Consider the following 144,179-nt stretch of genomic DNA (forward strand, 5'->3'; position numbering starts at 1 on the left):
TACTTTGATATCTATCAGGTTTTTTTATATTATCCCTATTTCTAAGGTTATATCTTTTCTCAGAGGGCTCCCGTTGGGGAGACTGGCGTTCTCGAGTCGGAGTTCTTTCCCTCCGTCGAGGAGACCTTCCTCTGGACTGGAAAACTTTTTCCTTGGGAGTGGATTGTTTATTTCCATCCCAGCTCTTTTTAGGAGTATTTGAATTATTTTTAATAAATAATTTTTCAGGATTTTCGAGCAGTTGGGGTTTTACCGGTTTCCCACCCAAGCTGTCTCTACCTAATTCTTCATAGCACTTTTCTATGATTTTTGCAAGCTCAACAGGATCTTTTATATCTGTTTCCCTCAACTTCTGGCGAATCGCCACAGATGCTGCTTCTCCCTTTATGTTGGCTAATAATATAGCCGGGACCTGCTTGAAGTCTTTCAGTAATTTCATACCTAGATTTAAAGCGGGCTCTGGACCGAATTCATTTTGAATCTGTTTTAGCACTTCTGGTATTACCGCCATAGACGGAACACCGTGTGTTTTTGTGTAAATGGAAGCAAAGACTGTACCCCAAGTGTCACAGTCCTCCACGTGTGGTGCGATTCCCATAGGAAGGCAGATGGTCAAGATTCTGTGTTTCTCAATAGGGGTAGTATCAGGAAATACTGCCTGTTAGACCTGTCTGGCTTTTTGGCGAAGTCCCTCCTAATTTCTATTTATTTTGTCCCCTTTTTGCCCCTCATACCCTTGTTAATTTTTGTGTCTACTGACTTTTTGTAGGTGTTGGTCAGGGGGATAGGTGTTTTCTTCCCCCCTCATAATCTTTTACCTCAGGCCCAGAGGCCTGTTCTGACAGGAAAGTTGGCACCACCTAAAATGGTGGCCACCAACTGCCCCAACTGTCACCAACAGAACTTGGCCATAGCCTAACATAGGGCATTCCAGAACCTTCTGGTCCATTCTGGACCACTGAAGGGCAGCCTATATAAGGCGGAATGCGAGGCAGCCATTTTGTCTACCTGTGGAAGTCAGCTGGAGGACAGGTGGTGGCTAAGGGTGGGAGAAGGTTGGACTCTGGATTGACCTCCTGGACTTGGAAGCTGTCTATTTGGCCCAGCCCACAACTCCCCTTTTGGTTACTTGTCCTGGCCCCGCTGTGGGAAGTTACTGGAGACCCTGGGCGCCTGGCTTGCCCCTTTGCTCAATCAGAAAGGGGAAGACTTTAGGAGAAGGAGACTGCAATGCTGCGGTGTGCAGTCCTCTGCCCAGCCCTAGGATTCTAAAGAGACTGTTGCTGTAAGAATCCCCAGCAGAGTGGGGCTAACCCTTGAGCCCCTGTCCCCGAATTGTACAAAACGTCCTGCTTAACTGCTGTCATAACGACCCCACCGAGACCCCCTTCCTACCTGAAGTGTTGAGGGCTGAGAGAACGCAGGCGGCAAGAGAGCGTGCTGTCTTGGCTCTGGGCCGGCGCGATAGCGCTGGGGAAGCTGAGGCTGGTGGGCAACGTGACGTATTTTCGCCCCGGATTGACGTGGGGTGAGGCGGCGCTGATTCTGACCTGCATCTGCAAGCCTGAGGTGAGGAGCGGTGAAGAAACGCGGCGCAGCACGATCAGCGCGGTCTCTGTGGGAGAGACACTAGTTCTCCGCGCATGCCCCGTTGAGCCGCCGGGCTCCGTGAGGCGGAGCCGGATCCGAGGAGGCGGGAGGTGAGAGCGAGGAAAAGCTTCGCGCATGACCCAGAGATCAGCGCGTCCCCTGGGAAGCAAGTAGGAGCGCCTCGCGCATGTGCAAGAGATCAGCGCGTCCCCCGCCGAGTGTTGAGGAGAAGCGCCGGCTGCCGCGGGAGACTCGGAGAGAGAGTCCCGCCTTCTGCCAGGTTACAGCGGTAATCGTGAAGAAATCTTCCCCTCGCTCGAGCGCCACACAGGGAGACCGGCGCGAGCGAGAGGGGAGAGATAAAAGGGCCGACTGCTGACAGGGGAAGCGGGCAAAGTCCTTCCTCCGCTCGGGCACCGCCAGAGGAGCTGGCTTGAGCGAGAGGGAGGAGAGGAGGTGCCCTGAGGGCCGGTGAGCCTTGCCAGGATTGGGCCTAGTCAATCTGTTGTGTAGCCTTCACCACTCGTCTTCCTAGAAGGGCCAGATCATCGGAATACAAGTAAGGAGGTAGTTCAGTGGGGAAGCGACTTTCACCCAATTGAGTGGTGCTCAAGCCTACCGGGAGATACAGTGGTCAGTTCTTGTGTCCTCCTGCAAAGGGAGTTGGTGAAGGGAGTAGCTTGAGAGTTTAAGCCCAATACAAAGCCTACTGTTTGATAACTAAGCTAAGGGATAATCTGGAGTTCATTACTGAAATCAGATGTGGTCAACCTTGAACTGACTAGATGTATTCTTGTTACTAAACCCTGAGATAAGTTAATTCCTGAAAAATAGAACCACTGGTTACAGGACTTTTGAATGTACTGAAAGATACTGTTAATGTAGATTCCTAATGCCAGTGACCCTGCTTGAAAGAATGCTAAAACTGTGATGATATTTGCTTTTGCTTATAGGGAGTCGTAGTTCTCTCCCAAGATTCTAGCGGGGTAATATCTAGCCTGATTGACTCTACAGTACAGTGTATCCTAATGCAAAAGTGTGATAGGAGTTCAGGAATATAGTAACTGCTTTAAAGCCAAAGTGATAATCTGCTAGTAATTTAAAAAGTGTAACTGCTGAACCTAAAAGTGATTTGAAATGTTTTGAGCTAATTACATGTGAGCTACTTATATTTGACAACACAGAGAATATTATTTTTATATAAAGCAGTACGTATTTTCATATAATTTTGGTGTAGTGTTTTTCTTTTTGAGTGCTATTGCGTGAAGTTACTTTTGGGTGGTCTGCAACCTTTACACTGTGCCTCTAAATGTTAGTCTTACCCTAGGCCAGGCTACCTAATTCCAACATATTGGTGCCTAGCGGTGGGATTGCGGACTTGGTTGCAGCTACTTACTAGTAATTTGGCGTAATACACCCAACCTACACCAGGAGTTTTCTCCTTGCGGCCCTCCCAATTAGTCTTTTTGTTTTTTCTAAATTTATTCCTGGTGGTGGGTGGAGTTGGTTTTAGGTTACCCTCACCCCACTGAAATCTCTGGTGTGTATCCAGGTTTGCCAGACTCACAATGGAGTTTGCGGTGGAAAACCTGGAAGTCTATTCCGTGCCCCAATTGAGAATGTTCTGCCAGCAGATGGGGGTCTTCTTCAAACATGGTGCAAGGAAGGGGGAGCTCCAGACTAGCCTTAGGGCCTGGGTGGAGGCACACCAAGAGACAAAGGAGGAGGATGAAGAGGTTGACCGGGGCACAGAAGGGGGGGTGGAGGAGTTATTCCACCATGAGGGGGAAAACTTGCTCACCGGACCAGTGTCCTATTCCAGAAAGGGCAGTAGCATTTCTGGGAGAAGCCTAACAGAAGCTGAGCTCACCGATAGGAGGGAGAAAAGACAGCTAAAGTGGGAGTTGGCTAAGATGGAATTGGAGAAAGAGGAGAAGAGGATGGTCCATGAGTTTAGGCTGAAGGAATTGGAGCTCCAAAGTCTACAGCGGGGGTCCTCTCCTGTTAGGAATGGTGGCAGCGAACTGAAAGAGTCAGCCAGGGAGACCAAACCCTATATCCCAAAGGACCTGATAGCGAGCTTCAGTCAGGGGGATGATGTTGCTAAGTGGCTGGCCGCTTATGAGGTTTCTTTGAAGGTTCATGGAGTGCAGGAGAAGCACTGGGGGGGTAGTTTGTACAAGTACATGCCTCCTGCTGGTCGGGACACCTTGTTGGCCCTGGATCCAGAGGAACAGACAAACTACCCCACCATGAAGCTGGCGTTATTGAGGAAGTTCGGGCTCACCCCAGAAAGGTACCGACAGAAGTTTAGGGGGAGCCACAAGATGGGAACTCAGAACTGGGTGGACTTCCTTGATTACGCCAGAAAGGCTTTAGAGGGTTGGGTCAAGGGCAGTGAGGTAAAAGATTATGAGGGGCTGTATGATCTGTTTTTGAGAGAACACCTCCTCGAGAAATGTTTTCCCGAGCTGCGCCAACACCTGGTAGACAGCAAGCTGACCAATCCCCGGAAGCTTGCAGAGGAGGCGGACATCTGGACAAGTACCCGGGTGTCCACCAAGGGGACTGGAGGGGAATCTCAAAAAGCCGGACAGGGCGCCCCCCAGAAGAAAGAGGGGGGGGAGAAAAAGAAAGAGTTCTCTAAAGGTCCCCAAAATAACTTCCAAGGGAAGGGAGCAGGTTTGACGTAAATAATTAATTTACTCTCTTAATTTCTATGCAGGTAAGTACTTAATCAATGATAACTCAATTAGAAGGAAAGAAAACAGAGTCCGTGGTGTTAGAGTTTCTAAGGGTTTTATTCCTCATAAAGGAATCAGGATATCATGTTCTGACCACCACAGGGGTGTCAGAAGGGATAGATGAGCGCGCCCCCGTTTATTGACATTACATAGCTTATATACTTGATTTACATCATAAGTTTCAATGTGAGAGGCGTAACAGCTGAGAGAAGACAAGATAACAGTATACACGTGGTACCAATACATCATCAAGAGGCGTAAACTAGGCGTGAACTAGAGGTGTGTGCTAGAAACGTCACTGATAGGTGACGCAAGTGGGTGGCACCAAGGGGTGGTGCTAACAGAATGTTGCAATGTCAGCAGAAATCGGAAGCTTGGATGCGCGCGCAGCTGCATGACGTGTGATTGACGGGGTGCAGGAGTCTTGACATTTACACTGACGGAAAGAGACAGAAGTCTGACATGTCAGATCAACTTGTACTTCTATCATATCTGATATCTGATGTTTAGGAACTATACTATCTGGGCGGAAAGGTCTCTAGGGCAGAAGCTGTTCTATGCTAACTGTGAATGCGTGTATGAGCGCCTGAGTGTCTACATGTGAAGCGTGGGGGCACGAGGCCTTCCATGGAAGCATGGCAACGGAGGCTATGAATTACTTGCATTAAGACAGATCGGCCTTTTGGCTCTGCAGCTGGAGAGGATGTTTACAGGATCTAGTAGGCAGGAATGTATTCTCGGGGAGCGGAACAGATAACTCGAAGGTTATAGTCAGTCTTGGCAGAAAGCAGGCTTGAGCTGAGCGCGAGGGGCCGCGCTGAATATAGGACATAGTTCATGAGTACAGAGGTAGCCTGGGCAGAGCCAGGAGCCACAAAAGAGGTTCAGATGGCAGGAATTCAGGGCCTACTCTGGCTAGAGCAGGAAAAAGTGAAAAGTGTACTACAAAAAGACGTTGGCATAGCATACTTAGGAACGGACTATATAATCCATTCATGGTGCGTCTGAAAGAGGACAAGTTGACGGTGGACGCAAATGTATTTGCGTCTTCATAACTGGCACAGGAGGGAAGTTACATGCACTTTAAGCGGGTACATGGAGTCGGTGGGGTACGCGCTAGGGAACACAACATGGCCAAAATTTAATTTTCCTCATTCCCTCCTTGTTCCCTACGGACCCTTCATGAAATATCGATCCTCATGAATCGATCAGTCTGTTCTTGTAACATCATTTGCTCTTCTTTCTTTCGGTTACGTTTTGAGTGAAAACTGGAATGTTCAATGCAGGAAGTGGCACACAGTCCACAGATCGCTGGCCCACACTGTAGGCACAGGCAGCAACTGAATACTAGGACTAGGCCAATGCCTAGGAAGGATAGGATCTTCCATCCCCAAGCTGTTAACGTTGTCCAGAACCAACCGGACCAAGTCCAGGTGCCTGGATTCTGATGTATCTGATTTGCAATTTTATGAAGACGGGTGATAGCTTGATATACAGATGGTGCATTCTGTGGAATGAAAACACAGCAGCTTGACCCGATGACCTTACAGGCTCCACCTCTATCTGCCAAGATGACGTCAATTACAAGACGATTCTGAAGGACAACAACCCGCATAGCGGACTGCTCCTCTGTTAAGTTTCCTAAGGCGGAGGTAGTCTCATTTACTACAGCTTCAAGTGTTCTAGTTAATCTGCGTATTAATTTACTATTTTGGACAGGGCCTAAGAAGAAAAAGAATCCTTTATTAAAGTCAGTGTACTGTTCCCATGCCGTTTCTGTGTAGTCGACAAGGGGGGCATCTCTTCTGGGTCTATTCTTTACTAGGTTGCTATTTCTATGGTAATCAGAAGGAGCTAGAAAAACGGGGGGCAGAAGGAATGCAATGTAACAGGTACCATCCCAATCTGGAGGTAGACGAATGTATGTGGCATGACCACACACAAAGTAAGAATGACTGATAGCTTTGAAGGATGACTTTCCATCATCACTGAATTCGACCACAGTAGTGCATTTACTATGACCTAAGTGTACTGAACCTTTCTTCTTGATACATAATTCACCAGTGACTGGCAGTACTGACATAATAGGTAGAACTGGTGCGGCTTCGGATTCGACAGTAAGAATCATAAGGCTAATTGTGTAATTACCTAATCCATATACTTCATTTTCTAGATCAGTTCCTATTCTAATGGGGAGTCCCTCCTTATCCGGGTAACAGACGTCTAGTAGGACCAAGTTCAAGTTTCCCCAAACCCAACCCCCATCGAAAACAGCAATGTCGGGATCTAAACAATTAATTATCTTAAACCATGCTCCGCAGGAGCCATTGTGAGTGAACGGATACGGAAAGAGAGGCAGTGCTCCCTTGTAATTCTGGTAGGGAGGGAGTCGGCCACATATCCAGCAATTTGTAGCATTGTTAGTTTGATGAGAATGATGTAACATACTAATGAATGTATTGTTGCGCAGCGCAAGTCTGTAGGAAAGCTCATGAGGAGGTAACTCACTAAAAGTGTGTTCAGCAGAGACATTGTAAGCAGATTGTTCACGCTTGAAGATAGGATAGTATATAGGTAACAAGATACTAGCAATGATTATTAATATACTGACAATAAACATAATTATTAGTGTCACTATGCAGTGACTACGAAGTGATTTGCAATATGTTCTTTTCTTTTCCTCTCTCTCTCTAACTCGATCTAGGGGATACATGTCAGAAACTATTTAACCGATTCACCTAGGGGAGGACTTAAACAATTAAACTGTCTGACTTGCTAGATCGTAACTTCATACGATATTGTTCTTGAGGAGTTTTTTCTCGTTTGGATTCGGAAAAGTCTTTGTTATCAGAGTCTTTGGTGGGGGTGGGTGTGTCTTGTTCCGGTTTCAGTCCTGGGAATGTTTTGATATGGCTTAGGTGGACCCACCCCTTTCTTCCTTCCAATTTGACTGCGGTCTTTGTTGTTAGAAGAACGGTCTTCGGAGACTTCCAGCGGGGCTCCAACGGACTTTTCCTGTCGAAGTTTCGGACTAAAACAACGTCACCGGGGCGGACATCATGCTCCTTCACATCGGTGTTGTCAGGGAAGGCAGCGGCAACCTGTGAACGACATGATTGGAGTGCAGACATCAAGGAGGCAAGGTAATCTGTCAACATATTAGAATCAACATCGGTTATCTTTTTAGGAATGGGCGTCCCCCACATATTTGGTGGTCTTCCAAAAACCACTTCGTACGGAGATAGCCCTGATCTCGAATGGGCGACCATTCTCATATAGAATAGTGCCACCGGCAGGGCGACTATCCAGTCGACCCCTTTGTCCTGACATATTTTGGCAAGGCGAATCTTTAATGTCTGATTATGCCTTTCTACAAGGCCTGCTGCTTCTGGATGTCGGACACAATGGAACTTCCACTGGTATCCCAATAACAAGGAAACTTCTTTCATTAGGGCAGACGAGAATGGCTGACCGTTATCTGAGTACACGACACGAGGCAAGCCGTACCGTGGGAAAAATTCACGAACCAACTGTTTGGCAGTGGTCGGAGCAGTGTAATCTGGGACTGGGTATGCTTCGGTCCAGCGGGACAGAGCACAGACAACTACGAGAACATATTTAAATCCTCGACAACGGTCCATCTGGATATAATCCATCTGGAGGACTTCAAAAGGGTGATCGGGAGGATGAAATCCACCTTGCTCTACAGGGACGCTTTTACCTGGATTGAACTGACAACAGATCATGCAAGTACGCACTTTCTGTTTTGCGGCTGCTCGTAAGTGTTTATTGTTCCAGATATTTTGCAAACTGTCTAGCATTGCTTTCTCTCCTAAATGGGCAGGACTATGTGCTGTATTTATCATGACTTGAACCATAGAGTCAGGGAGAAACCATGTAGATTTTCCCTTCGTCATCCAACCCTGATCTGTCTGGATCCCTCCTAGTTCGATCCATTTCTTTATTTCGTCTGTAGTAGCGTGTGTCTGAATGTCAATAACATCTAGTGTGGGATCTCTGACTGTCATGCAGTTTGTCGGATCTGTTATCTTTGTCGTGTCAGTTGTCTGAGTGTGAGTCAGTGCTGTATGTTTTGCTGTCTTATCTGCCAGGTCGTTACCCTGGGAAACAGAATCTGTGGCTTTAGTATGTGCTTTACACTTCATAACTGATATGGCTGAAGGCAGATGTATTGCTTCTAACAGTGCTTGAATGAGAGGACCGTGCTGGATCTTGGTACCATGAGAGGTCAGGAAACCTCGTTCCTGCCAGAGCATACCAAAGTCGTGTACGACTCCGAACGCATAACGGGAATCTGTGTATATGTTAACATTTCTGTTCTTCGCTAGAATACAGGCTTGGGTCAGAGCGATGAGCTCTGCTGCTTGAGCAGACAGTGTATCAATACGATGTGTTTCTTTCACTTCAGTTTCAGTGGTCACGGCATATGCGGCCACTAACTCTCCTGTACTTGTTCTCATGCATGAACCATCCACATAAAGTGTCAAGTCTGGATTTGTCAATGGAACATCTGTTAAATCTCGTCTGGGCTTTGTTACTGCATTAATAATCTCTATACAATCATGTGGAGCTGTATCTGTCATAACTGTAGGTAACAATGTTGCTGGATTCAAGATACTGCAGCGTCTGATTTCTATGTGTGGCTGGAATAATGTCAATTCGTAACCTGTCAGTCGTGCTATGGTCAAGTGTTGAGTCTGGGTTCTGTTTAACAGGACCTCTACAGAATGTGGAACTTGTACTGTTAACTGATGACCTAAAACAATTGAATCGCTTTGTCTGATTGCTAATGCTGTTGCTGCTACTGACTTTAAGCATGCAGGGAGTGCCTGTGCTACTGAATCCAATGTACTTGAAAAATAAGCGCAAGGCTTATGTGAACCTGCTTGATCTTGAGTGAGGACAGACAATGCTGTACCATCACGTTCTGTAACAAAAAGTGTAAACGGTTTACTGTAGCATGGTGTCGCTAAAACTGGTGCTTGGCATAAAGCTTTCTTTAATTCCTCAAAGGCTTGTGTATGTTCCTGAGTCCAAGGAAGGACAGTCGAAGTCGCTGCCTCCTGTGTCGTTAACTGGATGAGTGGTTTAGCTAGAAATGCATATTGAGGAATCCATTGTCTGCAGTACGAGGTGAGGCCTATGAAGGCCCGCACTTCTTTTAGTGACTGGGGTCGGGGCATGTTTACTATTAACTGAATGCGATCGGGAGTGAGCTGTCTCCCCACTTTGGACAGCAAGTGACCCAAGTACACAACTTGCTGAACACAGAATTGTAGCTTCGAAGGAGACACCTTGTGTCCCTTGTCGGCCAGAAAATGCAAAACTATCAGAGATGCTTGTTCACATTCGGGCTCACTTCGTGCGGTGATCAGCAGATCATCGACCTACTGTAGTAAAGCTGTATTAACTGGCATTTGGATACAATCTAGTTGTCTTTTCAGTGCTTGACTATAGATGCTGGGGCTTTCTGTAAATCCTTGAGGTGCGCGGGAAAATTTGAAACTTCGTCCATTTAAACTGAATCCGAAGAGATATTGGCTCTCCGGGTCAATGGGTACACTGAAGAAGGCGTTCTTGAGATCGATTACAGTAAAGAACGTTGCTTCTGAATCAATAGCAGTTAACAGGGTGGAGATATCGGGGACCACAGGATACTGTGGTACAATGCATTTGTTCAGTTCTCGAAGATCAATCACCAGCCGGTATACTGGCGGTGCATTGCGGTCTGTACGTTTAAGAATTGGAATGATGGGGGAATTACAGATATTGGAGTCGGTCTCTACGACCACTCCTTGGGCAATAAGCTCTTCAATGATTTTCAGTAAGGCCACTACAGCATCGGGTGGTAACTTGTATTGTCTGATTCTGGGTAGAACAACATCTGTCTTGAGTGTAACACGGTATGGTGTGATATGCATACAACCTACATCAGCTGGGCCTTTTGCCCATAAGTGATCTGGTACATTTTTCAATCTGACATCAAAGTCACGTAGAACATAATGGCCCTTGAAATCCCGTAGAAAGAGTCTGACTCCCTCCGGGGAACAGCAAATTATAGCTCCTAAAGCCTTCAATGTTTTAATTCCTAACAGATTTTCGGGACATGATTTCGTAAGTAACAAATCTGTAACTCGAGATAATGGACCCACAGCTAGTGGTACTGGTTCTGATACTTCATTTACAATAGGCTGTCCTGAAAAACCAAGGGAAACATTCTGTGAGCCTGAGAGGGGTGCCCCTGGAACCTCATTATGACTTATAGTAGTGCGACTTGCCCCTGTGTCAATTAAAAACTTTCTGTCTTTTCCTAATACGTGACTATGTACATAAGGACCTTCTTGATCTACAGGAATTTCAATAAGAGGCAAATCACTTTCCCTCCCTAGGCTGTTTCATGTATAACGCTGATAATCTGGATATGCCGACTGGGCATACTGGTACATTTGTTGTGAGACTTCTCTAGTTGCAGCAGCGGGCTGTGTCTGAACATGCTGTGGCTGTGGTACTGCTACGGTCTGTACTGTATGGGACTGATCACGCATAGGCTGTGTATTCTGCATTGGCTGTTCGTTCTGTGAGGTCTGTTGATGACCCTGTTCATGTCTAGGCGGACGCGGTCTTTCTTTAGTTTTACCCGTCTCGATGTTATGTTTCAGGACTGGACATTCATGTACGTAGTGACCTGGCTGCTTGCAATAATTACATGTCCCTTTAACGGGAGCGGCAGAATGATTTGTCTGGGCCCCGCCTTTTCTATGACCCTCGGCTGGAATTGTCTGAGCTACTAACATTTTCATTTTCGTGTCTTTCATACGTTTCTGTTCCTGCTCTTGTTCTTCCCTAATTCTATTCTGGTGATATTGTAACATTTGTAACATCTGTGATGGCGTATTTGCCTGCCAAGTACTTTCAACCTTGTACACTCTATTTTTAACCAGTGGTAGGGCGTTCTCTACTAATTTCGTTACAAAAAGGTGTGGATATGACTCGCTACTTGTTTTTAGGCCACTATTGATAATGAAACATTTCTCGAATCTCGAATAAAAGTCACTAGTATCTTCATCTTGTTTCTGTTTGCAGGACGAGATTGCGTCCCAATCTTCCTTTCTAGTTGTCAATAATCTTGGCAGAACCTGTACTATTAAACCTGGTAATGCTTTAGTCAGATCCCCAAGGCCTAACCCTGGGACTCGTTTCTTTTCTTCGTCTTCTATCTCTGCCCATGCTATCTTTGACTCTCCCACTTCCCAATCCTTCTCCTTTAATTTCTCGTAAATGCCCGTGGGCAACAGTACTTTTAACATTTTCATAATATCATCATACGTGTAATTTCCCATCAGTAACATGTCTTTAAGCTCTCTGTGAAAACCTGCCGGGTCTTTATCATGGCACGGAACTAACTTCTTCATTTCTAATAGTTCTAACTTAGTCAGTGGTGTGTGAACATACACACGTTTCAGGTTATTATCGGCACCCATAACTGGATGTACTTCTCGTAAGGGATTCCGACTTTCAATGCCGCCACCGCATTGCATGTGGTACATTTTTCTTTCTGGAGGCGGGGCGGGAACATATTCAGAGCTCAGGAAAGTGTTATACTTACGTCGTTGTTCTAGAATTATTTGTATTAATTTGGTACTAAAACCTCTCCATCTATCCATGAGTAGTGCTTCTAATGTTTCGTGTAAGGGACCGGGATCAGAATGATGGTTTCTGAACTTGATAAGGAGGTGCTGAATCATGTATACACCTGCTATTTTCTGCTCTTCCGGGGAAAGGTTCAAGAATGTCTGCACTAAAGTGTCATCATTATATATGTCTGCGTTTTCGGCCCATAACACGGCCGACCGGGCTAGTTCCTGTTCATCCATAGAATTTAGTATATGATACCCTACTCGATCTCGAAGCCTTTTATCAGTTTCCTGGAACTGATGTTCAGAAGAATTCGGATTTGTTAAAGCGGAGAAAAGAACTCTCTTGCTCTCCGGACGGACACCTTTCCTAAGGTAGTTTCCCCTACCTACATACGCTATGATATCTGTAGACTTTTCTGATGTTTCATCTTCATCTTCCTCCCCGGAGGAAGTTTTATCAGTTTCTTCCTGATGTGCAGTTAATACTGCCTTTCTAATTTTCTGGGACATAGTGGCTATACAAGTTCCCTTGTCATGTTTCGCGTCTGCTATATTTTGGCCCCACTTGTTTAATGCGTCTAACTCACTTTGATCTGTCCCGGGCCTGTCTCGTTCTCTTATCACACAATTAATGAAGAATCGTAATATCTGTTTCTGAACGTCAACTTTCTGTTTATACATGGCAGCTTTGACACTGTCGGGGTCTTTCCCCGTCTGTATGAATTTGTATAGTCTGTCGAGAGCTTCCTGCATTCCTACATAGCATAGCAAGTTATCGGTGGCAGATCTTAAGCGCAGTGATGCTAATACCATCAGATCGTCTGTTCCGGGTACTGGATCATATCTGCAGAATGACATCCTATCTTTGAATGCGTCAAGCCGGGCTGAATAGGGAGACTGGAAAGGATTCTGTGTGTCCTTTAAATGCAATCTGTGTGTCGGTGGCGGGGTCCGTAGACCCGCTGTCACACCCCCTGAGGCGGATGCTTGGGCATTATCTCTCCGCGGAGTCTGTATCTGGACTTGAATCTGTCTTTTAGTAAGATCGGGTAGTACTGGTTTCGGTAGATCCGTTTTAAGAACGGGGGGTGGCGGAGCTGGCGGAGCAGGAGGGGTCTGTTGTGGTACCGGTGGAGCTGGATCTGGGGGCGCAATGCCACCCCCATCCCTGTCAGTAGGCAGGGCACGAACAGGCATGTTGGTATAAGCTGGTGCTACATCCTCTAGATATGAATTCAGGAATATGTCTTTAGTAGTTTTATGCATTACTTTAGTTGGAACTAATGGTAAGTTTTTCGGTATCTCTGATTCAGTTTCGGATGGGCCATCTGCTACGAGATACATACCGTTTACAAGATTATTTCGGGCACGGTCTATTTGTTCGGTTTTTACTCGGATCCCTTCAGTAACTAATTCGTTTTCTCGCTCTTTATCTGATTCTTTAAGTCTGTCTTCTCTACGGAGTGCTTTGTCCGCACGCTTACGTGATTCCTTACGCCAAAATTCTATGGCGTCCTTCTGCGATTGTCTAGCTTTCTTTTTCCATAATGCTTCTTCTACCCTCATGATGCACTCGGCATCCCACGTTCCGGTAACAGGCCATCTGTGTCTCTCGTCTAGGTGTTTGGTGTATTCGGCCCATAAATCTAGATATAATATGGCATCTATGCCGTGTTTTTGATACATAAAATTGCCTGGAGTGTCCCTAGGGGGGATAGGAATTTCTTCCTCTAGTAACCCTTTCCTAGTTCCGATCTGTTTTAACTTACTGAGAAACGGCATCCTGTTTACTTATTTACTGAACGCTAGATCTTTATTCCTTAATACTTTTTGACAGCTATATTATAGGGAAAAAAACCCACAATAATACACGTTTAAACAGTCACATTCATACCACGACATTAATCACATGAAAACATTGAAGACATAGCTAACTACCCCCTACACTGAATGTACCGCTCAACGGTACGGATACACTGCTGTAACAGTGCAGAAATTCGGAATCCTAGATATACTGCTAAACAGTACAGATACACTGCCTAAAAACAGTGCAGACCGGACTTGCGTACCCAAACCCGTCTAGATACGACCCAGCAATGGTACTCACCGGGAAGCACGGAAACAGAAGGCCTCGGAAAACTCGACTGGACTCGACTCGGAACTTCGGAAAACTTCGGAAAACTTCGGAAAACTTCGGAAAACTGGTGGGCCTCTTCACACCTCGGACCTTGCTTCTTTCGGCTGGGCTCTGGTCGGGATCCTCCGCACTCCTCACCGCCTCGTCTGGGTACTGATCGCAGTCTTCGTCACCTCCGTGTGTCAGAGGGGGATGCAGGAAATCCTGCCAGTACACGTGTGATCCGTCTAACTGATGGCAGGGGACACGGATTGCAACGCACCTTCCGGCGCGTGAGGTGGGGGAGGGGTCCCTGTTCGGGCGCCAAAATGACGTAAATAATTAATTTACTCTCTTAATTTCTATGCAGGTAAGTACTTAATCAATGATAACTCAATTAGAAGGAAAGAAAACAGAGTCCGTGGTGTTAGAGTTTCTAAGGGTTTTATTCCTCATAAAGGAATCAGGATATCATGTTCTGACCACCACAGGGGTGTCAGAAGGGATAGATGAGCGCGCCCCCGTTTATTGACATTACATAGCTTATATACTTGATTTACATCATAAGTTTCAATGTGAGAGGCGTAACAGCTGAGAGAAGACAAGATAACAGTATACACGTGGTACCAATACATCATCAAGAGGCGTAAACTAGGCGTGAACTAGAGGTGTGTGCTAGAAACGTCACTGATAGGTGACGCAAGTGGGTGGCACCAAGGGGTGGTGCTAACAGAATGTTGCAATGTCAGCAGAAATCGGAAGCTTGGATGCGCGCGCAGCTGCATGACGTGTGATTGACGGGGTGCAGGAGTCTTGACATTTACACTGACGGAAAGAGACAGAAGTCTGGCATGTCAGATCAACTTGTACTTCTATCATATCTGATATCTGATGTTTAGGAACTATACTATCTGGGCGGAAAGGTCTCTAGGGCAGAAGCTGTTCTATGCTAACTGTGAATGCGTGTATGAGCGCCTGAGTGTCTACATGTGAAGCGTGGGGGCACGAGGCCTTCCATGGAAGCATGGCAACGGAGGCTATGAATTACTTGCATTAAGACAGATCGGCCTTTTGGCTCTGCAGCTGGAGAGGATGTTTACAGGATCTAGTAGGCAGGAATGTATTCTCGGGGAGCGGAACAGATAACTCGAAGGTTATAGTCAGTCTTGGCAGAAAGCAGGCTTGAGCTGAGCGCGAGGGGCCGCGCTGAATATAGGACATAGTTCATGAGTACAGAGGTAGCCTGGGCAGAGCCAGGAGCCACAAAAGAGGTTCAGATGGCAGGAATTCAGGGCCTACTCTGGCTAGAGCAGGAAAAAGTGAAAAGTGTACTACAAAAAGACGTTGGCATAGCATACTTAGGAACGGACTATATAATCCATTCATGGTGCGTCTGAAAGAGGACAAGTTGACGGTGGACGCAAATGTATTTGCGTCTTCATAACTGGCACAGGAGGGAAGTTACATGCACTTTAAGCGGGTACATGGAGTCGGTGGGGTACGCGCTAGGGAACACAACATGGCCAAAATTTAATTTTCCTCAGAAAGGTACCGACAGAAGTTTAGGGGGAGCCACAAGATGGGAACTCAGAACTGGGTGGACTTCCTTGATTACGCCAGAAAGGCTTTAGAGGGTTGGGTCAAGGGCAGTGAGGTAAAAGATTATGAGGGGCTGTATGATCTGTTTTTGAGAGAACACCTCCTCGAGAAATGTTTTCCCGAGCTGCGCCAACACCTGGTAGACAGCAAGCTGACCAATCCCCGGAAGCTTGCAGAGGAGGCGGACATCTGGACAAGTACCCGGGTGTCCACCAAGGGGACTGGAGGGGAATCTCAAAAAGCCGGACAGGGCGCCCCCCAGAAGAAAGAGGGGGGGGAGAAAAAGAAAGAGTTCTCTAAAGGTCCCCAAAATAACTTCCAAGGGAAGGGAGCAGGTTTCACCCCTAGGGCAAACCCGCCCCGGAACCCTCATCCTGGCCAGAGCCAGCAGCCCAGGGTTCTCCACTGTTTTGAATGCGGTGGCGTTGGACATTATAAGGGAGATGTCAGATGCCCAAAGAGACCACCCCCTCCCACCGGAGGAAAGTCACCGGGAGTAGCTAGTGTAGCGCTCGGGGAGGAGTTGCCCTTAGATAAGGGGGGTGAGTGGGCGGGTGTCACCTTAGTGTCCCTGGGAGAGCGGGAGATGGTGCCAAAGATCCAGGTGCCCCCAAATACTACAAAGTATGGGCAATGGGTTACCATCAATGGCCAGAGAGGGGAGGCTCTGAGGGATACAGGAGCCAGCATGACTATGGTGAGAAGTCAGCTGGTGTCCCCAGAGCAGGTTGTTCCAAATGTACTCCACCCCGCCGCAATGGCTGACGGCAGAATGGGCCACTATCCAGTGGCTGAGGTTCCCTTTGAGTGGGAGGGGGTTGCAGGTTCACTTCGAGTTGCCGTAAGCCCTGCCGTGCCAGTCGATTGTCTGTTGGGGAATGACATGGAACACAATACTTGGAGAGAGGTGGAATACCGGACGCATTCTGCGATGCTGGGTACACCTGACTGGGCCTGTGTCAGCACACGGTCTGCGACTGCCCGGAGAGGGAGTTCGCCTGGGTTGGAGCCTGGAACAATGGCCCAACCCGCTGCTAAAAAGGGACAGACCCGGAGACAGAGAAAGCCTGCTCCGGCTTCCACACCCCATGAGACAGATCGGCCACCTGCGGTGGTGGACCAGGAGTCCGTGGAGGGGGAAGTAGACTCTCTGGAGGATTTGCCCATCCCTGCGGAGTGGCATGTGGAGGGAGGTCCTACCAGAGAGGAATTCTGTAGGGGGCAGAGGGAGTGCCCCACCCTTGAGGGACTGAGGCGACAGGCTGAAGCCCAAGCAGCAGGTGATGTTACGGGACATTACCATATTTACTGGGAGGATGGACTCCTCTACAGTGAACCCAAGGTACCCTCGCCTGGTTCATCGAGGGCCTTGGTAGTCCCGCAACAGTACCGAGCCTTTCTTTTGGAACTGGCTCATGCCATACCCCTGGCAGGACACTTAGGCCAGGACAAGACCTTTGCACGGCTTGTTCTCCACTTTTACTGGCCTCAGATGAAAGCGGTGTCCAACACATACTGTAGGACTTGTGTAACCTGCCAGGCCAGTGGGAAAACAGGGGTGAAGCTAAAAGCTCCCCTGGAACCACTTCCAGTCGTTAGCACCCCCTTTGAGAGGGTGGGCATCGACATTGTAGGGCCTTTGGATCCACCCACAGCAGCTGGTCACAGGTTTATCCTGGTGCTGGTGGATCATGCCACACGGTACCCAGAGGCAATACCTCTGAGGACAGTCACTGCACCTGTAGTGGCAAGAGCCCTAATGGGAATCTTTACCCGAGTGGGATTTCCCAAGGAAGTTGTGTCCGACAGGGGGACCAACTTCCTGTCAGCTTACATGCGGGCAATGTGGAAGGAGTGTGGAGTGACCTACCGGTTCACCACTCCTTATCACCCCCAGTCAAATGGACTGGTTGAGAGGTTCAATAAGACCTTGAAGGGCATGATCAGAAGTCTGCCCGAGAGCCTGCGGAGGAAATGGGATGTCCTCCTACCCTGTTTACTTTTTTCCTACAGGGAAGTGCCCCAGAAGGGAGTGGGCTTCAGCCCCTTTGAGCTTCTGTATGGGCACCCTGTACGCGGTCCTCTCAGCCTGGTGAAGGATGGTTGGGAGAGATCTCCCAGGAAACCCCCCCAGGATGTGGTGAGCTACATGCTGGCCTTCAGGAGCCAAATGGCGAAGTTGTGGAAGCAAGCTTCTGACAACTTGGAGGCCAGCCAGGCAGTCATGAAGGAGTGGTACGACCACAACGCTCACCCGGTGGAACTGGAGCCTGGACAGAAAGTGTGGGTGATGGAACCTGGAGAGCTTAGCGCCCTCCAGGATCGCTGGACAGGCCCCTTTGAGGTGTTGGAAAAGAAGGGTAAGGCCACATACCTGGTGGACCTTAAGACCCCTCGACAGCCCCTACGGGTGCTACACGCCAACAGACTCAAGCCCCACCATGAGAGGCCCGAAGTCATGCTGATGATGGTGACTGACGGGGGAGAGGAAGCGGAAAGTGAACCTCTCCCAGATCTCTTTTCGTCCCAAGAGAAGGATGGGTCAGTGGAGGGAGTGAATCTCTCTCCTACTCTCACTCCTGAGCAACGGGAGGACTGCCGCCAGATACTGGAGCAGTACTCTTCGTTGTTCTCCCTTGTCCCGGGAAGGACCCACCTGTGTACCCATGATGTGGACACAGGAGACAGCCCACCAGTGAAGTCCAAGACCTACCGGCTGTCTGACAAGGTGAAGGCTAGCATACATGGAGAAGTTGCCAAGATGCTAGAGCTGGGAGTAATTGAACCTTCCAACAGCCCTTGGTCCAGTCCGGTGGTGCTCGTGCCAAAAGCCGCACCACCAGGCACCACACCTGAACTGAGGTTCTGTGTGGATTACCGAGGACTGAATTCAGTGACAAGGACTGATGCTCATCCGATCCCTAGGGCGGATGAATTGATTGACCGGCTAGGAGCTGCCCAATATCTAAGTACCTTTGACCTCACTTCAGGGTACTGGCAGATCTCCTTGACAGATGGAGCAAGGGAAAGGTCAGCCTTCTCCACGCCTGAGGGACACTACCAGTTCTGTGTGATGCCCTTTGGGCTCAAGAACGCCCCTGCCACATTTCAGCGGCTGGTGAACCAGGTCCTCTCTGGATTGGAGAGTTTCTCTGCTGCCTACTTGGATGACATTGCTGTCTTCAGTAGCAGCTGGGAGGACCATCTGCAGCATTTGCAGGCCGTTCTCCAGGCCCTGAGACAAGCTGGATTGACCATCAAAGCCAGCAAATGCCAGATTGGGCAGGGGTCGGTTGTGTACCTTGGACACTTGGTGGGTAGGGGGACTGTGCAGCCCCTGCAGGCGAAGATTGAGGCAATCATGGCCTGGGAACCCCCCAAGACACAGACTGAGGTCCGAGCTTTCCTGGGCCTCACAGGTTACTACCGTCGCTTTGTGAAGGGGTATGGCACTATTGTAGCGCCCCTCACAGAGCTCACCTCCAAGAAACAACCTCGACGGGTAGTTTGGACCAAGGCTTGTCAGCAAGCCTTTGAAAAGTTGAAACAGGCAATGTGTGCGGCACCGGTCCTGAGGGCCCCAGACTTCTCCAAGGAGTTCATTGTCCAAACGGATGCATCAGAGCATGGCATTGGGGCAGTGCTATCGCAACTCAACGAAGAGGGCCTGGATCAACCTGTAGTCTTCTTATCCAGGAGGCTGCTTCCCCGGGAACAGAAGTGGAGTGCCATTGAGAGGGAAGCTTTTGCGGTGGTGTGGGCTCTGAAGAAGCTGCGGCCATACCTCTTTGGCTCGCACTTCCTGGTTCAGACCGACCACCGACCCCTTCGTTGGCTGATGCAAATGAAGGGGGAAAATCCCAAGTTGTTGAGGTGGTCCATCTCCCTACAGGGAATGGACTTCCGGGTGGAACATCGGCCTGGAGTGGACCACGCCAACGCAGACGGTCTCTCCAGGTATTTCCGCCTTAGTGATGAGGACTCCCAAGGGGTTGGGTAGTTCTCCCCACTTTCAGCTGGGGGGGACGCGTGTTAGACCTGTCTGGCTTTTTGGCGAAGTCCCTCCTAATTTCTATTTATTTTGTCCCCTTTTTGCCCCTCATACCCTTGTTAATTTTTGTGTCTACTGACTTTTTGTAGGTGTTGGTCAGGGGGATAGGTGTTTTCTTCCCCCCTCATAATCTTTTACCTCAGGCCCAGAGGCCTGTTCTGACAGGAAAGTTGGCACCACCTAAAATGGTGGCCACCAACTGCCCCAACTGTCACCAACAGAACTTGGCCATAGCCTAACATAGGGCATTCCAGAACCTTCTGGTCCATTCTGGACCACTGAAGGGCAGCCTATATAAGGCGGAATGCGAGGCAGCCATTTTGTCTACCTGTGGAAGTCAGCTGGAGGACAGGTGGTGGCTAAGGGTGGGAGAAGGTTGGACTCTGGATTGACCTCCTGGACTTGGAAGCTGTCTATTTGGCCCAGCCCACAACTCCCCTTTTGGTTACTTGTCCTGGCCCCGCTGTGGGAAGTTACTGGAGACCCTGGGCGCCTGGCTTGCCCCTTTGCTCAATCAGAAAGGGGAAGACTTTAGGAGAAGGAGACTGCAATGCTGCGGTGTGCAGTCCTCTGCCCAGCCCTAGGATTCTAAAGAGACTGTTGCTGTAAGAATCCCCAGCAGAGTGGGGCTAACCCTTGAGCCCCTGTCCCCGAATTGTACAAAACGTCCTGCTTAACTGCTGTCATAACGACCCCACCGAGACCCCCTTCCTACCTGAAGTGTTGAGGGCTGAGAGAACGCAGGCGGCAAGAGAGCGTGCTGTCTTGGCTCTGGGCCGGCGCGATAGCGCTGGGGAAGCTGAGGCTGGTGGGCAACGTGACGTATTTTCGCCCCGGATTGACGTGGGGTGAGGCGGCGCTGATTCTGACCTGCATCTGCAAGCCTGAGGTGAGGAGCGGTGAAGAAACGCGGCGCAGCACGATCAGCGCGGTCTCTGTGGGAGAGACACTAGTTCTCCGCGCATGCCCCGTTGAGCCGCCGGGCTCCGTGAGGCGGAGCCGGATCCGAGGAGGCGGGAGGTGAGAGCGAGGAAAAGCTTCGCGCATGACCCGGAGATCAGCGCGTCCCCTGGGAAGCAAGTAGGAGCGCCTCGCGCATGTGCAAGAGATCAGCGCGTCCCCCGCCGAGTGTTGAGGAGAAGCGCCGGCTGCCGCGGGAGACTCGGAGAGAGAGTCCCGCCTTCTGCCAGGTTACAGCGGTAATCGTGAAGAAATCTTCCCCTCGCTCGAGCGCCACACAGGGAGACCGGCGCGAGCGAGAGGGGAGAGATAAAAGGGCCGACTGCTGACAGGGGAAGCGGGCAAAGTCCTTCCTCCGCTCGGGCACCGCCAGAGGAGCTGGCTTGAGCGAGAGGGAGGAGAGGAGGTGCCCTGAGGGCCGGTGAGCCTTGCCAGGATTGGGCCTAGTCAATCTGTTGTGTAGCCTTCACCACTCGTCTTCCTAGAAGGGCCAGATCATCGGAATACAAGTAAGGAGGTAGTTCAGTGGGGAAGCGACTTTCACCCAATTGAGTGGTGCTCAAGCCTACCGGGAGATACAGTGGTCAGTTCTTGTGTCCTCCTGCAAAGGGAGTTGGTGAAGGGAGTAGCTTGAGAGTTTAAGCCCAATACAAAGCCTACTGTTTGATAACTAAGCTAAGGGATAATCTGGAGTTCATTACTGAAATCAGATGTGGTCAACCTTGAACTGACTAGATGTATTCTTGTTACTAAACCCTGAGATAAGTTAATTCCTGAAAAATAGAACCACTGGTTACAGGACTTTTGAATGTACTGAAAGATACTGTTAATGTAGATTCCTAATGCCAGTGACCCTGCTTGAAAGAATGCTAAAACTGTGATGATATTTGCTTTTGCTTATAGGGAGTCGTAGTTCTCTCCCAAGATTCTAGCGGGGTAATATCTAGCCTGATTGACTCTACAGTACAGTGTATCCTAATGCAAAAGTGTGATAGGAGTTCAGGAATATAGTAACTGCTTTAAAGCCAAAGTGATAATCTGCTAGTAATTTAAAAAGTGTAACTGCTGAACCTAAAAGTGATTTGAAATGTTTTGAGCTAATTACATGTGAGCTACTTATATTTGACAACACAGAGAATATTATTTTTATATAAAGCAGTACGTATTTTCATATAATTTTGGTGTAGTGTTTTTCTTTTTGAGTGCTATTGCGTGAAGTTACTTTTGGGTGGTCTGCAACCTTTACACTGTGCCTCTAAATGTTAGTCTTACCCTAGGCCAGGCTACCTAATTCCAACACTGCCTCTATTTGAGTGATTTTCTGGGCTAACCAGAAAGGAATTTGTTCCCGTTTTACGGGTGTTTTACCAAGACATGACTGTATGTTCTGTGGTGTAATTTTATTTGTGTTCCCCTGTTGAGGGGTCAGCTGTGGTGTATTAACAGCTGGCTGGACTGTTGCAGTCCGTATTACATATTGGACTAATTGCCTATGTATTTTTATTAATGTGTTTAGCTGTGCTAACAGCTCTTCTCTAGACATTCTTGCAATGTCAGGATGTGGTGTGTAGCTGGCTAGAACCGGCCACGTGGCTCCTGGTCTACCTAGTGGACCGAGCCTAGTTATGTGATCATTATGTTTTAGGGCGCCATTAAACCAGAGCAGGTGCTCTTGAAATTTAAGTGGGATTTCAATCTCCTCGAAAGGAGCGTACTCTCCCGGAGGTTCCTCTATTTTGTAATAGTGAAACTCTTGTGTTATAGCGTTTACCGCTGGAAAGTTTATCCATGAATAGAATACCTCTGTCTGCCGATACTCGTGAGCCTCTATCACGAAAATTACTGTACCACCTTGAGGTGTCAGTCCGTGTTCTATAAGTTTTAAAGTTATAGATCTTCTTAACTGGACCGGGATGATAATAGCATCCGGGTCTGTTTCTAGGAGACTCGTGTCTTCCTCTATTAGTATGGAAGCCAGCCTAGCTGCTTCTTCATTGTCTGACATTTTAAAAATGCAGTTTTTGCAGAGTAGGTCTCCAAGGAGACAAAGATTAGGTGCACAATATTTTGGAACACTGTATCCTTCAACGTTGAATAAACCAGAGCTTTACATAGGAATCTCTTCCTACTAAGGTCGGGCGGATTTTAACCTTTCACCCACTCCAGACGTCTATTGGAGTATTTACGGGAGAAAGGGGTGTGAAATATGCACGACTGAGTTACTCTAAAAGTCTTGCGTTAGTTTATCGCCTTACCAAACGTTAGGGCGCCATGTAGTGTAGTTCCTAGTTTCCCACTGGGCCCTGCGCATTGGAATAACATAAACAGTAGTATCGACGTGGAACTGCTTATATTCCAGGCCTCCACTGACTATGCTAAACTTAATTGGGTTGTGTTACCAACTAGCTCAGAGGTCACTGGAAACGTTCTTCTCTGCATAGGAAGTGATCAGCTTCCTTGGCACAGACAAGAAGGGATTCAGTTTTCCAACAACCGTGCAACATGACAACTTTGCTCCTCAGATCAAGAGTCGATCTCTAGGGTCGTGTGAAACAATAGACATAGATTTCACTCAGTCAGTCTAGTGCAGTTTACTTTCACAGTATGTAGAGAATAGAGAGACGGGCGTTTATCAATAAAGGGTTAACATTTATTGAACAGTCTTTCTTCTCGTACAAGAGAAATGTATTGCCACAATTGCAATAACTGTTATTATAAAAAGTACGTACAGTAAGATAAGTATTGCGAAATAGAACTGTAAAAGCATTGATATGGTTTCTTAGCCATACAATGGTTTAAAAGTAATAAAACATATATACAGTCATATATACATTAGGCTAACATACTCAACTGGTGCTTCTAACTAAGCCTACCCCAGTGTGCCTGACCTAAGCCTAACACGTGAGAAGGGGGAGTAAGTAAGTAGCTTAAGTTAAGTTGGTTTTGCCAAGGTTTGTTTCAAGAATTCTCGTCTAAGGGTTTAGTCAACACCATACCTCTGAATAGAATGATGGAGGATTGGTATCTCCTTCAGGGGTCTCTCTCGATATCCCAGTCACCCGCGAGGGTAAACCGGAAGCGCCGGGACTGGATTTCTCTGCACGAGAAATGCAGCGGCTTCTCTCAGCGCGTCGAGGAAGGAGGGGTGACAGCGTCCGCGGGCAGCTGGGCTGGATGTCTTCGCAGAGGACGGCTGCACGGCTCCTCAAGCGTACTGCACCATAGGTCGCGCTGTAGCGGCGTTAATGGTAATCAGCAGCTTCACCACCACAGGATAGCAGGCTGCAGCGACAGAGTGCTAGTTTTTACCAACACAGGGTCATGCAGGCAGCTGGCATCAGCAACAGGGAACGAACTCGCAGCTCGTATCTTTCTCATTGCTTAAGGCAACGTTGGTAATATTTATACCTGACAGGTGCCGGGTTTGACGCAAGTTTGCTGGACATAAGACGTCAATTAAAGATGTCACTAGGAAGTGACAGTTATCAGTTGCTCATTAGAGTTCCATTACTAATCAAAACATAGCAAGCGGGGATTTCCAGGTTTGCTGAGTTTTTATCTTGTTGAAGAACTCAGAGTGTTATCTAGGAATATCAGATAGTGACTACTGCTCTGTCATTGCACTAATTGGTCGCAAAGGAAGTAGCAGAGAGTCATGCTGGAATGTGGCTCTGTTCGTGTGAGGCAAGAGATGACTTTGCAGAAAATCGCACTTGAACGGTTATGCCAATATAGGGAATAAATGGATTTATAGCCGAATAGGGGCATAAGGTCACAGTATCGATCAGGAACCTAGATAAGCACGCAACAGAAGCTTGCAGCAGATCAAAGGGGCCACAGACGGGGAAGCTTGATCCCAGTCCTTGAAGGTGAGATCGCTTCCCTGCACTCCTCCCCAGCGCTGTGGGAGCCTGTGTGGAACGGTGTGGAAAGGAAGCTTGCAGCACATCAAAGGGGCCACAGACGGGGAAGCTTGATCCCAGTCCTTGAAGGTGAGATCGCTCCCCTAAACTCCTCCCCAGCGCTGTGGGAGCCTGTGTGGAACGGTGTGGAATGAAGCTTGCAGCACATCAAAGGGGCCACAGACGGGAAAGCTTGATCCCAGTCCTTGAAGGTGAGATTGCTCCCCTAATCTCCTCCCAGAGCTGTGGGAGCCTGTGTGGAACGGTGTGGAATGAAGCTTGCAGCACATCAAAGGGGCCACAGACGGGGAAGCTTGATCCCAGTCCTTGAAGGTGAGGTCGCTTCCCTACACTCCCCAGCGCTGTGGGAGCCTGTGTGGAACGGTGTGGAAAGGAAGCTTGCAGCAGATCAAAGGGGCCACAGACGGGGAAGCTTGATCCCAGTCCTTGAAGGTGAGATCGCTCCCCTAAACTCCTCCCCAGCGCTGTGGGAGCCTGTGTGGAACGGTGTGGAATGAAGCTTGCAGCACATCAAAGGGGCCACAGACGGGAAAGCTTGATCCCAGTCCTTGAAGGTGAGATTGCTCCCCTAATCTCCTCCCAGAGCTGTGGGAGCCTGTGTGGAACGGTGTGGAATGAAGCTTGCAGCACATCAAAGGGGCCACAGACGGGGAAGCTTGATCCCAGTCCTTGAAGGTGAGGTCGCTTCCCTACACTCCCCAGCGCTGTGGGAGCCTGTGTGGAACGGTGTGGAAAGGAAGCTTGCAGCAGATCAAAGGGGCCACAGACGGGGAAGCTTGATCCCAGTCCTTGAAGGTGAGATCGCTCCCCTAAACTCCTCCCAGAGCTGTGGGAGCCTGTGTGGAACGGTGTGGAATGAAGCTTGCAGCACATCAAAGGGGCCACAGACGGGGAAGCTTGGTCCCAGTCCTTGAAGGTGAGATCGCTTCCCTACACTCCCCAGCGCTGTGGGAGCCTGTGTGGAACGGCGTGGAAAGGAAGCTTGCAGCAGATCAAAGGGGCCACAGACGGGGAAGCTTGATCCCAGTCCTTGAAGGTGAGATCGCTTCCCTGCACTCCTCCCCAGTGCTGTGGGAGCCTGTGTGGAACGGTGTGGAAAGGAAGCTTGCAGCACATCAAAGGGGCCACAGACGGGGAAGCTTGATTCCAGTCCTTGAAGGTGAGATCGCTTCCCTACACTCCCCAGCGCTGTGGGAGCCGGTGTGGAACGGTGTGGAAAGGAAGCTTGCAGCACATCAAAGGGGCCACAGACGGGGAAGCTTGATCCCCGTCCTTGAAGGTGAGATCGCTCCCCTAAACTCCTCCCCAGCGCTGTGGGAGCCTGTGTGGAACGGTGTGGAATGAAGCTTGCAGCACATCAAAGGGGCCACAGACGGGAAAGCTTGATCCCAGTCCTTGAAGGTGAGATTGCTCCCCTAATCTCCTCCCAGCGCTGTGGGAGCCGGTGTGGAACGGTGTGGAAAGGAAGCTTGCAGCACATCAAAGGGGCCACAGACGGGGAAGCTTGATCCCAGTCCTTGAAGGTGAGATCGCTTCCCTACACTCCCCAGCGCTGTGGGAGCCTGTGTGGAACGGTGTGGAATGAAGCTTGCAGCACATCAAAGGGGCCACAGACGGGGAAGCTTGATTCCAGTCCTTGAAGGGGAGATCGCTTCCCTGCACTCCTCCCCTGTACTATGGGAGCCAGTGCGATGCTTCAAGTTACAAGCGGTAGCTGGGAATAGAGTCCAGTGGAACATCCCCCCACCTTTCTTGTTGTGATCTCTGGGGTTATCAGGGTGAAGTGGCTCTCTGGCCTGGCCAGCCACTACCCATCCACAGCTAGCCAGTGACTACTAGACTAGTGAGACTCTAGTAAACTATACCAAGACATCAGGCAGCTGTAACCGAACCCTGACACCACTAGACACGTGTCCTCACTCAGGATGAGAGGCACTTTTGTTGCTTTGAGGATAATCAAGAACCTTTGTATCACATCATATGATGAAACTATATCCTTTCAATCTAAAGATTGGAATCAAGGCTCTCTGCGTTTGCCCCCGGGGTCCCTTGGCTCCTTCCCTGGTTTTCTCTGCCTGATTCCGGTCTCTACTTGCCCGTGCCCACCTCACTGGACTGCTCTCTCCTCCCAGGGCGACCTAATGGAGGCTGCAGCGCGGCCGCACCAGCGGTGCGCTGAAGGCACACCAAAGGCAAGCCTGTCTATGCCGGTCTGCGCCTGGACCACGCCCATCGCCAGGAACCCTGATTCCACAACTCAACCCCGGCATTCCTCCCACAAGATCCAAACCCTCATCGGCGAGAGCCCTTCCCTATCCTCCAGTGCTGTTTCACCTGCAATGTAAGAACCACTGCATGGGTCACCCCAACATCATAACCACCCTCACCCTGATGTGATGATCATCACAGAGACGTGGCACGCCCTCTCATCGGCACCTGACACCACCACTGTGACACATACAAGAAGATCAACCATGACTGCCCCAGAAGGCAGCGCGGCGGCATCACCGTCATCCACAAGGAATCCATCAAATGCACTGCTCGGGCGAAAACACAACTTAAACCATGGAACCTCACCTTTCAGATCTGACCAGATGTAAAGCCATCATTAGAAGAACCCTCGCTTCTAGAACCCAGGCCCCCACCCCAGCTTCTGCAACAACATCCCTGACCTCATTTCCCCCTTGGCTATTCACTTTAACCACTATATTTTCCTGGGACACCTGAACTTCCACCTAGAAGACCCCATCAACTCCAGCTCCACCACCCTCCGACAGAACATGAGGATCACTGGGCTCTCACAGCTGGGCGCTGCCCCCCACACAGCACAGGACACACTCTCGACCCCATCCTCTTCACCAGCAACAGAGTCCAGTTCTTTCACACAACAAAGTTCATGTGGACAGACCACAACATGGTCCACTTTACCCACAATGGCCTGCTAGAAGCCCACACAAGGCACTCAGTCACTGAGGCCTTTCACCCCAAGGCCACACAAGGCGCTCAGTCATTGAGACCTTTCACCTCTAGGCGCTCAGTCACTGAGGCCTTTCACCTCGAGGCGCTCAGTCACTGAGGCCTTTCACCTCAAGGACACAGAGGCGCTCAGTCACTGAGGCCTTTCACCCTGAGGCCACACGAGGAGCTCAGTCACTGAGGCCTTTCACCTCGAGGCAACAGAGGCGCTCAGTCACTGAGGCCTTTCACCCCGAGAGCACAGAGGCGCTCAGTCACTGAGGCCCTTCACCCCGAGGACACAGAGGCGCTCAGTCACTGAGGCCCTTCACCCCGACGACACAGAGGCACTCAGTCACTGAGGCCACAGAGTGGCTCAGTCCCTGAGGCCTTTCACCCCGAGGACACAGAGGCGCTCAGTCACTGAGGCCTTTCACCCCGAGGCCACACGAGGAGCTCAGTCACTGAGGCCTTTCACCTCGAGGCTACAGAGGCGCTCAGTCACTGAGGCCTTTCACCCCGAGAGCACAGAGGCGCTCAGTCACTGAGGCCCTTCACCCCGAGGACACAGAGGCGCTCAGTCACTGAGGCCCTTCACCCTGACGACACAGAGGCACTCAGTCACTGAGGCCACAGAGTGGCTCAGTCCCTGAGGCCTTTCACCCCGAGGCCACAGAGGCGCTCAGTCACGAGGCCCTTCACCCCCGAGGACACAGAGGTGCTCAGTCACTCAGGACACAGAGGTGCTCAGGCACTGAGGCCACAGAGGTGCTCAGTCACTGAGGCCTTTCACCCCGAGGCCACAGAGGCGCTCAGTCACTGAGGCCACCTAGGTGCTCAGTCACTGAGGCCAAAGAGGCGCTCAGTCACTGAGGCCACAGAGGTGCTCAGTCACTAAGGCCTTTCACCCCGAGGCCACAGAGGCGCTCAGTCACTGAGGCCCTTCACCTCAAGGACACAGAGGCGCTCAGTCACTGAGTCCTTTCACCCCGAGGCCACAGAGGCGCTCAGTCACTGAGGCCCTTCACAGTGAGGACACAGAGGTGCTCAGTCACTGAGGTCCTTCACCCCGAGGACACAGAGGCGCTCAGTCACTGAGGCCACAGAGGTGCTCAGTCACTGAGGCCAGTGAGGCGCTCAGTCACTGAGGCCACAGAGGTGCTCAGTCACTGAGGCCACAGAGGCGCTCAGTCACTGAGGCCACATAGGTGCTCAGTCACTGAGGCCTTTCACCCCGAGGCCACAGAGGCGCTCAGTCACTGAGGCCCTTCACCTCGAGGACACAGAGGCGCTCAGTCACTGAGGCCCTTCACCCCGAGAGCAAAGAGGCGCTCAGTCACTGAGGCCACATAGGTGCTCAGTCACTGAGGCCTTTCACCCCGAGGACACAGAGGCGCTCAGTCACTGAGGCCTTTCACCCCGAGAGCACAGAGGCGCTCAGTCACTGAGGCCCTTCACCCGAGGCCACAGAGGCGCTTAGTCACTGAGGCCACAGAGGCGCTCAGTCACTGAGGCCTTTCACCCCGAGGACACAGAGGCGCTCGGTCACTGAGGCCTTTCACCCCGAGGCCACAGAGGCGCTCAGTCACGAGGCCCTTCACCCCGAGGACACAAAGGTGCTCAGTCACTCAGGCCACAGAGGTGCTCAGTCACTGAGGCCACAGAGGTGCTCAGTCACTGAGGCCTTTCACCCCGAGGCCACAGAGGCGCTCAGTCACTGAGGCCACAGAGGTGCTCAGTCACTGCGGCCACAGAGGCGCTCAGTCACTGAGGCCACAGAGGTGCTCAGTGGCTGAGGCCTTTTACCCCGAGGCCACAGAGGCGCTCCTTCACTGAGGCCCTTCACCCCCGAGGACACAGAGGCGCTCAGTCACTGAGGCCCTTCACCTCGAGGACACAGAGGTGCTCAGTCACTGAGGTCCTTCACCCGAGGCCACAGAGGCGCTTAGTCACTGAGGCCACAGAGGTGCTCAGTCACTGCGGTCACAGAGGCGTTCAGTCACTGAGGCCACGGAGGTGCTCAGTGGCTGAGGCCTTTTACCCCGAGGCCACAGAGGCGCTCCTTCACTGAGGCCCTTCACCTCGAGGACACAGAGGCGCTCAGTCACTGAGGCCTTTCGCCCCGAGGCCACAGAGGCGCTCAGTCACTGAGGCCCTTCACCTCGAGGACACAGAGGTGCTCAGTCACTGAGGTCCTTCACCCCAAGGACACAGAGGTGCTCAGTCACTGAGGCCAGAGAGGTGCTCAGTCACTGAGGCCTTTCACCCCGAGGCCACAGAGGCGCTCAGTCACTGAGGCCACAGAGGTGTTCAGTCACTGAGGCCACAGAGGTGCTCAGTCACTGAGGCCACATAGGTGCTTAGTCACTGAGGCCTTTCACCCTGAGGCCACAGAGGCGATCAGTCACTGAGGCCCTTCACCTCGCGGACACAGAGGCGTCAGTCACTGAGGCCCTTCACCTCGCGGACATAGAGGCGCTCAGTCACTGAGGCCCTTCACCCCGAGGACACAGAGGTGCTCAGTCACTGCTGCTGTTTGGCCCCTAGTCCACGTGGTACTCAGTCACTGAAGTCCCTGGCTCGCTCGGTCACTGAGGCCCTTCACCTCGAGGACACAGAGGTGCTCAGTCACTGAGGTCCTTCACCCCAAGGACACAGAGGTGCTCAGTCACTGAGGCCACATAGGCGCTCAGTCACTGAGGCCTTTCACCCCGAGGCCACAGAGGCGCTCCTTCACTGAGGCCACAGAGGTGTTCAGTCACTGAGGCCACAGAGGCGCTCAGTCACTGAGGCCACATAGGTGCTCAGTCACTGAGGCCTTTCACCCTGAGGCCACAGAGGCGCTCAGTCACTGAGGCCCTTCACCTCGAGGCCACAGAGGCGCTCAGTCACTGAGGCCACATAGGTGCTTAGTCACAGAGGCGATCAGTCACTGAGGCCCTTCACCTCGCGGACACAGAGGCGTCAGTCACTGAGGCCCTTCACCTCGCGTACATAGAGGCGCTCAGTCACTGAGGCCCTTCACCCCGAGGACACAGAGGTTCTCAGTCACTGCTGCTGTTTGGCCCCTAGTCCACGTGGTACTCAGTCACTGAAGTCCCTGGCTCGCTCGGTCACTGAGGCCCTTCACCTCGAGGACACAGAGGTGCTCAGTCACTGAGGTCCTTCACCCCAAGGACACAGAGGTGCTCAGTCACTGAGGCCACATAGGCGCTCAGTCACTGAGGCCTTTCACCCCAAGGCCACAGAGGCGCTCCTTCACTGAGGCCACAGAGGTGTTCAGTCACTGAGGCCACAGAGGTGCTCAGTCACTGAGGCCACAGAGTCGCTCAGTCACTGAGGCCTTTCACCCCGAGGCCACAGAGGTGCTCCTTCACTGAGGCCACAGAGGTGTTCAGTCACTGAGGCCACAGAGGTGCTCAGTCACTGAGGCCACAGAGGCGCTCAGTCACTGAGGCCTTTCACCCCGAGGCCACAGAGGCGCTCAGTCACTGAGGCCCTTCACCTCGAGGCCACAGAGGCGCTCAGTCACTGAGGTCACAGAGGCGCTCAGTCACTGAGGCCCTTCACCTCGAGGCCACAGAGGCGCTCAGTCACTGAGGTCACAGAGGCGCTCAGTCACTGAGGCCACAGAGGCGCTCAGTCACTGAGGCCACAGAGGCGCTCAGTCACTGAGGCCTTTCACCCTGAGGCCACAGAGGCGCTCAGTCACTGAGGCCACAGAGGCGCTCAGTCACTGAGGCCACAGAGGCGCTCAGTCACTGAGGCCTTTCACCCTGAGGCCACAGAGGCGCTCAGTCACTGAGGCCCTTCACCTCGAGGCCACAGAGGCGCTCAGTCACTGAGGTCACAGAGGCGCTCAGTCACTGAGGCCACAGAGGCGCTCAGTCACTGAGGCCACAGAGGCGCTCAGTCACTGAGGCCCTTCACCTCGAGGACACAGAGGCGCTCAGTCACTGAGGCCCTTCACCTCGAGGACACAGAGGCGCTCAGTCACTGCTGCTGTTGGCTCCTAGACCACGTAGTACTCAGTCACTGAAGTTCCTGGCTCGCTCGGTCACTGAGGCCGCTGCCCTCTGTTCCGCATGGCATTAGCTGGGGGTGCAGAGACCCCTCCCCCGCTCTGTATCTGGGAGCAGCAGCTGGGCTGTGGGAGGCCACATTAAGCCATTTTAAGCCCTGGGTTTATCTCGGACACGTGCGGTTTCGGTCACTGATATCTCACACACACGCTCTGCAGACACACTGACAGCTCACTCAGGAGGCCCTGGAGAGGGTGATTACTCCAGCCCCATCCATCACCCCCACCCACACTTGTCGCTGTTTTTAGAAAACATTCCCCAGGTCACAACATAACAAGGCAGTTCATCTGTCGCTGCTCATCTGTGAAGGGAACCCTGAGTCACTTCCGGTGCGTGATAAACACGGATGTGCTGCCATGGCAACGCACTGACCTCCTGCAAGACACCCCTGGCTCCAGGGGCTCCCTCGGCCCTGCGGAGGCCTCTCTCGATGAGACCAAAGTGGCAGTGTCTCCCTTCAGCAGTATAGTCTCTCTCCATGCGACCCCTGTGGAATTGTCTCAATTCTGAAGTATTCTCTCGCCCATTGGACAATAACACATGGGCCCCATGGAGAGAGAATACTGCAGAAAGGGAGACAACACCACATGGATCTTATGGTGGGAAAATGCTGCAGAAGAGAGACAATTACACGTGGGTCTTATAGAGCGGGAATACTGCAGAAGGGAGACAATGCCACAGGGGTCCCATCGGGAGAGAACACTGCAAAGATGGGGCAGTACCGCAGGGCCCCATGGACCACCACCACACTGGGGCATGCCCAAACTGAAAGGGGCAAGGGACTAAGCTGCCCCCCTCCTCGGCCATTTACGGGACCGGGGACCACTACCTCTCCGGGGCTGGCCTGTGGAAACAAAAGCAGAAGGCCACATGATCCCCCCCCCCTATATTTTGCAGCTCTCTGTGTGCGGGAGCAACGCCAGAGACTATGGGGGTATTGAGGCTCCCCAATGGTCCCTAACACTGCACACTTGGTGCCCTGGGTCCGCTCCAGTGTACCATTGAACAGGAGACCAGGCCCCAGGAGATGGGGTCTCCGGAGCCAAAACAAGACGTGCCCCCCTCCCAAAGAGAATCACTTATATAAACATAGCAGGTGACCCAGCTGAAGCTCCACTTCTGAAAAGGACAAATGAGTCTGACCGCCTGGGCTTGACAAAGGCAAAACAAGTGTGTTTTTTCATCAATTCCACATTGCATCGGTGATCTATCAGAGCGCAACCTGTAGTGACTGTGACAAGTGGGTTCTTTTGTTACCTGGTGAGAACAGAGTCCATGGTTCTCCCTTTAAATTACTGTGAGTATTCAAATGTGCAAAATCACTTGGAAGCTTTGCCCGTTTCGCCCGCCTACCTTTGGCACGTTCTTGATGCCAAGGAATATGAGGACACCTCCACCAAACAAATCATATAGTTTGGTATATATATACACATATATATATATATATACTGCTCAAGGGTCTGCCACACGGTGAAAGAGCACTCGAACAGTTGAAAGGTTTGACCCATGACCTTGGGGGCGTGTCATGGCCCATCCGGGCAATGTGTGGGAGTGTCGCACGCAAACTTCGTCATAAAGCCTCTGAGGAAGAAAGTATCGAAACGCGTCAGGCGAGACGGAGTTTCTGCAAATCCAGCCTACGAACGTGAGCAGTTCATACTGAAAATAAAGGTCACGGGTCAAACCTTTCAACTGTTCGAGTGCTCTTTCACCGTGTGGCAGACCCTTGAGCAGTATATATATATATATATATATATATATATATATATATATATATATATATATATATATATATATATATATATATATATATATATATATATATATATATATATATATATATATATATTCACTGAAAAAAACACAGGTTTCACACCAGTTATAGTTAGGAATTAGCGTTTAAAAAACCTTAGAAATTCACTGAAAAAACCATAGGTTTCACACCAGTTATAGTTAGGAATTAGCATTTAAAAAACCTATTAAATTCACTGACAAAACCAGTTATAGTTAGCTGGAAATTTTACTGATATAAAACCAATGAAATTCCACGTTATAGTTAGTTGGACTCACTATAACTTGCGCGTGCAATGCACTGCTGATGACGTCACATATTACATCACTCATGACATGGTCAGTGACATCACTCATGACATCACTGATGACACCATCCAGTGAATATGTGTCTTTCTGAAAAATAAATATTAGTGAGTAATGTTTAAATATTTAAATATATATATTATTGTTTCACTTTGTGTATAAGTGGCTACATGTGTTGGTAAGTAGCTACATGCGTATGTATATGGGTTATTAGATGTTTCTCTTAGTATCAGTATGAGTGTCTATATGGTTTGGTGGGGGTATTACTTAGCACATAAATGCATGAGTGACTGACTCGCTGTTTGTATGTGTTTTGAAGACAGCATATGTGCAGGACTGTATGGATGGATGAGTGTGTATATGTGTTTGTTAGTGAGTGAATGACTGTCTCACTAGTGTCTTTATCAGTAACTACATATGTTTTAATCTAGTATATGTGAATATTGATGTATATAAGTGAGTATATGTGAGAGTAAGAGATTATAAGAGTTCCTGTTTAAATAAGTATGTGTTTCTATAAGTGATTGTTTAAGAGAATAAATATGTGTAATTTTCAATACAAGTAAGGTGGAAGTGTGTGTATAACTCTATATTCAAATAAATGGATGTTCAATAGTTTATTTGCACGTGTGAGTATGTGTGTGAGTAACTTTTGGATGACTGTCGGTGTGTAACAGGATGTATAGGTGTATCACTTCATATGATGAGTGAGTATATGTATGAGTGACTATATAGAACTGTTGGTGAATGACTGGATGTGCATATAGATGGTGGAATTACTGAATTGCTTGTTGTAACTGATATGGGTATCTCCATTTTTTTTTAAATTTCAGTTTCTATTTTTGAATATGTGTTTCAAGGGTTACATTACAGTGAAAGGAGGTCTGTCACTATGTCACAAGGATGGTGTCATCAGTGATGTCATGAGTGATGTCACTTACCATGTCATGAGTGATGTAATATGTGACGTCATCAGCAGTGCATTGCACGCGCAAGTTATAGTGAGTCCAACTAACTATAACGTGGAATTTCATTGGTTTTATATCAGTAAAATTTCCAGCTAACTATAACTGGTTTTGTCAGTGAATTTAATAGGTTTTTTAAATGCTAATTCCTAACTATAACTGGTGTGAAACCTATGGTTTTTTCAGTGAATTTCTAAGGTTTTTTAAACGCTAATTCCTAACTATAACTGGTGTGAAACCTGTGGTTTTTTCAGTGAATTTCAAAGGTTTTTTTAATGCTAATTCCTAACTATATAAGACCTGAAAGCCCACCAGGAATCTCCAGTATGCGCCAGGGGACTGCATTGCAGAGAGGTGTAATGAAGCCACAACCCTTTTTACACCTCTCTGCAACGCAGCCCCCGTGCATGTTTGAAGAGGGGAAACTAATTCGCCTTGCATACTGGGGGCTCCTGGGGGCCAATTAGCCCACCTGGAACCTCCAGTATGCGCCTGGGGCTGCATTGCAGAGGTGTAATGAGACTATGCCCCTTGTTACACCTCTCTGCAACGCAGCCCACTGCCGCGTTTGCAGAGGGAGAACTAATTCCCCTTGCATACTGGGGGTCCCTGGGGTCAACTAGTCCACCAGGAGCCTCCAGTATGCGCGAGGGAGCTGCATTGCAGAGAAGTGTAATGAGGCCACACCCTTGTTACACCTCTCTGCAATGCAGGCCACTGGCGCCTTTGCAGAGGGGGGACTAATTCCCCTTGCATCCTGGGGGTCGCTGGATCATATCTGCCCAAACACCGATATTCCGAACGATTGTAAATGACTTTTCTTGAGAAACATTTGGATTTGGATTATCATGTCCTATACTTTGGAATTTTTGAAAGACTGACTTTGAGGATGCTATAAATTACTCAAGTCTGCCCGAATTGTGTGGGTAAAATTGATACCTAGTCACTTTTAATAAGAATATACTTATGTCTCGTCTAACATTTGGAAGAAATATCTAGTTATATGACAACGGGATACCGACATAACTTGAAGGAAATAAGAACGCCCTGAAGAAGTTCTGTTGTACAGAACGAAACGTTTCGGCTGGCTGTGGTACATAAACTTAAGGAAAATAAAAGCATTTGAATATACACCAAGATTCAGCACTTCAATAAGTACTCTAAGTGATATGATTTGATTGGACTCATTGTGAAAGTGGTGCTGTGCCAAACTTTGGAATATTCTCCACTACTCTCTACTACTTACTCTCTCCCACTCTCTACTACTCACTCTCTACTGCTCTCTACTACTCACTCTACTACTTACTCTCTACTACTCTCTACTACTCAGTCTCTACTACTCACTCTCTACTACTCTCTAGTACTCACTCTACTATTCACTCTACTACTCTCTACTACTCACTCTGCTACTCTCTCTACTGCTCTCTACTACTCTCTACTACTCACTCTCTACTCTCTATTACTCACTCTCTACTCTCTACCTCTCTACCTCTCTACCTCTACACCTCTACCTCTCTACCTCTCTCTACACGCACACAAATAGACATATATGCATATATATATGTGCATATGCATTTATATATATGTATGTGTATATATAAAAACATTTTTTTTCTAATCAGCTACTTTTAAAACTGTCATTCTTTTTCCCCATGGTACACTCCCCGGTACGCTTACCGGTGCGCGTACCGGGCGCTCCCCCCGCGAAAATCAAAAATTTTTTTTTTTTTTTTTACCCCGTGGGGCCCTTTTATGGCCCCCACATCAAACCTAGGGGGTCAAGGGGGGTCTACTCTGCCCCCTTATGGTCATTTCCCCCTTTGTTTTGGCCACCTCTTGTGTCTCGATCCTACCGAGACACAAGATGGCGGCCGCTCCGGACTGTTTAGAATGTTTACAGACACCCCAGAGCCAATCAGCTTTCTGCGCGCAAGTCGCGTGACGCGCCCGGTGCGCGTACCGGTGCGCTTACCGGAGCGCTGCTATAGATATATATATTTTTTTGAACCTTAATTACTCAAAATCCACTGGAGCACATATCTTGAGACATAGCAAAGGCACATCGGGCTACCAGTCCCTACAATTTTGCCAAGTTTGGTGGAAATCCATTCAGCCGTTCGGGCTAAAAGTGAAATCGACCGCCCTATGGAAATTAACATGGGGAAAACGCGTTTTGGGACCCCCCTTTTATCTCGGCCCCCGCTTGACGAATCCCCCCCAAACTTTCAGGGAAGGACCGGAACGCCGCGAGGCCATTTTGAGGAAATTTTCAGGCAGATTCGTAAACCGGCGCCAAAGTTATTCCAAATAGAATTTTCAGATTTAACATTGAAAAAAATCCTAACTATAACTACCTACTGGCGACCGCCAGTAGGTAATATATATATATATATATATATATATATATATATATATATATATATATATATATATATATATATATATAGTTCATATAGTTCATATAGTATATAAATAGTTCATATAGATAGGAAGATGGATCCTTGTTTGGTGGAGATTTACCTCTTTGTAGCCTCGTTGTCTTCTCTATAGAAAGATTCATGTTATCAGAGATTGCTGGATAAAGACACATGAGGAACAATCACATTGCCAAACCAGGCACTAGATAACTGGTAACATTTCCTCATGCTCACATACGGCAGCTGCAGTGTAGAATACGCAATTGACATTTAACCAAGGAGGTAGCACTTAGTAATTAAACACTAATAAGTACTCCTCTTGGGTAGATATTTCGTGCAAAACAGTGGACTCTTTTTGGATAAAGGAGCATGTATGGTTCCATTGTGGACCAGTCACTGACACAGCTACTGACACACTTACACAGACACTTAGACACCTACTCACGTACTCAGGCACATAGGCACCCACTGACAGACCAGCTCAGATACTGATAAACCCAGTCACATTCCCATTCAGACACACACACCCTCTTACAGACCCACGTAGACACCCACTCTCCGACCTTCTGAGACACTTATACTCCCATTCAGACACTCATGCACCCACTCAAAGATGTACTCAGACACTCTTATACCCACTTACAAACTTACTCAGGCACTCTTATCCACTCACAGAACCACTCAGACATTCTCACAGACACTCACAGACCCACTCAGACACTCATGGACCCACTTACAGAACCACTCCCACTGTCTCACACCCACTCAAACACCTACTAAGAGACTCACACACTGACTCACAGATCCAATCAGAGACCCATGCACCCACTCACAGACCCACTCAGACACTCATGCACCCACTTATAAAACAACTTATAATCTTTCACATCCACTTGTAGACCCACTCAGAGATTCACACACCCACTTACAGACCCCCTAAAGAAACTCACGCACCCACTCAGACACTCATGCACTCCCTCACAGACTAACTCACACACTCATGGAGGTACTTACAAACCCACTCAGACACGCTCACACCCACTAACAGACCCACTCAGTCGCACATGTAGCCACTCAGACACCCACCCACCCAGACACTCATGAACTTACTCACAGACCCACTCAGACACTCGCACACCCATTGAGACACATATGCAGCCACTCCTAGAACCACTTAGACACTCACACATCCACTCATACACCCATTGAGACACTCATGCACTTACTCACACACCCACTGAGACACTCTTGCATTCATTCACATACTCACTCTCAAAGGTTACAGGTTACAGTTAGGAAATACAATTGAAAAACACCTTATAAATCCACACAAACACAAAGGTTGAAGGAATGTTATAATTAGGAAATATAAATAAAAAAAACATAGAAGTTCACTAAAATAAGCAAAGCTTACAGAAATGTTATTGTTAGCACATAACTTTAAAAAACTAGAAATTCACTGAATAAAACAATAGTTACAGGGACATTATAGTTAAGAAATAAAATGAAAAACATTTAGAAATTCACACCAAAAAAAACAAGGTTTTAGGGACGTTATAGTTTGGCACAGATTTTACTAGTACAAAACCCTTGAAAATTTAGCAGATATAATTACCTGAGCTAACTATAACTCACCCCCCCAATGTACTGCTTATGTCCTCACATTTTATCACTCATGACATGGTCAGTGACATCACTGATGACATCTCAAATTACATCAACGATGACATCATCCACAGAATCACTTACACACTCACTCATACCCCCAAATAACGTATCATACACCCATTCACATACCTACTCAATCACTCACATACGCATTTACAAACCCATACAAGCAGTTATTCACTCATACATCATTCACTCGTGCATACAGCCACTCACACATTCATTCACTTTTTTACAGAACCACTAACAAACCCATTGACACATCAACACGAACACTAACACGCCCAGTCACTCACCTATACAGCCACTCATACAGAAACTGACTGTACAATACATCCAATCACATACCTATTCACTTACTCACATCTAATCAAAAAGCCACTCACTCACCCATACACCCACTTACACACAAACTCTCTCTCAATAATAGAGCTACGCACACAGCCATTCACTCGCCCATACAGTTACTAATACAACCACTCACCCAACCATACATTTACTCACACATCTGCTCCCCCACCCACATAGCCACTCACACACCCATTAACTCACAAATAAACCCTCTCACACAGCTTCTCATTTACCCATACAGCTAGTTGCACACAGCCTCATCTACTCATACAGCCACTCACTCACCCCTACAGGTACTCACACAGCCACATACCACTTACATACTCAGTCACACATCCATACAAGAACTCACATGCCTACTCGCTCATGATGCAGCCACTTATAGAGACACTATGTATTACAGCCACTCACATAGCCACTCACTTAACCATACACCCACTCACCCACTCACTCACTCTTACACCAACTGACACAACCAGCCAGTAACTCAAACACCCACTTACACACTCAGTCACTCACCCATAGTGCTACTCACACATTCACTCCCCACACATAGAGCCCCTCACACAGCCACTCCCCACCCATAAAGCAACTAACACAGCCACTCAGTCACCAATACAGCCAATCACACAGTCACTCACCCATACATCAACTCACACAACCACTTACCTGTGTCTTCTGCTTACTTTAAAAATTCAAATTGGCATTTTATGAAAAATATTGAAGTTTACTTTGCTGGATGATGTCATCAGTGATCTCATTTGAGATATCATCTGCGATGTCACTGACCATGTCATAAGTGATGTAATATGTGAGATCATAAGCAGTGAATTGTGGGTGTGCTAGTTATAGTTCGCTCAGGTAACTATAACTGCTGGATTTTAATGGTTTTTGTTGGACTTGGCCCTTCTGGCAGGTTCACCCCTGAACTTTTTGCCTAGTGATTTCTGGTCTTTGCGCACTTTGACACTGTGGCGCAGTGTAAAGTGCATGCTCTCCCTGAGTGTGTGTGTGAGATTGGCCTGCTCTCCCATAGGAATGCATGGGGAATGTCTGTGTCCCTGGTAGTTCCTGATGCGTGAGGCGTGCATGGTCAAGTTTGGTATGTGCGAACTCGGGAGAGTGAATGCTGCGCAATGGTATGTGCGGCGTGTATGTGTCTTGTGCGGAAGCGCCACTTCTAGACATGACTGTGTATGTGCTGTGAAGGTGCTGGCGTGTGATTGGCTGGAGCTGGCTGGGATGCCAGGCTCCAGGAGTCTGTGTGGGTCTGCCCCGGTGGTGAATGGAGAGATTAGCATGCTGATGTGAGGGAGGGCTGTGCCTGTGTCCTGAATGAGGCTGGGTTTCCCCCACACAATGCTGGCTCCGCCCCCTGTGGTGCGACTGACGACCCTAGCCTGCCTGATGAATGAAAGGGGTGGTTGAGCCATCAACAGTGCTCTCAGACCAGCTGCGACTGGTTCTGCCCCCACCCTGCACCTACAGACAAAAGAGAAAGGTGTATAAAAGAGGGGCTGTGACCCCAGGAAAATGTTCTTGTTTGCTGCTTGAATCTGCCAGGGGCGTGCTGCTGCTTGGGCCCAGGGGAAGGCTTGCCTCCCCTGGGCCCTGCCCAGCCCCTGGACCCCTGGAAGAACTTTTGCTGGACTTTAATAGGGCTTATGGTGCCTGGAGGCGCTGTGTTTGCTGTCTAGCGCTTATCTTTCCCGCTAAGCGCTGAGAGCGCTTTGTTTGGACCCTTGGCGCCGGAGAGCGCTGTGCTTTTGGCCCGTAGCGCTCCATGGCGCTTTATGTTACTGATAGCGCTCCGAGCGCTTTATTCTTGGAAGCCGCTGCCCATCGGCGTTGCCCCGCTGGAGTGCCACCTCGTGCCAGTGGTTTAAAGGGAAAGCCGGTGCCCGCCCGGCATTTGCTACGGTCTACCGCCGGGCCGCCGCTCTGCCTTTGACGACCCGGAAGCGGTTGGGCAGCCGGCCAATCCCGGCGCGGCCCCAACCGGAAGTCCCGCCTGCCGCCACCGGCAGGAGAAAGAAGTCGAATGATGGCCGCCCGGGACTCCCGTGAGCTGGGGAGAGCCCCGGGCCCGCCAGGAAGCAGCCGCCGGATGTCGAGGGGCTCCCAGGACCAGGAGGGAGCCCCGGTGGACGAGGGAGAGCCCCGCAACGAGCCCCGCAGAAGAGGCAGCCCCGCCTCCGCCTTGCAGAGGAGCCGGGAGAGCAGAGCGAAGTCCCCGAAGTACACGCCCGGTGAGTAACGCGGGCTGGGGGAAGCTCTGGTGATGCTGAGAGGCCCGGGGGGCCTCACCTGCTTCTGAGTCCCTCGAGCGGGACTCCCACGTTTAGGGCAATTGTTGTTTCTAGCCTCCCGAGAGAGGCTCCGGGCATTTCTTGGTTCCAGAGTCCCCCGAGGAGGGACTCCAACGCACCGGACAGTTGCTTCTCTTGAGTCCCCAGGAGGGGGACTCCAACATGCCCGCATTTGTGCCCCAGCCTAAGAGAGGCTTGAGGCACTCCCAGTGTTCCGGGTCCCCCGTGAGGGACCCCTACAGCCCAGTGAGGCTGCATCTGTGTTTCACGAGCCCAGAGAGGCTCAAGGACGCATTTTGATTTCGTGAGTGCCCACATTGTGTTTGAGAGCCCAGAGAGGCTCTGGGGCCATTTATTTACTCAGAGCCCAGTGAGGCTACCACATCGTGTTTGCCCCATTCTCACCAGTTGTCCAGCACTTTGTGGGCAACTGCCACGTTTAGGCTGGTGTACATTTTGGCTTATTACAGCCTGCCCGGACTCTGAGACACAGGGCGTCCTAGCCCCAACAAGGCCAGTTGGCCTAGGGAAAGTCACAGTTGGTGACTAATGTGGATTTTGCTATTGCTACGTTTAGGTTCTGGCGCAAGTGGCGCAACCTGGACTTTGTGAGTTCTGCGCTAAAGGTGATTTATGCGCTCACTGAGGTTTAGATGCTGTTATGATCTATGTCCTATTGCTTTTGGGTGCTAGGAAATGTACAATGTGTAGTATGTTTTGCGCACCCTGTGTTCTGCACCTCTGAATGTGTTGTTGATGCATCATGTGCCTTGTTCATTACACCGCTGAACGTATGTTGATGCGTCATGTGTTCCTTACACCGCTGAATGTGTTGTTGATACATCATGTGTTTTCCTTTCCTGCACCTCTGAATGTATGTTTATGCATCATGTGTTTTGTCCCCAGGTCTATACCCCTAAATGTATGGTGATATTTAGTTGGTTGTTCTTGCTAGTACAGGTGGTGCTAGTGAGGTCCTGGTTCCCTGCGTGGGGAACTGAGAAAAAGGGGGGCCCAAAAACGTGTTTTCCCCAAGCAATTTCCCATCAGGACTTTTAAAAGCCCAAACCGCAGAACTGAATTACACCAAATTTGGCAGAAAGCTAGATTTTAGGCCAGAAAGTGTACTTTTTGTTATTTGGTGTAAATCCGTTCAGTAGTTTTTGAGGTATTAGAAGAAAACCGAACTTGAATATCTAGGGATGCGGATGCAGTGAGCAGCGGGGTGTGTCCATGGACTCATTCACCAAAGCAAGGTCGTGATTGGCTGACCACACCTTCACAGAAAAGTTGCAGCTGCCATTTTATATACTGAGAAAGGGTGCCCAGGGCTGAAAACTTGCTTGTATACTAAACTAAGAGGTCAGGTGAGAGCTTTCCTGACTCCTTGTGTATGTTATGAGTGAGGGGAAAGCATGTATAATGCATAGTAAAATGCCAGCAAACATTTATTGGGCGACATGCGATATCCATGGACCCATCACTGGGGCTAGTGCAGCACAGCCTAGTAAGTCAACAACAGATCTGCAGATTTTTCCACAAATAAAATATACGTATATATTCTCTTTTACCCACTATGATGCCCCTACAGACACTCTGACACCCAGTCTGACACCCATACAAACACTCTGATTTCCTTTTATACATCCAGACAGACATTGTTACAACTACTGTTATAACCATACAAACACCAACACAACCACTCACACACACAGACACTCACACCCAGTGTGATGCTCAAAGACTCAAACCCACTCACACAACTTTTCAACCACACACCAACTCTGACATCCATCCCGACACTCTCATACCCTTTCATATGTCCAGACAGATACTCTCACACCCTTTTTGATGCTTAAACAAACACTGTCATACCCCCTCTGACTCACAGTAGATGCTTTCACATCTAGTCATACACACAGACAGATACTGTCACACCCACCTTGTTGCAAATACAAACACTTTCATAGCCACTCACATCCACGGTCAGACACTATTACACCCAGTCATGGACACAGACACTGTCACACCCACTGTAAAACCCAGATAGACACTCTCATACCACACACAGATACTCTCACACCTAGTCTGATACTCATATAAACACGTTCATACCCACTCACATACATAGACACTCACACCTACTCACACACTGATACAGACACTCCCATGCCTACTCTGACTTCCATACAGGCACTGTCACACCCACTCTGACACCAATGTAGACACTGCCACACCCAATCACACATACAGACAGTCTCTCACCCACTCACACATGCAGACAGACACTCCCACACCCACTGTGATATCCATACAGACACTCTCATACTCTCCCGCACACCCAGACAGACAATATCACTCCCACTCTGATGCTCAGACAAACACTCTCACTCACACACACAGTCTGATACCCAGTCACAAGCATAGACAGACACTGCCATACCCACTCTGACACCCTACAGACACTTTCACAATCAAGCAGACGCTTCCACACCCACTCTGACATCCTTGCAAACACTCTCAGACCCACTCACGTGCCCATACAGACACTTCCACACCCACTAAAATGCTCATACAAACATTCCCACATCCACTCACACACACACACACAGACACTGTCACACCCACTCTGACACCCACATAGACACTCTGATACCCTCTCACGCACCCAGGCAGACACTCTCACACCCACTCTGAAGCCTTCACAGACACTGGCACACCCAGTCACACAGATTGCCACTCTCACACATAGCTACATAACCAGACAGATGCTTTTACACCCACTGTGACGTCCAGACAGACTCTCCCAAATTCACTCTTACACTCATACAAACACTCCCACACCCACTCACACAGCCAGACACTCTCACACCTACTCTGATGCATATACAAACACTCTTATACCCACTCATACACCCAGACAGAAACTATCAAACCCACTCTGATGTCCATGCAAGCACTCTCACAGCCAGTGGCACACCCAGAGAGACACCCATTGCGACACCCAGGGAGATACTCTTACACTCACTCACATATAGTCACTCTCACATCCACTCACAGACCTAGTGGCAGAGCTACTCAAATATCCACTCAGACACTGAAACAGCCACTTACAGACCCACACAGGCATTCACACTTCCAGTGACAGATCCTCACATGCAGTCATACATCCACTCACAAACCTCTACAAGCAAATCCTAAATGTGCTGTTTTTTAAGAAATGTGAGATTTTGGTTTGCGTATCTTCAATGGATCTGCAGAGTTGAGTAAAAATTATTTTAAAAGCATTTAAAAAGAAAATGAACAAGTGTTTGGGAAATAGGGTGGCTCTGATAAGAGCCTTTGGGTTTATTGTGTGTAAATTATAATTGCACATAAAACAGGATGAAGTCTTTCAAGGTGTTGATGAACACCCTATTGATGTTCTCTGTAAAAAGAACCCCATCATTTCTATAGATACTGTCCATGTCAAAGCGTAGATTGTTGTTGTAGGTAGAGCCAATGTTATATGATCTCTGAGGCATGCAGAAAATGTTTCATTGACATGTTTCCTGCCTTTGTCTATCTGTGGACATTATTCATTTGACCCATTCCATTTCTGCCTATTGCATATGTTGGGGAACATCAAAGCAGTGTGAGGAAAAAGTGTCATTAACCTAGCTTCATTAGGATTTCCAGTCCTACCCCAGAAAGTATGCCCAGGTCACTGCCTCATGGTGAAGGGTGGGCTTAATTGGCAGAGTGTCGTAATTGGCCCGGCCGCATTAGCGATTAGCTGAACCTACACGTTGTCCTCCTTAACTTGGCTATATACGAAAACGCCATTTTGAATGTTGCGGCGGCCATCTTAGACCATGAGCGGCCTCGTGGTCGGCGTGCCCTTTAGTCCGTTGTCCGTTCCACTGACCACCCCAACCTGCCCAGCAACAGGCTATTTTTAGTATTGGTCAAGCCGCACATGCGCAGTTCCCACTGACCCGTAAGCCTTCAGGAATGTGCACCAAACTGACCAGCGGAGTTGTGCCCCCTCCAATGAGCTGGCAGTATTCCAAAACATGACCATATATGTCCTTAAATGTGTCTTAACTTGTGCCGCCTATCTTTTATTGCCCCAAAATTGTATATAAACGGGGTCACACCGGTGTTCGGTGTGATACCTCTTGCATTACCGAAGGGTGCTGTTTGAGTGTACCACCACCCCATGGGGTCTTAATAAACTTGTTCTTTGCCTTTTACAGTTTCCGTGCCAACAGTTCTTGAGTATAAGTGGGTTATCTCCGGAGCGTGTAGGCCTTGGGAACCCCGATTTACATCAATTGACGACCACAAAGGGACTCATCGGCGACTCGGATGCCCGAAGGAGAGGTCGTGACGAAGGCTTGGAAACCCGCCATGGGCGCGCGCTACCACGAGTGACCCGAGTCTTGGCTGCCACGGTGTATTTTCCTTTCCTTCCGATCTGACCTTCCAGGTGGCGCCGGTCTCCGACTGAGTTTTCGAAGTGTCTGCATCGCTGAGAAAGTGCCGTTTGGCTGATTTGGCTTACAAAACCTTGGCAGTTGGAATCTGGACATTTGGGAATTTGGGTAAGATTTGTGATCGGTAAGGTAGTCTTCGGACGCTTACTGAGGTCCTATGATTTGTGTTCGGTAAGGTAGTCTTCGGACGCTTACTGAAATTCTGTGATTTGTGATCGGTAAGGTAGTCCTCGGACGCTTGCCGAAGTCCTATGATCTACGTCTTTGATTCGAGTTAGCTAACATTGTGAATTTGTGATCTTTGAACTTATATGTGTAGTGCACTTCACATAGGCAGGCATGTAGAGATGTTTCTCTAACTTTGTTTTTTTCCTTTGAGCGGCACAATCGTGTGAAGAACTGTAAGTGCCATTTTGTCCGTGTCACGCTTTTGTGATACTTTTCGAACATGCCTGTTTTTAGTACACTCCGAGGAATGTGTTGTCTTGGTGAAGGTACCTCAATTAGGTTAGCAGAAGCACAGCCGGCTCCCCCAGAGGGAACACCAAATAGGGAAATGTATATCAAACTTGGCCTTCCCCCTATTATGTACAGTAAATTATGGCATAAGTATACCAAAGCCGATCCTGAATTGCAATGGCCTCTACACGGGTCGTTTGATTTAAGTAAAATACAATTTGTAGAGCAATGTCTGTTTCAACGTAGGTCTAGACAAAATATGTTTGATTGCGTGCGAATGTGGGAGAAAGCGGCGCGTGAACGAATGAAGCGTGAGGTTGCCTTGGCGGACAAAGAGCAGCGCAAGGCTGCTCGGGATAAGGCTTTACAGCTTGAGGAAAAGGAGGCTCAGGAGAAGAAAGAAAGGGAGGAACGGGAACGTAAATTGCAAACGACTGGTCAATTTCCTATTCGCCGACCACTTTATCCTGTCCTTAATAATGAAATTGATGATTTTTCTTTGTTAGATCGGTCACCGCCTCCGTACGTTTCGCCGACGGCTCCGGCTGCGGATTCAGAGGATGATGGACAGGATCAGTTGGGCCAGAAGGGGGTATCGGCTCTCAGGTTTACTGCGGAGAGGTCCGCTCATTTACGCAGTTGGGCTCGTAAAGTGAATAAGCATTGTGTTACTCAGGAGCAGTTGTTAACAGAAAAGAAAGGGTGGTCGGATCTTGAATTAATGTATTTTCTGTCCAGTCTGGCGGATGAAGTTGTAAACGCATATCGTGTACTTTCTGATACGTTAGAGCCTAAAGTGTTGTCAGTGTATCGTGAGAATTTGGCTAAAGGTGATTTTGATCTTTCAGATGTTGACGACCTGTTCAAGCAATTGATCAAGCTGCGGGATGAGACAACCCAATTGCGGGAGGAACGGAAACGGAGGCAAAAGGAGTCCGAATTGGAGAATAACGGGCGGGCTAAAGAGTGTTCTCTCCGTGGTTCAGATAAGAGTTCTGCGTTGCATGTTATGCCTATGCGTGAAGCCGCGCCTTTGTATGTTCCACCTAAAGGGGAAGGTACGGATGATGATAAATTGTCGAAGGATGCAAAAGGGTATTTTGTGTATAATTGGGTATACACGCCATGGAATAGAGCAGATGTCATGGCATTGAAAAATTCTTTACCCGATCTTCGGAAGAATCCGGCGGCATTTTATGAGGGGGTGGAGGGGGCTATATCGTCTTGTGTGATGACTCTCGTGGATATAGATTTGTTTTTTGGGCTAATTTTACCACCTGATATGTGGAGGCAAATTCGTAAAAATAATGATGAAACGATATTGGGGGGAACATGGAAAGAAATAAATGCTGCAGATCTGGATAGAGAACCAGCATGTAAGCCTTGTCAGCTAATTCTAGACCTTCCGGCAGCTATCTTGAATAAATTAAAAACGCTTGTTCCCTCCAAAAAGATTGATTGGACCATGTTAACGTCGTGCAAGCAGAAACCCGATGAAACGGTCTCAGATTTCTTTACACGCTTCGAGGAGGCGTTTCATGATTACAGTGGTCAATCTTTAACTGACGATACGGGTCGGCATTTGTTTGTAGATAAGTATGTGGCTAATCTCCTACCAGAGATTGCAAAGCGATTGAAGTCGAGTGAAAGTTCCTGGGCCACGGCGACCCCTGCGTCCTTGTTAACTATGGCTCAATATTATGAGCGGCAGGAAGTGGAGGCTAAAGAAAGTATAGAGAAAAAGGCGAAGGAATTGAAAACGAAGGTGATGTTGGCGCAGGTTCGGGGAACACAGGGTAGAGGGAATGATAGAGGTAGACGAGGTGGAGGAAACGCATCGTATGGTCGTACGGACATAGCGGAGGATCAGTGTGCGTATTGTAAGGAGTTTGGGCATTGGGCTGAAGATTGTCCGGTACTTCGCGAACAGCGTAGTCAGCGTGGTCGAGGAAGTGGAAGGTCAAGAGGAGGTTATACTGGAGCGAGAGGTGGTGGAGGTGATCGTAGGCAGATTGAGGAGAGGGGCCGTGGCCAGGACGAACGAAATACGTTTGATAGACGGAATCAATATCAAATTTCTGAGGGAGAGAATGTGGAACACCAGGATTATGTGCATGCATAGGATTGCGTAGGATGGGGTAAGGAATCAGTTGAAGTGCCGGTAGATCAGCAAGGTCCATATGTAACAGCGGGCATTCTGGGTTCTACTGATCAATTTCTAGTCGACACAGGAGCTACTCGTAGCGCTTTGTCGAAAAACTTGGTTCCGAGGGCTCCCCTGTCTGGCGAAATGATTACGTGTGTAGGGTTTGATGGCACACCCTCCCCCAGCCCATTGTCCAAGCCCCTTGCACTATGCATTGATAAATATTTCAGTTTTGGCCAATTTTTGTTATCACCCCATACCCCAGACAATATCCTGGGCATTGATTTGCTTAAATATTTTCGAGCGACAATACGTTGCGCTCCAGAGGGAGTGCGGGTTATCCTGAATGACAATTACCCTGACCCTGACAGATTTTATGCTATTTTAGACATTCCAGCTTTGGCCTCTCTACCGCATACGTTGTGGGCGACCTCAGATACGGATGTGGGAGAGATGCGTATTCCACCAATACACATTACTGTTAAGGAGGGGGCCCCTCTGCCACGAGTGCCACAGTATAAGATTTCGAGAGAAGGTGAAATTGCATTGACACATATTGTTCAGGATTTGATTTCTGCAGGGGTTGTGGAGGAGGTCCCTTATAATGTTTGTAACAGTCCTATCCTTCCGATTCTTAAGAGAGATACTGACGGTAAAATCTATCGATTTATTATTGATTTGCGAGAGATTAACAAAATTGTCATTCCCCAATACCCGGTGGTGTCTGATATTACGACCTTGCTTACCTTGGTTCCACCGACAGCCACCACCTTTAGCGTTATTGATTTAAAGAATGCGTTCTTTTCCATTCCTGTTCATCCTGATAGCAGATACCTGTTCGGCTTTACACTCAATAATAAATCGTATAGATTTTGTGGTGTTCCCCAAGGTTATACTGAAAGTCCTAGCATCTACAGCCAGGCTTTGAAAAGGCAGTTAGATTCTTTTAAATTGCAGTCTGGCGTCGTGCTCATCCAATACGTGGATGACCTTCTGCTTGCCGCTGACTCCTATGCACAATGTGAACAGAGCACACTTGCGTTGCTTTTTTTTTGGCACAAAACAATCACAAGGTTTCCAAGAAAAAGCTTCAATACTGTAGACCTCAGGTGACCTACCTCGGTCATCTGTTGTCTAAGGAGGGGCGTGCATTAACATCTGATCAAATTCAAGCGATTTTAGATACACCAGTCCCCCGCACGCAGAGAGATGTACGTGCCTTTATAGGGTTGACGTCCTTTTGTAGGCAATGGATCATGGGCTTTTCACATATCATAAAACCTTTGCTAGCATTACTGTCCAAAGCTACACCGATGCCCCTTGAGTGGACAGAGGAATGTCAGAAAGCTTTTGAGCAGTTGAGGCAGGCCCTTTGTTCCGCACCCGTGTTAGGTACACCAGACTACACAAAACTTTTCACATTGTACGTGCATGAGAATGATGGGTGCGCGTTGTCAGTGTTAGTGCAATTACACGGGGATAAGCAGAGACCATGTGCATACTTCTCTGCCATTCTGGATCCTGTAGCACGAGGGTTGCCTGGGTGTTTTCGAGCGGTAGCAGCAACAGCGGTGGCCATACGACAGAGTGAGGGAATAGTGTTATCACACAAATTGTTGGTGTTAGTTCCCCACGCAGTAGATGCCCTGTTAAACCAAACAAAGACCCAATACCTTACGAGTGCACGGCTAACTGGATACGAGCTGACACTCTTGGCGCCACATATTACATTGAAAAGATGCGCTACTTTGAACCCTGCCACTTTATTGCCCTATCCGGCCGAGGAGGGTCAGGAAGAAAAACATCACGACTGTGTTTTCCTGACCGAGGAACAGAGAAAGGGTCGTGTCGATTTACAGGATGTGCCACTTCCAGAAGTGGATGGGGAACTGTGGGTTGATGGATCGTGTTTAAGGCTGCCAGATGGTACGACTTCCGCAGCATATGCGATCACGACGCTTAAGACAGTGGTAGAAACAGCTAGGATACCACAAAAGTCGGCTCAGGCAGCAGAGCTGATAGCCTTAACAAGAGCCTGCGAATTGAGTGCCGGATTATGTGTGAACATATATACGGACAGCCGGTATGCCTTTGGAGTGGCCCATGACTTCGGGCTACTTTGGAGGGAACGTGGGTTTCTGACATCGCACGGAGAGCACATTATGCACAGAGAGCTAGTGCGTGATCTCCTAAACGCGTTGCTTGGCCCTAAGAAAGTAGCGATAGTGAAGTGTAGTGCCCATAAAAAGATCACGGACAAGGAAATGCCTTTGCAGACAGTATAGCAAGACAGACGGCCATGTCCCGAACTAGCTCCCCCATGTACGTGGTACAATCACAGGCTGAGCGATGGAGTGATGCTAGAGCAGAAATACGGGATATTCAAAATTCAGCCACTGAATCTGAACTCGCGGCTTGGGCAGCAGATGGGGTACTAGATGACGAGGGTTGTTGGAGAAGCAAAGACATGGAGAAGTGGAAATTGCCTGCGGCTTATTTACAGGCGATGGTCCAGATGACGCATGGACTGGCTCATGTCGGAGCTCTTGCAATCACTCGGCTTTTAACACGAGTTTGGGAACATCCCGAGATTGCTAATACTGCAAAGAGAGTAGTGCAGACCTGCCTGGTATGTTTGCAACACAATCCCGGAAAGGGGACCCATACTCCGAAAGGAGGGTTCGTTCCACCTTCTGCACCATTTGAGGTGCTTCAAATGGATTACATCCAACTCGAGCGTTGCAATAACCTGAAGTACGTCCTAGTGGTGGTATGTGCTTTTAGCAAATGGGTTGAGGCCTACCCCACGAAAGACAACACGGCTTTGACAACAGCTAAGGTGTTGCTTAAGGAATTCTTTCCTCGCTTTGGAGTTTGTAAATTTTTGTGGAGCGATAATGGGCCCCATTTTGTTGGAAAGATCGTGGAATATGTACTGAAGGGGTTAGGGATTCAGCAGAAGTTCCACGCTGTATTCCACCCTCAGTCAGCAGGTTTGGTCGAGCGGTACAATGCTACGTTGAAGCTTAAGCTGGCCAAAATTGTGGCGTCTACATCGTTGAAGTGGCCAGACGCTTTGCCGCTAGCACTGCTCTCTCTTAGATCAGTACCCCACTCACGAACTGGCCTTACGCCTTATGAGGTGGTGTTTGGCCGCCCGATGAATATCTGAGGGGTGCCCAAGCCGCGATTAATACATGATGTGCCTTGTGTTATGATGAATGATTATTTGGCACGATTAACAAATGATTTGCTCTCTATTCATCAACAGGTTCGAGAAGCGCTCCCTGACAACTCTACTGGAGAGGGCCATGATCTCCGCCCTGGTGACCACGTGATGGTTCGCTCGTTTGAGAGAGCAAGCAGTCTGGAGCCCAGGTGGAAGGGCCCCGAGCAGGTCCTTCTTGCGACCCGCACCGCAGTACGAGTGACTAACAGGAAGCGGTGGGTGCATTCGACACATTGTCGCCGTGTCTCTCCGGATCTGGTGACTCCTGCTGTACTGACTGATTACAAGGAGATCTTGGAGAAAGAAAAGAGCCCAGCTGTGACGTCGACCGAAGTTGAGGGAGCCTTCCCGGACCAAGCTGCTGCCGGACGAGAGCGCTACAACTTGCGTCCACGATAAGAAGATTTTTTTTTGCCTTTTATGACTGGTTGGTTACCGCTCCAGGTTTGTGAAACGGAAACCGGGAATTCCAAGGGGGGGGGATCAGTTCTGCCAGAGTAGCGACACCCGTCTTGGCCCGGAGAAGAAAACAACGGCTACCTCGGAGTTCAGCACCATATTTTTCTTTTTTAGGTATACACGTACGTGTATCTGAGACTTTGTGCACGATTTGTGCTATTTGAGACTTTGCACGAACATTCTTGAACTATGGCATCAACGGCATCTCGTGATAGGAAAATATTGGGTGCCTTTCTTTTTGTTCTGACTATTGTGGTGATAGCTGTTATAGCCTGGGTAGTCGAACTTGTGGTGACTGTACGTGAACATTTGCTGCCGACTACCCCGGCTCCTTCTGAACATTTTCATTTTACATTGCCTTTTCATGAAGAGCGCCACCGCCAAACGTATTTAAATAACAGCTTCATTCAGATTCTTCACCACACACATAACATGACCAATACCTCAAATTGCTGGGTGTGTGGGATGTTGCCAGGGCACCAGAAGAGAGGGGGCACCCCACTTATTCCACTCCCGTTTTCGCATAATGGGTCATGCAACGCATGGTACACCCTCCTCTTTACTTTGAGATGGCCAACAAAAGGGGGGGTGCTTTTCCGCTTGAATAAAGTATGTTCCCATGACAAGGATGGGTTTCCCCGGGCTGAGGGTACTCGTTTTGAATGGGAAGAGTATAGGCCTGATAATGTGTCTGCCCCACGTGTATACAGCAATCAGCGGAACATTGATGTATCTAGTGCCCATGTTATAAATGTCATTGCTACAAAAGCCGATTTATGTATCAGGAATAAGGGCTCGATTGCAGTGGGGAAAAGCGAATGTAATACTACTCTCGCGTTTGATAGCCCGAATGGCATTTCATTTGTTGCATCACGAAATACATATTTTATCTGTGGAACGAAGGGCTACCATCAGCTTCCATTGGGGTGGTTGGGCACGTGCTACGTATCGTTTGTGTTACCTCCTGTATTCATTGCCCCTCCAATGTATCACAATGATTATACCTTGTACCATGACTTCGTCTTGAATAGGGTCAAACGAACTGTTGTTCTGGAAGACATTGACCAAACAGACACTGCATTGCAACAGTATGTGGACTTTAATCTGGGACTATTCTCCTTTGTGGGGGCTGCACTGAACAGCCGGAAAATCAGACGACTGACGCGTGTTGTCGAGGCTGTTGCGAATGACACTGCTATTGCCCTGGGGAATATTACAGAGGAACTACAGATTTCCAGGATTGTCACACTCCAAAATAGGATGGTATTGGATGTTGTTTTGGCTGATCGTGGGGGGGCATGTAGAATTATCGGAAGCAGCTGTTGCGTGTATATTCCGGACAATTCTCCATCTGTGTATGATGCCGTCTCCAAGCTTCATAAGATTGCAGCTGAGATACATCCGGACAATGGAACTTGGACACTTTCGGGATGGTTCTGGTCCATGCTTGCAACATGGGGCTGGAAACTGTTGACGATTCTGTGTATACTTGTGGGAGCCATGTTTTTCATATGCCTATGTATTCAATGTGGCCCAGCTTTATGCTCAATGTGTTTATCAGCTTGCATACCATCAAGACGAGCTCTTGCCCATGACAAAATGATGCTTCACAAAGAGGTAACACAAATAATGTTAATAGACATCGAGGACGAACATCCTGATTATGTTCATTATGAGGTAGATTCAGCTAAACGCTAAAAGGGTCGTCTGTCGTAATTGGCCCGGCCGCATTAGCGATTAGCTGAACCTACACGTTGTCCTCCTTAACTTGGCTATATACGAAAACGCCATTTTGAATGTTGCGGCGGCCATCTTAGACCATGAGCGGCCTCGTGGCCGGCGTGCCCTTTAGTCCGTTGTCCGTTCCACTGACCACCCCAACCTGCCCAGCAACAGCCTATTTTTAGTATTGGTCAAGCCGCACATGCGCAGTTCCCACTGACCCGTAAGCCTTCAGGAATGTGCACCAAACTGACCAGCGGAGTTGTGCCCCCTCCAATGAGCTGGCAGTATTCCAAAACATGACCATATATGTCCTTAAATGTGTCTTAACTTGTGCCGCCTATCTTTTATTGCCCCAACATTGTATATAAACGGGGTCACACCGGTGTTCGGTGTGATACCTCTTGCATTACCGAAGGGTGCTGTTTGAGTGTACCACCACCCCATGGGGTCTTAATAAACTTGTTCTTTGCCTTTTACAGTTTCCGTGCCAACAGTTCTTGAGTATAAGTGGGTTATCTCCGGAGCGTGTAGGCCTTGGGAACCCCGATTTACATCAAGAGTACTACGATGCAGAACTGCACGAAATTGAACAAAAACTTTGTGAACTCTGCAACTTCGCTCCGCAAACAGAGATCCTTTTATATTTTTAGGATGATATCAAGTATCTCTGTCTTTACATGCTAAAACACATATAGTTATTTCACAAAAGTGAAAGTGAAGAATTAGCAAGCAGTGAGAGAGGTGGTGATTTTGGGATCCTCCCTAACCTAGGGAGAGAAACAAGTAGATGCCTTGAAAACAAAGAGCACATCTTGCCGAATGATTCAGTGATGGTCCCATCCTCTTAGGACCACCCCAAGCACAGTTAGTAAGGACAAAAATACAATCCAAACCAAAGGCCCTGCAAAGCATTATGGGACAAGATTAGCAGTGGGTAGCGAATATTATAGTATGCAATATCAAAATAATTCTACAAAGAGCTGCCGTTCAACTGGTAGTTACTAGGTGCCCCTCACGAGTCAAATGCAAAAGCATTGAATCAAGCTGCAGTTCCACTAGTCGTTACAAGGTGTCCCTCACGAGTCAAATGCAAAAGCATTGAAATTATTACATCAAGCTGCAGTTCCACTAATCGTTACTAGATGTCCCTCAGGAGTCAAATGCAAAAGCTTTGAAACCCTGAGCTGAGATCTAATACTATAAAAAAAAATCTACAAGAGCTGAACTGCAGCTTCATGAAAGGGTTGCAATGCTTTTGCATTTGACTCGTGAGGGGCACCTAGTAATGACTAGTGGAACTGCAGCTTGATTCAATGCTTTTGCATTTGACTCGTGAGGGACACCTAGTAACGAGGAGTTGAACTGCAGCTTTTTGTAGAATTATTTTGATATTGGATACTATAATATTCACTGCCCACTGATAATCTCATCCCATAATGCTTTGCAGGGCCTTTGGTTGAGATTGTATTTTTGCCCTTACTAACTGTGCTTGGGGTGGCCCTAAGAGGATGGGACCACCACTGAATCGTCCAGCTTGATATGCTTATTCTCTTTGTGTTCAAGGCATCTGCTTGGTCCTCCCTCTAGGTTAGGAGGGACCCCAAAATCATCACCTCTCTCATTGCCTGATATTTCAATTTCAAAGTTTACTTTTGTGAATTGGTTATATGTTTATAACATATAAAGTTGCTTTATCAAAGCATTTGTCGGTGCAGTTTAGAAACTGACTCCACTACGTGAAGGAGCACATTTTTTGTCTGACTACGTGTTTTTTCAAATCTCCGAGAGCGTAGCGGAGTTCATTGCCCAGGGTTACTCATAGTGCACAATCATATGGTCTGGATGTTGGAAATCCTGAATGCTTTCAACCAATGGAAGCAATTGATGCCACTTTAATCCTCGCTAGCCTACCCAAGTAATATCCATGTTAGGTGAACCTAAGTCCCTATCAGTGCTACTCTTTCTAGCACACTTTCTATGCCAAAACACAAAGCTATGACCCACAACCATACTTTAACCATTTTGAGTTAGGGTAGCAGTAGCACACAGAACTAGGCTGTAGATGAATGAGATGGATTAGAAAAAGGAGGGAGTTAAAAAGGAGCCCAGCAAGTACAATGTAAATGATGACATTTGATTGGATAGTGTAAATATGGTAGTGGATAAAACAAGGTTGTGATATTGAGATAATAGTAGGTAGATGTGTGATTGGCTAAGCAAAAAGTACCAAAAAGTAGGGGTGTGTGAGATATGGTTCAAATTTAAACCCTCAACCACAGCTGCTACAGTTGATTTAGGTGTTAGGATGCTGCTCCCAGAAAGTGTTGTGAACTTGTGACCTTCTCGTTGCAGAGAATGTTTCAAAATTAGTCACCATAGTAACAGAGCTACAGGAGCATGGAGAAGGGAACAAAAAATACTTGAATGTAAATATATAGAATGACTTTTAATAGAAGAAATGGTTAATAAGGAATGTTTGGGGGCAGATTTGGCCATTTGGCCATCTCTCTCTGTGTTTGCTGCATTCTGCAGCACGCACAGAAAGAGGAAAATAACATAAATTATTGTTTTTGTGCAGGAAGGTGTCCCTTCCTGCACAAAAACAATCCTCCCTGCAATCCATGCACCCCTGCAACAGGACGCAGGGGTGCCTGTGCTGGCGCATGGCAGCCAATGGTGCACCAATGCAGGGGAAACCACAAGGATGCGTCCTGTTGCTGTTTATATGACGCATCCCTGTGCTTTCAAAATGGCGCAGCTCGGTGCAGAAAAAGGACTTATGGCGCCGTGCTGCCTAATGTCTTTTGTAAATGAGTCTCTGAGACTTCCTGCAAACACGAATGTAGTCATTGACACATCCAAGGACACACTGATGCAGGGAGTAACAGATAGATGGTGAAGAATAATGTATCTACGGTCACAGGCAGCTCAAGAATTACAGCTGGTTAGAGACCCGGGTATACAGTGAGAGACACAGGCATAGACCAAGGCAAACACTAATGCACTCCCTGACACACCTATGCACACAATGATACATACACTAACATACTCCGCCTGTCAGTAATACCTATGCGTAAGAGAGGTAGACACACAGACAGATGCCCCTACTGCAAGAAACCGAGCAAATAAGGAGAGAAAATATCACTTCAATAACTATTCCCAACCCATAGGGTATCAAATATACCAGCTACTCAGTAAATTACTAAGTAAGGCTCTTAATATATTTTGAAGAAGCAGAACATCTAGTCTCATATAAATATACTAACCAATATAGACCATCTACTCGGCGAACCAGCAGACGCTCCCACTCTGGGAGGCGTAAAAATTCCAACCTTGCTGTTCGCCGATGACACCCTCCTCATCTCTAAAACCCCCCAAGGTCTCCAGACATTACTGAATCGCTTCCAGGACTTTTGCACCTCCAGGGGCCTTGTCATCAATGTGGAAAAGACCAAGTACTTAGTTTTGCACCCACCCCGCAAACTTGGCCGCCCCCCTATTTTGAATTCTATACCCCTAGAAAGAGTGGCAGAATTCGACTACTTGGGAATTCGACTTAACGACGCGATGAGCTGGACCGCCCATATCAATAAAATGGCATTGACCCACAAAAGGGTGGGGGGGGCCCTCCTCAAGGAGTTTAACAACTCAACAAAACATTGTGTTGCCCCCCTACTTGACATTTATAAAGCTCGTGCGGTCCCTGCGTCACTATATGGAGCTGAATTGTGGGGTCTGGGCAAAGTGGACTTACTGTGCAAGGCCGAAAACAAATTCATTAAAGATCTCCTTGCCATACCATCGAGTAGTCCGACTATCCCAGTGCTCATGGATGCTGGCTGCAAAGCAATAGGGGATCAGGCTCGCCTTCGACCCCTCTTGCTCTGGGCCCGCCTGTGGAGGGTACCGGAGCTAAAACCCTATGCTGATGGCCTGGCTGAGGTGATGCACTCCGACGGTTGGCACAGTATCAAATGGCTGAAGAACATTAAACACCTCCTAGGGGACCTAGGCCTGGACTCTTGTTGGTATAGTCACTCCGCTCCCCCGAAGGAGACCCTAAAAAAACTTTTTGGGGAGTGGGTCCGTGTGAAGCGCATCAGTAACCAGCAGCACTGCAAAACCACCGCAGCTTTTCTGCTGATAAAAGATGTCGTCGCCTACGAGCTGTACATGGACCTAATAACAATTGCCATGGACCGGTCCCTGTACATCAAATTCCGGCTGGGGTTGTTACCCTTGGCTGACCTCTGTTCCAGGTGGAATAAATCCCAGCCCTCTTCACGATACTGTGCTCTCTGTCCCGACAAACCAGAGACTGTGCCACATTTTCTTTTCGAATGCCCAGATTATGGCCGACCAAGATCACGTTGGCTTGGACCTATCTGCAGAGAATTGGGTACTCGCCAGCACTCTGTCGCCCTTCGGATTCTTTTAACTAATACAGCCCCTCCGATTGTTTGTGCCGTTGCCAAGTTTTTAAAATGGGCCTGGTTGATTAGACTTAGAAGACTGTCCATATCAATTTAATCTCCTTTTAACTAATTTATGACGAACTAATGTGTTTTACTGTTTTTTACTTAATGTACAGTCATACTCTTTTCGACATGCTGTTTTAATCTTTTGTATCGCTTTTATGATATATGCATATCGAAATAAAGCAATCAACCAACCAACTAACCAATATATGCATTTATTGATCTATACTGAGTGACTTAAACAACCTTTTAGACACTGAAATGACCACGTATGTACTTAGTTACTTGCTTCTAGTGCCTAATGTGATGTTCTGTTTTGTAGAGGTAAATGTATTGTTTATTTGCTTTCCAGATATCCACTTGTATTCAAAAAAGAAGATTAGCTATGCCTGACAAGAGACAAAGAAGAAAGAAGCAGAGGAAAGAGTACGACCTACTTAAAACTAGGAGTAAAAGAAAACAATGTGGAAAATGTGCAGAGGAAAAATAGAGTAGCTGGTAAGAGTCCCAGGGGGTTTCTGAAACAAATGTGTCATAAAGTACAGAATGAGAGGAAGGTTTATGTAAAAACGAAGTTTGAGATCAACTGTGAAATAGCAGGGAGTACATATTTCTGAAAGTAGGAAATGTTAATGAAAAACAGGCAGTTTGACATGGAGACAAAAACAGTGCAAGGAATTACAAGCTAAAATGTTTCGGACTAGAGTCATACAGAAGTTGGCATAAAGGATGAAGAAATGTAAGAGGAGGAATGCTGCATCCAAGCACGAGCAACACATTGAGAGGAAGCGTTTGCTCTGAAGAGGAAAATATGTATTCAGATATTGAACAAATGAGGACATTAGACAAAACACTATTGTTTATGAAGAACAAAAATCTAAGAAAAAGGGAACCAGGAGATTGAGACTCCGCTCCCCTAATATGGATCTGCCCGATGCTGATTGGTCAACGCTGAAGCCTATTAGGGTGAGGGTTCCTGGACCCGCAGGTCGGCCCTTGTGGAGTCAATGGACCCAGTTATCATAGAGTTCAACATTATGTGCTCTTCTGTTTTGATGCCTGTTTTTTGGTTGTCTTCTCAGGATTTGTATGTCTTAAAGAATAGAATGTATCTACTGATTCCTGGAAATAAAAAAATAAAAAAAGAGTTAAACATTAGACTAGAGCAGTTTTTGGACTCTTTTAAAAATCTCTTTCTGATTTATAATGAGTACTGATTGAATCTAACTAACGTGTGATCTTTTAAGCTCCCTCACCTATTCCGCTGAGAGCCTGCGGATTGTCGCCGCATTCTTCCTCTCTCTTACTCTCCTATTTGAGCTCCCGGCTCACAAGGTGCCCTGCTTAAAGTGAAGATAAGTCCCGATCCTACTGTAACCACGCTTTCATCATCAACTACCCAGCCAACCTCGCCAAGAAGGCAGCAAAACATTTCAAACATCGAATCCTCAAGGCTAGCCCAGAAACTCTAGTTTCAGACCCCTACTTCTGTACTAACAAGGGTAACAGGGTGAACAACCTTATATTCCATACTCGGAAACAGGCTTGCTGGCGCAAGGTGCTCTACTCTAAGCTCCAAATATCAGGTTAAAAAAAACTCCTCATGGTCTCAAGCTGACAGCACCTCCCTCGCCCTTCCTCAAAGCCACCACCGCTATCACCCTCTACAATAATGGGATCATTCTAATACGAGCCTCCAATGACAACCATGGTAAGTTGGCCTTGATCTACCCCTCCCTTAAGAAACTGGCACACAGCAACTCCACTGACCTCTATACAGCCACCACCTCTCCTTTGGGATTAACTAGTTCCCCCTCTATCAATCGCAAGACCCTCTCCCTCCTTGAATCCCTCCCCCTCTGACAACTTCAGAACCTCCGCGCCCTCGGTTGGTCGTCATCAACCCCCAGTTCACCACCTCAGCTATCTGACGATCATGTGGTCTCACTCGCCGGTCGATTGTCAGCCCAACTCTGGGTGACCCTCGTGATGGGTTGATTCCTCAAACCATTTTATCTTAGCGATTAACCTTTGATACCCTTTCCTCCTCCCCTTTAACCTTGCCCCCAACCAGGCCTGTTTCTGGGCAATGTTCCCCTTTGGATTCTTTTCAAGTCAACCCTCTGATCAATGACCTCCCCCTATCTCTGATGGTTCATACCTCACTTTCGAATTGTCCGCTAGTACTCTCCATCCAACCACCTAGCTATGAACCACCCTCCACCATAGTGGACCCCACAGTTCTTCTCCATGGCCCTAAGTCACCCTCAGTCTCTCCTGCACTACCTTCCTCCTCCGACCATCACTCAGTTTTGGCGGCACGCCTTGATGATATATCTCTACAATTATTAAATCTCTCGGCCGAGATACATGACGTGACGGCCCTCTCGAAAGATCTTCTCGCCATGCTCAGTAGTAATAATGGGCACAGAGTCTCTATAGGACTTAGAGATCACAATGGGCAGTTGTTCGCCCCCACCATCTAGAAATCTATTTCCTCTCCAAACTCGCAACCCTGCCCCAGATACCTTAAGCCCGGCCTAGCATCTACTGATCCTCAACACCATCTCTCTTCCTGCTCCCCTTGGTCCAATGCTAACCTGACCCCTCTGAGGCACATACACTCCATCCTTCCCAACCCAAACAGAGACCCTTCCGGCAATCTGAGATGCAGCATTCCTGATAACCTCACTGCGGTGAATATTGTGAGAAGTTGGGCCGATATGCAGCGTTCGCTATTCTAGCGACCACTATGTATCGTTCCAAACGACCCTTATGGTGATTGGTTGTAAGTCAACCTTAGACCAGCTATCCTAGTAGCGTGGATACGAGCAGTCTTTGGGCTAAACTCTAGAGGGCGTGTTAAGCCAGCTGTAATACCATCACATACCCCTTGAACACCAAGTGAAAGGACACCACACAAGTGTTATGAAAATAAACAGTATATTTATTAGAATCACAACAGCCCTGTACTCTTTATGAGGACAGGGTACTAAGCACAGAACCAAAACTCTTAGGAAAATACTTCAAGTGCACAATTTAAAACAAATGCCCGAGGGCACGGAAAGTTCTAATGGTCTCGGGCGGACCCGATAAGGCAAGTCGGAAGCGAGGGACTCGGGACCCTTAAGTAAGGAGGCTATGCGGGCACCGAAATGCCGGAGTTACCTAGCCACGAGGGCTGCGGCTGCACAAGTCTTACAGGCATCGGGGGTCTTCGCTGACGAGCCAGGAGCCGGAAGAAAAGGAGTTGCTGGCCGGCGACCAGTGATGAATAGTTCGTAGAGATCCAAGCCTGGATCAGTGATCGTTGATACCTGAAAGCAGAGAAGACCAAGTTCGTACTACTAGCCAGTAGTCAGAGGGTACCAGGAAGGCACCGGATGGCCGTCACCTCGACTAGGTGAGTGGGCGACGCTAGGCTCTGCAGTCTCACGGACCAGGAGGCGTTGTCGGCGACCAGGATGGAGGTGCGAGCTGTCCCACGAAGGTTGATGCGGTCGGCGTCGCTGGGCCCAGTATTGGGGCAACAAGCCTTGGCAGATCTCAGGGCCACGTGGTGGGCCTAAGATGGCGTCTTGAGTGGACCAGGAGGGTCCGGGGTGCTCCTCTCGAAAAAGGGAGCAAGGGCCGGTCTGAAGCAACCAGACCAGCAGCGTTGGTTGTCGGATGTCGTCAAAGAAGGGCACAAGCCAGCGGCTAGTGACTAGACGACGTGCTGAGCAGCGAGCAGAAGGGCCCCACGCAGATCGTGGAGATGCTGGGAGACTGCACTTCGGTGCTGGAGCTACTCAGGGTCGGGGCTTCTCGGACCCCAGAGCACTCACCAGAGAATTGCTTCGATGGTCGTGCTGATTAAGAAAGCGTGCAGTTTTTGATGATGGCCGGTCCCTCGAGGTCTCGTCGCACCCACAGATCTCAGCTGAGCTGACGACGTGGGTAGAGGTCAGAGGTGCCAGGGAAGCCGGTTCTCGTCGAGCTGGGCCGTCGGATCCTTGAGGAAGGACTTGCAGCAAACCGCAGAGTTCTTAGATGGTGCCTGCGGATGCAGGGTGACTACTCCTTAGCCACAAGGGAGAAATCTTGAGAAGAGTCTCGAAGTCCTTTCGTAGAAAGTATTCTTGATTCAAAGATGATCTGATTTGGAAGGGTCCCCGCTCCGGCCTTTATCCTAAAGAAAGGGGTGGGTACATGACTAGGTCCTGCCCTAAGGGTGGGACCAGGAAGGGGGGTAGTTACACCCCTCTCCCCCTGCTGGATTTTCCCCAGGTCAGGGGCTGCGCGCCCCTGGAACTGGTTCTAGCCGGCAGATGCGTAGTGAGCACCGGGGTGCCACTCCGCAGTCACCTTCTAGCAAAGCCCTACCTACCCAGAATACACAAACTCTGTCTGGGACGGTGCGAACACCGCCCTTGACAGGAAACCCTTTGTCCAAGCTCTCCTCGCTGGAAGGACTCCCAGCAGCAGGAGGTCAGACTTGTGTCTGTGGTGGCAGCGTCCATTTTGTGGAGCTGAGGCTTCAGTTAACTTTAACCGGGGTTCACAGTTACGCACATGTCGTGTCCCTCTAGAAGGGTGGAATGCTAACCTCGTCGCCAGTATTGATGAGGGGGCAGCATCCCGATTCGTATGACACCTTACTCGACATGTCTTGATAACGCGATACCGAAGTTACCGATATGATACGCTTTATCATGGAACAGCCATTGGGTCTTGGTTCCGCAAGCTGCAACCAGGCTCTGCTCGTGCCAGAGCCCAATTCACACGGTTCCATGCACTCTGCCTTCAGGATTGTCAAGGCCTGCCATAGGAGTGACTGAGAGGAACTCGGGTGTCCATTTTAAGGTTAGGTATAGGGATACTACACCTACAGCAACGGGCGAGTACGCCACGTGGCCCCAGCTGTCGTGCAGCCAGTTGTGTCAGATTTAGATGGCCATCCAGGGGTGGCATAATACATGCTTCAGCCCCTGGTAGGCCCTGGGTACACCGATGCCCTGAGTTACAGGGTCTGACAGGGTGGCCCAGTCCCAATTGGGTAATGCACCTGAGGTACACATCAATTTAGCGAGAGAACAGCTAGGCTGTGGGTCTGATTGGCAGGCCCACAGCCCGAGAAAGTCGTAAACCAGTGAAACAAAAGCAAAAAGTCCGGGTGATCATAGGATTGCAGACCCTACTCTCCTACAAATATCACCCAGACTTCTTCACCCTGAATCCGCTTCGCCTCAAGTGTGTACTATTAAATTGCGGATCAGCCAGTACACACGCCACAGATATATTTGACCTCATCCAACACAATGATTTAGATATTATCATCCTCACCAAAACTTGGCTAAATCCCACTTCTACTCCTATTTTAGACCTCCTAGTACCTCCCACTCACGATATAGTCAGGCTTGACAGAAATCTGAAATTGGCTGGTGGTCTCGCCTGTATGTATAGGAATACTCTCTCGATCTATCAGGTGTAGTCCTCTCCCCCTCCTCCTGTGAATATCTTTGTCTCAGCATCTCAAGTAAGAACCTACCGTTCTGTAAACTTCACACCTTGTATCACCCCCCGGGAGATAATCTCCCTTTCATTAAGCACTTAATTGACATCATCTCTACCGATGTCGATTCTGCAGTATCACAAATTTTCCTAGGGGACTTCAACCTGCACTGGTCCAAACACAATGACTCAGGGGTATCCTGCCTCAAATAATTTCTAAATGATCACGATTTATCACAGCACTGTGATCAACCTACCCACACGAAGGGGGACATCCTTGATCTCATCATCACCAAGGAACAGACCATCTCCTTTGAATCCATAACTCTTTGAGATTGGTCGGACCATCACAGCATCCTTTTCTATATTACCAGGGAGGTGATACTGAGGAAGGCTCAACCGCTTAAGTCAAAGATTCTGAAAAGAGATCTCAGATCACTAAACCATGACAAACTAGCTGCTCATTGTAAATCCAACCTCTCCTCCCAAGCTGACTTGGTTGAGGTTCAATCTCATACGGACCATTACAATTCGAGCATCACCAAGGTCATGGACGGCATTGCTCCAATCAAGCTTAAAAATACCTGATCAAAAATTTCCAAACCTTGGTACAACGAAAACTTACATTCCAAATGTTGCAATCTTAGAGCATCTGAAAGATCCTGGCGTTCCAATCCTTCCTCGGATCAACTAAAACTTCTGAGAGATGTCAAAGGCATCTACAACAAACAGATCAAGAAAGCTAAGGTTGACTACTTCAGATTACAACTAGATCAAGCAGCAAATCACGCCAAGAAACTCTTCGAACTGGTCAAACAGCAATCTGTTACTGCTCCAAGCCTCTCTGATTCGAGTGGCAACCCACCCTCCTGCGAGGAATTTGACACTTTCTTCACTGAGAAATCACGACTCATCTCCATTGACCTCACCTCTAAAAAGGCAATATTGCCCCCTTCTTTAGATGCCTCACCTCCAACTTCCCTGAAAAGTGTGTCGTTGGCTCTAAGAACAATGCTTCATGGGGCTCCTTCTCCTCTTTTAGTGAAAAAGACATTGAAAAAATTCTCCAGATTATCAACCCTTCTAACCACTTCGGGGACTCGCTGCCTCCGGCCATCTTCAAAGAGAACAAGAGCGCTCTCATCCTCAACTGGACCAACGCCTCCTTATCTCAAGGCCTGATCCCCGAATGCCTAAAAGCAGCCCAGGTCTCACCTATTCTAAAAAAACTCAAGGCTGACAAATCGGAATTCAATAATTCCGTCCTATCTCCAACATCTCCACCCTAGCGAAACTTCTCGAAAAATGTGTCCAATCCCAGCTCTGTGCTCACATTGAGAATTACCAACTCTTAGACCATCATTAATACGGTTTCTGGAGGGGTCACTGCACTGAATCGGCCCTCAGACACATTTTTGATGACATCCTGAAATTGCTTCACAAAAACAAATCCTGCCTCTTGATCCTCCTTGACCTCTCCTCTGCATTCGATACGGTCAATCATGACATTCTCCTATCCATCCTACAAAACAGAATGAGTTTCTCGGATAGGGTGCTCCACTGGTTCTCATCCTTCCTTCTCCACAGGTCTCAAAGATTCAAGACAAACCACTCTCTCTCTCAGCCCTTCCCAGTACTTATGGGGGTCCCCCAAGGATCTGCCCTTTCTCCTATCCTCTTTCTTGGAACCTCTTACTAACTTACTTAACTCTATGAATATTCTCTTCCACATGTATGCCGACGTCACACAACTCTATTTAAAAATGTCATCCCCAGACAACATCATCTCACTAAATTCTATCCGCACATCGACCCAAAATTGGTTAACGGAGAACCATCTCCTGCTCAACGCTGCCAAAACGGAATTCTTGCTCATCTCCCCGCCAAACCACACCCCAAAGATGAATCTCTGGTTGCCTCACCTCACTGCTCTGAACTGCACTCTGATCATCATAGACTCAGCCAAATCGCTCGGAGTAACAGTGGACAAGCACCTGAGTATGACGCCTCATATCAGCAATGTTTGTAAGGGAACAATCCACCTGATGAGGACACTCAGAATGATCAAACCCTTCTTGCCACAAAAGGATTTCAAGCAGGTGGTACAAGCTCTTTTCTAACGAAGGTTAGACTATGGCAGTGCAACTCTCTGTGGCCTTCCTCAATATATCTGGCTCCACTTAGGGCCTCGCTGAATTACTGATTACAGGCTCCAAACGAAACGAGCACATATCCCCAGTCCTTAAATCTCTTAACTGGCTATCCTTTGAAGCATGAAACTAGCTAAAGATTGCAATCCTGACACACAAAGCCCTTCATTACAATACTCCCACTTATCTAGCGCAAAAACTTGAATTATCCTGTGGGGTGAGGGCATCTAGAAGCACCTCTACTCTCCTCCTGAAACCGATCATCCTCAGCAAAAAGAGAACTTGTCACAGAGCCTTCTCTGATGCTGCCCCTAAAATATGGAACTCTCTTCCTCCGGATGTATGCAGACTCACCTCAACGACGGTTTTCAAACTGGAAGCCAAAAGATTCTTAATGAGCAAATTCCTACCATAAGGGGTTGTGGCACTCATAAGGAGTCTGTCTCTTGGTTCCTAGCTTCCTGGTACAACTAACAGTCACGGACCATATCATCTGCTTAATATTGTACCTTTTATGAGTACAATTGCTTACTGTTTATCATTGTTTTTTTTCTTCTTTCCACAATTGCTGTATATATTTCATGTTGTCCTCTCTACCAACTTATTGTAAAGCGCTCTGATATCCTTTGGGAACTTGTTCGCGCTACATAAAACTTTATAAATAAATAAATAAATAAATATTATGATATTTAATGGTTGAAGTAGATATATGATAAACTCTTTTTTATTCTTACTGCTTGTATGAATTTGCTGTGTTCCTGGTTTTAATTGACTAATAAACCTATTATTAGTAGTATTAGAAATGTTTGCAAGAGTTTTAAAGGTGAATAGAAACATTCCTCTAGTACAGGCTTTTTTAAATGATATGTTTTGTATTTACAAGAGAACATACTAGTGCATACAGTTGATACAACTGGTTGATGTTATAAAGTTAAAGAGAAGATGGTTCCTAGGAATGTAGAGGAAGTGATAGCTGAAGAAATACAAGGTAGGCTCAGACAGGACCCTGTATACAAATGGAACTGCAGTAGTATTTGCAGTCTTCTGCAGGAATCAATTGACATATTAAGATATTTTTTGATGTCAATTTGCAGTTAGAAGAGTCAAGCAGACAATTGCAATTTTGCAGGGGTTATGTCCAATCATAGAGAGGAAGTGCAGTAATTTACAGGGGCATTCACCGGCATTGCTGTCCAAAAAAGTGTGCACAAGCATGTTTCACCACTTCATAAGGCTGCTGTTAATCATTCTAAAATGCAAACTTTCATCAGAAGACTTTACTATGTGAAAACTCCTGCCTTATGCTTGGGAGAGATGAATGGAGCTCCTTTACATGGCACAGCAGCAGATGTAGAAACAAAGTGTGAAGATGTTCAGTGTTGTTTCTTTGGTCCTGAACATGAGTCTAGGGAAAATGAGGAGTTTGTTACTGGAGGTTTAGAGGAACCGGACACAGGCATTAGTACTAATAACTTTGCACAAGAGATTGAAAAGTTTATAATAGTATCTTCAGAGAAACCAGAATGTGTTTGTATTTGTTGTCGACGCACTCACTGCAAAAGTCAAACTCGAAATGTAATTGTATTCTCAAAAACTGAACAGGAGAATAAAGATAAGGGGCAAGAATTTGGGGCCTCATTTATGAGATTTTGCCAAAGGGCAGCACCGCAGGCCTTCCTGCTGCGCTGCCCTAAGTCAAACAAAGGACAGGAACGCGTTGTATCCATCAGACGCAGCACATTCCTGTCCTTTTCTCCCGCGCCGGCACACAATAGGCTCCAGTGCGCCAACGCAGGCACCGTTGCTCCATGGTGCGAGGGTACCAGCTTTGCGGCAAAGATTATTTTTATGCAGGAAGGGGAACCTTTCGGCACTAAAACGACCACAAGAGGCTTTTTTCTCTTTCTAGAAAATGGAATGACATGGAGAAATAAAGATACTTTTCTCCATGCGCCTCCCTTACGCCTCCCCTGGGAGGCTTAAGTCTTTTACGATCTCTCGTCAATCTGGGGCAGTGTCAAAAAGCCATGAATGTTGCTGGGAACGCCCCCAGCAGCACCCATTGCAGCCCCTTTAGCTCCAAAAAATGTTTAAAGGTAACAATATTTATGAGGCAGCATTCAGCTAAAAAAAATTGTCTTAGTTCTGCCTCGTAAATATGGAGCAGGCTCCTGCGCCACTGGAGCGTCATAAAAAGTTATGTTCCGGCAGCGCAAGGGGCTTCATAAATGAGGCCCTTGGTACATTTTTATTTTTAGAGGAATGCTTTGTTTTGACAACATGGCATATTTTATGTGAGTTTTGCTATGAGAAGTGAGAGGACAACAAAATGCCAGCCAGAACAGGACCTAGCTGGTTAGAGTCAGTATCAATTCCAGAAGAACTTCAAGAATGAAATGTTTATGAACCAATTCAGACAAAATGTATATACTCTTTTCAAACAATAGTTAGTATGGAGCCGAAGACAGGGAAATGACCACTGACAGCGACAGAAAGACCTCAAAGGAAGAGTTGTCTATTCAACTTTAGATTTTAAAGGGAATATTGAAACAGTGGGGTTAGAGAGCGGTATTGAGGAACCACTTATCATTCTAGTAAATGGTGTGTCTACCGAGAATAAAAACATCTTGCAAGAGTTAGCGGATGTTAGAAAAGTTTTAAAAAGAGACCGTAAACCTGGGGCAAAATAATATTTCTTATAAAAATGTGGATGTTCTTTGAGATGTGATTTGTTTGGAGGATGAAGGATTGAAAACGGGAATCGATCCAGATCAGAAGACATTTTTAAACACTACAGCATCCGTCGTCTGCATTCTAAAGATGTCATTGGTAATGCTATTGATCTCTTCCAAATGAATCAATCAAAAGAATCTCCCATGAGTGTGTGAGGGCAAGGTTTAGAGGCTCGCTGATTCCCACTGGAGCAGGCGGCTGCTATGATGAACGCCGCACAAATACCAGCAGCGGAATACCCGTCGACCAGATCATATTCAGAGGAGCCGAGATTTCGCCAGTGAATTCCATACATATTCCGTCTTCTGATTGAGAGTGACTTGTCTGGACTTTCATATACTGTAAACCACATATTGAAGACAGAAGTTTATCTACCAAATCCCTCTGCAAAGGAATTAACTGACAATGTTCATTCAAGGATGAAAAGTTAGAATGAAACGTGGTTAATTTCAAGGTGTGCCAACATGGCACCAACTAGTATTAGTAGGGTTGCCGTGTAGAACTCAAATGTCTGTTGAGAACCGTAGGTGCACCTACTTGGTTTCAGACACTCAATTGTGCAGAACATGTGTGGGATGAGTGGCTTGAATGTTTGATAGAAGCACACTCAAACATTAAGGGCATCAGTGTAAAGACAGCAGGCAGACGTTGCTGCTTGGGTCCTCCTCATGTTTGTAGGTATGTTAACTACAGGTTCCAAGCCATGCTGTCTTTCACCTGCAACAAAGCAAATCCTCCTCTTGGCAAAGAAACTTATTTATTGTGGCATAAAATGTACCAAGCAAGAGGTGCTCCTCATTTTCACATGCTGGTATGGATAAAAGATGCCCACAAAATGTGGGACGAACAATGATGTGTCTGTGTTCTCTTTCATTGAACAGCATGTGACATGCACCATCCCGAAAGACAGGCCTCAGACAACATGTTTAGCATTTTCAAACATATTGATGTGGCAAGTACTGCCGTAGAAAATACAGATGTATTTTACACACGTTGTTGTGGATTTCAACGGCCTGTCATTACCCAGGCAATAGTGAACAGCTTTTTATCTGCTGCCAGACATACACTGACATGAAAATCACCCCAAAACACACACAACTTGAGAGGAATAGAGAACTCCAAGTATATTAATAACTATTACCCTATGATTCTCAAAATGTGGACTGCTAATATAGATATATAATTTGTTGCAGAAAACTCTATCGCTGTTACTTCGTACATTGCAAAATCAGAGAGGACAGAGATAAAGGAAATGTTGGAAAACCCACCGCAACGCCCGTGGAACACCTCCTCGATGTAGAGTAAAGGAAGACAGCCCTCTGCGCTGCCTTCCCTTCCTCGAAATCTATGAGTCCATGTAAAGCCACGCAGGCTCATAGATGTGATTAAGAGGCCTGAGCCGCTGGAGCATCAAAAAAAGTGACGCTCCAGTGGCGTAAGCCTCTTGCACCAAACTCCAGACAAAAGAAAGTTTTTTATTTGGCACTTCTATATCTTTCAAAGCCGTGGCGTTCTGAGTTGGAATTACTCGTAGATTATGACTGCTACAGAGAATTTTTCAACGCTGTGAAAGACAGCATACCGTGTTCAGTCTTTCCAAACTATTCGCAAATGTTAAATGATGAGATTGAACAGGAAGAAACAATTACTGCTGTGAGTGCTAAGGAGAGTTCACAAAGCAGCCAAAGTTTAGGAGCACTGACGCAAGATCCTCTCGGGGAACCAATGATTGAAAATGAAGCTGCAATAGTCATGAACGAGGTGGAAAGTGCAATGGAACAAGCGAGAGTGGAAAGTGTTGATTTGGAACTGTTAGTTGGACATCTAAATGACGAACAGAAAAAAAAATGATATGGAGGTAAAAGAGAAAATAAAGCAGGTTCCCCCATGAGAAGAATGAATCCAAATGCTGATTATTTCAGCAAATACTGTTATACGTTAGTGATCAATACGTCACTGGGAAGAGCTTTTTAATTGAAGTTCTTACTGCTTACCTACAGAGGACTGCAGATCCAAATTTGTCATTTGTAGTAACAGCACCAACTGGATTAGCTGCACGTAAAGTTACATTACATTAATGTGAAATAATCTTTATTCGGTAAAAAATTTCACCATAAAAGAATAACATTTCCAACAATATACATTGCAATCCATTAAAACATAAGGACATTAAATAAAACCTAGCACAATAAAATTCCTGATAAAAATGGAACCTTATATGATTACTGTACATTGGATGTTTACTATAGGCCCAATTACAACTTTCTCAACAGTACATTGTAGGCTAAGTAGTAAAAATACAACAAGCTATACTAACTCAGCTTTACATAGGTCCAGGAGCCAGCGAGTGTCGACTATCTATTTATCAGGGGGGGTCTGCTGCTTTAATCTCCTAGTACGGGTCAGCCATGCGCTGCCTAGAAATTTGGCCACCCCGCAAACCATGACAGTTGAAGTTGAGTCAGTGGTGAGGACTCGTAAAGCCATTCTATGACACCTCAAATCAATCAGTGACACTTATAAAGCGCGCTACATACCCGTAGGGTCTCAAGGCGCTGAGGGGGGGGGGGGGGGTGCCGCTACTGCTCGAACAGCCAGGTCTCCAGCTTCTTCCTGAAGGAGAGGTGGTCTTGGGTCAGGCGCAGGTTGGACGGGAGGGAGTTCCAGGTCTTGGCGGCCAGGTAGGAGAAGGATCTTCCTCCTGTAGTCGCTCTTCGGATGCGGGGGACGGCGGCGAGGGCGTGGTTGGCTGATCGGAGGTGGCGTTGGGGAGCGTAGAAGTTGACTCGGCTGTTGAGGTAGCTCGGGCCTTGGTCGTGTAGGGCTTTGTGTGCGTGGGTGAGGAGGCGGAAGGTGATTCTCTTGTTGACGGGGAGCCAGTGGAGGTCTCTCAGATGTCCGGAGATGTGGCTGGATCGTGGGATGTCGAGGATGAGTCTGGCTGAGGCGTTTTGGATCCGCTGGAGTCTCTTCTGGAGCTTGACGGTGGTCCCGGCGTAGATGGCGTTGCCGTAGTCCAGTCGGCTGGTGACGAGGGCCTGGGTGACGGTCTTCCTGGTCTCTGTGGGGATCCACCAGAAGATCTTCCGTAGCATGCGTAGGATGTTGAAGCACGCCGAGGAGACGCTGTTGACTTGCCTGGTCATGGAGAGGGAGGAGTCCAGGATGAAGCCCAGGTTTCGTGCATGGTCTGTCGGTTTGGGTGCGGTGCCCAGGGCGGGAGGCCACCAGGAGTCGTCCCAGGCGGAGGGTGAGGAGCCCAGGATGAGGACCTCCGTCTTGTCCGAGTTCAGTTTCAGGCGGCTGGTCGTCATCCACTCGGCTACCTCTTTCATCCCTTCGTGCAGGTTGGCTCTGGCGGCGGCGGGGTCGTTGGTCAGGGAGAGGATCAGCTGGGTGTCGTCGGCGTAGGAGATTATGCTGAGGTGGTGTTTGCGTACGATGGCCGCGAGGGGGCTCATGTAGACGTTGAAGAGGGTGGGGCTCAGGGATGATCCTTGGGGGACGCCGCAGATGACTTCGGAGGCCTCTGACTTGTACGGTGGTAGGCGGACTCTCTGTGTTCTTCCGTCGAGGAAGGAGATGATCCATTCCAGCGCTTTGTCCTGGATTCCGATGTTGCTGAGGCGCCGTACTAGGGTGCGGTGGCAGACCGTGTCGAATGCCGCGGAGAGGTCTAGGAGGATGAGGGCCGCTGTTTCTCCATTGTCCATCAGGGCTCGGATGTCATCGGTGGCGGCGATGAGGGCGGTCTCGGTGCTGTGTTTGGCTCGGAAGCCGGACTGTGAGGGGTCGAGGGATCCGTTCGTCTCGAGGAAGGCGGCCATCTGCTTGTTGACGGTCTTCTCGATGACTTTGGCTGGAAACGGGAGAAGCGAGATGGGGCGGTAATTCTTGAGGTCGGTGGGGTCCGCTGTTGGTTTCTTGAGTAGAGCGCTGAGTTCGGCGTGTTTCCAGCTTTCAGGGAAGATGGCGGTGTCGAAGGAGGTGTTGATGATGTCTCGCAGGTGGGGTGCGATGACAGCGTCGGCCTTGTTGAAGACGTGGTGAGGGCAGGGGTCGGTCGGTGATCCGGAGTGGATGGAGTTCATCGTGCGGATGGTGTCTTCGGTGCTGATCGGGGTCCAGGCGTGGAGGGTGGTGGTGGGGGGGGGTGGCTGGTCGGTCGTGGTGTGCGTTGGTTGGTTGTTGAAACTGCTGTGTATGTCCGTGATCTTGTTGTGGAAGTATGAGGCGAGGGAGTTGCAGAGGTCTTGCGATGGGGTGATGTCGTTGTTTCCTGCGCTGGGGTTGGAAAGCTCTTTCTCGATGTTGAAGAGTTCCTTGCAGTTGTGTGCGTTGTTGTCCAACCGGTCCTTGAATGCTGTTTTCTTGGCGGCGCGGATCAGCTGGTGGTGTTTCCGGGTGGCAAGTTTGTAGGAGGTCCTGTTGTCCGGTGTTGGTTCCCAAACCCAACCCCTTGCATACTGGTTTCAGCCATATCTTCCTAGCAGTTTTATATGGGGGGCAGGCAAACAGTAGGTGCCCCACAGACTCCTTCGGGGCCACGCACCCAGGGCATTTACGCGATGGACCTTCAGCAATGGACCACCCCGAAATAAACTCCTGAACCGGAAGAGTCCCATACCTTAGCTTTAAATAAAGGGCTCTGTCCAAAGGCTTAGTTATGAGGTTGAGGAAAGGTTCCAACTTTCTGGACCACTTAACCTTTAAAAAGCGCTCCGTGAGTGAACCTCCAATCCCGCTGCGTATTGACTCTGCCTGTACCCAATCCCAGTATATCTTCTTGATCACTGGTTTGGGAGGTGGCATTTGGCTCTCCCATACATCCCTTAGACCCAGTTGCATCACCAGCTGCCTCAAATTATACAGCCACCTGATCTTATTACCGGTATCTAGCAATATTAGTTCATCCAATACGGCAACATAGTTAGCGAGATCCTCGGTCCTTCGCAGCCTCACCCAGAACAGTAAGGGGCGCAGCCGCACTAGCTCTTTAATTGATCTCCTACCTAGGTCGAGTCGCAGGGGGATTAACGGAGTGGAAACGGGAAGAGCCACCAAATCCCTAAAGAATTTATTTTCCGCTACTACTAACTCAGGCAGGTTTTCAAACCCCCACAACTCGGAGCCATATAATGCAGACGGGAGTATCTGGCCCTCATAAATCGCCATAACTGGGGCCACGGGTTTGCTTGTTGATTCCCGATGCTCCCTCAGGGTCACCCCTGACACCCTTTTATGGCTGAGTAACATTTTAGCCAGGTGATCCTTCCAATTCATCCGACTATTTACCCTTACCCCCAAATAGTCGAATGATTCTACCAGCTCCAAGGGTGCCCCATTGAGTGTGAGATTGTTTCTGAATCTTTTAGAGGGTGAGAAGGCCATGAGCTTGGTTTTTGAGGTATTGATGGTGAGACCTCTATCAGTACAGAAGGTGCTGAAGCGATTTAAAAGCCTTTGGAGTCCCACCGGGGATTCGGAGATCAATAAGGTGTCATCCGCGAAGAGTAGAGTGGGGATTTGTTCCCCCGCCAGGGCTGGCGCGTCGACCTCTTCCTCTCTCAGATGAACCACCACCCCATTCACGTACAGGGAGAAGAGGGTTGGTGCCATGACACATCCCTGTCGCACTCCCCTCCTCACTGGCACCCTTTCAGTTAACTGGCCCTGAGAGCCCCATCTGATCCTCGCGTAGTTCCCCTCGTGGAGCCTTACGATGAAGCTCAAGAGGGGCCCTGGGAAGCCCATCTTTTCCAATGTCTCCCATAGCCTTGCTCGAGGGACCAGGTCGAAGGCCATCCTGAGATCAATGAAAGCCATATAGAGACTGCCTCTATTGATGGTAACTGACTTCCAATAGATCCCAAAGAAGCGGAAGACCTGGTCCATCGTCCCCACCCTCTCACGGAATCCTGCTTGAAGGTGGGAGAGGATTTGTTCCTCTTCCATCCAGGCTCCAACCCTTGAGATGATGACCCTGCCAACCACTTTCTGAATCACATCTATCAAACTGATAGGTCTGTAATTGGCAGGGTCCTCTCTAGCCCCTTTTTTAAACACCGTAACCACCTCAGCACCCTTCCAAGAGTCGGGCACGGGATATCCCCTGGCGATGTAATTCATTATGAGGGCAATTAATTCCGCCCAAGCCTTGGGTTCCTTTATCAGTAGGTCACCCGGTATCCCATCTGGGCCTGCCGCCTTCTTCGGGGTCAGATGTCTAATTGCCGCTAGTACTTCCAAGGGCAGAAATGGTTCCTCGAGCTCCCTTATATATCCCCCTTCTCCACCCGTGTCTATCATTAGAGGAGGATCAGCTTTATTTCCGCCATATACTGCAGAGAAGTGGTCAACCCATTGCTTACTTGTTATATGGGAGGCTAAAGGTTGTGAACTCTGTTGCCTAGATTTGTTAATTAGGTCCCAGAATAGCCTTGAGTTCCTCGTGGAGACCGCCCCATTTAAATCCTGCCAATGTTTTTCTTCCCACTCTCGTTTGGCAGCTGCTACAACCCTCGAGTAATCCTTCCTAGCCGCTCTAACTAGTGAGGGATCTTTTTTGAGCAGGGCAGCTGTTAACTCTTTCCTTTTACCCTTACACTGGGCATTGTACCAGAGATTAGTGGAGATGGGAGGTATATATATAAGTTACTTTACTTTATATCGACTAGCAATGCGACCTGTTGAACATGATAATAAACTCGAATAGCAGGCGTTGTCTGGTGAAGCTTGTCATGAAGTCTCAAAAGTATTGAAGAAACTGAAGGGATACGTACAAGGAAGTGGGGTCGAGAAGTGTCAGCCTTCTTGCAGGACATTTACAAACATGTGGCGCGGCCTTCCACTCCCCTCTGCGACGGTGCTAAGTTTAGTCAGTTGGCACCAACGTAGGCTCCCTGGTACCATCAGTGCAGGGGTGTCTGGGTGCAGGGAAGGATTATTTATGTGAAGGAAGGTGTCCCTTCCTGAATAGAAAGAATCCATGGCATTTTGCTTTTTCCATGTGTGCTGCAATAGGCAGCACACATGGGAAAAGCAAAGACGAGGAGAAATAATGCATTTCTCCCCGTTTTGCCAACTTAAGAGCAGGCTTTACCTGGTCTTAACGCGGCCTCCTATATACGCCACCCTTGTACATAGGGGGCAGCGTCAAAATGAATGGGTGTTGCGGTGGAATGCCCATGGCATCACCCACTGCCCACACCTTTCACGCTAACCATAGCGTGAAAGGGGGCCTTATTCACAAGCAAGCATTAAACTGCATTAAGTGGCTTAACGCTGCCTTGTACATAAGGTGCAGCCCCTATCGTCTCCACAATATTGGTAAAAGTGTTGTTGCCGTGGCAATAGGGACTTGCATATATGCCCCTGAAACATTTAATCATCGATGAGGTAAGCATGGTCTCAAATGTAATGCTTGCCTTAGTACACTTGAGGCTGCAACTGACTTTAAAAACAGACTAAGACGGCCTGTTTGGAGGAAAGCACTTAATTGCCTTCGGTGACCTCCTACAACTTACCCCCGTCAATGGACTGCCTGTGTTCAAGACATTTCTCCATGATGAAACCCAGAATTTCCTGGGATGTGTTGGAAACGTAAACATTTGGCTAACTTTCTAGTCCAAGGAACTACTTAAGAATATGCGTCAAGCACCTGATGGGGAATACGGAAATATTCAGAAGGATATTAAAGAAGGAGTATTCCAAAACTACAGAATATTTTTTGTATATTTTAAACATTGAGAAAGGATTAGTAAATGGTGCTATGGGTAAAGAGATTGATTTAATTAACTTTCCAAACAGGAATGAGGTTGAATATTTAGCAATAAGATTTGATCAGATTAACGTTGTAACGCAGGTTGGTAGATGTGTGGTACATTATTTGCTTTTAAAAGACTTGTAAGTCTGGTAGCAGCAGTTCCCAGTGTCCCTAGCATAACCTGTAACTGTCCATAAATTTCAAGGTTTCATTGTAGACGCAACTTTTATTAATATTGGAAGAACCTTATTTAAAGAAGGTTTGTTGTGAGTTAGAACGTTGGACAGATAGTTTGTTTTTGGCTGATTTTGATGACAGGAAAGTTAGGCTGTCGCAAGTTGTGTCTGAGAGAACAATCCGGAAGTGTTTACACTCCTCATTTAGGACAATATCAATCACACGTATGAAAAATGGATCATTTGTGAATCTTCACAAAAGAATCTTCAGATGTCCCTGAAAAGAAGGAGAGGGAGGAAGGCGTTAAAAGCAAAACTGTGGGAATGAGAGCGATGTTGCCAAACCCTTCAGGTGTCAACTGGTATGCAAATGTTGTTCTCAATGTACTCTTTCATTTACCACATCTTGTAAATGCAATTGAACAGAAACCACAGACCAGATTGCGCTCTGCACTGTGTGGTTTGCTGCAACGTTTACGTAGTGATGGAACTGTAAAACATTGTGCTTCGGGCACTCGAGATCTAGTAAATATATGAAGTGGATCAGTAGTATTTACTCAGAACACTCAACAAGATGCACAGGAGTTTATAATGGTCATCCTTGGGGTTTTAGAAGAAGAGGAAGAAATCAATCTTGATGATGTATTCAGACTGGGTTACACATGGAATCCTGGCTTTTGAAGATTACTCTTTTTCATCTGCCACTCAGATCAATTTTGAGCGATTTATGTACTTAACACTACCGGATTCCAAAACTGTGCCTTTTTACACAGATTGCTCTAAAAAGCTAACCAAAATATGGCCTGCCCAAACTGTAGATCAAATGTCATGTCTACATTGCATATATCGTACCTTTTGTTTCTTAAAGCAAAGTTCTATGGAGGATCACTGTCTAAAAAGTGGTATACGGTATTCGTTCTACCTGGATCATCAGTGTTTAAGATATCATCACTGATACATGCACTGAGACACCCAGGCACGCAGTTACACACCATATATGCAATCAAGGAAGAAATGGACAAACACATGACAAATTTGAGAAAAAACTCGAAGTCAAGAAAAATCAACATGAAGCAGCACCAAACACAACGTTGTCCGAAGATCGCTCTAAAAATAATTGGGTGCGCAATACCATTCAAAATTGATAGTGGTGCATCGATAAATATAATTCCTGGTGCTTATTTTGTTTTAAGTCTTTGTGGTGGACCGGCACTCCCGCCCTGAAGGTCCCCATTCCTAGAAGTTAACAAGGAGGGCCCGAGTCGCTGACCGGTCCTCAGAGGGATGGCGGTGCAGCCTCTGCACCGAGAGGACGCTGAACTGCCTCCGCAGCTCGTTGGAGGGGGCCGGCTCTACAGCTGCTGGATCTCAGACGGATTACTGGTGAGTGCCCTGCACCACCACTCGCCTCTGCTCTGCAGCCGTTCGCTGCCTTCGATTAAGATTTCCTGTCCTCGTCGGTGGATGGACGGGACACCCCCTGATCGACTGCCCCGGAGGCTCACCACTGAGGCTCTCATCTCAATTCCAGGTTTCAGGGTGCAACCAGTGTCGGGCTCTGGGAGTAGCCACCATCTTCAAGGTTTGTTTGGCTGCGCCTGCGGTTGTACTCCCACCAAGCAACTGCCCCACAGCATGCTGGGCCTCTGGCCGATAGCTGGCTTTAGCGTCAAGTGATCTGGTGGGCGGTGATGCTCATGCGGGTCTGGCTGGCTTTAGCCTTTCTTCCCCCAGTTTGCTCTAGGGCAGCTGATCAACTGTCTGCCCATGTTTCATTCGCGAACCTCGCATGGGATCCCTGTGTTGTCCTAGAACCGCGTGCACAGAGCTTTGGTGCCCCAGCTCCTTGATATGAGGTCCATGTGCTCTGGAAAGAGGGGGCCCAGGACATTCGGGGTTCCTTTGGAGTACACTGGATCAATCGATGGGGCCCTTGGTGATGAATCTTCATTATGTGATTCACTTCTCCACCGACCTGAGGCACTCACAGAGTATGGCGCCCCCTCACATGGAAAGGCAACTCGATGGAAACTGAAACTAAAGCAGGACTATCCTCCCCCTGATTCTAACCTTGCAACAGCAGTGGCCATGTTTGACTGTCTAGGTCTGATGCCTTTTTTTTCTTTTTCTTTTTTACTTGAGGATTACACAATTGATTTGATACATTTCTCTATCCTCCTGCTTCTTTGGCTCATGCAATTTAAAACTAATTACTTTGATCCTATGTTGCATTAGCTCAACAGAATTAATACAAAAAGGCCACACCTTTACACCTTCAGCACTACCCCCATCCTATTGACATTAATGTTTTACCATGCTTGAGGAGAGCTCTGGTCCACCCACCTCCTATTAATACGAACCTCCTTTAAGCTCAATATCATTTGACATAGTATACCTGTTATCTCCACTCGACTTTTAACACTGGCCAGTCCTGTTTCCACGCTGAGATTCAAAAAGACGTCCCTGACCCACTCTCAACCTAGAATTCCGAATATTGGCCAAATGTCGCCGTGAGGATCTCCCCCACTAAGCTCTTCACTGTCAACTCACCTAAGAGCCCTTAAATCATAGGATTTCATCTTGGCCCTACACAGAATGGATACCGGGCTTGTCCTCAGTGGTCTACATGCCTTCACGATCAATTACCCTCCTAACCTCTCCGAAAACAAGGCCAAGAAGCTCTCAAAACCCGATCTGAAACAACGACCCTATCTTCTACTTCAGAAACCCGACACAATGGAGAAACGTCTTCTATTCCATGTTTCATATAACAGGTACCAGGAAAACCCCGTGTGGCCTCAAACTAACAGCTTCGCACTCGCCATTCTACAATGCGAAAGCCACCATCTCCCTTTACAATAACGGTATTATCCTAATCCAAGCCTCAGATGACAATTTATCCAAGATGGATAATATCTTCCCTACCCTCAAGACAACAGTGAATTCTAAGTCTTCTCATCCCCTCATAACCCACACTATTCCAAATGTTATCACTCTCACACCCCTCCTCAAGCCTGGGGTGACTCCAACCGCACATAACCCTCCTCTTTCCTTAAGCATTACCTTTTCCATCCAGTCCCATGACTTAGTATCACGAGAACCTACATGGTCCACATTTCCATTTAATCGATCGGCTATTGGACCTACAGCATCACACACTGCCCTGTTCTCTACACAGATACATATTGGGTCCCTTGCTGGGGAATCCTCACTCTCTTCACCACTTCTTCCCTCCCCTGGTCAACTTCCATGCTTGATCTATAAAAACATGCCTTCAGCCCAGTCTACGTCCAGGCTACTGCCCTCCCTGGATCCTATCACACCCAACCCACTCTACCTATCTTTGAGCCCGATTCCCATAACTAACTTGAGACAAAATGCTAAACTTACTACTTTTGGTATTCACAGAAGTTAGGATTTTGTCTTAAGTTTGTCTTAAGACAGACTTAAGACAGACTTAAGACAAACTTAATACAAAATCCTAACTTCTGTGAATACCAAAAGTAGTAAGTTTAGGATTTTGTCTTCAGTTAGTTCTGTGAATCGGGCCCTTGGTTCTCATCCCATCGGACACACACAAGCCCTATCCACCATCGGCTCCCCTCTCTCCTCGTTAGTTGGGAATCAACAAGACCGCATTGCTTCATTCACTCCCTCTGACTATCTCATTGCCACCACAGTCCACTCAGCAATCCCTCAAGGCCCCACCCCCCCACCGGAACTATCCACACAATCCTTATCCAACAACCAACACTCAGACAGGGCTACTGGTCTTGATGAGATCTCTATCCACCTGCGCCTTCTCACAGACGAACTCCAGGAATTGAAAGCTATCACTATTGAACATCTCCCCCTGCTCAGAAATTTTAGTACCCTAGGGACCCGTCCCATCGCCCTTGAAGGTTAAGTTCCTGCTCTTGACCCGCACACCACTCTCCATACCTCAAAAACTCTACCCCTCCCAAATGACTCCTCGCGCCCCGAAGACTAAAGGCTGCTCTATCGACCAGCAATATTCGTGATCTAGGCCTCTCTCATTCCCACCTATTAGAGACTAAGCAGACCCCGCCGGGTCAAATCCAAGCCATTCATGCTAACCCGTACAGAGAACCCTCCCACAACCCCAGAGGTATAAATAGCGACAACCTCAAGCGAGTTAACATCCTTCAGACTCCTACCTCCCACTTGACTCCTATTGAAATGCGTACTACTCAACTGCAGATCAGCTAGTAAACCCGCCATCGATATCTATTATCTCATCCTTACTAACAAGCTTGACATCATTATCCTCAAGGAAACCTTGCTAAATTGCTCTTCCACCCCTATACTTCTAGTCCCACCTAGCTAGAACATGGACAGATCTATCAGAAACCCCCACGCGAATATCTATGCATCAACATTTCCAGCAAAAATGTCCCTGTCTGCAAACTCCACACATTCTACCCCCCCACCTCCCCCCTGGAGACAATCTTTGCTTCATTGAGCCCTTAATGGAAATATTATCATCCAATGACAAACCTCTAGTGTTCCAAGTCTTCCTGGGAGACTACAACCTCCACTGGTCCAACTCAAACGATCATGCAGTGACTTGTCCTAAATCCTTCCTTTTGGATCAAGAGCTGACCCAATTTTCTGCGATGGACCAGCACTACAAGGGTGAAACACTGGACCTTATTATATCTAAAAGGAACATCATGACTCTGGAATCCATTATCCCAAAGATCTGACCTCTACAGCATCATCTTCTTTAATATAAGAGAGTTGTCCGTGAAGGGCGACCAACCCAAGAAAACAAAGCAATGGAAAAGGAACCTCCGAAATATCAACACTGAAGAGCTAGCAGTGTGATGTAAAACTACCTTGTCTTCCCAAGCAGACCTGAAGGATGTTCATATCCTCACTGATTTTTATAATTCCTCCATCTCTGGTATCATGGATGCCTTAGCCCCTTTACAACAAAAAAATGCCTAATGTTAAATCTCCAAATCTTGGTTCAACGCCAACCTAAAGTCGGAACGCCGTGAACTGAGGGCAGTCGAAAGATCCTGATGATTGAAACCCTCTAACAAACATCTAAACCACCTTAGAGCTGTCAGAAGATCTTACAACAACAAAATCAAGTCTGCAAAGTTGACTTCTTCAGATCCCAAATCAAGCAAGCCACAAACTGCCCTAAGAAAGTCTTCAAAATTGTTAAACAACGGTCAAAGCTCCCAATTGTCATGACCTTGGTGACGGCTCTACTACATGTGACGATTTGGCCGCCTTCTTCGCTCAGAAAACTAAAAGCTTCAAGTTTGACATTGAATCGAAGAGGGTTCTTCTTCCAATTTCTGGGTTCACTGCTCCACCTGCCCACCAGGAGCGGCTTGTTCCCCCTAGCGTTAGCCCCAAGAACAATGCATCTTGGTATACCTTTAATCACCTCAGTGAAAACGACATTGGCAACACTCTTCTTGCGATCAATCCTTCTAACTACTTCAGCGACCCTCTACCACCTCCTATCTTCAAAGAAATAAAAGCCTCCATCCTCCTCTTATGGTCAAAGATCGTCAACGCTTCCCTAGTGCAAGGCAGGATCCCCGACTATCTAAAAGCAGCACAGGTATCCCCCATTCTAAAAAAACCTAATGCAGACAGCTCCGATCTGAACAAATTCCCTCCCTTTTCCGACATCCCCCACAGGTGAAACGTCTTGAAAAGTGTGTGTTAACACAACTCTTCTCATACATCGAGAAATTCGAGCTGTTGGATCATCAATCTGGTTTTCGGAGAGCGCACAGCACGGACCTGCACTCACTCATATCATGGATGACATTGTAAAATTCCTAGACCAACATGTATCTTGCTTATTGTAGGAAGGAGGCGGTTCCCTCGAGGGCAAGGGTATCTACCTCTGACCACTCAGGGACCCACCTCCTTCCAGAACGTTGCCGAGCGGTTGGAGTCCGACCCTCAGAGGGGAGGGTTAGACATTTGTAGGGCACACAGCGAGATCCCACCACCCCACAAAGAGACACCACACCGTTGTTTGATATCTAAAGGCTTTATATCTCACGCTTAAAACTCGGGGTCATCAGTACACACGTTTCACTAGATAGGCAAAAATGGGGGGTGAGGTTCTTCTTTGGTTCGTAGGGACAGTTCTGTCAGGCCCGGCCTGGCAAGATGGGGGCAGTACTCACAGTCCTTCTCAATAGGAGGGAGGAAGTCTTTAGGGTCTTAGGCAACCGGCTCTCAATCCTTGAGCCACGAAGGGAGTCGAGGGTGAATCGGTTCACAGTGTTCTCCGCAGGAGGCTCTCAATCCTCGAGCCGGACACTATGCGGGCTTTCGGTTGCTGGCGTACCCAGCGAACGGCTCCCTATCCTTGAGCCGCGGGGTACGATAGTGCTCTAGTGCGAGGCGTACCCAGTGTACGACCTGCACCTCTTGGCTGGGATATCCTCTCTGGCTGCCTGGAAGATTGCACTGCGCACAGTGGGTGCACGGTTCGTTCTCGCAGTGCTGGATATGAGCGGTGCACCGGCGGGTGCGTGTCAGAGTACGGTCCATACTCACAGATGGGAATCCCCTTGGCGCACTGGCAGGGCATGCGGGCCTATGGGGCGGACTGGCAGAGGGGAGTCTTCGGCGCGCACCAACGGAGGCGGCCAGGGGTACGGGACGTACCGGTGGATCGATGAGTCTTTGCTGCACACCAACAGTGTGGCCGAGGGTACGGGATGCACCAAGAGTCCCCAGCTGCAGGAGCTGCGACAGCGTCAGCAGGGCTCTGGGGTCTCCACAAGGTTTAAGGGCATGAGTCGCGACAGCGTCAGCAGGGCTCTCCAGGTTTCCCAGGGTCAACAGCCGCCAGTGGGAGAGGCCTCCATTTATAGGGCCGGGTCTCCTTGATGATCTCCCCCTTCTGGCCCGGGCTTCCTGCTAGATGGCTTCTGGCTTCTCTCCAGAAATGGGACAGGGGTGTCAGACGGCTTGCGGGGAGCGGTGCCGGCCTCGGGGGAGGCCCAGTGTTCGGCCAAAACTACTCCATCCCCCTTCACTAGTGCCTACCTGCTAATCTCAGGCTAGGGGATGCCTTGGCTGGGGGTTTCTGGTCCTATGGTTCTCCCGGCCCTGGGGCACTTTGGGGGTGATCGGGGGTGTTACAGTGTTGGGTTTCCCTCCTCTGGGGGGTGCTAGGGATCTATGCTACATGGTGCTCGGGGACCAGTGGCAGGGGCGCTATTCCGGGGCTACTATCATCTTCCCCCCCCCCGGGTTGGTTTGAATGTCAGGGGTCCGGGGTCGCTGCTGAGGATGCGTCTCCACACGGGGCTCGGCCCACAGGAGTTTGGCTGGGAGGAGGGAACAGATCTGGGTGCTTTAGGGGGAAGAGTGTTGGGCCACCCACGCTAAGGCTGCTAGGTCCAGCCCCGCCAGCACCCGGTTGACCAGTCTCTGGAAGATGGAGGGGTGCTCTTCATCCCGAAGGGCATCACCCTGAATTGGTAGTGCCCATTGGGGGTGGAGAAGGCGGATCTCTCCTTGGCCCTGTCTGTGAGGGCAATTTCGAGTATTCGGAGGTGAGGTCGAAGGTGCTGAGGAAGTGGGCTGATCCCAGGCGGTCAATGAGTTCATCCGCTCTGGGAATATGGTGGGCATCTGTTCTAGTGACGGCATTGAGTCCCTGGTAATCCACACAGAACCTCAGTTCAGGGGTGGTACCAGGGGCGGCTGCTCTCGGGACCAGGACCATGGGGCTGGCCCATGGACTGTCAGAGGATTCCACTATCCATAGGGCAAACATTTTGGAGACTTCCTCCTTGATGCAGGACCGAACTCTGTCTGGGACACGGTAAGATTTGTGCCGCACCGGGGGTCTGTCCCCCGTGTCCACATCGTGGACACACCAATGGGTGACACTGGGGACCAGGGAAAATAAGTCAGCGAACTGTCTCAATAACTGGCGACAGTCTTCGTGCTGCTCAGCGGTCAGGGTGGGGGAGAGGATCACTCCCTCCACGGAGCCATCCTGCTCCTTAGCACACAGGAGATCGGGTAAAGGCTCGGTCTCCTCCTCCCCTCCACCATCGGTGACTAGGAGCATGCTCACCTCAGACCGTGCAAAGTGGGGCTTGAGGCGGTTCACACGGAGGACCCTTAAAGGGTTCCTTTGAGACTGGATGTCTATTTATTTTATTTATTTATTATTTGTTTACATTTGTAATGCGCACAGCTACCCAACAAAGGGTTTCCCGGCGCGGAAACTAGGTAGGTGACCTGGCTCTTGTGCTCCACTATCTTGAAGGGACCAGTCCATTTGTCCTGGAGAGCGCAAGTTTCTACTGGGGCCTTCACTCACACCTGCTGACCAGGCTGAAACTCGACCAGAGTGGCATTCTGGTCATACCAGCCTTTCATTTCTTTCTGACTAGCCTCTAGATTGGCCTCCGCGAGTTCCCTGAATTTCCGAGTCTGATTCCTTAGGGCCAGGATGTATCGGAATATATCCTCTGGAGGGTTCTGGGGGGCGATCTCCCAGCGCTCTTTAACCAGGCTCTGGGGTCCCCGGACAGGGGTGACCATAGAGCAGTTCAAAAGGGCCGAACGCCAAGGATTTCAGGGGAACTTCTCTGTAAGCTAATAGGAGGTTGGGCAGGAGAATGTCCCACTTGCACCTGAGGGGCTCTTCGAGGCCCTTGATCATTCCCTTAAGGGTCCGATTGAACCTCTCCACCAGACCATTGCCCTGGGGGCAGTAGGGGGTCGTGAATTTGTATGTAACCCCACACTCCTGCCATAGGGACTGGATATATTTGGAAATGAAGTTGGTTCTCTTGTCGCTCACTACCTCCCGGGGGAAACCCACAGGAAGAATATTCCCATCAGTGCCCACTCCACCACTGGGGCCGTCACAGTCTGGAGGGGTATGGCCTCGGGGTACCTGGTGGCATGGTCCACCAGGACTAGGATGAATCGGTGGCCCAATGCGGTCCGGGGATCCAGAGGTCTCACAATATCGATCCCCACCCGGTCAAAGGGGGTACTGACCACTGGGAAGGGCTGGAGGGGGACCTTGCGCCTTCCCAAACTCTTCCCACTGGCCTGGCAGGTCTAGCAGGACTTGTAGTGGGCTTCTACGTTGTGGCGCATCCGGGGCCAGTAGAAATGGGTGACCAGCCAGTGGTAGGTTTTATCTTGTCCCAGGTGACCCGCTAGCGGCACGTCATGAGCCAGACCCAGTAGGAAGTCTCTGAAGCGTAGGTGTACCACCAGCACACAGGCTGACCCTAGCTCAGCAGACTTAGGATCGCTATAGAGGAGGCCATTCTCCCAGTACATCCAGTGGGACCTGGCCTGGTCGCCGGCCACCTGGGCGGCGGCCTGCTGTTGCGCACTGATGAGGGTGGGGCAGGTGGCCTGTTCCTGGCAGAACTCCTCCCAGGAGGGCCCACCCTCTTGTTGCCACTCGGCCAACCCTGGTAGGTCCCCCAGTTCTGCAATCTGCTCGCCGGTGGGGCCCAGAGCATCCTATTCAGTGGTGGCCTCCCCTAGGGTCGTTGGATTGGAGGGGTCTTGTTGCTCATACTCCCCGTCTACCCCCCTAAGACGGGGCCCGGGCCACGCTCTCTCGCTCTAACTCCTCCGGGCCACTCATTCTGGTAGCCATGGACCGGGTAGTGGCACACACCCACTCGGGCAGTCCCATCATTTTCATGTGGGCCTTCCGCTCCACCTGGGTCCATGGGGAATGCTCCAGATCGTTTCCCAGTAGACAATCGACAGGCATGGTGGGTCGGACCGCTACTCGCAAGGTGCCCGAGACTCCCCCCTACTCAAAGGGAATTTGGGCCATTTTGCAGAGACTCTCAGAATTGTCTGCCGACAGGACGGGACAGAGGACGTGAGGGATAATCTGCTCTGTGGTTACCAAGTGATAGCGGACCGCCGTGACACTTGCACCTGTGTCGTGGAGGGCCTCTACCCGGTGCCCGTTGATGGTCACCCACTGCCCGTACTTCACGGTGTTGGCCGGTAGTGGGTTCCCGGAGACCACTTCTATATCCCCTAGGGAGACTAGGGACATCGCTACTGGCTCCCACTCCTCGGGAGTGTCTAACTCTTCCTCTAGGGCGACAGCGGTACCTGTCGGTTGAGGGTGTAAGGGGCGGTGGGCTTTTTGAAGAGGGGACACTGGGCATTGCTGGCGTAGTGGCCAGATTAGTGGCATTTGTAACAAGCTATGGTGGTCCTCGGCCCGGGCCTGCCGGGAGGCGTTCCAGGACTAGTAAAAGGGGGAGACTGTGAACCTGACGGTTGGCTACCTGGGGAGTTACGGGGGCCCTGGTGGGGAATCCCTCTGCGTACCATACCCCCCCTCCCTCCAGCCCCCCTCCCCGCTGACCCTGCCCATTCCTGGCATAGTCTCCCACCAGGCCCCTGGGGACCCGGGTGTTCATCCAGAGGTCCGCCTCCACAGCTAGCCTTCTAGGGTTAGTAAGCTTGCTGTCGAGTAGGTGCTGGCACAGTTCTACAAAGCAATTGAGAGACAAGTGTTCCCAGGCTATCAGATCAAATAATTCATTGAAAGTGGTGACCTTGCTGCCCTTGATCCACCCTTCCAAGGCTCTGCTGTAAAAGTTGACATACTCCACCCATGTGGTACCCCGGAGCTTCTTGCAATCCCTGAATCATTGCCTGTACATCTCGGGGGTGAGTCCATACCTAGCTAACAGGGCCTCCTTCATGTGGCTGTAGGAATTCAGGACCATGGAGGGTAGATCAAGCAAGATGTCCCTCCCTTTGCTTAGGAACTGTCCCCACAAACCGGCCCCCCAATCCTTCTCAGGGACCCGGTGGGAGGTCATAGCTAACTCATACGCCTTAAACCATTGTTGGATGTCATTGTTCCTGTAGTATTCCTTGACTACGTCTTTGGGGATGTGTACCTTGGCTTCTACAGGGGGGAGGGCCACTTGGTTCCCCGGGAGCCCGGCTTCCTCCCTCCTGGCCTTGAGCTCAAGCTCCCTCAAGCTCCGTTCATGTTCTAACTGGAGTCTCCTGCTCTCATGTTCCCGCTGTAGCTTTTTCTCTTCCAGTTCCCCTTGCAACCTTAATTCTTCTATAGCTAACTTCCTCTCGGCTAGCTTGAGTTCCCCTTCGATTTTTAGCTTCGCTACTTCTAACTCGTGGGCCCTGCTTCACTCTCGGTCGGCCAGCTCCTCTGGGGACAGTCCCTTCTCAGATACGCTGCTGCGCGCAGGGGAGACTGCTCTCTCTCTCCCCGGAGCCCCGGGTTCATCCTGCAGCCCATCCCCAACACCATTCTCTTCTACCTGGGGGGGACAGGGGTCCTGGACTCGACCCAGGCACTCAGGGCCTTCTGGAAATCTTCCTTGGTGCTGAGGCCCGTGGTCGGGATTTGTAAGTCCTTGCAGAACTCCCTATGGGTGTAATTCTCCACTTGATCTTCCTGGAAGGTTTGGCTCCCAGGGGGCCCGGTAATACTCATTGTGGTCTGTCTTGGGGGTGTGGTAGATTGGTCACTCACTGTGCAGTCCACAAATGCCAGGACTGATCCTTCTGCTGCTTTCAGTGTAGGAAGGGGGCGGTTCCCTCGAGGGCAGGGGTATCTACCTCTGACCACTCAGGGACCCACCTCCTCCCGGAACGTTGCCGAGCGGTTGGAGTCCGACCCTCAGAGGGGAGGGTTAGGCATTTGTAGGGCACACAGTGAGATCCCACCACCCCACAAAGAGACACCCCACCGTTGTTTGATATCTAAAGGCTTTATATCTCACGCTTAAAACTCGGGGTCATCAGTACACACGTTTCACTAGATAGGCAAAAATGGGGGGTGAGATTCTTCTTTGGTTCGTAGGGACAGTTCTGTCAGGCCCGGCCTGGCAAGATGGGGGCAGTCCTCACAGTCCCTCTCGTTAGCAGGGAGGAAGTCTTTAGGGTCTTTGGCAACCGGCTCTCAATCCTTGATCCACGGAGGAAGTCGAGGGTGGATCGGTTCACGGTGTTCTCCGCAGGAGGCTCTCAATCCTTGAGCCAGACACTATGCGGGCTTTCGGTGCGTGGCGTACCCAGCGAACGGCTCCCTATCCTTGAGCCACGGGGTGCGATGGTGCTCTAGTGCGAGGCGTACCCACTGTACGTGTAAACAAGAGAGAGAGTAAGGGATTTTTTCACAGATGTGAAAGGGATACACTCCAAGTCCCCTGGACTAAGGTATAAATATAACAAAAAATGGAGTATCACCATAAGAATCTGGAGAAGATTCTGAATGGGATGCGTTTTAGAACCAAAGGGGGATTACCCTTTGTTTAGAAACCCTTACTCACCGACCTGGTTGGGGACATGCTTCATCATCGGGATCCACCCTGATGACCGAGTGTCACCAGGGTGTGCTTCGACACATGAACTACAGTGGAGCTGGTTTTTGAGTGATTAGTGAAAAAAAAAGAAAAGAAAGTGATGTTAAAAATTGTCCTGGTGTAACTTTATTGAAAAAACACATCCCATTCAGAATATTCTCCAGATTCTTATGGTGATACTCCATTTTTTGTTATATTTGTATCCAGTGTACGACCTGCACCTCTTGTCTGGGATATGCTCTCTGGCGGCCTGGAAGATTGCACTGCGCACAGCGGGTGCATGCCTGAGTACGGTCCGTAATATCGGTTCTGGAAGTGAGAGGCGCACCAGCGGGTGCATATCAGAGTACGGTCCATACTTGCAGTGTTGGAGATGAGCGGTGCACCAGCGGGTGCGTGTTAGAGTGCGGTCCATACTCGCAGTGCTGGATATGAGCGGTGCACCGGCGGGTGCGTGTCAGAGTACGGTCCGTACTCGCAGACGGGAATCCCCTTGGCGCACTGGCAGGGCATGAGGGGGTACGGCACGTACCGGCAGAGGGGAGCCTTCGGCGCGCACCAACGGAGGCGACCAGGGGTACGGGACGTACTGGTGGATCAGCGAGTCTTTGCTGCACACCAACAGTGCGGCCGAGGGGACGGGACGCACCAAGAGTCCCCAGCTGCAGGAGCTGCGACAACGTCAGCAGGGCTTGGGGGTCTTTAAGCGATTTCAGGGCAGGAGCCGCGACAGCATCAGCAGGGCTCTGGGGTCTCCACGAGGTTTTAGGGCATGAGCCGCGACAGCGTCAGCAGGGCTCTGGTGGTCTGTGTCTTCAATCAACCGAGCCGCGACGACGTCAGCAGGGCTCTCCAGGTTTCCCAGTGTCAACTGCTGCCAGTGGGGAGGGGGCTCTAGTTATAAGGCCTCTCCCCTTTGAAGTTCTGTGATCAGCCCGGGTCTCCTTGATGATCTCCCCCTTCTGGCCCGGGCTTCCTGGCAGGTGGCTTCTGGCTTCTCTCCAGATGGTGCCAGGGGTGTCAGACGGCTTGCGGGGAGCGGTGCCGGCCTCGGGGGAGGCCGGGTGTTCGGCCGAAACTACTCCACCCCCCTAGACTAGTGCCTACCTGCTAATCCCAGGCTAGGGGATGCCTTGGCTGGGGGTTTCTGGCCTCATGGGTCTCCCGGCCCCGGGGCACTTTGTGGGTGATCGGGGGTGTTACAGTGTCAGGTTTCCCTCCGCTGGGGGGTGCTAGGGATCTATGCTACGTGGTGCTCGTGGACCGGTGGCAGGGGTGCTATTCCGGGGCTACTATCATCTTTCCTTCCCCCCCCCCGGGTTGGTTTGAATGTGGGGGGTCCGGGGTCGCTGCTGAGGATGTGTCTCCACACGGGGCTCAGGGGTGAGGCCCGCAGGAGTTTGGCTGGGAGGAGGGAACAGATCTGGGGGCTTTAGGGGGAAGAGTGTCGGGCGACCCACGCTAAGGCTGCTTGGTCCAACACTTACTGGTCCTCCTTGACTTATCTTCTGCCTTCGACACTGTGAACCATATCAAACTACTATCCATTCTAGAACACAGGATAGGTCTATCAGGGTCGGTATTGCAATGGTGTACTTCTTTCATCCACGGCAGATCCCAAAGAGTGAAGATGAATCAATCCCCTCTACACTCCTCTACAGTAACAACGGGGGCTCCATAAGGGTCCGGCTTGTCACTCCGTAAACATTCTTTTGCATATGTATGCAGATGCCACTCAACTTTGAAAGTTACCTCCCCTGAAGACTTCATTTCACTCAACTCAGTCCTAATGAACACTCAAAACTGGCTCACTGATAACTACCTCATGCTCAGCGCCTCCTAAACAGAGTTCCTTCTCATTGCTCCCCCTAACCACATTCCCAAGATTGACCTTTGGATGTAACATCTTACAGCCTTCAACTCTCCCCCCACATTATTGAGTCAGCTAAATCCCTCGGAGTGACGCTAGACATACCAGCAATGCAACCTTGGGAGCTAAACATCAGTTGAGCATACTAAGGAGTCTCAAACCATTCCTCCCACAGGAAGGCTTCAAGTTGGCGGTTAAAGTTCTAGTTTTGCCAAGACTAGACTACGGTAGTTCCACGCTCTGTGGTCTCCTCACTCGGAGCTGGGCCCCACTAAGGGCTTCTATTAATGCCGCAGCTAGATAGGTTACTGGGACAAAAAGAAATGATCACATATCCACAGCCCTAAAATCCCTAAACTGATTGCCATATGATGCAAGAATACAGTTAAAGATTGACTGCATGACTCATAAAGATGTTCATTTCAAGACCCCGTTTATTTGGCTCAAAACTAGAGGGTTGCGGACCGTCACGAAGTGCAAGTTCAATGCTCCTGAAACCACAGAGTTTCCGCAAAATGAGAACAAGTAACAGAGCTTTCTCAGGCAGTGCACCGAAGATTTGGCACGCTCTTCCTCTGGTCGTCCATTGAATCTCTTCCACCGCGTCTTTAAAAAAGGAATGAAAAAAATCCTAATGCTTACGTTTCCACCCAAAAGGTCTTGGCTCCTATACTTCATTACTGTCCTCTATTCAAATGCCTTGATTGACTTTTACATGATTATATATCTGGGACTAACATTGTTAGAATGCTATGTTCATAAATGTGTTGAATGTTCTTCTTCCGTTACTGTATCTGTCCGACACTAATGTCAAGCTCTCTGATAACCACCCACAGGGGTCCTGGTTGTGCATTGCATATATATGTAAAATGTTCTCTTCCCACTAGTGCATCCTACCTACCCAAAATTGTGAATTGGTCTGATACCCGCCTGGGTCATGTTCGTGCTATACAAAACTTTATGAATAAAAATAAATAAAAACTGTCTCTGTTACCACTGCTTACTAAGTCTAAGGCAAAAGTATACACCTGGGCTGCTTCAACACCCTTTAGGAGTCAAGGATCTTTTGTAGCCCTGATGAAATATGAAAAGAAAATGTGGTACAAACACCTATTCATGTACTTCAAGGAGTTTTAATACTGTGGCTGATATGGGATTTATATAAGTGAACTACAATACGAATGCTCATCATGAAATTGTAACTCACCTTCTTTCATTATTTCATGGGTTAGGAAAACTCATTACAATGAAAGCAAAGTTACACAAAAATGAGGGTGTTTGTCCTGTTGCTTGAAGACACAGACAAGTTGCGTTTTACTTGCAATGCACTGCTGGAAAGGAACTTTATTTATTGCTCAAACATGACAACATTAAATGCTCCACTGGTCCCACACCATGGATTTCTCCCAGTGTGTTAGTGCCTAAAAGGGACAATGCGTCATGTCAAAAAGGCCATTGTGAGAGAGAGACGTCCTGGTCCGCACATTGCTTATATGATAACTCAACTGAATGGTGCAAAGTTCTTCTCTCGACTAGACTTAAATAAAGGATATCACGAAATGGAGCTTGAAGTAAAATCCAGGTACATTAAAAACCTTTTCTAAGCATGTTGGTTTGTTTTGCTGTAAGCATTTGAGTTTTGGTGTATCCTCTGCTACAGAACTTTTACAACATGTCATTCGACGTATCAACTTTAGGTAAATGCATTTAGCTATAATGATTCCTAAATACCAAATTTTACCGATTGGGTATTTAGGAATCGGTATTTAATATGTAGGGAATAATTTGGGAAAAAATACTGAATCATTAATATTCCTTATTACCGAATCAGTAATACTGATTCGGTAATTAGGAATCACCTACCCATTCATTCTTATGGGCTTGGAGGCCCATAGGAATGAATGCGAAGAAATTTGGTATTACGGAATCGGTATTATGGAATCGGTATTACCGATTCGGTAATTGTGGGAGGTATTTCAAGGGTGCCAGGGTATCCAAAGGACACCCTCTGGCACCCCTGAAATGTGCATGGGTGCACATGTGGCGCACATACATGACCTAAGGGCATGGATGTGTGCCACATGGCACACTTCAAAAAGCAAAAAATAGCTTTTTGAAGGAAATCGCTATTTAACACCAACTAGGAGTTGGTGGTAAATAGCAATTCCTTAAGGCTGAGGTGCACTGTTTTAAGTGCTACCTACATTGCATTTAAGGAATCGGTATTACTGAGTCCTTAAATGCAAGGCCATAAGGAATCGGTATTAAGGAATCGGCATTTACCGATTCCTTAATACGGAATCCTCCCTACATCACAAATGCCTAAATACCGGTCGGTAACGGTGAAATTTGACGAATTTCACCCTTGCAAACTGGTATTGGCCTACCTACATATGACCCTAGGTATTATAATAATAATAGAAGTTCTCTTAGGTTTAAATGGGGAACCCCATCCCTCCAAGATCATCGGAGGTGAATCACATCAGGATCAGCAAAGCTCTCTCTCACTGGAAAAGGATTTTTCTCCGAGTGCCAAAATCATGCATGCAGTGCAATATTAAAGGCGCTAGAATTTCAGTTAGCTGCAGCTGTGTTCGTGTTATGTCCATAGTGGGGGTCGATCAATCAGAATAACAGCATACATTGTTGTGGTGACCTTGAAGACTTCTGCACGCAGTGTACAGACAGAGATTGCATTGTAAGTCTAGGGTTGTTAATAACAAGCAGTTCTCATGCACAGTAAAATCAAGGAGCCTAACTTACAACAGCAGTTACATGTAGTGTTGTGTGCAAAAGCTGTAAAGTGGAAAATGGCGTTTAACTTCTAATAAGCTCATGCTAACATAACAATGTTTGCAAGCAAGGCCCTGGCCATACTACAAAACTCCTCTTGGATGGTAAGTGTCATTGGGTGCCACGAACCAATCCTGTTACAGCCAGTAAGTCCCACACAGCAGGATTGTGAGAGCTCATCAGAGGTGCACCCCCTTTCTTGTCCACTCTGTAAACCAGCCTCCTGGCGCACTTATGGTTGCGGGGTGAGATCTGTATACAAAAAAGGGAGGGACGGTGGGGCTTTTTCAAATCACAAGGGAGTGGGAGGTCCAGCATAAAAGGTGCCCCAGTGTCAGTACTCAAAAAGTGAGATTATGCTGTCCCTCTAATGACAGAGTAGCAGAGTCAGCGAAGACCGCAACCAACTAAACCCAAAACGTGGTTTAGAGTAGGGAATCTATTTGTTGGATTGTAATGCCCTCACACACCCTGCAGGTGTCATGCTTCATCATATGGGCTGCTCCTCGTTGGGTCAGCGGTGCAATACCCAACGGGCTCCCTTTGATAGGGGCACTTTGTCGGAGATCTTCTATCCAACAGCTGTATGATGAAGTGCGGGTGTGGGGCCAGAGCTGTGTAGATGTAGTGAGGTGAGTTAAAATAGGGTTGGGAGTACCTAGAAGGAAATATTTTTTATTCTGGGGTCTCACCCGAGTGTAATGACTCGCATTGGAGTGTCCTTTGTTAGAAAGTGTAGGTCAACATGTTTCTCACTTTATAAAACCCTTTCATTCATTCATAGTGAATTGTACTAGGGATTCTTCAGGACCGGACAAATAGACTATCTACACCTAGTGTTAGTGGTATTCTGATTACTCACAGTAAAAAAGTGTCTACTGATAAAAATACCTGTTGTAACCTGGATCTACCTGTTTGGGGAGACAAAAGATATCATTCAGGCACACATGGTATACAGAGAACGTAGTCGCGATCTTTGAGGTGACTCTGACTTCTGTTCTTTACTCATGTGAAGTGAGCGCCATTGCATTTGAGGACATCTAAAACTAAAAACAAATGTGTGTCCCCATAGTTGGCTATTGTGACTAATTGCCCCTGTGGAAACTCAGTAGTGTAGCAGAAATACATAGGTCTGGACTCACCCAATTGATTAAAGTCCCCAGGCATCAACAGTACCCGTCGGATCACGCATAAGGCTTTGCTCCTATGTGTGTAAGTCTGAACAGGAAGGAATAAAAAGGCAGTTGATAATACGCTGGTGAAGGGTGCCATCAATACACAATATCTTATATTGACTGTAACCAACCACAACCCTTGTGGTGTGGGCCAATATCCACAGCGTCCTTTGATTTTAAGGGTGGTCAGTTCATGAAATCTTCGTGTAATGCTTTCATGCAGAGTTATACTGGTAATGAGGTCGAAGGTCACTCCGCTGCTTTGAGTCATGTGTGTCCAAGGCGTGGTGACATTGGATGATGGCGTGATTTCAGTCTACACCTTCTTATCGTCATCTATGTGGTCAGGCGACTGCCGGGTGGCTAATGTGACGTGTGTAGTCTAAAGTCGCTTCAGCCGTTTAATAAAGTGCTAAAAATGATCAGTACTGAGCACCTTGTGTGCGATGCGCCTCTTTGTGCATCTCTGGGTGCATGTTGCCACCCATTGAGCGCTTTGTGGGTTTAACGCTCTGCACTATTAACATCCCACAGTGAACCTGATGTTACCACTGAAGCACATGGCAGTGTGCCTTTCCCTCCTCCGCCGCCTCGATGATGTGTATCTGCTATGCTACAGTGTTCGACATTTGTGTTGCAGAGTTAGTTACCGGTCAGTCAAATACTGGGTTCAATAGCCGTCTGGTGAATGCCTCACCCGTATATGTCTGCGGGATGAGATCCCCTTGGCTGCTGAAGGTCGTTGGGGGCCAAGAACCCCGTTTGTTGCCATCAGTAAATCCCACTCAGCAGGATTGCTGAGAGCTCATCAGAGGCCCCACCCCCTTTCCCAACCACTCTGCAAACATGCCTCCTGGTGCACTGCTGGTTGAGGGGATGAAGTCCTCTTGTCTGCTGAGGGTTGTTGCAGTCCAAGAACCCCTATTGTTACCACCAGTAAGTCCCCCCCAGAGTAATTGCCGAGAGGTTGTAGGAGGCCCGCACCCTTTCTCAACTAGTCTGCAAACGCACCTTCTGGTGCACTATTTGTTGGGGGATGAAGTCCCCTTGGATGCTGAGGGTGGTTGGGGGCTAAAAAACCCTTGTTACCACCAGTAAATCAAATGCTTTGGAATTGTAGAGAGCTCATCGGAGGCCCCGTCACCTTTATTCACTGCTCTGCAAACATGCCTCCTGTCTCGCTAGTCGTTGAGGGATGAAGTCCCCTTGGATGCTGAGGGTCGTTAGCGGCCAAGAACCCCTCTGAGGCCCCGCCCGCTTTCACAGCAGCTCCAAATTCACCTCCTGCAGCACTACTCATGGGAGGATGAAGTCTAGGGGCGAGCGCGCTGGTAAACTCCGCTTGCGAACTCTGCACTCCAGGCGAGTCCTTTCTGATGGGGATATGAAACATGATTCAGAAAAAGTGCAAGCACCGTCCACTGCAAATGCCCCACAAGACATTTTTATGTTATAATCTTTTCTTGGACTTGCCAGTTCCTGTTCGAGATACATACAAGACTTTGCTATAGTCCGTGCACCGTTATGAGAACTAATGAAACAGAGTGTAACTTTTCACTGAGAGTGTGAGAAGAGCATTCAACACATCAGGCAAGCCACTGAGAACGCCACTGAAATGGCCTACTTTGATCGCAAACTACGCACAGAGGTTGTTGTTGACGCTAGCCCTGTTTTATTGGGTGCAATCCTTGACAACAGACAGCCAAATGCACAGAGACATATCATGCATTCTCCCGTAAGAGCCTATCACAAACAGAACATGTTTACTCGTAGCCTGAGAAAAAAAGTTTGGCAGTGGGTTGGACTTGTGAATACTTCCATGTTTTCTTGTATGGGAGGCAGTGTTGAGGCTAACTGGCAATCCCAAAGCCACAATGCCTCCTCAAATTGAATATTGAGGTTTGAGGTTACAGGAATACAACTATACGACCCTTCCCCGGCCAGGGAAAGCTCAGAACCCGGCTGATTATTTTTCAAGAGTGTCAGTGCAAAGCCCTGGTGCTCCCTCTAAAACAGCGGAGGCCAACATTAATTTTATTGCAAATTAGAGCCCACCAGCTGTCTTGTCTTTAGAACAAATTGTCATTACCATGAGCCAATATAGGGACATATTAAGATTAAAAGCCGTTCTTGCACGCCAATCATGGAATCAGCACTCCAGGCCTTTCACCAATAAGAATGAGTATTTGAAGTTCCAAAATGTCAACAATGAACTTTCGGTGACTCAAGAAGGCCTCATTCTGCGAGGTACATGAATTGTTATTCCTGAGAGTCTCCGACAACAAGTAAACAATGTCACCCACGAGAGACATCGAGGAATAGCTGCCGCCAAGAGAGGCCTCAATGGCAGAGTCTGGTTTCTGATTCTTGATGAAATGGTAGGAAAAGAATTGAAGACTTGCCATGTATGCAGCTGTCTTTCATCTCAAGACATTCAGCAGCCTTTGAACATGTCGGAATTGCCACGTCACGCTTGGGAGAGAATTGTTATCAATTTCTTTGGTCCTCTTGTGACTGGACCTCATCTTGTAGGCATTGCTGATGAATGCTCTCGTTTTCCATGAGTGGAAGACTTTTCATCCACTGCACATGAAAAGGTCATTCAAAAACATGATTGCATCTTTGCGACAGGAGGTGTACCGCCAATCTTAAAATCTGACATCGGCCCACCTTTTAATTTATTTTAATTTAATTTTATTGTTTTATAGAGCGCGAACTTGACCCGTAGGGTATCAGAGCGATTTACATGGGCACATAGCAGTGTACAATAGGCAAGGAATCACAGTAGTTTAGCGGACACGTATGAAACAGTTTACATATAATTAAATCCGATAAGGCCCCAGATGTCTGGAAGAGGTAGGTCGGTATTCCGAATGAAGGCGCTAGACCATATTTGGTCAAGGTCTATGTATTGGTCAAGGTTTGTGAATCGGCCGGAGGCAGCATTTAGGAGAGGGTAGTCGAGAATTTAAAGGCTTTCTAAATCACCTCAATATGAACCATCAAAACTCTCTCCTCTTGGCCCCGATAGAACGGTCCATGATTAGCTGTTTTAGACACTACTCTTTGAGCTTACAGTTCAAACTCTCACTCAGTGGGAGGGGAAAACCCTGCAACTCTCATGTTTTGAGGGGCCGTGTTGACCAAGTGGCCCCAGTGGTCCAATCTCAGATCTAAGAAGGAGGGAGACAGTCACACTACGGACTTTGGTTGCAAACAGAAGATGAAGATATAAGCTGGACTACGACGTCATGCAAAGGACATTCACTTTTACAAGAGGAGATCGAGTGCTTGTTAGACAATGCAGAAGAAGGAAATCTGATGCTCCTTTTGAGGCTGAACCCTTTACTATCACCAACACCACAGGACACGTGGTGACTGCCCAGCATACGGCGTATTTCCTTCCAAGAGATTCCTCTCATGTTCGACATGTGGCCCATCACGCACCAAACATCGATGTCAATGTAGAGACTGCGAGCTTCATTTGTGTGGAATTGGCAGAGAGCAACGCCGCAAGCCTTCTTGAATGTAAATGAACTTTATTTATAAAATGCAGTGCTTTCCTGTCCTCTCTCCCTGCGTTGACGCACATTTTGCTGCCAAGCGCCGAAGCAGGCACTCTCGCCCCATGGTGCAAGCGTGACTGCGTTGCGTGTAGGATTCTTTATGTGCAGGAAGGGGCACCAGCCTGCACAAAAACAATCCATTGAGGCGTTTTCTTCTTTCTGTTGGTGCAGCGAATGCAGCGCACATGGAAAGAGGGAAAAGCAAAGAGAAAGAAAAATATTTGTCCATGTTACGCATGCGTATGGTTTTGGTGCTGCCCCAGGTTTACGTGATTAAGTATATTTGGGGCAGCGTCAACATCCATGGGTGCTGCGTTGGAAAACCCACCGCAACGCCCATGGAACGCCGCCCTGGCGCAGAGTGAAGCAACGCAGCAACTTGCGCGGCTTGGCCTTACTTCACATCTATGAGGTTTAGTTGAGAGGTTTGAGCAGCAGCAGCATTAGAAAAAGTGGTGCTCCGGCAGCGCAGGCCTCTGGTAAATACGCCCATGGGGTCTAGACAGATTGTTGATGGCTCTGTGTCTGCTGATGATTCCACCTCACCCGTGCAGATCACTAACGCTTCGACTGCCAGTCCCCGGTTTCAGGGCCCAATCAGGACGTGTGATTCGGGCGCCACAACACTTAATTGAAGACTTGTAATTACTTGTATATCTATGTATTAATTCATGTGTTTATTTGTATATTTATTTATCTGTTTTTGACAGTTGTGACTTTTTACTTACCAGAGCGGAAGATGTAGAGTTTTGTAATAAGAGGACACCGGAACTCCTTTGGTTCGACAGAGGCCTGTGACGTAAGCCTTGGAGAGTTGAAGACAAGCTTAGACTCTTGAGTTCTGACTTACATGCAGTGGAATAAAGAGGTGTAAAACAATGGCGTACTCATTGGTGAGGGCCGAGGCTGGCAGGACGCTACAATTGGGCCCCCTGATCCCCGATGTCAGGGCCACAGACCTCGCTCTATAGAGGCTCAGGTTCTGTTCTGTGATGTCCCAGAAAAGCTCCTGGTCCCGCCCCTGGTGACCAGGCTCTGCCAGAAGGAGCCTCGCCTCACAGGGACCCCCGCCAGGCCCTGACGGAGCCTCACCTCACAGGGACCCCCGCCAGGCCCTGACGGAGCCTCGTCTCACAGGGACCCCCGCCAGGCCCTGAAGGAGCCTCGTCTCACAGGGGCCCCCGCCAGGCCCTGACGGAGCCTCACCTCACAGGGACCCCCGCCAGGCCCTGACGGAGCCTCGTCTCACAGGGACCCCCGCCAGGCCCTGAAGGAGCCTCGTCTCACAGGGGCCCCCGCCAGGCCCTGACGGAGCCTCACCTCACAGGGACCCCCGCCAGGCCCTGACGGAGCCTCGTCTCACAGGGACCCCCGCCAGGCCCTGAAGCAGCCTCATCTCACCTCACAGGGGCCCCTGTCAGCCTCTGCCAAGAGGAGCCTTGCCTCACAGTGCCCCATGCCAGGCTCTGCCACAAGGGGTCCCACCTCACAGGGGGCCCTGCCAGGCTCTGCCAAAAGGGGTTTTGACTCACAGGGGCCCCTGACAGGCTCTGCCACAAGGGGCCTTGCCTCAACTGGGCCTCTTTCAGGCTCTGAAGGAGCCTCACCTCACAGGGGCCCCTGGCAGGCTCTGCCAAGAGGGGCCTCACCTCACAGTGGCCACACCTCACAGGGACCCTCCCAGGCTCTGCCAAAAGGGGCATTGCCTCACAGGGGCCCCCGCAAGGCTATGAGGAGAAGTGTGGCTCAGTGATTAGAGCGGCAGACCCTGATGCAGAGGTCTAGCCCAGGACTAGGGTTCAATTCCCCGCCTCGGCGGGTCTTGGGCTCAAAAATTCCACGGACATGATCATTCTCGCCTCGGTGCCTATTCCAATCATGGAGTCCCACTTTGCAACTCTGGGCAATAGCTTGCTTAATCTCCACAACGGCCCCCACAACGCTAAGGATGTCTGGCCTCCACCTTGGGGGTGACCAGGAGTGGACGCCTCACAGGGAAAGCCAGGATGGGTTCCACAGCGGTATTCGTACAAGCACCTTGAGACCATTGCGGGTGAGTAGTGCGCTATACAAGTATCAATTTACATTTTAAGGAGGCTCACCTCAAAGGGGGCCCTGCTAAGCTCTGAAGTAGCCTCACCTCACAGGGGCCCCTGGCAGGCTCTGCCAAAAGGAGCCTCACCTCACAGGGGCCCCCACAAGGCTCTGAAGGAGCCTCACCTCACAGGGGGCCCTGGCAGGCCCTGAAGGAGCCTCACCTCACAGGGGCCCCTGCCAGGCCCTGAAGGAGCCTCACCTCACAGGGGCCCCTGCCAGGCCCTGAAGGAACCTCACCTCACAGGGGCCACTGCCAGGCTCTGAATGAGCCTCACCTCTTAGGGGGCCCTGGCAGGCCCTGAAGGAGCCTCACCTCATAGGGGCCACTCCCAGGCTCTGAAGGAGCCTCACCTCATAGGGGCAACTGCAAGACTCTGAAGGAGCCTCACCTCACAGGGGGCCCTGCCAGGCCCTGAAGGAACCTCACCTCACAGGGGCCCCTGCCAGACTCTGAAGGAGCCTCACCTCACAGGGGCAACTGCCAGACTCTGAAGGAGCCTCACCTCACAGGGGGCCCTGCCAGGCACTGAAGGAGCCTCACCTCACAGGGGCCCCCACAAGGCTCTGAAGGAGCCTCACCTCACAGGGGGCCCTGGCAGGCCCTGAAGGAGCCTCACCTCACCTCACAAGGGGCCCTGGCAGGCCCCGAAGGAGCCTCACCTCACAGGGGGCCCTGGCAGGCCCTGAAGGAGCCTCACCTCACAGGGGGCCCTGGCAGGCCCCGAAGGAGCCTCACCTCACAGGGGGCCCTGGCAGACCCTGAAGGAGCCTCACCTCATAGGGGCCACTGCCAGGCCCTGAAGGAGCCTCACCTCACAGGGGGCCCAACAAGGCTCTGAAGGAGCCTCACCTCACAGGGGCCCCTGCCAGACTCTGAAGGAGCCTCACCTCACAGGGGGCCCCACAAGGCTCTGAAGGAGCCTCACCTCACAGGGGCCCCTGCCAGGCCCTGAAGGAACCTCACCTCACAGGGGCCCCTGCCAGACTCTGAAGGAGCCTCACCTCACAGGGGCCCCCGCCAGGCCCTGACGGAACCTCACCTCACAGGGGCCCTGGCAGGCCCTGAAGGAGCCTCACCTCACAGGGGCCCCTGCCAGGCCCTGAAGGAACCTCACCTCACAGGGGCCCCTGCCAGTGAAGGACTGGGTTATTTAAGACCCAGCGGTGCCAGGGGACAACACCTGAAACCTTCGTGGGTAACCTGTTCCGGCGTACAAATGACAGAGACACGGGACACTTCCTTCGGCGTCAAAGATTCGAGGTTTATTTACTGCAGGGAACACAGAAGTCACGTGAAGTACACAGCGGGTATGTTCGCGGGATCTGCTTCAATTTGCTACTGTAGATCGCTCCTTTTTATACACATTTCTCTCATAGGTTAACATGGTACACAAAGGTTTACAACTTGGTTCCCATAATTATCCCCGAGAGGGGTCGCTTTGATGTGTTCAAGGTCCGGAACATAAGTACAGAAACATTTGGCGGTTCCCAACTGTAAAAACCCATCTTCCCACCATTAGTACATTCCAATCGGCAGTAAACAGATCGAAGAAGGAACAGAGACAGGTGCAGAGGAAGGCAGAAACAGTGGGGAGATCGGAAAGGGTGTAAAAGAGGTGGTATCGGGAAACACGAGCTGCAGGCATCAAAGGGACGTGCCTAATGAGATGCACGGCTGAGACAATAGACCGGCACGGCAAGATGAGCCTCGAGCAGGGCCATCTGCCTTACAGTATCATCCCCCTCATCATAAAGACACTTCCAAAGGAAATGTGTCTTCCGCAAGAGTCTTGGGAATCCCAGGGTCGCGAAGCGGACAGCGTCCGTTCGCTGGCTACTTGAGGGCAAGAGACAAAATGGATGCCATATCTAAGATGGAACCCGTGGGTACAGGTAGATAAACCCACGAAACAAACGAACGGTTCAAGCTAGTACAGCGAAACTGCGTACACCCACTAAACTCGTCATTTGCGGTTCATAGATACCAGACTCGACCATATTCGTGCGAGTTGAAAACACCACTTACGATCGTCGCGGAACCTCAGACGCTCCTTTTGCCCTCATGTAGGCAAGCACTAGTCAGAATCATACTCGATATTCATCAGACCATCTAGATGTTGCTGTAACATAACTCTGTCCAACCGAGCTCCATTGGTAACAGGCGCTGTCTTATACACGTCTTAGCACAGAGGCCACATAAGGCAGGACCACACTGCACACAAAGGCAACACGTGAACAGGAACGCTACAACAACTCCGATGATCATCAGAATCTTCCAACCCCAGGTCGACATCAGGCCCCAAAACCACCCAAGCAGCGTCCAATCCCCTACATCCACGTGTATGGATTCGGAGATCTTATGCAACTTTGAGATGGCTTGATAGACAGTCGGAGCGTTATCTGGAATGAAAATACAGCAGCTTGAATGGATCACCTTACATACTCCACCTCGATCTGCTAGGACCACGTCTAAAACCATACGGTTTTGTAACGTCATAAGCCTATCCACCTGAAGTTCTGTGGTGATATTACCAAGGGCACTGGCAGTGATATTAGCTGTCGATTCCACCACTCGAGTCAATTGTCTCAGGTTCCTACTATTGACCATAGGCCCCCAAAACGGGAGGAAACCCTTGAAAAAGTCTCCTGCCTCTTGACCGGAGTGTCCTCTTCGCTAATTACGCCTCTCACAACTCTAGTCTTGTGATAGTCTGCATCTACAGTGAACGTCGGAGGCAACAGATTTGTGATAAAACATGAGCCCACGAAGTCGGAGGGCAACCACGTATACGCACGATCATGGCAGACAAAGTATGTACCCTTGGCAGCCAGAAACACAGGGGACGAGACCATCGGCAGGATATAAGTCTCGGAGCAAGCACTCTCTCCAAGACGAGCTTTCGATCTTCGGCCACGACCCATTAGAACAGAAGTTACCAAGGTGGGGTACGACCCATATCGGAGGCGAGCTCCTAAGCTGCTTTTCACTAGTGAGCGCACTATACTCGACCTTACTCAGGACCCTATAGGCTTGTACCTCTTCCTCCGGGATGAGCGACGGCTCATAGATATCTCTATCTAAATCCTCTATCGCTATAGTCAAAGGCTTTTGATACGAGCCAGGACCAGAGTAGGGAGAACGTGGCTCTCGATTGGGGTAGGAATCTAGTGCGCTTCGAAACATAGTTTGGAATGCTCAAGCTGAACCCTGGGAACTATAAGGTAAGACCAGATATGGAATTCCCTTATCCGTGGTATGTGGCATTAACCCACACACCCAACAATTAGTAGTGTTAACCACTAACTGATGCTGATGAAGGAGCTGAATAAAGGAATTATTTCTGAATTCCGCACGTCTAGCCTGTTCGTGTTCGGGTAAGATATGGAAAGAATGAGGGGATGCAGTGGAGGTAGGTTTAGGTTCAGAAGTAGGATTAGGCCAAGTAGAGGGTAGGAAGTACGACATCATGTAATACACCCCCGCCAATAGTGAAGAAACAGTTAAGAACAATAGAAACACTTGAAACATAAAACATTTTGTACGAGTAATCTGCTGTACTTTGAATCTTTGCGCCTGAGCTTCTTCCAAGTCCATCAGCTTAGAAAACGCCATCCCCTAAGACCGTCCGCAACGTTTCTTGACGCACTTCGTTCTGTGTAGCAGTAGTCAATCCCTAGGAGTTCCCAGGAACCGACGGTCTTTGACCTAGTGTCAAGACCTACTAACGATCTCCCTCTCAGCGTACGCTCCATAGACTCTCTCTCGGTCTTCCGTAAAGCAATTAAGACCCTCCTCTTCCCTGCCCCATAGACTACCTCTCAGCCTGTACAGGAAGAAGTGCTTCTGTCTCTCAGCGCCGGGACGCCCCTTTGCTGGGGTAGCTGTTGCGCTCTACCAAACCTAGAATAGAATAGAATAGAATAGAAGGAAGTACACGCGCGGCCCTACGGTACACCTGGATGTAAGGTATCTTATTCACAATGTATGTACAAAAAGTCTCTTAGCTGTGGAAGTAAAAACACATATATGGAACGAAACTCAATATTTACAAAAATGATCACAATTATACGGGTGTTTTAGACTGATCGTGGCAAATGGGGTAATGTAGATGTCAAGGGACAAAACAAATCTTTATTAGTCTCTGGTGCTGGATCGCAAAAAGTATCGAGTTTTCCCAGGACGTGTTTGGTCATCAAACAAAGAATCTGATGAAGGCACAGAGTTCTGCTGATCAGACGGTTGTTCAAGTCTTGAGTCTTGTGATGGCAAATGTTCAACAATGTCTTTCTGCTGCACTGAGGATTCTCCGACAGGCTGTGCGTCGCTAAAGGGTACAAAGGTCTGTAGTCCTTCGGTTTCAGATGAAGCGATGCCCTTCCTCACCCACGAGTCTGCCGGTAAAGGTATAGGAACCTTCTTAGTATGAGTGGCATGCACCCAATTTTTACGCCCTTCCAAACGGACGGCAGTTCTTGTGGCAAGGAGGACCTGAAAGGGTCCAGTAAAGCGGGGTTCCAAATTCTTTTTGCGAGCAAAATTGCGGGTAACCACCCAATCTCCGGGTTGGAGCTGGTGGCCTGGACCCTCCGTCTGCGTCGGCAGTGCTTCGTAAACCTGTTGGCGAATTAACCTCAGTTTAGCAGTCAGATCATGAAGATAATCAATCAACATTGGGTACTCAAGATTAGAAAATACACCCGGTCTAGGAACCCCCCAAACATTGGACGGCCGAACACTATTTCATAGGGACTAAGCCCTACTCGGGAGTGTACTGTCGCCCTTGTTGACAACAAGGCAAGGGGCAAAGCGTCAGGCCACGAAAGACCAGTCGTAGCCTGAATCTTAGCCAGTTTGAGTTTAAGGGTGCCATTATACCCTTCAACCAAACCTGCTGACTGGGGATGATTGGCGCTGTGGAATTTTTGATTAATTCCAAGGCCCTTACACACACTCTTCATCACACTCCCCACAAACTCACTTCCGTTATCAGACCATACAATTCTGTGGCATTCCATACCGAGGAAAGTATTCCTTCAGCAGGACTTTCGCAGTAGACAGGGCAGTGTTGTCTTTGAGAGGGTAGGCTTCAATCCATCGGGAGAACGCGCAAACCACAACTAAAACGTATTTCAGGTTATTGCATCGCTCCATATGGATGAAGTCTAGTTGAATCACCTCAAAAGGACACGAAGGGGGAGCAAAACTACCAGGAGGTGTAGGGGTTCCCTTACCAGGATTGTACAACATACATATCATGCAGTTTTTAACCAATCTTTCAGCACATTTCGTGATACCATCATTCTTCCACACAGGGGACAGCAACTTACAGATACCTTTCACGCTAATATGTGCTAACCCGTGTGCCATCGTCACAACAGCTAGCACATACGCATCTGGCAACATCCATCTCTTATGCTCCGACAAATCAACCCAACAACCATTCGCATCCACCTTTCCCGTACTCTCTTTCCACTTCATCTTGTCAGTCTCAGTGGCCTCATTCTGAATCGCTTTCACACTTTGGATAGTATCCTCACACATACCAGTCTCTGTAGGCCACCTAACCGAACTCGTCACATACATTCTAGTGCTAAGGTTCCGGGCAGTCTCCTTAGCAGTCTCATCCGCAAATGCATTCCCACGACCAACATCATCCGTCACCTTACGATGTGCACTACATTTAACAATCGCTACCTGCTTAGGCAACGTAAGTGCATCCAAAAGATCATTCACAAGCTGTCCATGCTGAATCTTCGTGCCATGCGACGTCATAAAACCTCTCTCTCTCCACAATCGTCCAAAGCTATGAGCGACGCCAAAAGCATATTGGCTGTCGGTAAACACATTCACACGTTTCCCTTTCGCCAACACACACGCTCTAGTTAGGGCAACCAGTTCTGCAGCCTGGGCAGAGTTCTGTTTCAATCTTGCAGCTTCCACAACAGTATTCAAAGTTACAACAGCATACGCAGTAGTCACATCACCATTTGGCAATTTAAAACATGGACCATCCACATACAAAGTTCCATCGGGATCTTCCAACGGAGTGTTTTTAAGGTCCACTCGACCTTTTGTTTCCTCCTCAGTCCTTAAGTAACAGTCATGAGCTGCTACTTCATCTGACTCTGCACTAATTGGCAACAAAGTCGCCGGGTTCAGGACATTGCAACGTTTTATCTGAATATGACTTGCCAAAAGCGTCAACTCGTACCCAGACAACCTCGCACTCGTCAAGTGCTGAGTCTTTGTACGATTCAAAAGAGTGTCAACTGCATGCGGAACCATCACAGTAAGCATATTATCCATGACCAATCCTGCTGATTGTCGGATGGACACCGCAGCTGCCGCTGTTGCTCTCAAACAACTCGGCAATGCTCTAGCTACCGGGTCCAAGGTCAAGGAAAAATATGCACATGGACGTTGCTTACCACCAAAAGGTTGCGTTAAGACACTCAAAGCACAACCTTCCCTCTCGTGAACGTACAATGTAAACGGCTTGCTGTAGTCAGGGGTACCTAACACAGGAGCCGAACACAATGCGTCACGCAGTTCAGAAAAACTCTTCTGACATTCTTCCGTCCATGGTAAAGGAGTTGGAACATCCTTGCACGTAAGAGCCACCAATGGTTTCGCTAGCAATGAAAAATTTGGAATCCACTGCCTGCAGTATGACGTGATACCTAGAAAGGCACGCACATCTCTTTGGGTTGTTGGCACAGTCATTCGCGCAATTGCTGCAATTCTCTCTGGGGTCAACCGTCTTCCCTCCTTTGACAATAAGTGACCTAGATAGGTTACTTCTTGACAACAATATTGGAGTTTAGAAGGTGACACCTTGTGATGTAAGTCACAGAGATGTTGCAACAACGACACCGTAGCAATTTTGCAGATGTCCTGAGTATCTGCAGCCACCAATAAGTCATCGACGTATTGGATTAAGGCCGCACCGGCCGGTAACATAAACGCATCCAGTTGACCCTTCAAGGCTTGACTGTAAATTGATGGACTCTCACAGTAGCCCTGAGGAGGACGTTTAAACCGGAAGCTGCGGCCACCAAGAGAGAAACCGAAAAAGGTCTCTGCTTTATTTTATTTTATTTTATTTTGTGATTTCTAAAGCGCCTGGTGACCCGAAGGCATCCCCGCGCTATAAACCTGTAGAGATCCAGAGGAGGTGAAAGGGAGTGCATTATTTGGGGAACAGGAAGGTTTTAAGTTTCCTGCGGAACGCCATGTAGGAGGGTTCCAGACGTAGACCGAGAGGGAGTGAGTTCCACGCTGTGGAGGCTTTAACCGAAAAGCGGCGACCGCCGGTGCGAGCCTTCCTGAATTTGGGCACCGTGGCGAGATGTTCGGCGTCAGAGCGAAGGGGTCTAGAGGCTTTGTATGGGGTAACCATGTTTTTAAGCGCTGCTGGGCCAGCTCCATTGATGAGCTTGTGGGTGGTGCATAGGGCCTTGAACTCTACTCTCTGGCGAACAGGGAGCCAGTGTAAGGCCTTGAGGGCAGGCTTTGCCGAAACTCTTGGGGGGAGGTTCAAAATGAGCCTGGCCGCCGCATTCTGGGTGCGTTGGAGTTTGGCCAGGGTGTACTCAGGGGCCCCAAGATAGATGGCGTTGCTGTAATCGAGTCGGGCCAAGACAAGACCCTGGACAAGCAATTTCCTGGATGGGAGGGGAAGAAGAGGCAGGATCTTGCGCACGGACCGCAGGAGACCGTAGCAGGTGCCTGCTGTCTTGGCCGCCTGCGTTTTCATGGTTAGGTCAGGTTCCAACCATACTCCTAGTGTTTTGATCTCATTTTTAGGAGAGGGGATTTCGCCGAAGGTGTCAGGCCAAGATGTTGGTGGAAAGGACGTCCATTTGTTGCCCAGGAGCATGATCTCGGTCTTTGCACCGTTCAGCTTCAAGGCCGAGTCACACATCCAGGTATGGATGTCCTGGAGACAATGTAGCAAGCTATCAGGATGGTTATCCAGGTGGGACAGGGAGACGACTAGTTGGGTGTCGTCAGCGTAGTTAATTATTTTTATACCGTAGGGAGCCACTATGTCTTCCAGGGGGGCCATATAGACATTAAACAGGGTGGGGCTGAGCGACGACCCCTGGGGAACTCCATTCTTCAGTGGAAGAGGTTCTGACCGGGAGTTGCCGTCCCACACCTGAAAGGATCGATAGGAGAGAAAGGATTCGATCCACGCTCGCGCCGTACCCACAATTCCTGCCTTGGCCAGGCGGTGTAATAGGACACGGTGATCCACCGTATCAAAGGCGGCGCTAAGATCCAGGAGGATCACTGCCACTGATCCTCCTGAGTCTAGGATACACCTTGCCTCCTCGATGACAGAGAGGAGTGCGGTGTCCGTGCCATGGCCGGGTCGAAACCCAGTTTGGGATTGGCGCAGGATATTGTTTGTCTCAAGAAATTGGGATAGTTGCGAGTTGACTAGTTTTTCGGCCATCTTACTGATACAAGGGAGCAGTGAGATCGGTCTGTAATTGGACATGTCGTCCGGGTTAAGTTGGGGCTTTTTCAGCAGAGCGTTAACGACTGCGTTCTTCCAGTTGGGGGGCACCGTTCCTCCAGCGAGGGACGAGTTGATAAGGTCCATGATGATAGGGGCTATGGTGGGGGACACCTTTTTTAGGAATCTGACCGGGGCTGGGTCAAGGGGGGAACCGCTTTTCATTTTCTCTAGCGTGGACATCACCTCGGTGAGGGAAACTGCTCTAAATGTGTCCAGCTGTGGGCTATCGTTTTCGTCCGCTGTATCCGGGATGGGGGGGGGGCTGACGGTAGGAAGGGAGTCCAGTATCCGCAGGATTTTCGAATCGAAGTAATTGGCCAGATCCTTACTTCTGTCTGGGGGGGGGAGTGAGGGGGGGAGCTGTTGGGATGTTTAGTAATTCTTTGACTATCTGATAGGATTCTTTGGATGAATTAGTCGCGGTTTTTATTCTGTTGTCGTAAAACGTTGATTTAGCTAATTTCAAGGCTGTTTTGTATTGTCTTACCGCGTTGTGATATATGTCCTTGTTACTGTGGAGCCAATCTTTCCTCCATACTCTCTCAGCTTTTTTGCACTCTTTCCGGAGCGCTCTGAGTTCGGAGTTATACCAAGGGGCATGTCCTTTGGTCTTATTTTTTGCCTCTCGATTTTTGATGGGGATGAGGCTGTCGAGGGAGGAGGAAATCCAGTCTCTGAACTGGATGTCTGCCGTGGTGGGGTCGGCTGCAAGACTGGGGATAGTAGCGTCAAGCGCCGAGGCCCAGTTATCCATCGAAAGTCTGGCCCAGGATCTATCCTTGGTGTAAGTTGGGGGATTGTGGGGTTTCTTAAAGGCCCCTGGGAGGTGGGCCGAGACCAAGAAGTGGTCCGTCCACGGGAGGGGGAGGGAATTGGTGAACTGGAGGGAAGGAATGTTCGAGAATACAGGGTCGAGCAGATGTCCTTTCGAGTGCGTGGCTCCTGAGTTAGCCAGGGAGAAGCCAAGGGCGCCAAGTTCACTGATTAAGTCAGATGGCCCTGTGTCTGTTAGATCATCGAAATGGATGTTGAGGTCGCCTGTAATCAGAAAGTTAGATGTTAAGTGGGCCAGGGATGAAACGGTTTCTAAAAAAGCGGCGGAGAAGGGGCCGAAGTGTCCAGGGGGCCTGTAGACCAGAAGGCCTGACAGGGAGTAGGTCGGTGAGAGCGTCAGCGTAAACAGACAGCTTTCCGACTCCTGGCTCTGAATCTCAGTAGATCGGCAGGTGAAATAGTCACGGTAGATGATGGCTATACCACCACCTCGACCCAGAGGGCGGGGATGGGACATGATGAGAAAGCCCGGGGGGAGGGCCGAGACTATGTCGGAGTTAGAATGACCGGTGATCCAGGTTTCGGTTAGGAAGAGTATATCCAGATCGTGATCGACAATCAAATGGTTTATGAGTAGGGCGTGCTTGGGAAGCGATCTGCAGTTGAGTGTAGCTAATTTGAGGCCGGGGAGTGGGACGGCCATCCCGGGAAGGAGTAGGTTTCCAGGTTTGCAGATGCTACAGCTAGTGAAGGGGATGTTTGGGTCATGTATAGCGTGACAGGTGGTGTTTTTCGAAGGTCTAAGGCTAAGGAGATCTCGCTGTGAGTAAAGTCTCCTGGTGGCGGTAGATTCCGGCATGGGGGCTGGCCCTAGGCCCGGTCGTGCGCAGACGGGCGCAGACGGGCTTGCCTTAGGCGCGCCTTCGGCGCGCAAACGGCGCTCCCGCTGCGCTCGTCCGCTGCGCTGGTATGGCCGGCACATTTATAGTCCTTGGGGTGGGCGTGGCCTCGCAGTGGGCGTGGCTTAGGCCTTGGGCGTTCCCTGTCTCAGCGCGGACCGCTGTCTCAGGGAAGAGTGAGGAGGGCTGTGTCAGCGCGTGGTGTGAGCGCTTGAACAGGTGAGCTCCTTGTGGTTTTAAAAAACACAAATTCGGCGCAATACAGTTTTAAAAAGCAGTTTTTAGATAGCGCAGACCTCCGGCTTCCGCCTCAGAGGATGACAAACAGGTTGTGGTGCACGCTTAGTTTCTAGCGTGTTTTGTAGTCCTTGGGGTGGGCGTGGCCTCGCAGTGGGCGTGGCTTAGGCCTTGGGCGCTCCCTGTCTCAGCGCGGACCGCTGTCTCAGGGAAGAGTGAGGAGGGCTGTGTCAGCGCGTGGTGTGAGCGCTTGAACAGGTGAGCTCCTTGTGGTTTTAAAAAACACAAATTCGGCGCAATACAGTTTTAAAAAGCAGTTTTTAGATAGCACAGACCTCCGGCTTCCGCCTCAGAGGATGACAAACAGCTTTCTTCGGCAATCGGAATGCTAAAGAAAGCATTCTTCAGATCGATCACCGAAAACCAAGATGCAGAAGCTGGAATCAGAGTCAGTAGCGCCGTGATGTCAGGCACAACAGGGAACTGAGGAATCACAATTTTATTTACCTCCCGTAAATCGATAACAAAACGATAAACAGGTGGTTTCGAAGGATCGGTACGTTTCAGAATAGGCAGTACAGGGCTGTTGCACACGTTTCCCCGAGTTTCTTCAATAACATCTTTCTCGATCAGATCATAAATGATCGCTTACAGTGCTCGTTCACCATCAAGAGAGATTCGATACTGGGGAATACGTGGCAATCGCACATTAGAATTCAGCTGAACAACATAAGGGGAGATATCAAGCAGGCCCACATCATTGGGACCTGTTGCCCACAACGATGCAGGAAGAGAACTCAATTCCGGTGGAAGCTTATCGAGAGACAAGTACATTGGAGAGACGACTCTCTCACCCAAAGTAAGCTTTACTCCCGCAGGAGAACAGTACAAAGTCGCATACAAACGTTTTAGCAAATCCAGGCCCAAAAGATTTTCACCACAACCAGTGGTCAAAATCAACAGAGCTTGCAGCTCACGAGGCCCAATGGTGAGGGGCAAAGGGCACGAAACTGGATTGCTAACAGGGGCGCCAGAGAAACCAACGGAAACATTTGTTAAGCCAGACAAAGGTGCGCCAGGGAGTTTCAAATGCATTATGGAACTTTTCGCTGCACCAGTGTCCAGCAGAAAAGGCTCAACGACGCCCGATGTGGCAACTGCGACGTAAGGCCCTCTCTGATCAACCGGAACTGATACCACTCCCTCTCCTTGTCTATGGCTGTCCTAGTAATTACTGTCGTCAGTTCCCTGATCGACGTAATAGTCTACATTGTACTGCGCAGATCGACCTTGCGACGATCCACGTTGATCAAAACAATTATTGGAATTTGACGAATTATCTGAACGATCATTCTGTGCACCACGACCCCTACCACGTGATGTCTGTTGAGAACCACCACGACCTCCTCTAGATGTGTTACCACTATTACGGTCATTCAGAACAGGACAATTGAATTTGAAATGACCCTCCTGCCTACAATAGGCACACTGATTGTACCCTAACGAAGATCTTTGGGAAGAGGAGTCATTTCGCGATTGCGACCTATTTGATTGCGACTGCGATCGATTTCGCTGCTGCGAATCATTCTGATTCGAACGCGGAGGATAAGCCTGCTGCAACAACACTTTAGTTTTAAGTTCTTTCGTCTTTTTATCAGCGCGGTCGTTCTCTTCTTTCTCTCTGTTCTCATAATACTGTGCCGTAGCCAATATTTGAGCAGAAGTAGAGACAGCCCACGCACTCTCAGAATTTTTCAATTTATTGCCCAAGTCGGGCAATAAATTAGAGACAAATTTATCCACGAACAACCGCTGACCACCCTCAGTGCCCATATCCTGACCACTATGGTCGATGAATGCCTCCTCAAATCTCGTAAAGAAATCAGAGACACTCTCGTCCTTCTTCTGTCTACAGGCTGACAATTTGTCCCAATTCACCCTCATAGCTGGCATAAGTGTTTTCATTAGGGTAATGATTCTCTGAGGGAGAGCAGAAATAATCTGTTCAGGTTTAGCCCCACCAGTTTGTCGTGCATCTGCCGCAATAAGAGCAGCCCAATCACCACCTAATTCGTTTGCATGATTTTCCTGACGAATCTTAGCCCATACCGGTTGCGGTACGACATTGCCAAACAGCATATCGATATCGGCAAGATTCATTATCGTAGCGTCTACGAGTTGCGACAATTCCTTATAGTACCCTGCAGGATTTTTGCGAGGGTCAGGCAAAGATTGCTTCACCTGTAACACTTCTGATCGTTTCCATGGGAGATGTATCCATACTCTCTGGAAATGTGCCAATACCGGAGGTTGAGCCTGAGGATTAGCTGGCATCCATACTGGAGGAACCTCGCGCATGGGATACTGACCAGACGCATCGAACTGTCTTTCAATGTCCTCAACGAACAAGGCTTGAGGCATCGGAGAGGGACGGAGGGCCAACAATTGCTCGATGGCACGTCGAACATTTGTACCCACTACCATTCCGCTCGAAAACTGAAGCTGTAAGTTGGTCAAAGCAGTTAATACATCTTCCGATGCATCTGCTGATATTTGATCGCGCAAAACCTTGCACATTTCTTCAAAAACATACCTCTGTGTCGGTATATTGAATTGACTAAACGTATTCAATACCGAACGCGGAGGATTTCTATAGGGGTGCAGCATCCATGACATCGCCATATTATACAACGCAGCACGTTCCCTATTACCAGGGAGCTGATTACGTCTTTGTGGACCGTCCGAATCAGCGGACTCAAGAATAGGTCCAAGAGAATTAACAAAATTTGCAGCCATTGAAGGGGTACGACGTCGAGTAGTTGGAGAAGTATACAATAGAGTAGTAACAAGAGAAGGAGTAGAAACAGAAGAAGCAGCAGGAGTAAGTAGAACAGGAGCAGTAGCGGGAGCAGGAGTATGTGGAAGTACAAGTGGAGTAGCAGTAGGAACAGCAGTAGGCAAAGGAGCAGGAACAGCCGGGAGAACAGGTTGAGGGGCAGGTACAGGAGCAGGTACAGGGGGAATCGCAGGAGCTGCGGTATCCTGTGCGTACGGAGGTGGTGACTTCATAAGATAGGACATTAAAGGATCCTCAACTAATTCCTCCTTCTTATCCGACTCTGTAGGCAAAGCGGGATAACATTTATCTATAGACATATGCTGAAGTCTATCAAATACTTCCTTTTCCTTTTCCTCCTTATCACGCTGGAACTGCTCTGCTTTCTTTACAATGGTAGCAACACCATCTCTCTGATTACGTTTAGTCTGTCTGATCTCTTTCTGTCGGGCTTCTTTACGCCACAACCGAAAGGCATCAAACATGGCCGGCCTTGACTTTTTCTTAAACAATTTAGCCTCAAGATTATCTAAAATCGGGGTCTCAAAACTACCGTGGGGTGGCCAACTAAGGACACCGTCTTTTTTGGTGTACCAAATCCAATATTCATTAAAAGCAATCGGGCCTAGCCCGTGCTTACTATAGAGCTCATAAGTGGGAGTTCCAACCGGAGGTATCGGACAAGAGTCCTCCAGTCGGGAATCCGTACCACAACGTCTGAAACAACTGAACAAAGTACTACGACCAGGCATCTTGCATACTAGCCGAGTTTCACAAACTTCAAGGGTTACGGGATTTACCAAGTCCCAGCAAAGAGCAAAAACCCTCGGTTTTTGGCGACTGCAGACGTCAAATATCACAACAAAGAACCAAGTACGAAGAACCACAAATGCAATGGAACCATGCAACCACTAAGCAACCACAACCAAGGACTCTGGGAGCGACCCACAAATACTTAACTCAAAGATCGATGGCGTCACCAGGAAGGCCCGTCAATCGTCTCGCTGTACCAAGGTCTACGCCAGGCGCCAAAACAGGTCTACAGTCAGGGCAGAAGTCCGTCGCAGCCGTCAGGAGGCGGGAATCTTCGCGGGAAAAGTCGTCGGGCCACTTATTTCGACAACAGGATCGATGAAGCGGGGTGCACCTTCCCTCGGAGATTTCACACGAAGTTCCTCACGATCGTCGGGCTTGGACCGGTACCACTGATGCAGCCCCACGTTGGGCGCCAACTGAAGGACTGGGTTATTTAAGACCCAGCGGTGCCAGGGGACAACACCTGAAACCTTCGTGGGTAACCTGTTCTGGCGTACAAATGACAGAGACACGGGACACTTTCTTCGGCGTCAAAGATTCGAGGTTTATTTACTGCAGGGAACACAGAAGTCACGTGAAGTACACAGCGGGTATGTTCGCAGGATCTGCTTCAATTTGCTACTGTGGATCGCTCCTTTTTATACACATTTCTCTCATAGGTTAACATGGTACACAAAGGTTTACAACTTGGTTCCCATAATTATCCCCGAGAGGGGTCGCTTTGATGTGTTCAAGGTCCGGAACATAAGTACAGAAACATTTGGCGGTTCCCAACTGTAAAAACCCATCTTCCCACCATTAGTACATTCCAATCGGCAGTAAACAGATCGAAGAAGGAACAGAGACAGGTGCAGAGGAAGGCAGAAACAGTGGGGAGATCGGAAAGGGTGTAAAAGGCGTGGTATCGGGAAACACGAGCTGCAGGCATCAAAGGGACGTGCCTAATGAGATGCACGGCTGAGACAATAGACCGACACGGCAAGATGAGCCTCGAGCAGGGCCATCTGCCTTACAGTATCATCCCCCTCATCATAAAGACACTTCCAAAGGAAATGTGTCTTCCACAAGAGTCTTGGGAATCCCAGGGTCGCGAAGCGGACAGCGTCCGTTCGCTGGCTACTTGAGGGCAAGAGACAAAATGGATGCCATATCTAAGATGGAACCCGTGGGTACAGGTAGATAAACCCACGAAACAAACGAACGGTTCAAGCTAGTACAGCGAAACTGCGTACACCCACTAAACTCGTCATTTGCGGTTCATAGATACCAGACTCAACCATATTCGTGCGAGTCGAAAACACCACTTACGATCGTCGCGGAACCTCACCAGGCCCTGAAGGAACCTCACCTCACAGGGGCCACTGCCAGGCTCTGAAGGAACCTCACCTCACAGGGGCAACTGCAAGACTCTGAAGGAGCCTCACCTCACATGGACCCCTGCCAGGCCCTGAAGGAACCTCACCTCACAGGGGCAACTGCAAGACTCTGAAGGAGCCTCACCTCACAGGGGGCCCTGCCAGGCCCTGAAGGAACCTCACCTCACAGGGGCAACTGCAAGACTCTGAAGGAGCCTCACCTCACAGGGGGCCCTGCCAGGCACTGAAGGAGCCTCACCTCACAGGGGCCCCTGCCAGACTCTGAAGGAGCCTCACCTTACAGGGGCCCCTGATGGCCTCTGTCAGTGGGGTCAGCTCTCACCTATGCCATAGAGTGATCCTGCTCCTGTCTCACTGCCCTGAGGACCAGCCTGTGCCCAGCCCCCCCTTGTACCCCTCTACTTGTGGCCCTTCCCCCACTCCAGAGTGACTCTTCTCGTGCCTCACTGCCCCAGTGGGCGCGCATCTGTCCAGGCCCCCTTGGCACCCTCAACTCTTAGCCCCTCTCCTTCTACAGGTTCTCGTTACTTTAACTCCACTGCCATCGGTCCCATTCCATCCCGTTCATGTGCCTGGAGGGCCCGACCCGTGCGGGCGGCCATATTGGAGGTGAGGAGACCGTCGCTGCCACCTCTGCGATTTACCCTACCCCAACCTGTGACGGTCAGCCGGGGGACTGACGGGAAGGTTGTCCCACCTGGGCACGTTATCTACAGCCTGGCTTGCTGCCCCCATGTATGCATGGAGGACATCTTGCCATCCCCAGCTTGGGGTCCCTCCAGCCCCAAGATCACAGCCCGTGAGTGCAACGACACCCTGAAGGCCGGCCTGAGCAAGCAACTGCAAGAACCCCAGCGATGGCCAGAAGATCATGCTCTTAACAGACTGAACGAGCAGCGCAAGAACCCCAGCGATAGCACGGAGATCATGCTCTTCACAGGCTGAACGAGCACCGCTGGAACCCCAGCGATGGCGAGAAAATCATGCTCTTTACAGGCTGAACGAGCACCGAAGATCCCCAGCAATGGCAAGAAGATCATGCTCTTCACGGGCTGAACGAGCACCGCAAGAACCCCAGCGATGGCAGGGAGATCATGCTCTTCACAGGCTGAACGAGCACCGAAGAACCCCAGCAATGGCGAGGAGATCATGCTCTTCACAGGCTGAACAAGCACAGCAGGAACCCCAGCGATGACGTGAAGATCATGCTCTTCATGGGCTGGACGAGCACTGCAAGAACCCCAGCGATGGCGAGGAGATCATGCTCTTCATGGGATGAATGAGCACTGCAAGAGTCCCAGCAATGGCGAGGAGATCTTGCTCTTCAAGGGCTGAACATGTACCGAAGAACCCCTGCAATGGCAAGAACATCATGCTCTTCACGGGCTGTTCGAGCACCGAAGAACCCCAGCAATGGCGAGAAGATCATGCTCTTTACAGGCTGAATGAGCACCGAAGAACCCCAGCAATGGCAAGAAGATCATCGTCTTCACGGGCTGAACGAGCACCGAAGAACCCCAGCAATGGCAAGAAGATCATGCTCTTCACGGGCTGAACGAGCACAGCAGGAACCCCAGCGATGACGTGAAGATCATGCTCTTCACGGGCTGAACGAGAAGCAAGAACCCCTGCAATGATGAGGAGATCATGCTCTTCACGGGCTGATTGAGCACCGCAGGAACACCAGCAATAGCGAGAAGGTCATGCTCTTCATGGGCTGAACGAGCACCGAAGAACCCCAGCAATGGCAAGAATATAATGCTCTTCACGGGCTGTACGAGCACCGAAGAACCCCAGCAATGGCGAGAAGATCATGCTCTTCACGGGCTGAACGAGCACCGAAGAACCCCAGCAATGGCAAGAATATCATGCTCTTCACGGGCTGTACGAGCACCGAAGAACCCCAGCAATGGTGAGAAGATCATGCTCTTTACAGGCTGAATGAGCACCGCAAGAACCCCAGGGATGGCATGAGGAGCTCATGCTCTTCACAGGCTAAACGAGCACCGAAAAACCCCAGCAATGGCAAGAAGATCATGCTCTTCACGGGCTGAACGAGCACAGAAGAACCCCAGCAATGGCGAGGAGATCATTCTCTTTATGGGCTGAACGAGCACAGCAAGAACACCAGCGATGGCAGGGAGATCATGCTCTTCACAAGCTGAACAAGCACAGCAGGAACCCCAGCGATGACGTGAAGATCATGCTCTTCACGGGCTGAATGAGAAGCAAGAACCCCTGCAATGATGAGGAGATCATGCTCTCACGGGCTGATTGAGCACCGCAGGAACACCAGCAATAGCGAGAAGGTCATGCTCTTCCTGGGCTGAATGAGCACCGCAGGAACCCCAGCGATGGCGAGGAGATCATGCTCTTCAGGGTCTGAACGAGCACAGCAAGAACCCCAGCGATGGCGAGGAGATCATGCTCATCACAGGCTGAACGAGCACTGCAAGACCCCAGCAATGACGAGGAGATCATGCTCTTCACAGGCTGAACGAGCACCACAAGAACCCCAGCGATGGTGAGGAGATCATGCTCTTCAATGGACTGAACGAGAAGCAAGAACCCCAGCGATGGTGACAAAATCATGGGCATCACAGTCTGAACGAGCACTGCAAGAACCCCAGCAATGGCAAGAAGATCATGCTCTTCAATGGACTGAACGAGAAGCAAGAACCCAGCGATGGTGACGAAATCATGGGCATCACAGTCTGAACGAGCACTGCAAGAACCCCAGCAATGGCCAGAAGATCATGCTCTTCATGGGCTGAACGAGCGCTACAGGAACCCCAGCGATGACGAGGAGAACATGCTCTTCACAGGCTGAACAAGCACCGCAAGAACCCCAGCAATGGCCAGAAGATCATGCTCTTCATGGGCTGAACGAGCGCTGCAGGAACCCCAGCGATGACGAGGAGAACATGCTCTTCACAGGCTGAACAAGCACCGCAAGAACCCCAGCGATGGCCAGAAGATCATGCTCTTCATGGGCTGATTGAGCACCTCAAGAACCCCAGCGATGGCGAGGAGATCATGCTCATCACAGGCTGAATGAGCAAAGCAAGAACCCCAGCAATGACGGGGTGCTCATGCTCTTCACAGGCTGAACGAGCACCGCAAGAACCCCAGCAATGGAGAGGAGATCATGTTCATCACAGGCTGAACGAGCACTGCAAGAACCCCAGCAATGGCGAGGAGATCATGCTCTTCACAGGCTGAACAAGCACCGCAAGAACCCCAGCGATGGAATGAAGATCATGCTCTTCACAGGCTGAACGAACACAGCAAGAACCCCAGCGATCGCGAGAAGATCATGCTCTTCACAGGCTGAACAAGCACCGCAAGAACCCCAGCGATGGCGGGGAGATCATGCGCTTCAAGGGCTGAACGAGCACTGCAGGAACCCCAGCGATGGCGGCAAGATCATGCTCTTTACAGGCTGAACGAGCACTGAACAACCCCAGCAATGGCAAGAAGATCATGCTCTTCACGGGCTGAACGAGCACCGCAAAGAACCCCAGCAATAGAGAGGAGATCATGTTCATCACAGGCTGAACGAGCACTGCAAGAACCCCAGCAATGGCGAGGAGATCATGCTCTTAACAAGCTGAACAAGCACCGCAAGAACCCCAGCGACGTTGAGAATATCATGCTCTTCAAGGGCTGAACGAGCACAGCAAGAACCACAGCGATGGCATGAAGATCATGCTCTTCACAGGCTGAACGAGCACAGCAAGAACCCCAGCGATGGCATGAAGATCATGCTCTTCAACGGACTGAACGAGCACAGCAAGAACCCCAGCGATGGTGACAAAATCATGGGCATCACAGTCTGAACGAGCACTGCAAGAACCCCAGCAATTGCGAGGAGAACATGCTCTTCACAGGCTGAACAAGCACCGCAAGAACCCCAGCGATGGCCAGAAGATCATGCTCTTCACAGGCTGAACGAACACAGCAAGAACCCCAGCGATCGCGAGAAGATCATGCTCTTCAACGGACTGAACGAGCACAGCAAGAACCCCAGCGATGGCGGGGAGATCATGCTCATCACAGGCTGAACGAGCACTGCAAGAACCCCAGCAATGGTGAGGAGAACATGCTCTTCACAGGCTGAACGAGCACCGCAAGAACCCCAGGGATGGCATGAGGAGCTCATGCTCTTCACAGGCTGAATGAGCACAGCAAGAACCCCAGCAATAGAGAGGAGATCATGTTCATCACAGGCTGAACGAGCACTGCAAGAACCCCAGCAATGGCGAGGAGATCATGCTCTTCACAAGCTGAACAAGCACCGCAAGAACCCCAGCGACGTTGAGAATATCATGCTCTTCAAGGGCTGAACGAGCACAGCAAGAACCCCAGCGATGGCGAGGAGATCATGCTCTTCGCAGGCTAAACTAGCACTGCAAGAACCCCAGTGATGGCGTGAAGATCATGCTCTTCACAGGCTGAATGAGCACAGCAAGAACCCCAGCGATGGCGAGGAGATCATGCTCATCACAGGCTGAACGAGCACTGCAAGAACCCCAGCAATGGCGAGGAGATCATGCTCTTCACAAGCTGAACAAGCACCGCAAGAACCCCAGCGACGTTGAGAATATCATGCTCTTCAAGGGCTGAACGAGCACAGCAAGAACCCCAGCGATGGCATGAAGATCATGCTCTTCAAGGGCTGAACGAGCACAGCAAGAACCCCAGCGATGGCGAGGAGATCATGCTCTTCGCAGGCTAAACTAGCACTGCAAGAACCCCAGTGATGGCGTGAAGATCATGCTCTTCACAGGCTGAATGAGCACAGCAAGAACCCCAGCGATGGCGAGGAGATCATGCTCATCACAGGCTGAACGAGCACTGCAAGAACCCCAGCGATGACGAGGAGAACATGCTCTTCACAGGCTGAACAAGCACCGCAAGAACCCCAGCAATGGCCAGAAGATCATGCTCTTCATGGGCTGAACGAGCGCTGCAGGAACCCCAGCGATGACGAGGAGAACATGCTCTTCACAGGCTGAACAAGCACCGCAAGAACCCCAGCGATGGCCAGAAGATCATGCTCTTCATGGGCTGATTGAGCACCTCAAGAACCCCAGCGATGGCGAGGAGATCATGCTCATCACAGGCTGAATGAGCAAAGCAAGAACCCCAGCAATGACGGGGTGCTCATGCTCTTCACAGGCTGAACGAGCACCGCAAGAACCCCAGCAATGGAGAGGAGATCATGTTCATCACAGGCTGAACGAGCACTGCAAGAACCCCAGCAATGGCGAGGAGATCATGCTCTTCACAGGCTGAACAAGCACCGCAAGAACCCCAGCGATGGCATGAAGATCATGCTCTTCACAGGCTGAACGAACACAGCAAGAACCCCAGCGATCGCGAGAAGATCATGCTCTTCACAGGCTGAACAAGCACCGCAAGAACCCCAGCGATGGCGGGGAGATCATGCGCTTCAAGGGCTGAACGAGCACTGCAGGAACCCCAGCGATGGCGGCAAGATCATGCTCTTTACAGGCTGAACGAGCACTGAACAACCCCAGCAATGGCAAGAAGATCATGCTCTTCACGGGCTGAACGAGCACCGCAAAGAACCCCAGCAATAGAGAGGAGATCATGTTCATCACAGGCTGAACGAGCACTGCAAGAACCCCAGCAATGGCGAGGAGATCATGCTCTTAACAAGCTGAACAAGCACCGCAAGAACCCCAGCGACGTTGAGAATATCATGCTCTTCAAGGGCTGAACGAGCACAGCAAGAACCACAGCGATGGCATGAAGATCATGCTCTTCACAGGCTGAACGAGCACAGCAAGAACCCCAGCGATGGCATGAAGATCATGCTCTTCAACGGACTGAACGAGCACAGCAAGAACCCCAGCGATGGTGACAAAATCATGGGCATCACAGTCTGAACGAGCACTGCAAGAACCCCAGCAATTGCGAGGAGAACATGCTCTTCACAGGCTGAACAAGCACCGCAAGAACCCCAGCGATGGCCAGAAGATCATGCTCTTCACAGGCTGAACGAACACAGCAAGAACCCCAGCGATCGCGAGAAGATCATGCTCTTCAACGGACTGAACGAGCACAGCAAGAACCCCAGCGATGGCGGGGAGATCATGCTCATCACAGGCTGAACGAGCACTGCAAGAACCCCAGCAATGGTGAGGAGAACATGCTCTTCACAGGCTGAACGAGCACCGCAAGAACCCCAGGGATGGCATGAGGAGCTCATGCTCTTCACAGGCTGAATGAGCACAGCAAGAACCCCAGCAATAGAGAGGAGATCATGTTCATCACAGGCTGAACGAGCACTGCAAGAACCCCAGCAATGGCGAGGAGATCATGCTCTTCACAAGCTGAACAAGCACCGCAAGAACCCCAGCGACGTTGAGAATATCATGCTCTTCAAGGGCTGAACGAGCACAGCAAGAACCCCAGCGATGGCGAGGAGATCATGCTCTTCGCAGGCTAAACTAGCACTGCAAGAACCCCAGTGATGGCGTGAAGATCATGCTCTTCACAGGCTGAATGAGCACAGCAAGAACCCCAGCGATGGCGAGGAGATCATGCTCATCACAGGCTGAACGAGCACTGCAAGAACCCCAGCAATGGCGAGGAGATCATGCTCTTCACAAGCTGAACAAGCACCGCAAGAACCCCAGCGACGTTGAGAATATCATGCTCTTCAAGGGCTGAACGAGCACAGCAAGAACCCCAGCGATGGCATGAAGATCATGCTCTTCACAGGCTGAACGAACACAGCAAGAACCCCAGCGATCGTGAGAAGATCATGCTCTTCAACGGACTGAACGAGCACAGCAAGAACCCCAGCGATGGTGACGAAATCATGGGCATCACAGTCTGAACGAGCACTGCAAGAACCCCAGCAATTGCGAGGAGAACATGCTCTTCACAGGCTGAACAAGCACCGCAAGAACCCCAGCGATGGCCAGAAGATCATGCTCTTCATGGGCTGAACGAGCACTGCAAGAACCCCATCAATGGCAAGAAGATCATGCTCTTCACAGGCTGAACGAACACAGCAAGAACCCCAGAGATCGCGAAAAGATCATGCTCTTCAACGGACTGAACGAGCACAGCAAGAACCCCAGCGATGGCGAGGAGATCATGCTCATCACAGGCTGAACGAGCACTGCAAGAACCCCAGCAATGGTGAGGAGAACATGCTCTTCACAGGCTGAACGAGCACCGAAGAACCCCAGCGATGGCGAGGAGATCATGCTCATCACAGGTTGAACGAGCAATGCAAGAACCCCAGCAATGGCAAGGAGATCATGCTCTTCGCAGGCTAAACTAGCACTGCAAGAACCCCAGTGATGGCGTGAAGATCATGCTCTTCATGGTCTGAACGAGCACCGCAATGAACCCCAGCAATAGAGAGGAGATCATGTGCATCACAGGCTGAACAAGCATCGCAAGAACCCCAGCGATGGCAAGAAGATCATGCTCTTCACAGGCTGAACGAGCACCGAAGAACCCGAGCGATGGCAAGAAGATCATGCTCTTCATAGGCTGAACAAGCACCTCAGGAACCCAAGCGATGGCAAGACGGTCATGCTCTTCACAGGCTGAATAAGCACGGCAGGAACCCCAGTGATGGCGAGAAGATCATGCTCTTCACAGGCTGAACAAGCACGGCAGGAACCCCAGTGATGGCGAGAAGATCATGCTCTTCACAGGCTGAACGAGCACTGCAAGAACCTCAGCGATGGCGAGGAGACCATGCTCATCACAGGCTGAACGAGCACTGCAAGAACCCCAACAATGGCGAGGAGATCATGCTCTTCACAAGCTGAACAAGCACCGAAGAACCCCAGCGATGGCGAGGAGATCATGCTCTTCACAGGCTGAACGAGCACCGCAAGAACCCCGGCGATGGCCAGAAGATCATGCTCTTCACTGGCTGAACGAGCAGCGCAAGTACCCCTGCGATAGCGTGGAGATCATGCTCTTCACAGGCTGAACGAGCACAGCAAGAACCACAGCGATGGCGTGAAGATCATGCTCTTCACAGGCTGAACGAGCACTGCAAGAACCCCAGCGATGGAGAGGAGATCCTGCTCATCACAGGCTGAACGAGCACTGCAAGAACCCCAGCGATGGCGTGAAGATCATGCTCTTCACAGGCTGAACGAGCACTATAAAAACCCCAGCGATGGCGAGTAGATCCTGCTCATCACAGGCTGAACGAGCACTATAAAAACCCCAGCGATGGTGAGGAGATCATGCTCTTTACAGGCTGAACGAACACAGCAAGAACCACAGCGATGGCATGAAGATCATGCTCTACAATGGACTGAACGAGCACAGCAAGAACCCCAGCGATGGTGAGGAGATCATGCTCATCACAGGCTGAACAAGCACCGCAAGATCCCCAGCGATCGCCAGAAGATCATGCTCTTCAGGGGCTGAACGAGCACCGCAGGAACCCCAGCGATGACGTGAAGATCATGCTCTTCATGGGCTGAACAAGCACCGCAAGAACCCCAGTTGTGGCGAGGAGATCATGCTCCTCACAGGCAGAACGAGCACCACAAGTTCCCCAGCAATGACAAGAAGAGCATGCTCTTCACAGACTGAACGAGCACTGCAAGAACCCCAGCAATGGCGAGAAGATCAAGCTATTCACAGACTGAACGAGCACTGCAAGAACCCCAGCGATGTCGAGGAGATCATGCTCTTCACAGACTAAACAAGCACTGCAAGAACCCGAGCAATGGAGAGAGGATCATACTCTTCAGGGGCTGAATGAGCACCGCAGGAACCCTAGCGAGGTCATGCTCTTTGTTGGACTTAGCCCTTCTGGCAGGTTCACCCCTAAACTTTTTGCTTTTAATGGTGACCTGGTGATGGTGATTTTTGGGTTCTGCGCACTTTCACTGTGTCCCAATGGAAAATGCGTGCGCACTCTGAGTGCGTGGAGTAAGGTTGGCCTGTCCTCCCATACGAATGAATGGGGAATGTATGTGTCCCTGGAAGTTCCTGATGCGTGGGGTGTACAGGGTCGAGTCTGGTATGTGCGGACTCTTGTGATTGAATGCAGCGAAATGATGTATGCGGCGTGTGTGTGCCTAATGTGGAAGTGCCACTTCTAGACATTGCTGTGCGTGTGCTGTAAAGGTGCTGGCGTGTGATTGGCTGGGGCTGGCTGGGATGCCAGGCTCCATGATTCATGATGGGTCTGCCCGGTGGTGAGTGTTGAGATTAGCATGCTGATGGCTGGGGAGGAGTGCACCTGGTTCCTGAATAGGGCTGGGCTTTCACCACACATGCTGGCTTCGCCCCCTGTGGTGCGACTGATGACCCTAGCCCTGCCAGTGAATAGAGTGAGGGGATGAGCACATCAAGAGTGCTCACCAACCAGCTGCGACTAGTTTTTCCCCTCACCCTGAACTAAGACAAAGGAATGACCTGTATAAAAATGGGGTTATGTCCCCACAGAATTTGTTCTCTTCCAGGATCCTGAGGGGGCTGCTGCTGTTGCTGGGGCCAGGAAGACCGCCACTTGGACTGTCTCCCTGCCTGGAGACCCAGTGAGCTGGCTCTGGGCCCAGCCTTGCTCCCCCTGCCTGCCTACAGACTCTTGCTGGACTTTTTGGTCCCTCTAGCGCTGGGAGCGTTTTCCTTTCCCTGCTAGTGCTGAGGAGCGCTTTACTTTTCCCTCTAGTGCTGGGAGCGCTTTGCTAGCTGTGCAGGCGAGTGCCCACCTTGCTTATTTTCTATTATTTTTTCCCCTGGGAGGTGCCCACCCCTCCAGGGGCCTGGCTACTATTTTTATATTTTTAATTTATCACGAGGGAGCCTACCCCTCGGATAGTGATACCCTGCCAACAAGTGCCTGAAACGGGCCGCCGCGCTGCCCGCAACGACCCGGAAGTGTGTGCCCGGCCGGCCAATCCCTGCACGGCCCGACCGGGAAAAAGACCGAAAGTCTTGCCCTCGGCGCCACAGCACGAGGAGAGGAGAAAGGCTGCGGGTGCTCGCGTGGCTCCCGTGAGGAGTGGAGAGCCCCACACCGAAAGAGGGACTGGCCACAGCAGAGACGGAGCAGCCGAGGCTCCGGAGAAGGAGAGAGCCCCGCTAGTAGAAGCCCAGCAGGAGAGTCGACGCCGCCAGAAGACGCCGCCTCCCCAGGTAGCGGGTGAGTGCGGGCGGGCTCCGGGGTCGCTCCTTTGCCCAGGGCTCCAGGGGTCATTGTTATTCCAAGTCCACGAGGGACTCCAATGAGCGGGCCTAATTGTTTTAGGGCCACAAGAGGCCCTTGGGGGCATATTGGTTTTCCAGAGTCCCCCGAGTGGGACTCCGACGTCTGAGCCACATTGTTCCACGAGCCCTGAGAGGCTCAGGAGGACCATTGTGGTTGTTAGAGCCCGCGAGGCTCCCACTTGCCCCACAGTTCGTTACCGAGCCCCTGAGGCTCAATGGGGGCACATCTGTTAATCAGAGCCACGAGAGGCTCAAGCGCATCCTTGTTCTTCGAGCCACGAGAGCCTCACGGCGCCATCGTTCTTTAAGCCCCGAGAGGCTCCAGCCCATATTGTTCTAGAGCCCTGAGAGAGGCTCAGAGTGCCATTCTGTTGGTCAGAGCCCCGAGGCTCCCACGCTGTGTTTTGGCCCCCTCATCATTGTTCTTGAGCCCACAAGGCTCCAACGTTGGCTCATCATTGTACATAGCTGCCCAGCTCTTCGTGGGCAGCTGCCATGTTTAGGCCCCTGTCATTGCGACACAGGGCCTCCTAGCCCTAGAGAGGCCAGTTGGCCTAGGGACTGTCACAGGTGGTGGCTCATGTGGGTTTTGCGCAATTGTGTGTTGCTGCACCTCTGAATGTGTTTTTATGCGTCATGTGCCTTGTTTTTACACCGCTGAATGTAGGTTCTGCATCATGTGTTTTCCTTCCCTACACCTCTGAATGTATAATGATGCATCATGTGTAATGTGCTTATACCCCTACAGGTACTGTGATACTTAGGTGGTTGTTCTTGCTAGTACAGGTGTTGCTAGTGAGGTCCTGGTTCCCTGTGTGACCTGTTCCTAAGGTGGTTAGGATTGCGTAGGTGGTACTTAACCTTTACCAGTAGTTACTGGTTGTGTGCTTTATGTTCTATGTTCTAAAAGTGCTGATTCCTGACAGTGGTCCATGTGGCCCTGTCTTGTACATATCCCCTGTAAATCCTGCCCGTGCCTGTTGGCACATTGTAAAGTGTGTGTTTTATCTAATGTGTTTTGGTATAATACAAAGGCTATTTTTTTATATAACCTTGTGTGGAGTTTCCTTTGTGGTGGGCCTTGGGTGTTGTTGCTGGGGTGCGTGCGCAAACACTTAACCTACATAGCCTCCAAGTTTAGCCTTGCTGCTCACGTCACGTTCCCTACAGGGTGAGCAGGGGTTTTCTTGGCGTGTAACTCCCTTGCCCTGACTTAGGAGTGGTGGTCTCTGACTAACTTTGGCGCAAGCCCTGTCCAGCCAGGGATCCCATTTCTAACACTCTTCGGGGACCGAACAAGCACAGCAAGAACCCCAGCAATGGCAGGGAGATCATGCTCTTCAACGGACTGAACGAGCACAGCAAGAACCCCAGCGATGGTGACGAAATCATGGGCTTCACAGTCTGAACGAGCACTGCAAGAACCCCAGCAATTGCGAGGAGAACATGCTCTTCACAGGCTAAACGAGCACCGCTAGAACTCCAGCAATGGTGGGGAGATCATGCTCTTCACATGTTGAATGAGCACCGCAAGAACCCCAGCAACGGTGAGAAGATCATGCTCTTCACAGGCTGAACGAGAACAGCAGGAACCCAAGCGATGACGAGGAGATCGTGCTGTGTAAATAAGAAAAAAACAGTTGATGGACAGAATGCAGAGAAATGTCATACATTCACCCCAGTACAGAGATCTGGGCCTAAATCCACCGTTCTTTAGCACACTCTGCCACCCCAGTTTAGACCTGGCCATATGCAAATCAGTCTGACCCTGTGCCTCATGGGAACAGGCCTGCCCGAACTACCAAGCCAGGTCCTCCCTGGTTAGGGCTGGACTGTTCCCATGAGGCACAGGGTCAAGACTGATTTGCATATGGCCAGGTCTAAACTGGGGTGGCAGAGTGGGCTAACGAATGATGGATTTAACCCAGATCTCTTGACTGGGTGTGAGTGTTTGATTTGTACTGCATTCCATCCATAAATTGTGTGCCTTTTGCTTTTTCGCTCTAAGTGCGCCGGGTTTGCTCAGACGTGGGCCCCTTGCTCACTGCACCACTGGATTCAAGCAAGCCTGGCTGAAGAAGGGTTACATAACCTGAAACCAGTCCCAGGATGCTTGATTCCAGTTCAGGGAGGACCTGGCCTGGCAGTTTGGGCTAGACTGTTTCCATGGGGCACAGGGTCAAGACTGATTTGCATATGGCTGGGTCCAAACTGGAATGGCATGGTAAGAAAAAAAACGAAGGATTGATGCCCAGATCTATTGACTGGGGTGAATGTTTTGATTTGTTCTTTAGTCCGTCCATCTTTTGTGTAAATATGAAACACACATTTGTCCAACACTAAGTGCTTCAAGTTTCCTTAATATGTAACCGCGAGTGGATTTGCAACTTCTGTATATGTAACTCTTACCAATAGTATCTTATGTGCAGGGGCGTCTCTAGGCTCATGGTGGCCCTGGGCAGGGAGCGTAGGTAGGGGGCCCGGATGAGGGGGTCCGGGCGGGGCAGAGCGCGCAGGCCAGTATTAGGGGAGGGGGTCAGGGTGTTTGGAAGTGGAACAGAGCCGGAGGCCGCCGTATCCCTGCCAGGGGCCACCACGCAAATATGTATCCATCCTCAGAGGATTATTATATTAAGGATATATATTGGCGTGGAGGCCCCTGGGGTTTGGCTGCCCTGTGCAGGTGCACAGCTTGCACTTGCCTAAAGCCGGCCCTGTTATGTGAGGTTAGAGTTTATGTAATTCATGTACTCTGAAGTCCTTATGTAATGTAACTGGTTCTATTGTAACGTACCTGCGGGAAAAGTACGAGCTATGGAAAAACGCATTAATAAACAAATAAACACAGAGTGACACAGCTCGCGCCTCACTGCCCCTGGGAGACGGCTCTGCCATCCCGCCCCCTCATCTCTCTACTCCGAGCCCCTCCCCTTTCTATAGAGTGCCCCTCCCCCGGTCCCACTGCCCCTTGGGGACCTCAGAGATGTGCCCGGGCCCCCTGTATACAGAGCCCCTCCCCAGTGACCCTCCCCCATCTTTGGAGTGCCCGTGCCCCTCCCCTATTTATAGAGTGCGCCTCCACCTTCTATAGAGTGCCCCTCCCCCGTGCCCCTCCCCCTTCTATAGAGTGCCCTCCCCCGTGCCCTTCCCCCTTCTATAGAGTGCCCCTCCCCCATCTTTGGAGTGCCCGTGCGCCTCCACCTTCTATAGAGTGCCCCTCCCCCTTCTATAGAGTGCCCCTCCCCCTTCTATAGAGTGCCCGTGCCCCTCCCCCTTCTATAGAGTGCCCCTCCCCGTGCCCCTCCCCCTTCTATAGAGTGTCCCGCCTCCTGTCCCGCCGGTCCTGGGGGGCTGGGGGGAGTGGGGGTCAGCCTTGTTTACCTCCACCTCTGATCTGAGCCCCTCAGAGCCTCTTTGTCGTCTGCGGAGAGTCGTCGCTTCTGAGCCGCTTTCCCTGCTCTCGGCCCGAGACCTCCAAAGGGGGCTCTTTAATCTTTTCAAACACTCAAATCTCTCGGAATAGCTGACATTTCTCAGGGCATTACGCTAACTCCAGGGCCCGTGGCCCTGCCTCCGTCTGGAGCAGCGGGTGGCCCCCGGAGGCTGCCTGTGGGGCCCGAGGGCCCCCTCCACCCCTGGTTTATGGGAGCTGCCGGCACATGCTACTGTATGTTGCTGCTATAAATAAGGCGGCAGCAGACTTAACATTCCATTCCTCCGGAGCACAAATAAAGCCCAAATCAGAAACACATGGCCCTGCTTTATGGCTTGGAAACGGGAGGTTTCGGGAACTTGTCGAAATTCCTGTGAGCGCCCTGGGCCCCTGCACAGCGGGGCCATCAGCCCCAGGCACGGCCTGATACTTTCATTCTCGGGCGGCGGGCCCCTCTAGGAAGTTCGCTCTTGGTTGTTAATTTTTATTTTTTCCTGTTCATTCATTGTGTACCCTTCATTTTAAGTCTCCTGTTTATCTTTTTAATGTTCTATTGTGTAAGACTTTTCTCTTCTAACGCCACTGGCTCTATTGTACAGCGCTCTGACACCGTCCCGTAATGTCAGCGCTTTATAAAAACGTCACTAAACAAATAAATAAATAAAATAAAAAACATGTGGCCATGTACTTCCGGTGGCAACAAACACGTGACCTTGGAAGTCGTGTCTCTAGGAGCGAACCTATAGCGTGTTCTGTCTGTGGCAGTGAGCCTGTGACAGCCCCTTGTCTGCAGCAGAGAACCTGTGACTTTCTCTTGTCTGTGGCAGTGAACCTGTGGCCGTCTCCTGTCTGTGGCAGTGAACCTGTGGCTGTCTCTTGTCTGTGGCAGTGAACCTGTGGCTGTCTCTTGTCTGTGGCAGTGAACCTGTGGCTGTCTCTTGTCTGTGGCAGTGAACCTGTGGCTGTCTCTTGTCTGCAGCAGTGAACCTGTGGCTGTCTCCTGTCTGTGGCAGTGAGCCTGTGACCGTCTCCTGTCTGTGGCAGTGAACCTGTGGCTGTCTCTTGTCTGTGGCATTGAACCTGTGACCGTCTCTTGTCTGTGGTAGTGAACCTGTGACCGCCTCTTGTCTGCAGCAGGGAACCTGTGACTGTCTCTTGTCTGTGGCAGTGAACCTGTGGCTGTCTCTTGTCTGTGGGAGTGAACCTGTGACCGTCTCCTGTCTGTTGCAGTGAACCTGTGGCTATCTCCTGTCTGTGGCTGTGAGCCTGTGACTGTCTCTTGTCTGTTGCAGTGAGCCTGTGTCTGTCTCCTGTCTGTGGCAGTGAACCTGTGGCTGTCTCTTGTCTGTGGCATTGAACCTGTGACCGTCTCTTGTCTGTGGTAGTGAACCTGTGACCGTCTCTTGTCTGCAGCAGTGAACCTGTGGCTATCTCTTGTCTGCAGCAGGGAACCTGTGACTGTCTCTTGTCTGTGGCAGTGAGCCTGTGTCTGTCTCCTGTCTGTGGCAGTGAACCTGTGGCTGTCTCTTGTCTGTTGCAGTGAACCATGGGCCGTCTCCCGTCTGCAGCAGTGAACCTGTGGCTGTCTCCTGCCTGCGGCAGTGAACCTGTTACCGTCTCCTGTCTGTAGCGGTGAACCTGTTACCGTCTCCTGTCTGTGGCAGTGAACCTGTGACTGTCTCCTGTCTGTAGCAGTGAACCCGTGACTGTCTCCTGTCTATAGCAGTGAACCAGGGGCAGTCTCCCGTCTGCAGCAGTGAACCTGTGGCTGTCTCCTGCCTGCGGCAGTGAACCTGTTACCGTCTCCTGTCTGTTGCAGTGAACCTGTTACCGTCTCCTGTCTGTAGCAGTGAACCTGTGGCCGCCTTCTGTCTGTTTCAGTAAGCCTGTGGCTGTCTCCTGTCTATAGCAGTGAACCAGGGTCAGTCTCTTGTCTGTGGCAGTGAGCCTGTGTCTGTCTCCTGTCTGTGGCAGTGAACCTGTGACTGTCTCTTGTCTGTGGTAGTGAGCCTGTGTCTGTCTCCTATCTGCGTCAGTGAACCTGTGGCTGTCTCCTGTCTGCGGCAGTGAATCTGTGGCCACCTTCTGTCTGTGGCAGTGAACCGGTGGCCGTCTCCTGTCTGTGCCAGTGAACCTGTGACTGTCTCCTGTCTGTGGCAGTGAGCCTGTAGCCATCTCTTGTCTGTTGCAGTGAAACCTGTGGTGGTCTCCTGTCTGCGGCAGTAAACCTGTGGCTGTCTCCTGTCTGTGGCAGTGAACCTGTGGCTGTCTCCTGTCTGCGGCAGTGAATCTGTGGGTGATGTTAAATCATATATAAAAGACACGACTGACTTCATCACAAAAATAGAAACTACACCATTCGATGACAAAGTTGAGTTAATGGTTACTTTTGACGTTAACTCCTTGTACACACAAATCCCCCAGGAAGAGGGATTAGAAGCCATTGAATTTTTTCTTGAAACCCGGCCTAGACCACACAGAGTTCCAACTCATTTCATCATTGAATTGGCAAGCCTGGCACTTAAGCGCAACTACTTCAGATTCATGGACACCTTCTACATGCAGGTGAAGGGCACCGCCATGGGGTGTCCTTATGCCCCAGAGATGGCGGTGCTCTTCATGGCATTGTATGAAGAGCGTTTCATTTACCACCAAAACCCTTATGGCATACACATTTTAAGATGGTATCGCTATATTGACGACATCTGGTGTCAGTGGAGAGGAACTGAAGAAAAATTAAAAGAGTTCTATGAGTGGCTGAACAATAGACACCCCGACATAAAGTTCAGCATGACGAGCAGTAACACCCGCTTAACTTTTCTTGATGTGGAAGTATTCCATCAGGAAGGAGAATTAGCTACCACCCTTCACCGCAAACAAACTGACAAAAACTCAATTCTACACTATGAAAGCTTTCACCCGAAGAGTCTGAAGGCAAACCTCCCATATAGCCAACTATTACGAATCAGACGTAATTGTTCAAGGAAAGAGGACTATATGATACATGCTGAAACGCTTTGTGACCAACTGTCCAAACGGGGGTATCCTAGAAAGATGCTAAAACATGCCACTAAACGCGCATGGTTTACACCAAGGGAAGCGCTGTTAACAAAGAAGGACAAGAAACCGCTAGAACAGTTAGTTTGTGTGACCACGTATGGACCATTAACCAACAAATTCAAGGCCATAGTGTTGAAAAATTGGCACTTGTTATCAAATTTGAACATACCATTTCCAAAACCCTTATTTGCTCTTAAGAAGAGCAAAAGTATAGGGGAACAAATAATTTGGGCCGATTTGGGCACTCAGAGACCTAAAAGTGATTTACCCACTTTGTGGAAATTAAGCCCTGTCAAAGGACACCACAAGTGTGGTACTTGCATCTCGTGCACAAATACCATTGAAGGTACCATATTTGAACACCATAGCGTGAAATGGACTCACGTGGAATTCACGAACTGTAAGAGCAAAAATGTGGTTTATGTAATCATCTGTCCGTGTGACAAACTGTATATAGGGAAAACCACACAAACAGTGTCACAAAGACTAACCCAACACAGATCTAGGATCAAGCAAAAAGTCCTAAATGCCCCAATGGTTCAACATTGTCTTGATCTAGGCCATACTGAGAAAGAACTAAAGTGGTCAGTACTATCAAAGATCCAAGTCCCTGCAAGAGGGGGTAGTGTAGAAGCAATGTTAGCAAAAAGGGAGGCATATCTGATTCTGAAATACGACTGCGTGAATGATGGACTGAACGAACACGCAGAAAGCCAAAACCAATAACTGGGCCACAGGTGGTACAGACCACTCCGCAAAAAATCAATTTTGAAACTTCGGGACTACATGTCCCAGAAGCACTGAGTGATATAAATAATCCCAAACTCTCGCGTTTTTTTGAGCACTTCCCTTACCTGAGGAACTCTGGAGTAAACAGCAGCGTCTAGCTACTCATCGACAGGTAAAACGAGCATATGCGCTAAATATCCATTAGTTTTAACATGTGCCAGAGCGCAACTCTAAACCCTCGCTTTATTAACAGATTACAGCGCTAACTGCATCGACCTAAATAAACCAGAAGTGGAGCAACGCCCCCTCGGACATAGACCCTACGCATACATTGTACAAGTAGGTGTTTCCCCTGTTGTATTGTGAAAACAAATGCTCAAAGAATTGAAAATCTAGAACTATAATATTACATTCGCTTAAATCCACAGCGTTGAGCGTTAAAGAACACTGAGAGGTGGCGTCTCCCTTAAAAAAGAAATACGGTGCTCCGCGCCTGCAAAAAAGTAAGTGCCCAATTATCGGCTGATAATATAATAGCGCACAAATGCTCGTATCAAGAAACTGCATAGTGGCTGAACATTAAAACCGTCCCTGTTAACTTTGTAGCGCCAGCAGTAATTACCGCTTACATCGGAGACCAACAACTTGCTGGATAACACCCTGGCTGTTTAACACGTGAGTGCTTAAAAAGAACGAGTTGAAAACACTAGTCGAAAAATAAGAACCTGGGAACATACCATGTCATTGTTTCCATTTCAGAAATACAAAGAGTCCCCATTAAAAGAAATCAATCGGAAGACTTGACAATAGAGATTACACAACAATAAGGTAATAACAACGCCAGATGTATGTTTTTAGTGATGCATCACAGAGGGTCAAAAACTCATTATGCCCTATATTTGTACTTACACAGGTACCCAGCCCTAAAGCCCTGAAGACGAGCCTGCCAAGTACATAGACAGGCTCAGAAACGCGTCGGCTTACAGGCTCTTGACCGTCATTCGTATCAAATCCGAATGTTTTTGAGCGCATAAGGCTTGCTTCATGTTTTGATAAACGTATAAAAACATTGACTTTACTAATAGCCTCTTGCGCTACCAGGCCACAAGAATAAAGCAAAAACATTTGGTTCTAGTGGTCTGACGAAAAGTATATGGACAGGGTACTGTCAATCTCGTAAATGTTTCCAAACGCTTGTTTTGTATATATTATTTAAACGTACAAATTCTGTTTTTTGTGAATTGTGTTTGTAAATATATGTAAATATATGTGTCTATATGCAGGACAGCAAGTTACTCTTCGGACAATCATAGTATTGCAAAAATTACTGCATTAACTTTTTTTCAAGAGACATAAAAAAACTTAAAGATTGCACAGAAGGATTAAATACCTGAGTGCAAGATTCTGCCCTAAATAAAAATTGAGCAGAACTATCAAACGAGTGACTGGGTTTTCTTTCCTTTTATAATGTCTCCTGTCTGCGGCAGTGAACCTGTGGCCGCCTTCTATCTGTTTCAGTAAGCCTGTGGCTGTCTCCTGTCTATAGCAGTGAACCAGGGGCAGTCTCCTGTCTGGGGCAGTGAGCCTGTGTCTGTCTCCTGTCTGTGGCAGTGAACCTGTGACTGTCTCCTGTCTGTTGCAGTGAACCTGTGGTGGTCTCCTATCTGCGTCAGTGAACCTGTGGCTGTCTCCTGCCTGCAGCAGTCACCCTGTGGCCATCTTCTGACTGTGGCAGTGAACCGGTGGCCGTCTCCTGTCTGTGCCAGTGAACCTGTGACTGTCTCCTGTCTGTGGCAGTGAGCCTGCGGCCATCTCTTGTCTGTTGCAGTGAAACCTGTGGTGGTCTCCTGTCTGCGGCAGTGAACCTGTGGCTGTCTCCTGTCTGTGGCAGTGAACCTGTGGCTGTCTCCTGTCTACGGCAGTGAACCTGTGGCCGCCTTCTGTCTGTTTCAGTAAGCCTGTGGCTGTCTCCTGTCTATAGCAGTGAACCAGGGGCAGTCTCCTGTCTGTGGCAGTGAGCCTGTGTCTGTCTCCTTTCTGTGGCAGTGAACCAGTGGTGGTCTCCTATCTGCGTCAGTGAACCTGTGGCTGTCTCCTGCCTGCGGCAGTGAACCTGTGGCCATCTTCTGTCTGTGGCAGTGAACCGGTGGCCGTCTCCTGTTTGTGGCAGTGAACCGGTGTCCGTCTCCTGTCTGTGGCAGTGAGCCTGTGGCCATCTCTTGTCTGTTGCAGTGAAACCTGTGGTGGTCTCCTGTCTGCAGCAGTGAACCTGTGGCTGTCTCCTGTCTGCGGCAGTGAACCTGTGGCCACCTTCTGTCTGTGGCAGTGAACCTGTGGCTGTCTCCTGTCTGCGGCAGTGAATCTGTGGCCACCTTCTGTCTGTGGCAGTGAACCGGTGGCCGTCTCCTGTCTGTTGCAGTGAAACCTGTGGTGGTCTCCTGTCTGCGGCAGTGAACCTGTGGCTGTCTCCTGTCTGCAGCAGTGAATCTGTGGCCACCTTCTGTCTGTGGCAGTGAACCGGTGGCCGTCTCCTGTCTGTGGCAGTGAACCTGTGACTGTCTCCTGTCTGTGGCAGTGAGCCTGTGGCCATCTCTTGTCTGTTGCAGTGAAACCTGTGGTGGTCTCCTGTCTGCGGCAGTGAACCTGTGGCTGTCTCCTGTCTGCAGCAGTGAATCTGTGGCCACCTTCTGTCTGTGGCAGTGAACCGGTGACTGTCTCCTGTCTGTGGCAGTGAGCCTGTGGCCATCTCTTGTCTGTTGCAGTGAAACCTGTGGTGGTCTCCTGTCTGCGGCAGTGAACCTGTGGCTGTCTCCTGTCTGCGGCAGTGAACCTGTGGCCACCTGTCTGTGGCAGTGCGCCACCACTGATGCGCTGCATCTCTGCTAATCAGCAAGGCTCTGGGGTGGCCCTATCCCTAACATGCTGCGTCAATCCTTACGCCTGCTTCAGGCAGGCGCAAGGTTTTGACACAGCATGGCCTTAAAAGTGACTAGGTGAAATATTGTAGATTTCACTCAGCCACCTTTAGGAGGCTTTCCTGCGCCGAACGCCCACCCCTGCGCCGGAACGCCTAAATGTGCACAGGGCTTTACAACAGGACATGGTGCTGGCTTTGCGATGCCGCTGCGTCACACAAGTGACGCAACCGCAGCATAAAATTGGCGCAAGGGCTTGTAAATCTGCCCCATAAAGTCAGCCTTCTTTATTTTCAAGGGAGAAGGAGCATCTTAAGACGAGCTCCATAGCCTTAAGCTATCTTGACCCATTTGACGTGAGTACTTCTTAGGAAGTCTACAGGTGCTGACACCGTTGGGAATCGATATAGGGGATCCTCAGAGAGAGAGGTGTAGGGAAAGATATTTCATGCTTTCTTTTCTAATCCATAAGGAATTGGACTCAGCCTCAATCCTGCGTTGTATTTTAATTTTGGAAATTGTCACTTTATGCCTTCTGTGCCGAATTAAATATATGCGTAGATTCAGCTCTGCATTGATGTTTATATGCCTATATTCGCTGCTTCTCAGATGTGTTTACATTCAATTATTTTTGGCCTTATAATAAAATCCATAAATTGGACTTTTAGGCACGAATACATTGTAAGTATAATCTTGAAGTGTTTTGTTCCCCTCAACTACTTTCAGCAGGAAAATAAAAGACCATCAGTGCTGAACTTGGAAGGGAAGGCACGGCCTAAATGTAGCGTAATCAGAGCCGTGGCCCGATTAACTTATCCTTGGCGTCAAGCTGGGTGGTCAACATGTTTTGGATGAAACATGCCCATTTGAGTCAGTTGCCTTCATCAGGACCTAAAATTATAAGATTCCTCTTTGTCTTAGTATTCAGATAAGCATATTCATTTACGTTCCTTCGTTTTATATTTCTCAATGGATCGCGGCTGCATGTTTATTGGTCTGCAACTTGTAAAAAGAACACAAGACAGGAGGACAAATGAAGTAAAACATCTACTGATATTTCCTCATATTTGTATATTTCATCCGTTCCCCGATGAGTGGTGGTTTTAGCATGCATATATCAGCCTGGTTGTGCAGGGTGCACTATACCGCATCACGCAAATCTCATGTGCGTGGAAAGCAAGTATCTATTTTTATTCGTAACTAGCAGCCCGTCCCGACCTTGTCCGGGAGTAATCAGGCTTCAGGGCCCCCGCCCGCCCCTACATTGTCCGTGGGTCCCCCGGAGTAGTAGCCCATCCCGACCTTGGCTTCAGAGCCCCCGCCCGCCCCGACATTGTCCGTGGGTCCCCTGGAGCCTTACCACATCCACCGCACCTCCCTGCGCTCCTGAGTTCACTGGTCCGCCGCTCCTCGCCGCTCCTCCCAGCCTGTCTGCCGCTCCTCACCGCTCCTCCCCGCCTGTCCGCCGCTCCTCCCCGCGCTCATGTCCGCTGCTCCTCCTCGCGCTCCTGGACGCCGCTCCTCCCCGCGCTCCTGATGTCAGCACGTACGCCGCAGCGAGCGCTACTTCCATGGGACAACTTTTTTTTTTCTCGTAAATTTTTTAAATAACTTATATTTTTTACATTTATATAGCCTATGTCCATCTGCACACCCTGACAATTACAACGATGTATCGGGTGTGTGGATTGGCGCTGTGGTTCCCGAGTTTACCCGTCTCAAAGGTTCAAAGTTATTCCTTTATAAAAGTAGTATAGATAGAATAAAACTCTGCTAAGCTAAAACGGTCCATTGATTATGAATATGATTTTTCTGTGGTCCTGGCAAAACTCGGGGGTGGGTTGTTTTCTTAAAAATCAGTGGTGGTGGGGGGGAGGGATCCCGGGATGTGGTGCCGGGATATAGTGGGCTTGTAAAAACCTTTCGTTCTGCAGTATCTGGCAATGTGAGACATGGCGATATGTTTCCCAAGGGGGAGTTTCATAATCTTTGAGAAAGTTGTTTTTTTTGGGAGTACAATAGCATTGGGCGTACCTGCACCACTGTCTGGTGATATATAAGGCGCCAGTGTAACGCGTCTATGGGCCGAGTCCCTGTGATCTTAATCTATGTTAATTCCACGTTGACATTTTGAAGTAGTTGGCAGAAAAAAGGGATTACCTGTAGCCTTGTAAAATGTACCTTTTTGTGAAGCACCGAATGCCTCATGGGTAGCGGGTGAAGGCATGGAAATCCATCTTCACTCACTAAATAAACTGAACCTAAAAGGTGGATTTGCCATATCAAAATAAATATAATCCTAAAGTCAATGCCAAAGTAGTTCTTCAAACCAGAGCAACACGCCCAATCCAATCCATATGACAATTTTTAATCACCATTCAAATGTAATTAATCTATCTTAGAAACTATTACATTACTTTGCTCAGACCATTCGGGGTAGAAAAGGTTATTGCCAGGTGGAAGCATTCTGTCCATTTCTACAGTATGACAACTCTCCCATATACGTACACCATTCATGTTGTTATGTGAACCGTGGGACCCTTTTTCACACCAGAGGGGCACGCCGACTTCAAATCCATGTGAAGTGCCTCTGGTCATGCTCGAGCAGCCAACCATGGGGCCTGAGCATCATTTAACAAGCATTTGCAATGCAATCTGTTGTGCATTTGTGAAAGTTAGAGCTATTGGCGTTGTAAATGACAATTTTTTTTCTTTTTTTTTCTTTGCAGTGGAGTGATCATTTAGAACATAGGGTGCCCGCTCTACCAAACAAGCGTGGACTCTGCTTTTACGCAATAGAGATACTACGTCGCTAAATTAGCCACCAATATAAAACATACACAATTCGGGCTCCTATGTCGCAGTAAAAGCATTGAGGACTGGCGACTATGAACCCACCACAATAAAAGTTCATGGCATTATCGATTAATATAGGCATGGGCGGATTTTGCAGATTCGCAATCCGCGGATTTGCGAATTTGCGGATTTGCGAATTCACAAAATCCGCGGATTTTGCGAATCCGCGGATTTGCGGATTTTGTGGTCGGGGGGGGGGGGGTCTTCTGTGCCAGTTCACGTGCCTCTTTTGTGTATGGTCAGAGACCGATCAGAGGAGCAGATTAGGAGTAAGGAAGATCCTGGTCATAGCAACTGCATGTGGATTGCGCTCGTGAAAGTCAAGGATGCAAGTGACTCTGTCCAGCATCACAGCGGATTTTCGAAGGTAGGTGTGGGGAGAAAGCAGACCTGTGCCCAGCCTACTCATGTAACTATTTTACAATGGCGCCAGCAAGCTGCCAGTGCCGTTGTAAAATAGTTACAAAGTTAGCTTGCACAGGAAGCACTTAGATAAAATAAAGCAGCACCTGCTTTGTTTTATCTAGTGGTTCCTGTGCAAGCTAACTTTGTAACTATTTTACAACGGCGCTGGCAGCTTGCTGGCGCCATTGTAAAATAGTTACATGAGTGGTGGTTCAACTTTTGAACCCGTTACGTCAGCGGATTTTTTTTTGCGGATTTCTGGGAAATCTGCAACATCCGCGGGCGTAACGGATTTCCAGCTCATGCCTAGATTAATACTGATTTGGGAAGCAGGGGTGAGGGTCAAGAGGTAGGGTCCTGTATTCTGTAAGAGGTAGGAATGCCTGTCAAGTGGCAACACCCCCAACGCCCACTGGGTAATTGTATATGTAGTTTAGGAAAAACAGACCTTGCCTGAGGAAATTTGTGGTAATCCAGGAATAAATGTCCAAAGAAGTCTTTAGTATTTTTGATTGATTTTATTTAGAAACATCAGGGTGAGAGCCTAATTTGACTGAGACAGTGACACGTGTTTCGCCCCAAGTGGTTGGCACTCCTAGGGCTTTTTCAAGGCACTATATCAAGAGAGGGCAGTGTTTCAATTATGTTAGTCACATGAGTCTCGGGAATTAAAAGGCGAAACCTAAGTCTCTGTGGTTTCGCTTCTGGCTGTAACAGACAATATTGGCAGCATAATTTTAAACAATCACTGAAGTGCCTCTTTGAAGCTCGGGGCTTTTGTAGAGTTCTGACCAGGGTGCGACGAAGCAGAAGGCCTTTTTATGCACTTCAAATCATCTGCGAAGAAGCTCGAGTCTGTGCTATAAAAGCCAAAGAACCTGTGTTTGTCTCCCCTGGGATCCCGTCATACATTTCTGGGTGTGTAATGAAAATACAAGCAGCTGCTGGTGATGGCAGAGGGCTCAGCCCGTTCTTTCCGAAAGGACTTGAGACCTCCATGCATCCAGGACTTACTTATGCGTGCAAAGAAAATGCAGCCGAGGGCTCACATTTGTGTGCCCTAAGATCGGCAAGAAAGGGTGAGAATTTGGCAATGTACAATAAATGAAACAGGGACAATTAATTAAAAATAACAGGAACTGTAGGGGATCGAACCCTGCACCTTTTGACTGTATGCCCAGATCACCAATTGTGCGAACCGTCCTAGACGCTGTCATGTCTTAGGTGCAATAATGACAAACACCAATCGTGTAGTTTAAGGAGATTTATTCTAGCCTCTTATCAGTTCCCTGTCCCTATTCTAACTGCCCCTTTCCTGTTGCTGCCCCTCCTCTTCCTCCAACCCCGTAACTCCTCCCATCCCAACTACTAGACAGTTCACATTATCACATCTCCCCCCTTGTTAACAAAAGAAAATAACTGCTTAGATTATAGTTCTTCAATCAGTCTCTTTGGCTTGTGTATGTCTCTTCGAGTTCGTAGACACATTCCTGCCTCTGCAGATGCATCTTCCATGGGTCTATCAGGTCTCAGGGTTGGACTCAGTTGACTCAGTCCTTCGGCATCGCATTGTGTTGGATCTTTATCAAGTGTTTCTTTCATGCCCGGGGTACATTTCTGAAAATGAGACACGTTCCGGGTGATCCGTATTTTCTCAGATTCCGCAGTGATCATGGTGCCTTTTTGCTGTGTGATGATCAGCAGTTCCTCTTTGAATCTACAATCCGTCTTCTTGGACTGCTCTTGCTTGACCACTACACAATCTCCTGTATGAAGAGAGGGAGACATGGCTCTCCGTCTAGTGTCCGCATATGTTTTCATTTTGCTCTTCCCAGCTTGATCAGCAACCACTGTTTCTCGATGGACACGTGTCAGGGACACCGGTCTCAGGGCTCCTTCCCACGTCGGGATCCTTGTCCTGATGGGTCGCCCCAGCATGAGAGTGGCAGGACACTTTCCAGTGGTAGCATGTGGGGTAGTTTGATAGGCTCTTAGCACCTCGTTAAGAGCTACTTGTAAGTCCTTTTTCTCCAAAGTGGCTTGTTGAAAAGTCTTCTTCAGAGTGGTCATAAATCGTTCAATGGTGCCGTTGGCCTGTGGCCACAGCGGCGTGATCTTCCGATGACGAAAGTTGATATGCTTTGCGAATTCACTAAACTCATGACCGTTAAAGGGGGGACCATTGTCTGTCTTGAGTTCCTTGGGAACACCCCATGTGGCAAAGACCTCATCTAGGACGGCGATGGTGCTGGAGGCGTTGGTGGAAGACATACACCGAGCTATTGGGAATCTCGAGTATTCATCCATGATAGCCACCACATACCTGCCTGACTGGAGGGGTCCATAGAAGTCCATGGCAAGTTCCTGCCATACCCCACTGGGTAGTTTAGTCATTTGAAGAGGAGCTGGGGGATCTCCAGGCTTTACCAGTTGACACTGGGGACAGTCCTTTAGGGTGAGCTCTACCATTTGATCAAGTTGTGGGAACCAGACCCGCTCCCGGAGGGCTCTCTTTGTGACAACAACTCCCCGATGACCTTCATGAGCGAGGTTGACCACTCCTTGACGTAGCTGCCTCGGGATGGCAATCCGATAGTCTCTCAGCAGGACCCCCTTTGAGGTAGCAGACAGCTTGTCACTGACATGTCGGAAGGCTTGCATTTCCTGACGGATTTGCGGATCACTCCCCTCGTCCTCACTGTCATGTCTCCAGCGATGTGTGCGCAATCGGCGCACTACCTTCTGAAGAATGTTGTCTTGCGCAGTAGCGTCCTGTATCGCTTTCAAAGGAACCGCCGGTGGCCGGGCCACACCTACCACGAAGTGTATGTATTCCTCAGCTATCGACGGGCGTGAAACTTGAGATGCTTGAGGGTGTCTGGACATGTAATCCGCAGGATTCTCGGCCTTTCCTGGTTTATGAATGATTGTATATGTGTATTCCTGCAGACGTAGACCCCACCTTTCAATGCGGGGTGGCATCTTGGCTTTGGGATTACCGAAGATGGTGACAAGAGCCTGGTGATCATTTGGCGAAATGTTGCCATAAATGAACACATGGAAATGCTCACACGCCCAGACGACCGCTAGGCTCTCTTTCACTGGCTGAGAATAAGCCTTTTCGGTGTCGGATAGGCTGCGACTGGCGTATGCCACAATGTGACGCCGATCAGTGTCACTATCGTACTGAGCCAGGATGGCACCCAACCCCACTGGACTGGCATCCACCGTGATCTCCGTCTTCCTTTTGGGGTTGAAATAGGCCAGATTGTTCGCCGATTCCACCGCCTGTTTGATCTCTTGGAAGGTCCGCTCACACTGAGGGCTCCACACAAATGGTAGTCCTTGCTTGGTGAGGGCACAAAGTGGGTGACTGATTGTGACATAGTCCTTGATGTATCTGGAGCAATAGCTTGCCATGCCCAGAAACGATCTAATGTCGCTCACATCTTGAGGGCTCTTGGTGGTGTTGAGCGCTGCTACTTTCTCAGGGTCGGGTTTCATTCTAGCCCCTGAGAACACATGTCCGAAAAACGTACGAGTGGACTGATGGAACTCACACTTGTCTCTGTTAAGAGTTAAATTAGCTTCTAGGAGAGCATGGCACACTCGATCCAAAGGTTTGTCGTGTTCCTGTGTGTTTGACCCATACACCAAAATGTCATCACTATAGTTCAGGGAATTCGGGATATGTCTGATGGTTTGACGGATGACCTCTTGGAATATTTCTGCTGCAGACGAGATATGGAAACTCAGCCGTTTATATCAAAACAAACCCAAGTGAGTGGCAAACGTCGTTATATACCTTGATTTTTCGTGCAATTCCAGCTGATGGTATCCCTTGTTGAGATCAAGTTTTGAAAATATCCTGGCTCCATTTAATGCTGATATCATATCACTCAGGTGAGGCCCTGGGTGACGCTCTCGTTCTATGGCTGTATTGGGAAGCCTCATGTCCACACATAGTCGTACCTTTTCCAGTGTGCCTTTTTTTGGAACTATGACGACTGGTGATACCCATGGTGTGGGGCCATCCGTTTTCTCAATAATGTCAGCTTGTAGTAGTTCTTGGATTTCGTCCTCTACGGCCTGCTGAAGATGGAAAGGCACTCACCTTGGATGCTGAACAACAGGGCGCACTTGGTCGTTGATGTGCAGGCAAATCAGACACTTATTCATCTTGCCAAGCCCGCTGAATAGTTTGGGAAACTTGCGGACAATGTCTGGAGTTCTGGACTTTTTGGTTCCGTCCAGAGGTGTCAGGGATAACACCCGAAGACCCCGGAGTTCTACCTGTCTCGGTGCACAAATAAACAGAAACACGGGCTTCTCGATGGTGGCGTCAAAGACCAAAGGTTTATTACTGCAGGGACACAGAAGTCACAGAAACTACACGCAGGCAGAATCTAGGAGCCTGTTCGATTTGTACAAAAAGGG

The sequence above is a fragment of the Lissotriton vulgaris genome, chromosome 9 (genome assembly GCF_964263255.1).
Source record: "Lissotriton vulgaris chromosome 9, aLisVul1.2, whole genome shotgun sequence".
In the NCBI taxonomy this organism is placed as follows: Eukaryota; Metazoa; Chordata; class Amphibia; order Caudata; family Salamandridae; genus Lissotriton; species Lissotriton vulgaris.